Source organism: Pinus tabuliformis, chromosome J, assembly GCF_031772625.1.
Source record: "Pinus tabuliformis cultivar Carrire ecotype Pingquan chromosome J, CPIR1, whole genome shotgun sequence".
Taxonomy (NCBI): Eukaryota; Viridiplantae; Streptophyta; class Pinopsida; order Pinales; family Pinaceae; genus Pinus; species Pinus tabuliformis.
Genome location: NC_142295.1, coordinates 97,172,240 through 97,316,418, shown reverse-complemented (window position 1 = coordinate 97,316,418; position 144,179 = coordinate 97,172,240). Strand labels below are relative to the sequence as shown.

General features: G+C 39.7%; 1 pseudogene; it reads right to left on the bottom strand.

Annotated features, from left to right (window-relative positions):
• Positions 1-20,997: 20,997 nt before the first annotated feature.
• On the bottom strand, positions 20,998-22,110 carry LOC149225688 (vacuolar protein-sorting-associated protein 33 homolog pseudogene; annotated as a pseudogene).
• Positions 22,111-144,179: the final 122,069 nt, after the last annotated feature.

The window sequence follows — 144,179 nt, the reverse complement described above, 5'->3', positions numbered from 1 at the left end:
AATTCAATTTCCTTTCCTTCCAAGGAAAATTTCAAGAAAATTTCTTGAAAATTAAAATCTATCATCCCCATAAATTGTAACCATTAGACTCCCAATACAACAGCTTCACTGCCCATTGGACTATTCAATACATATACCCCCATGGTTATATTGATATTATTGCACTTCCCTGAGAAATTTATAGTTCCTCCATTTGCAACGATTAGTTGACACTCTGGTGCTCGATATCGAAAGCAATTCAAATCCTTAACTATCTTACAACGGATAAAATTATGAGTACTACCCGAATTCCCGCCAATGAATTATAAGATATGGTCACATTCATTTCTTCTTTTTCAAGCCCTGGGGTTGGTTCTTGGTGTATATCTTATTCTTTTGATGTTTCTTGTTCATTTTCTTCCTCCTCTTCACAATCTATGTTAAATAACCACTTCTCCTCAGACTTATGGCCTTTAGTGTATTTGCTATCATAACTGTGACAAATCCATTTTTCTCTTTTTTCCTCTAATTGTTATGGTGTCAACCTTGTCGGTTGTGGGAGGCTAGGAGCAACAATAGTCCATATCTATAGTTGTGAGTGGTAGATATACTTGTTGCCATAATTTTTCTTTCAACTTTTCTTGCCACCCTGAATGAATTCTCCAATGACTTAAGTTCCCAAAGGTGAACCTCGTATTGGATGTTATCCTTTAAGGTCCCTATAAAGACATCAACCAGATGCTACTCTGGAATATCATTACCTTGATATTCAATCTTTGGAAGTCGTCAATGTGCTCCCCAACTGAACCCTTTTGTTTGATATTTATCAATTGGCTAAAGAAGGTATTTCTCTTTGTATCCTCATAATGTGCTATCAATTCCTCCCAAAAAATTATCCAAGTGACAAGTGATTTACGAGAGAAAAGCCATTGATACCACACAAACTATTTGGGATATCAAGACTTCATGATTCACATTCCTTTTGTTTTCATCATGAGTTCCATGGAATACCTTGTCACCATTAGGAAGCTTTTCTTGTGACAACTTTGTCAAACCTTCCATGTCTACTTTTAAACCATCCAAGTCCCCTTTTATTTCTAATTTTATGTTTTCTTTTAAACTATCCATGTCTCCTTTTATTTTTTCTTCTAAACTATCCATCTTAACATTCATCGCTCCTAATTCATTTTTTGTTTCTCTTTGTGAGAGCAAAAATTCTTGCAGTTGTTCCCACAATTTCGATATATCATGTTGCATTTCTTCTTCTTCATGCGTCATAGTAGATATTTCTGAGGGCTTAATGGGTGTATAATATTTTTGTTTGGGAGGAATTTTGGAACCAATTAATGATATCTATGCTTCAATATTCCCTTTGAATCACTTCAAATTGATTTTTCAAACAAAAGTTATGCAAATTTAAAAATACACACCTTTTAGAGCTTGATTTTGAGCCCGTTGATAACGCTGATCTTGAAGTTTTTGTATCTCTATGATTTTAACTTTCCAAGGTCTAAAATTATGTCCTGAGGTACTTTATGTGTCTTCTTTCCAATCCCACAAGTTAGACTGAGATTCAATAATTCAATATAAAGTTATGACAAATCTCCCATGATGGCCTCATTATGCATTGTTTCAGTAGAGAGAACTTGTATGTGCACTTTCAGTCACTTTTTATGGAATTCAAATCTAATTCTTGAGTAGAAAGTTATGACAATTTTCCCCAAAACACCCGTTTGAGACTAAATTATGGATCATATTGAAACCCTAACTTCCTTAGACCATATATATGAAAATGTGGTGAAACAAGTTGTGAAATTATAAAAGTGTTTTCATCAAGATTTCAACTCCATGTGATAATAATTTTAATTTATGAATCTTCACAAAAAAGAAGTTATAGCAAAAATTCCATGATGACATGTTTGAAGCAGCAAAACCCTAGAATCAGAGCTCTAATACCAAATTTTATGTAACCATATCAAAATACGATACACAGAACAAATAGTTGAACACAGAGAATCCTCCAATAGTATTTATAGATAAATGAGTTCAATAAACACTATAGCAAGTAAACAATGATCATGTCAATTATTTCCCTATTAAGATTTACCAAGATAAAATTGCACAAAGTAGTTAAATAGGCACAAGAAACATAACAACAAATGCATATGTTGATATTATGATATTTTTATGAATTACTGTAATTGAAAAATCAACGTCATGCACTGGCATTTTCAATTAACAACAAATCAACCAAATGTCTCACTTCGAACACCTCAGATAATATATCTATTGAGAAGAACAAGAAAACTAAGTAGCGTTCAAGTGAATTATAAATCGATCATGTCGATTGCATAAGCCACTTGCTTGAATAAGAATATACACAGACAAAAATAAATAAATAAAACATGAACAAACAGTTATGTATTAAAAAATACATATCATTAAACCTCAAATTATTCACAAATGAAATCAATACAACATGTTTCCTTAGACCACAAACATAAGTTGCTTCCTCTAAGAGTTGACCCCATCAAAAAGAGAAACAAGGTCCTTTTATACAAAATTTTTCATAACCATTGAATAATTGTCTTTGTAACTATAAAAATAACATCGCATGATAAAATAAAAATAAAATTGTTTTCGAGAAACGTTTTTGTTTTTCAAATATTTTCTAACAAATTTGGACATTTTCCTCGGTGTGACATCTGGCATTTGGACTTGAGAATTGTGCATGTTCTTTTTCTTAGGCTTCGCGAAAACTGCCACAGCTTCAGCTTCATTGTCTAATTTGTCATTTTGTTTAATCATCAGTTGCAAAGGTGGAGCTACTTAAGTTGATCTAGGTGGCTCCAGAAAGGATCAAAAATCAAATTCTTTGGATTTCATCGAAACTAGGACCAGAGCATAGAGATCGTCTACCTAATTCCAATGACGCAAATTGTGCCTCAATTCGAGTTTATATGCGGAATTTATGCTCAGTCAAAGTTTCAATCAAACTGGGAAAAAGTCAAAGTCAAAGTAACCATTTTGCCACGTTGCAGGACATATCGATGACATGTGACAAAAAATTCAATAGGCCTAGTGGGACCCACATAGCTAATGTGGCAACACATTCAACAAACTAGGTGGACCCACAAGCAAGTGATGTGGTAGTACCACGAGTCGACACTTGGCAAGTAGGTGACAAAAGTGGCATATGATGTTGACTAATGAGAGAATGCCACATGGCCCAATCACATAGTGCCACATGGCACCTCAAATTAGTCCCAAGTGGTCTTGGCATGGTGCAACCTCCATTTTTGTCTTATTCTCATGGTTTGGGGATTCGTTACAATATGAACATACACTTACCATATATTATATGGTTTGAAAACTATGTTAAAACCAAAATTGAGCTTTAAAACCATATTAAAGCAAAATTGGGAGTCCGTGGCTTTTGAAGCCAAAATCTCCCCAACAACGTGTAACTTAATATGACTATGCCAACAATTGTGCCAACGACACACTGCCTTATTCACCCTCACACTTTGTTATAAAATGCCATACGAATGGTTCAAAGGGAACCATGGAGAATACATGAGAGATGAGGGTGCAAGCAGGCCAATGAAGTCATGAATCTCAAGAAGATTCTAGGAATATTGTCAGAGCATATGTTAGGGAATATTTCAAATAATAATGTCTGTGAAGAATATTCCTTGGGGGAACGATTTTTTACGGTCTCAAGATTATGTTGATTTTATACTCATTTGAACTAGTTTTTTGCCATAAGTCTAATGGTGCAGTCCATTTTTTAATCTGAGCAACATATTTTTCGTCGATGTTCAGAAGAGAATATTATGAGGAATCTAAAAGATTCCCAGGGATCCAAGATTTGAAAGTGACAGAAATGGGTCATGTTTATACTTAGACTTCACGTTTTTTTGCAAAGAACATGATGGTGCAAGTTGTTTCTTCATCCAAGTAGTTGATTTTCAAATCGTCCCCAGACTTAGAGGTATAAGGTGCATTATTTCCATGTGGTCATTTGATTTTTGCTGAGATGATGATTTGATTCTAAGATCCATGTATGCCACATTGTGAGAGTATCATTGCATGCCACTTTATGTGAGATTGTTCCTTGTCATGTTGAAGGAGAACATCTTGTGAGTGCGAGTTATTTGTAGGAGAATGTCACGTGGAGAGACATGTCAATCTAGAAAAAGGGGTTCATCCTTGTATTGATAGAGATTACATCGTGTACTCATTATCTTCTTGCAACAACTAATGAAGCGACCTCCCACTATTGACATTGAGCCCATAGACGTAGCCCACACTGGGAGAACTATGTTATCATATCATGTGTTTATGTGTGCTTCATGATTATTTGTTCCTTGTTTCATGTTGATGGTTTTTTTGAAGTTGTTTAGAATATGAATTGATCATGATCTCATAAGAAAATATAAATGTCAGTGAAAGGTCTAGCATGAGGGGGTTCTTTTTTTGAGAGAACTCACGAAAATTTCCTAGATCAAGTGGTATCAAAGTGGTTTGACCTTTTTGCCAGGGATTATGAATTGAGCGTGCAAGAAGGAAAATGGAGGATCACAAAGATCTCTACAAGGCATTCTACAGGATGGAAAGCATGGTATATATAATGTATGCAAATTATTGGGAGAAAATGGCAAAAAATAAAAAAGAAAAAGAGAGAGCAAAGGATAATGCTCCATCTCCATCTTCAGGTGAATATTCTTATTCTTCTCCTTATTCAAATGAGGAGATTAATCAAAGCCTTCAAGCAGAAAATGTTGAATTGAGGAGACTTCTACAAGAAGTAGAAGAGGAGAAGTAGAGATTGCAACTTCAACTACTAACCATGAAAGAGGCCTTCGAAAAGTTGAAGTGCAACAAAGGCTCAGTGAAGCCATCATCATTTGCTTCAGAATCAACAACTGAGGTAAATAGTGTTGATAGTTCTTAAGTTTCATTTTCACATGAATCTATTTTTGTTGGAAGCATTGAGGTACCCATTTCAGGAACTTGCATGAGACTCCTTTACCAAGATGGGGTATAAAGGAGGAGGACTAGGTATTAATGGCCAAGGAATGACTCAACCATTGGAGGTTATACAAAGACCTAGATTTCCAGGGTTGGGGTACACTGAACGAGAATGTTCTAAGATAGCAGAAGCAAGAGGTTCTTCAGACAAATAATCCAAGCCATTGCCGAAACCATCGAGGATAGAGGATGTTGTAATCACATCACAATCTTCCCGTGATTGTGAGCATTATAGAGGAAGAACTACAACAAGATCTTCTCGCTAGATTCGCACCAGAGACAACCAAGCAAGGTATAAAAGGTATCAGTTTTCTCGCTAGATTACAAGAAGATTAATGGAAAACCATGTACTTTTTGTGACATGTATAACCATTTTGTTGCCAAGTGTTGGAAATGAATGGTATCAAGGAAGAGGACAAGACATGAAAGCCCTTCTCCACATCAGGGTAGGAAGAAGGTCAGGTATATCTGAAGGAGAATAATTTTTTCAATCATTACAACAAGAGTAGACATCAAAGAGCCACATGTTGGGAGCTCCATCTAGAGAAGCGATTGAAGGATGACCAGAAAGAACCTGTGGAAGAACCAGTTGATGAAGTTGTTCAACAAGAGAAGCAACTACGGGGAGAAGACCCATTAACCTGGTTGGGTAAGAAATGGGGATTTATAATTAGTTGAGCATGGCCACATTTTGTAAATCTCGTTTTGTGAAATGTTTGTAAAAGCGATCAAGTGTTTTCCATCACTTATAAATGAAACATGATGATGTTTTTGGCCTTTTAGTTTATAGTTTGGGTATCGGTTTATGTTATGAGTTTGATGTAAAATTATCCTTGACTGTGTTATAAACTCTTGGCAAGTATGGGGTTTGTTTGGGTCACGTTTGGTCTTGTAAAAGAAAATGTATTTTGCAAGGTTGTACTACAATTTTGCATAGGATAAGAATGTCGGTTCATCATTTATGGTTTTGAAGGTGAAGGAGAAAGAAGTGTGGCATGTTAGGGAAGTTGTTGCATAGATGAGGCAATACATTATATTACATATTGTGTTTATGCTTTTGGAGGACCTAAATCTCTTCAGTGGGCAGGAATGTTTCAGGTGGCTACAGAAAGGCTCAAAAATAAAAGTCTTTTGATTTCTTTGAAACTAGGACTAGAGCATAGATCTTGTCTTCCTAATTCCAACAACACAAACAATGCCTCAATCTAAGTTCGTATGTGGAAGTTATGCTCAATCAAAGTTTTAGTCAAACTGGGAAAAAGTCAAAGTCAAAGGAAACATTTTTCCACGTGGAAGGCTGTATAGATGACATGTGGAAGAAAAGTCATCAGGTCTAGTGGGACCCATAGAGCTAATGTCACAGTCTAATCAGCAAACTAGGTGGACCCACAAGCAAGTGATCTAGCAGCGCCACAAGTTGACACATGGCAAGTAGGTGACAAAAGTGGCATATGATGTGCACTAATGAGAGACTACCACATGGCCCAATCACATGGTGCCACATGGCACCTCAAATTAGTCCCGAGTGGTCTTGGCATGGTGCAACCTACATTTTTGTCTTATTCTCATGGTTTGGGAATTTATTACAATATGGACATATGTTTACCATATATTATATGGTTTGAAAACTATATTAAAACCAAAATTGGGCTTTAAAACCATATTAAAGAAAAATTGGGAGTCCATAGGTTTTGAGGCCAAAAGCTCCCCAAAAACATGTAACTTAATATGACTATGCCAACCATTGTGCCAACCACACACTTTGTCTTATTCACCCTCACACTTTGGTATAAAATTCCATTCAAATGGTTCAAAGGAACCATGGAGAATACATGAGACATGAGGGTGAAAGCAAACCAATGAAGTCATGAATCTCAAGAAGATTCTAGGAATATTGTCAGAGTATATGTTAGGGAATTTCAAAAAAATATTCTCTATGAAGAATATTTGAAGAATCTTTAAGAGTCCTCGTGGGGCTATTTTTTGATAGTGTCAGGATTATGCTGACTTTATCCTCATTTGAACTGGTTTTTCACTAAGAGTCTAATGGCGCAGTTTATTTTCTGATCTGAGTAGTAGATTTTTCGTCCATGTCTAAAAGAGAATCTTGTGAGGAATCTAAAAGATTCTCGGGGAGCCCACATTTGATCGTGACAAAAAGGGGTGGTGTTTATACTTAGACTTCAGGGTTTTTCACAAGGAACACGATGGTGCAAGTCTTTTCTTCATCTGAGTAGCTGATTTTCAGGTCATCCCCAGACTTGGAGGTATAAGATGCATTGTTTCCATGTGTTCATTTGATTTTTGCTGAGATGATGATTTGATTCGAAGATACATGTATGCCACATTGTGAGAGGATCATTGTATGCCACTTTATGTGAAATTGTTTCTTGTCATGTTGAAAGAGAACATCTTGTGAGTGAGAGTTCTTTGTAGGAGAACATTTCATGGAGAGACATGCCACTCTAGATAAAGGGGTTCATCTCTGTATTGATAGAGATTACAACATTTGGTTGAACTTCCAGCTAGTCTTCTTTGTATTTCCTTTGTCTTTTGGTCGATGAAGTTATGACAGAAAATATGATCCATCCATAAGGAGAGTTTTGGTCCAACCATGAACCTGTTTCTATACAGTAAACATTATGCCTACAATCGGTTTTTGTATTTTGTTTTTCATGCTTATCCAACTAGTAGTGAAGGAGGAAGGGAAAAATTTAAACAAACAAACCAAAATCAGAGGTCTCTGTATGCTTTTCTGAAGGAACAACCTCTTCTCTCAATAAGTTGGGATCCCTCTTCCACCTCGAAATGAATAAATGCCAATGCATAATCATCTTTTAAAAATAAATAAATAAAGGAGAAAGAAGAGAAAGGCTTCCTGCGCAAGAAGCAAGAAACTCCATCGGGGTACTATCCATGCTCACTGGTAGCAGAGCAATGGTTGCCTTCGTGCGCAACTCTGTCGAGGTAGTATCCAGGCTTGCAGGCAGTGGAGCAACACTAGAGGTGAAAACTTATACTATGAAAATATTAAGTTTGTGAACTACACTACCTTTCCCAACTTGAAACAATGTGATATTGCCAAACCACATGTTGTGTTCAACCGATAAGATACATAGGGGACCATGTCTAGTCATGGGGAAAGTGGGAAAGGCCAAAGTGATCTGCACGATGAATCAATACTCCCTAAAGAACCAAGGCCTTATACGAAATAGTTAACCAAAATAGAGAAGCTGGATTTTACCAGTGTGTCGCCAAGTGTTGCACCGGTTGTAAGACCCTCCAAAATTTTGGCCTGCACTCAAATTTTGGAGCCTACTATGGATTCTATGATCGCTTGTTCCTTAGTCACTTATTGGTCAGCTGATGATTTCAAGCTCCCTTCTTGGATCTCAAGCATTGTCCACTCTTTTATCTTTATATAGCTAGTGTCGTCTTCGAGCATGGGAATTATCACTTATCATGCAACAGGGAGTTCTGGTTGGATTCAAGGGGAAATATTGTTGAAAATGAGTTGTTCTCATCATATAGACATGACATGTTTCGCACTCATTTCCAAAGTCTCACGCACTATTGTACAAGTATCATCATTATCCTCACAAAGTATATTGTCAGAGTTGCACTTGTCGTAGGTTGCCACAAAGATTGTTTACATTAAGGGAAATATGTTTCATATGTTTTGGATGATCTATGTTATATCACTAAGTGTCCAAGTGTGTGGTCACAGTCAAGTTCTATCACTATTCACATCAGTTCCACTAATCCCACACTTAGCCAAATTCTGGAGGATTCCTAGCAACCTAGCCTCATCCAACCTTCCTAAACTATGCACTTCACATCCGAAACCCTCAAGCTTTTTCCTTGCTTTTTGGAACTGTGAAATGCACAGAAATCCCATCCTCCATTAGCATTCAAAACTACGCAGATGCTTCCTCTAGTGTCCTTCCCTCAGCCAAAGCTCACTGCCTCTGGAAACTGTGCAGTTCTGTTCATCAAGTCTCTCAGCTGCCTAGTCCATCTTGCCTCCTAAAACTGTAGAGTTTTTCTTTCCAGGGACCCATCCGACAACAACTACTACTTGCTTGAACTGCGAAATTCTATCGCTTAGTGGGCACTGCAAAAAAATTTCCCTCAGTGAGGACTATGTAGAAATTTCCCTTAGTCTGGCCTGAGTTGCACACTGCGCAGTCTCAGCGATCAAGCTTGACCCTTGGCTACTTGAACTGTGCAATTGCACATTCATTGAGCCTTCTCCCTTGACCTGTCACTCAGTCCTGACCTAGTTCATGCATCCAAGGGCTCTATCTTAGGCTAGGGTTTTTCAGACTGATGTCGTCTTGTCATGAGTGAGTTGGAGATGCAGGTACTCTATTAAACTATGGCAAGATGATGAATAAGGAGGACATGCTAGATGACACTTAAGGGGATGTGGAGAAAATAAAATCATCAGATAAGAAGAGCAAGGAACCCTGAGGTATGATAGAAGATCAGAGATCACGATCGCATGAAGACTCCATCTGATTCACAACCCTTTGGAGGATAGGTATGGAAAAAAAAACACCTTTCATGAAGTTGATATGCACCTCTTACTATAATATGAAGAACATATTATCATTTTCATATCATTATGTCTTCAATGATAGGTATGGTCGCAAACACTGAAAGTCATTCCATGTGTTTTCACTAAGTGTTTCGCTCCCTTTCGCAAGATAGGCAAGATGTTGTATTTTTGCATGTTGGTTGTTGCACTTTATGCATAAGCTCATTCTGGTGGTTTCAAGGGCTCATATTTTTGTTTATGAGTTTTCCTAACCATATAAACACCGGTCACACTCATTCACAAATTCATAAGCGCTGTGGCACAAGTGTCGTCACGGTCGTCATAAAGTCTATCTTAGGTGTCGCACTTGTCATCACTGGTCACGAAGCGGGAACACATAAGTGAAAGTGTTGTTCACATGTTATGGGTGATCAATGTTGTTGAGTCATAAAGTATTCTAAGTGTTAGGACATAGTCGAATCTTTTTCATTTCACCTGTCAGTCTCACTTGTCCAGCACTTAGCCTTTTCCAAAGAAACTCCCCGACCCTTCAACTGAGCTTCACCCAACCTGCCTCAACTACGCATTGCGCAGTTCCAGTCAACAATTTGTGTTGGGATGGGGTCCCCAAGGGTAGAATTGAATTAAACTTAGTCATTTTTGTAAATAATTTTGTAAAAGATGTAAAGTCTCCGCAAAATGTGGACGTGGAGCGCGCAAATAGATAGAGTCAAAGGGGCCTTAGCCCCTTGTTTTTGGTCGATTTTGAAGACTCACCCATGAGCCGGGGGCCATGGTATTGTATTAGGAAAGCTATAAATAGTTGAGTCTTAGCGAGTCTTGGAGGTAAGTTTGGATAGAGAATTGGGTACATTAAAGAGTTTTGTTGTCTTGGGCAAGAGCTAAGGCAGGAAGGCTCTGCTTCTTGCGCTTAGGTAGAGAAGGGAAGGCTCCTGCAGCTGAGTGCACAGGAGGCTTGGGTAGAGTCTGCAGCTGAGTGCACGGACCCCTGCAGCTGTGTGCGTAGGGTAGGAGAGTCTGTAATCAGTGACTTGAAGATCAATAAAGCCAGTCTTTCGAAGAATTACTGAGTATTTCTGTTGTATCTGTTTATGTTATATGCTGCCGATTAATGATATGTTTATGAATTAATGATTGAATGCTACGTGAATTTACTGAATCTGTCTTAATAATGTATGAAATGAATGCTTAGCCACTTCTGCAAAGTTACAAGCCATTTCTCTTATGTTTTCTAACGAATTAAGTAGATCTACGCAAACTTCGATTTAGGGTTGCTTGTTGATGTGAAAAAGTAGGTAAATCGACTATTTAAGGTCTGCAAGGATCGATCGTGGACTTTCGTGAAGGTATGAAGGCCGCTTTAACTTAGTTACAATAACGAGCCCTAGAAATTTATCGATCTGTGTGGAGGCAACTCTAAGGCACTGGAAGACATCACACTAGTCTTTGGATGTAGAAACTTGGTTCTTGCATCCCCCAATACTGCTTCGGGTGAGACTGTCGCCTGCGTTACATGGGTTGTTGCCGAAAGGGCCAGTAGTGTAGGGTTTTGTTGGTTGGCGCAACTAATTTTGAACCTGGGTCAGGACCCCCTAAGCCAACAAATGGTTCTGTTGTTGGGAGCGGGATTTGTTTAAAAAGTTGTGATGTCGCATCATTGGAATCCGACTAAGAAAGAGATTGAAAAGTGGTTAGATTAGAAACTTCACGAGTTTGCGGCTCAAGAAAACAAGAATCCGTACATGTTGAAGGAGGAGTGGTTAAATAGATATCTGTATACAAAGGTACACAAAATATTCTTCTGCACTTTCCCAATTGAACTATACGAGTGGTTAGCTAAATTGACAAACAATCAAGGAAGGTGGAAGCTTTATAGTCCTATAGTGTGGAATCTAGAATTGGTGCAACAACTAGAAGCCTCTGAAAACAAGATCGCGCGGGCTATCAATCATTGGCTTGATTGAATTCTGGGAGGATTTGTTACAGAATTTGCAGTTGACACCTCAGTCAGCTATAACAAAGATTCTTCAAAGGACCGCGAGGTAAGTATTTAAGGTCATTGAACACTTGGATTAAAATGCTATTATGTGAGAAGTGGGTAATGCCATTACTTTAATGTTCGGAGCTATGCGAAGGGGAATATTCTTTAGAAATCGTAAAGAATCATGACCAGAGTATAACTCATTGATTGGATCTCCTTCAAGCAACGACAAAGGGGCGATGCAGATTACGCCACGAAGTGTTGTTCAACTAATAACTTAGGGTCTTCCTAGAACACATCATCCATCCACTCCGCCTCCACCCCCACCTCCACCTCCACCACATACACCTTCACTCACATCTCCACCTCCACCTCCACTGCCACCATTCAACATGGTGAACGCAATGAAGATGTCGATCTTCAAGGGCATAGGAAGTGAAGATGCAGAGGAGTTTTGGTTTGTTGCGAACGCTGTATGTACAACGCAACAAATCATCGATGATAATATAAAAAAGACGCAGTTGGTTACTGCCTTGCAAGATCGCGCACTAACCTGGTACATTAAGTATTGCGCTGACAATCCATCGCTAGCAGAAACTAAGACACTTTTGAACAAAGAGTTTAGTAAGCCTAAATCTGAGGCACAATCGGTAATTGAATTTAAAGAGATCATGATGAAGGTTGAGGAGACACCTTGGGACTTTTATCAGAGGTTGAAGTTCCAGATCAGATAGGCTAACATGAAAATCTCAGATAGCCAGCATCGCGACTGGTTTATCACGTCGCTTTTGCCCCATTTAAGAATTGCTCTGTCACAGAAGAAGATAGAAATGCACGAAAAAGCCTTGGAAATCGCGATGAGGATGCATCACCTATTCAAGATACAAACCTAGGGGTACAACAGATCCACTCGCAGTTAGAAAGCCTACACCTAGAGTTACAGAGTTTGAAGAAAGAAAAGGAGACTAAGCTAGAAGTGCGCAAAGAGGTTTAGTGCTTGAAGTGCAAGGGCCACGGGCATGATAAGGATCATTGTCCAGTATATGCGAACTATCTTATAGGGGGAGGGCCAACCCCCATGAAGCCAGAAGCTACAGTCGGGCCAAGCACGGGAATTGCGCTATGGTGCACAATTTGTCAAGTCACTGGGCAACATGCGATGGATAACTGCCACTTGCTTCAGAAGTTCATTCAGACACCTCAATAGTTGTTATGTAATTTCTGTAAATCTGTGGGCCACGATGAGTGCCACTATCGAAGCTATGAGCTGATGATAGAAATAACCCCTACTTACCGTATGCAAGTAGAAAATCAGCCTCCAGATCAAGGTGCGGGAGGAGCACGCGAAGGTTTTCAGGGTTGAGGACGAGGGCGAGGAGGAGGGCCTGGTAGAGGTCATTGTCAGATTATCTGCTACAACTTTGGATAGCCGGGGAACTTTGCGCGAGTTTTTCCGAATCCTACACACCCTTCATGCCAACACTGTAGACAATTCGACCATGCCATAGAATAATGTTTGGTGTTAATAGCTAAAATGAAAGAGAATAAAATGCATCCCTAGCAGCCGGTGTAGAATTTACAAATGATGAGGGCTAAGCCCTGCGAGGAGGATCAGAGCATTAATATTGTGCTATGAAGTAGTATGATGACTGGTGCAGATAAGGGAAAGCAGTCTAAAGACGATGAATGAGTCCTCAAAGCTCTGGAGAAAGAAGCCAATTTTGACCTTAATCACGCTAAGGAAACATTCATGGAAGCCAAGAAGAGGTTTGTTGAGGCCTTCACCTTAGGAAGCCTGGACAAGGCACAAGAAACCAGTGCGACACAAGAGGTCAATCCTTCTGTACTCACTACATTTTTGAAGACCTGTATAAAGTTACTGCGTGACAGGAAGGTTGTGGAAGGATTACAAGACCTAATAGAAAAGTGCGCTAAGAAGGAAAATATTCCTTCAGAGCAGTGCGCGGTTAGAAAAATCAGTAAGCATAAGGTGCAAATAGGACGAGAGATGCAGCTAACAGCACAGATAGGTGAGTATGAAATGGACTAGGTCATTTTGGATTTAGGGTCCGATGCGAATGTCCTACCAAAATAGACATGGGAAAGGATGGGGAGACCTGCACTGCAGTGGTCTTTGATTCAGCTTAGGATGATGAATCAGCCAAAAACCATCCCCATGGGACGCTTATATGGAGTAATGGTTGATATTGATGGTGCGAGTGCAGTGGTGGACTTTGAAGTTATAAAAATTGTCGATGACAGTAATCCATACCTCGCCCTCCTGGGAATCGACTGGGCTATTGATATGAATGGGGTCATTAATCTGTAGAAGAGGACAATATCGTTTGAAAGAAATTCTCTTAGGGTTATAGTGCCACTGGATCCTGCAGAAGGGGTGCGCTATACTGAACCAGTCCACGATTATGTGGAAATTGACGTTGAGCTGGATCAAATCTACAAGAAAACAACGAGAGATCGGGATTGGATCAATCCAATGGCAAATGGACGGATCGCATGGGACGAGGAGAGCTCCTACACTTTTGATTTAGATGAGGAATTAGAGCATTGGCAAAATGCTTACATGAATTTTCTATATTATGATGCAATATGATGACGAATTCACTGCGCTGTGTTTCGTCGGAGGTAAGAGAGTTACCTTACTATGATGGTTTCACTGACGTAGATATGTTTTTAGATGAATTTAAGCGTAAAGTCCCTGAGGACCACCGCTTTCAAGCCTTGAAGTAAGCGTTGCATGTGACACCCGCACGATGGTGGCGTATGCATAAGGTAGTTTTGATGGATGGCGAGATTACAGGAGAACGATGAAGCTACGATTTGGGCATGCTAATACTAGAATGATTGAGATGTACAATGGAAGGGATGATCCACGCAATCACCTGGAAAAGTGGACTTAGGCATGGGGGACAAAACTGCGGCCAGAATGGGTACATATATTTTTATCATACCTTGGATATGATCCCCATGAATTGGTACCTTGAAACAGAGCTCCGCCACGGCATTGTGTAATGGGATGTATCGAAGGAAGGTTTCTTATTGACTTTCAACTTCGAAGATGGATTTTCAAGAATTGATGAAGTGCTTCAAGAAATTAAAGTGGTTATCTTCAGGACACCGAAGTAACCGATGGAATGGGTCCAATTGGATTGGAGCACCTAGCTGCACCACACCTTGGAATGTTATAATGTGACCGTAGAAGAGGAGGAAGAAGACTTGAGGAATATCAATATTTTGGAGACAGAAGGGCATTGCGAAGTCCAAGGCCCACAAGTAGGGAACTGAGACATCTATGCACCTTTGAAAATGCAGCAAGTAAACATTGGCACTGAAGAAGAACCAAAGTTCGTGAAGATTGGAGACTATTGGGACGATGCTAGAATAGACAAAGTCACTGAATTACTTCACGATTACCAGGATCTCTTCCCCACTAAGTTTTCAGATTTAAAGGGCATACTTGGTGATTTGGGCGTTATGAAGATCACATTGAAGCCAGACGCAAAGCTTGTTAAACAAAGGCCTTATCGCCTTAACCCTAAGTATAAGGAAAAGGTTCGCCAAGAGATGGATAAAATGCTAGAGGCAGGCATTATAGAACCTGTTGAAGAGTCCGATTGGGTGAGCCTGATGGTGGTCCAAGAGAAGAAACAAAAGGGTGAAATAAGGATTTGCGTAGATTTGTGGAAGCTTAATGATGCCTGTGTTCATGATCCATTTTTGACGTCATTTACAGATGAAATGTTAGATAATGTCGGAGGGAAGGAGGTCTATTCCTTTACTGATGGGTTTTCCGGGTATCATCAAATTAAGATTTCCCTAGAGGATAGAAGCAAAACCACCTTCGCAATAGAGTGGGGTTGCTTTTAGTACACTGTTATGTTGTTTGGATTGAAGAACGCACCTGCAATATTTTCTCGTGTAGTCATAGCAACGTTCAAATAATTCATTCATAAGTTCTTGGAAGTGTACTTTGATGACTGGACGGTGTTTGGCTTGGTGAAGTGCCATGTGGAAAGTCTGTGCCTTATGTTGGATACATGTCGAAGATACTAGATAGCGCTGAATTTAAAAAAATGTATATTCTGTGTTCCTTTTGGGATCTTGCTGGGTCATGTTGTGTGCAAGCAAGGATTGATGGTGGACCCTACAAAGATTGTGGTGATTATGAAATTGGAGGCCCCTAGGAATGTCAAGCAGCTGCGTGCAATGCTGGGACACACAGGATACTATAGAAAATTCATCAATGCTTATTCTCAAATTATTGCGCCCATGGAGAAGCTGCTAAAGAAGGATGCGACATTTTGTTGGGATGAAGAATGTCAGCGCAACTTGGATGTGTTAAAGGAGAAATGGTAATTGTCCCAATCTTGGTATTTCCCAATTGGAAAAAGGAGTTTCATATACATGTGGATGCTCCTAGCATTGCACTGGGTGCAGTGCTAACACAGGCAGGTGAAGGAGAACTAGATCATCCCATAGCCTTCACAAGTAGGAAGTTATCCAAGGTTGAAAAAAATTATTCAACAATAGAGCGCGAAGTGTTGGCCATGGTCTACACGCTGCAAAAATTCAGGCATTATCTATTAGGGCGACATTTCAAGATGTATACAGATCATTCTGCCTTAAAATACCTGGTCAAAAAAACTGTGTTGGGGCGAAAGATTTGTAGATGGTTGTTATTATTTCAGGAATATGACTTTGAGGTCATTGTGAAGCTGGGGAGGTTGAATGCTGGCCCTGACCATCCGTCGCGAATTGAAACAGGCGAAGAACCTAGTAATTTGGAGGAAGGGTTTCCAGATGCATAGCTCTTTGTAGTTCGTGTAGTTGATAACCATTTTGCTGATATTATTCATTTCTTAACTACAGGGATGGTGCTTGAAGGATATACAAATCAACGTAAGAAATAATTAGTAGTGCGCGCATCTGATTTTTCAATCATTATGGGACATCTGTACAAAATTGGTGCAGATGAAATATTGCAGAGATATGTGCTAGACTTTGAGCGTGATAGTATTCTCGCTGAAGCTCATGGGGGAGCTGCGAGACTCCATTATGCAAGAAAATCAACCGTGTAGAAAATTTTGTGTGTAGGACTATGGTGGCCAACATTGCATAAGGATTCCAAAGCATACTGTAAGGCGTGCAATGCATGTCAAAGGACTGGAAGACCATCGCAAAGGGATGAGCTACCGCTATATCCTCAAGTATCTTTCCAGGCATTTGAGAAGTGGGTGATCGATTTTATTGGGGCAATTCAGCCCCCTTGAAAGAAAATGGGTGCGCACTACATTATCACTATGACGGAATATTTAACTAGACGGGTGGAAGCACAACCAGTAAAGGATTGTATAGGGGCTACGACAACAAAATTCTTGTTTGAACAGGTCTTAACAAGATTTAGATGCCCAAAAGTTTTGATGGGTGACAGGGGTATGCACTTTTTGAATGAAACGATTAGCATGTTGACAAATGAGTTCCAGGTCTAGCATCAAAAGATACACTATATCACTCGCAGGAAAATGGGACGGTCGAAGCCTTTAACAAAACTTTAGAGAACGTGCTGACAAAGATCTATAACGCACAACAGAATGATTGGGATGTGTGAATACCTATAGTGCTATGGCCTATAGGACAACCTGTAAGAAGTTGATAGGGAAAACACCATTTAGATTAGTCAATGGGGTTGAAGCAGTAATGCCTATGGAATACATTGTGCCTAGTCTCCGCATAGCAGCTTTGATGAATATGGCGGATCACGAGGTCTTAGAAGAATGGCTTTCACAACTCATGGAGTTAGAGGAGGATCGATTTTTGGTAGGATTTCACCAATAAGTACAGAAGGAACGTGAAAAATCATGGCATGATCATCATATCAAGCTTCACACATTCAAGGTAAATGATCTTGTGTTGTTATATGATAGTAATTTCACTAAATTTCCAGGTAAATTCCAGATACATTGGTTAGGACCATATATTGTCAAGGAAATTACAGATGGTGGCACTGTTCAGTGTGCGAAGCTGAATCGGGAGCCCTTCCTAGGATAAGTGAATGGGAGAAGGTTGTCGCTATATATGGGGGATCCTGCGCAATGACTATATGGCAGCAAGACAGTCTTAGTGCTCTAGGTAGTTGCAAGGGAGCGTGGGACTATAAACTACAATGCCCAGTTTGGAGGACAATGAAACAAACCGGCTGCGCGAAGATTGATGATGATGCACTAGATGAATCCACGCTCAAGAAACTGCGCCATGGGTGAGGGTACCGCGCAGCCTAGCAAGAAAATGACTGTTGGAGTTACTATTCATGATTTGATGGCCAGAAAACAGTTAAGAGGAGAGGGGAGGTGACAATTAAGGTGTAAATATTTGAAGATTTGCCGCGAAAGTGGAATGAATGTGGGGGGAATGGTCAGATTTGAATTTAAATCCCCCTATAAATTCTGCATACCGGTCCACCAGAGAACACTTTGCATTCTAAGAATTGCTAGAGCATTTTTCTATCTGATGCATATGATTAGAGAGTTATGGGAAGAATTTGTGATGCACCCGTCATTTGAGAACTATTCTACAACAACTCGAGAGCTATTCATTGAAAGAATGACTGGCACTAACCCCATTGAATCCTTCATTTCAGAAGAAGTTGTATTTGACACACCAGGTATTGAAGTATCTACTATGGAGACTACACTTGCTGTGCCCATGGTGCTGAGGTCACCTAGGCCGAAACAAACTGTGAAAAAGGAAAAGCAGCCTGTTATGAAGGAAAAGCAACCAGTCGCAAAAGAAAAAAAGAAGCTGGTGCCAGTACAGAGGCACAATTGAAGCAGAAAAAGGACAAGCAACCAGAAAAAGTAGTGGATTTAGAAGAAGATGAGTACCAAGGAGTCAAAGAAGTAGATGCTGAGGGCGTCGAGCCTATCTCTATGCTGCCTGAACACATCCCTTCGCGGAAGGGTAAAACCAAAGTGACCAAGGACCCTAATTTGGGAAAATTTGGGGTATCCACTACCCTGCTGCCAGAGCAGGTCACATTTGAAGGACATAATCTTGCGTGTATCTTGCTGTTGAAATTGGAGGGCTGGGACCTCGCCGATCAGGACAAATTTCCACATACGGTGACCCATAAGTATATGATGAAGATATACTATGATGACACATGAGTTACACAGTTAGAACCCATGAAGTGGGTCCGCAATGTTGAGTAGTCGGGGCTGCTGAATATGCTATTAGTACCGCACTATCACCACTCCCCTATCAATATGGTATGTGTGTGCCAACTCCTCGCGCTGGTGCATGATGGGATTCTGTGGCTAGGGAAACCTATTCCAATAACATATATGCTGATCCACAGGGTAACGAAGTTGCCCCACAAAGGAGCAGACCCTGCCAAGGAATTTGCAGGAAAAACAGGGGAAAAGGAGCTAGCTGATAAAATGAAAAAGGAGTATGGTCTCGTGAAGAAGTCGCAAGGATACTCAATTCTTTCAATACAAGACCAGGCAGTCTAGTTCACTGCCCAGATCCTCGCAGGAAAGATCATGCGAAAGTGCCGTGCGGACGAAGTTCCGGGGCCGGTTGTATCACTTGCTTCACAGTGTGTGAAGGGTATACAATATAATTGGTCGAGGTATCTGTTAGCGTTTGAGATTTCACCTCAGGCTGAGAAAGGTAAACCTCAAGGCAACATCAAACCATTCAGCCCCGTAGCTAGCCCTATGGGGCAGGAGAAGGCTCTCTTCGGTCTATCTCCGTAAAATCTTCAATAGATGAGATGACCAATACGGTGACACTAATATTAGGCTAGTAAACTGATTAAAAAGGTTGATTTGGGGTTTTTAATTAAATGACGGGGTTTTTCCGGGCTGCATGGGCAAAATCACAGCTTGAACAGAGAGCAGAATGAACAACACAGATTATCGACTGACGCAAGGTAGGCAAGAAATTTAGCATCAAATCTAGATTTAAATCGGATGGCAAGACTGGTGAGGAGCTAAGGAGGGCAAACAATAACTTTGAATCCTCCTTAAACAGAAGAAAACATTGAATTGAACAAACTTAAAAGCGGAGCATGGCAGGCATGAATTCTCACTTTAACACTTCATTTGTTCAATTAGATATGATCATGTAGTGAAATGGAACATAACAGATTACATATGAAACACAAGAAACACCTATGCTAAATTAACATACCACATGAATCTCAGAAGTCAGAGCTATATTTTCATTAAACTTTCTGCCAAAAACTGTACATTGAAAGCTCTGTTCTCCACCAGCTCTCAGCACTCAGAAAAAACTCTCTTTCCCCCTCTTTTCTTTTTTTTTAACAAATGAATTTTTAATACAATAAATAAACTATTTTAGAAAAAAGAACAGATCGACCCCCAAAAACAGGGGCGCTGTTTAAACTGACATTACAGAAATTATGAAAGGGCGTTTCAACTACTCTAAACAGGATACAACATTTCTCTAAATCTTATGATAATTGGCCAATTAAGAGATAAATCTGGAGCAAAAATCCCATGAAATCATGATTGAGGATCGAAATAGGCGAATTCGTTTCTTTTGAAATCTTTGGAGCGCTGATTAACTGAGGTTATAGATAAGAAAACGAATCTTATGCATCTGGTAACAGGTGTCTTCAGGTGACTGAAGTGAAGAGCAGGTGTCAAAGTCGTGCGCCATATTTTCTTTAGCTGACAACGGATTAAAACTAATGCCAGCAAGCTCTATTTGACACATAAAGACCTTATTTCATCTACACGTTGCGTCTTTCTTTACCCACCCCATTGTGCTACAGGCGGTGATAAAGATTTTGTTGGCGGGGTCGCTTGCGATTGTTTAATGCGCATCCTTTGACTTTGGACTTACGCTTTTGCAGAACCGCTCTCCAAATATCAAAGATGCTACTGGTCATATCTTTTCGACCAACAACCTGAGAACCAATATCTACCACATTTAGAAATTCTTTCTTTTTGTTAAGAAACTGAAGAGTGTTAAAACATGCTCGTATATCACATTCAGTAAATTCAGCCAGTGTAGTAAGCCCCGAAGCAAGACGAAGACGTTCTTCTTCTTTTACTCTCTGTAACATCACATCAAGAAACTCAAGCTTAGCATTCAACCTCTGTCTCCAAACCGAGTTCCTCTTTATTGTTTTGAGCTACTCATTCAAAAGGTAGCGACGTTGTTCGCCACTTATCTTCTCTTCGATTGCTTTCGCAATAGATTCCTGTATCTTGCTAATGTCCATCTCTTTCTTCACTAATTCCAATGTCAGTTTCAAACGTTTGTACACATCCAGTCCTTCAAGAACTCGCTGACAAAGTAGTTTGTTTGCTCCAGATATAGTAGCACCAAAATCAGCCAATCGGGGAAAGTTGAAGTCACCAACATGCTAAGTTTATGTCTGCACGTGATCCCTCTATAATGAACTCGTCTGTTGATGCTTCTTCAATTCCTGTTTCTTAACCAAACCAGCCTTTTCCAAGTTAATAAGTGTCGCCATGTGCTCAAAGCCATAGCTATGAAGTAGCTCTCTCCTCAAATAATCAAAGTGCTTTTTCGGCAAGCCACCATTGGTGATAGAAAAGAGAACAAGCAAACACAAGACACTCAGAAACAGCTCCTGCTTATGAATCATTTCTTCAATATACTCAAAACATATATCATAACTCTGACCCTCCACAAGTGCCTGTTCAATAGGAAGTCGGCCTAAAAAAAAAAAAGTTGGTTTTGTAGTAAAATTTCGACAGATATTGAGCCAGATTTGTGTGTCTTGTCATTTCTGGGAGAGAATTCAACTTCTTCACAAAATCCTTTAACTCTGATACTGTTGGATTAGTAGTTGTAACTTCTGTATAATCATGCTTCATGGTTGTTGCTTTTTGACGCAAAACCTGCCCAACAACTCTAAAATTGAGATCACGAATCTCTCTATATAATTTATCACTGGAATTCGTGCTGGGCACCCATGACTGATGCATCCAACTCTACTGCACCATTATTGATATGTAAGAACTCATCTAGAAGGCCTTCATAAGTCAACTGGGAACACATTGGAGTAACCATGTCCACATGTCGATCAAGTAAAATCAGTGTATCGATCTCTGGCATCCCTGTATTGGCTGAGACTAGCCGCCTTGCCTTTTGCTCTCACATTTGGTATAACACCAAAGGTAGACTGAAGTTTGTGAATAGCTTTTGAGACATGCCAAAGGGAACTTGTGTCGCCATCAACTTGACACTCTTTGTATGCCAACTCCAGTTTAAATGACAGGACATCTTCATCAAATGGTGACATAGTCACCACTTCATGAGCCTTTTCCACCTCTAAAACCTTCTCACAAACAATAGTGTGGCGTGGAACAAAGATCACACTATATTATCTTTGAAGATTTTGCTTAGTAACGTGCTGAATATGTGACGAAATCATCTTCATAAAATTAACTTGAGGCCGAACAAGGTACATTATACTTTTACAATCAGTCTGAATAGGATCAGCCGAAAGATGGCGCAAACACAACTTTGGCAACATCGCCCTTTTGCTCAAATAATTCATCCAAATTCATCTTTGGAACATTTGCTCGAACCACATCAAACACATAAGCTTGAATTTGTTCTTGAGGATTTTGCAGCTCATAAAATGCATCGTCAGCGATACTGGATGAAGCAAAATAATTGCACAAAGACATTGCCCTGAAATTAATCTGAAACCATATGACTAAGTTTGATAGTAAACTGGACCGATGAATATTTCACAAGTAAGCTCTGTACCAAGGGTGCCTCTATAGAGAACCTCTGTGCCATGATAGTTGAAACCATATGAAGATAAAACTTGACCAAATTCATCAACAGTAGAGTCTGATGTATGCTTTGTTTTCTTTGTGCTTTTGCAGAGGTAGGAGCTTGAAGTTGCTGCTAGTTGAAGAGCTGAAGAACAAATTACATAATCTAAAGCAACACATTTAATGATTTCTTCTTCAAAACAGGGTTTTGAAGAAGAATCAATCTCTGACATGAGACGGAGTCTAACATCGGCTCCACTTGGGATGGCAGCTGCCGCTCCGTGGAGGTGCCAAGAACCGCAGAACTTTGGGAGAGCAGACAGTGCCTCTACCCATTGGGCAGTGGAGTCATCATCAACACAACTCTTGACTTAATTTTCACACTGAAAGTGAACTCAAACAATCTTCAAGCAAACTAAAACCAGATGCTGCCCTTATGACTGCTTATTTATTTACAAAGCTACCCTACTTTGCTGTACAAACACTAGATCAGGTAATACTAAAATGCCAAATTAACCATTCAAGTAAACCTGAAAATGATGCCGCTCGAGAATGCTTCCACGAGGTTACAGATGCAGTTGCTGGCAGCCCTTCATGCACGTAATGACCCTGGTCACGGAAAAGACAGTCTGATCTGTCAATCAAATTGAAAAACATGTCCATATATGCCGCAATAGGATCACGGAAGCCAGACTCTGTTGGGTGCCCCAACTCTGCAACACATACTTCCAGCTGCACATTGTCAATGTAAACTTCTATAGGCAAGTCTGTGATTTCTTGTTGTGGAGGAGAAAGGATTTCCAAGAACTTTTTAGGGTCTTGGAAATCATATGACTGAATCTGCTCATCGAGATATTGAATCTCCTTTTCGATTCTATCAACAACTAACTCACAGACACCAGTTTTAAACCAAGGGAACTTTGGAGATTTCAACATATGAAGGAAGATACTGAAAAATTCTTCATTAATTTCAATATCCACTAACCATTCTCTAAACTCGTTTAGAGCTTCACACAGGGCAGGGTTTGCCACATACCCGTCCATTGCATGAACAGATCAGCAAGCGTTAGAATGTCTGGATCAAGTTGGCATCGCCAGGTGAATGGTTCAGCCTGCATAAGTGTCTGACTGTTGTCCACCATCAGCATCAGATCTGCACCTTGATTGCATGTACTGGGAAAAGACGATCAACAAATTAATGTTCTCCCCAGTATGGTCGCCAGTATGTGAGCGCTTGAGATTTCACTTCAGGCTGAGAAAGGTAAACCTCAAGGCAACATCAAACCATTCAGCCCTGTAGCTAGGCCTACGGGGCAGGAGAAGGCTCTCTCCGGTCTATCTCCGTAAAATCTTTAATAGATGAGATGACCAATACGGTGACACTGATATTAGGCTAGTAAACTGATTAAAAAGGTTGATTTGGGGTTTTTAATTAAATGACGGGGTTTTTCCGGGCTGCATGGGCAAAATCACAGCTTGAACAGAGAGCAGAAGGAACAACACAGATTATCGACTGAGGCAAGGTAGGCAAGAAATTTAGCATCAAATCTAGATTTAAATGGGATGGCAAGACTGGTGAGGAGCTAAGGAGGGCAAACAATAACTTTGAATCCTCCTTAAACAGAAGAAAACATTGAATTGAACAAACTTAAAAGCGGAGCATGGCAGGCATGAATTCTCACTTTAACACTTCATTTGTTCAATTAGATATGATCATGTAGTGAAATGGAACATAACAGATTACATATGAAACACAAGAAACACCTATGCTAAATTAACATACCACATGAATCTCAGAAGTCAGAGCTGTATTTTCATTAAACTTTCTGCCAAAAACTGTACATTGAAAGCTCTGTTCTCCACTAGCTCTCAGCACTCAGAAAAAACTCTCTTTCCCCCTCTTACTCTTCTTTTTTTTTAACAAATGAATTTTTAATACAATAAATAAACTATTTTAGAAAAAAGAACAGATCGACCCCCAAAAACAGGGGCGCTGTTTAAACTGAAATTACAGAAATTATGAAAGGGCGTTTCAACTACTCTAAACAGGATACAACATTTCTCTAAATCTTATGATAATTGGCCAATTAAGAGATAAATCTGGAGCAAAAATCCCATGAAATCATGATCGAGGATCGAAATAGGCGAATTCGTTTCTTTTGAAATCTTTGGAGCGCTGATTAACTGAGGTTATAGATAAGAAAACGAATCTTATGCATCTGGTAACAGGTGTCTTCGGGTGACTGAAGTGAAGAGCAGGTGTCAAAGTCATGCGCCATATTTTCTTTAGTTGACAACGGATTAAAACTAATGCCAGCAAGCTCTATTTGACACATAAGGACCTTATTTCATCTACACGTTGCGTCTTTCTTTACCCACCCCATTGGGCTACAGGCGGTCATGAAGATTTTGTTGGCGGGGTCGCTTGCGATTGTTTAATGCGCGTCCTTTGACTTTGGACTTACGCTTTTGCAGAACCGCTCTCCAAATATCAAAGATGCTGCTGGTCATATCTTTTCGACCAACAACCTGAGAACCAATATCTACCACATTTAGAAATTCTTTCTTTTTGTTAAGAAACTGAAGAGTGTTAAAACATGCTCGTATATCACATTCAGTAAATTCAGCCAGTGTAGTAAGCCCCGAAGCAAGACGAAGACGTTCTTCTTCTTTTAATCTCTGTAACATCACATCAAGAAACTCAAGCTTAGCATTCAACCTCTGTCTCCAAACCGAGTTCCTCTTTATTGTTTTGAGCTGCTCATTCAAAAGGTAGCGACGTTGTTCGCCAGTTATCTTCTCTTCGATTGCTTTCGCAATAGATTCCTGTATCTTGCTAATGTCCATCTCTTTCTTCACTAATTCCAATGTCAGTTTCAAACGTTTGTACACATCTAGTTCTTCAAGAACTCGCTGACAAAGTAGTTTGTTTGCTCCAGATATAGCAGCACCAAAATCAGCCAATCGGGGAAAGTTGAAGTCACCAACATGCTAAGTTTATGTCTGCACGTGATCCCTCTATAATGAACTCGTCTGTTGATGCTTCTTCAATTCCTGTTTCTTAACCAAACCAGCCTTTTCCAAGTTAATAAGTGTCGCCATGTGCTCAAAGCCATAGCTATGAAGCAGCTCTCTCCTCAAATAATCAAAGTGCTTTTTCGGCAAGCTACCATTGGTGATAGAAAAGAGAACAAGCAAACGCAAGACACTCAGAAACAGCTCCTGCTTATGAATCATTTCTTCAATATACTCAAAACATATATCATAACTCTGACCCTCCACAAGTGCCTGATCATGAAAAACTTGAAAAGACTGCTGCAATCCCATTTCTATTGGTTCCATTGTGATTACATGATTGCCTACATGCTGCTCATCTTGTTCTTGAGAGATTTTACGAGAATTCTGCCTTATAAACTGAAATGCTTCGAAACAAAAGGGTATAGAATCTTCCTGCATCATCAAATTAGGTATTTCGGCTGCCACACCTTCATCTATAATCTGCCCTTGAATTTCATTTGGTGGCTACAAATCTGATGCTACAGGCTGCTCAAGAATTTTGTTATCTGTCTCATCCTCAAAATTAAATGATTTACTATGCAATCTACCCTTCAAAAACTGAATTGATTCAAAACAGAATGGTATGGAGTCACCTTGAATCATTAAATCTTGTGTGTCCACTTCCAAGTCTTCAGCTGCAACTTGACAATCAATGGCTTTCGAAGGTTGCAAATCTGAATATGAGAAGTCTTGAACAAAATTTTCATTGCCCTCAAGATGGTCTAGATCAAGACTTGTTGAAAACTGATTTCTGATTGCATGGAAGTTGCCTTTCAGTAGTTCTCTCTTGTTATTCATAAGCGAGAACTTGTGGAGAATTCGAACAGCAGATGGGACACTTACTTGGTTACATTGGTGGTTTCATTTCACTTGATCAGGTGATGAATGAAACTGTTAGAGTAGGTTTTGATGAATAAGCTCCACTTTGAGCATCATTTTCAGTTGGTCGATTGTATTTAAGTATCGAGTCAGTTTTTAGTTGAGTCATGAGTCCTTTATGAGTCAATTTCTAGTCTTGTTGTTAAGTTAGTTTGTGTCAGTTTTCAGTCATGCATTTCAGCTTGAGTTTATGACTCCATTGCCCAATGATTGTAAGGCACTGGTCTGCTCTCCCAGAGGTCTAAGGTTCTTGGCACCTCCAAGGAGCTACCATCCCCATTGGAGCCAATGTTAGTGTCAATCTTTCCAGCCTTCTTACAGTGATCAAATATGCTCTTACAAAGTGGTCTCAGAGTGTCAAGGTCAAATTTTGTCATTTCAGTGAGTCTTCAAGCAAAATTTGGTCACTAGGCATTAGGCCTAGGGTTTGCCCAAATGTCAGTCCATGTCATCATTCAGCTGAGCATATCATCATTCAGAGGGTTGTCATTATCATGTCAGTGTCTAATGAGTCTTTTTACAACTTATTCATGCTTCAGTTGTGCCTATGCAAGGTCATTTCCCTCTCCTAGGGTTCTGAAGGCAATTTCTCTTGGGTGGCTAAATAATTAGCAAAACTCATATCCTGATGTTCATACACCTTCCCCTATCCTTAAAATACCTTATCAAACACTTCCCATCCCTTAGATCCGCCAAATTCCTCATTTTTGCGCAAACCCTAGTTTCTAGCTACAACTTGGCAATTTTCTAGGTTGGGTCTGTGTTTTGCCCTTTTGGACCCCTTCCCCTCACTCAATCTCTGAGATTCCACTTTCCCCTACTTCCTAACATCCCTCCCTATTCCCAAAAATTTCCCCAATAATTTAGAAGCCCCCTATCCCCTTCATTTCGCTCCATTTCGACAAAATTCCTTGTTTCACACATCGGGACAAGTCGCACTCAAATGATGTTCCAGAGAAATAAAAGATGAATTTTGGAAAATTGAGAGAGGGTTTTGTCCATAACATGCCAAAGAAGAAAAACCTCCTTCACTTTTTGCACAGGTGTCATGATTTGAGAGAAATGTCAAGAATTCCGTTGCCTCAGGAGAATCAAAGACACCTCTGAAGTGACCTTGGGAAAATCAAGTTTTCTCCTATATTGGTTGGCCAAATGATTTTCTTGATGGGTAAAATGATAACTAGACACAAAGAGATTTCCAATGAGCTATTATGAGCTCAATTTGGGGTTGAGGAAGGCATTCAAAAGTTGACTGCAACAACACTCTTCCTTCAGGCAGCTTCATTTGGAACTTTTTGACCAGTCTTGGGAGATTTAATTTTTGACAGGTCAAATCAACTCCAAATTGAAAAATTGTAGTTGGGTTGGAAAGTAGACTCAAAGACCTTTCCAACGAGCTATCTTGCACCTAATTTTGACACTGGAAAGGCATCCAAAAGCCTCCTGAAAGGTGCGCGACCCGTTGAGAGCTCTTCTGCAGTTCAGAAAAGCAACGTGCGCGACCCGTTGGGAGGGGCGCGACCCGTTGGGGATTTCTTCACAGAAATTTGCCAGTGAGCTGCCAAGGAACCACAAATTTCTCAAGCTTGCAAGCACCTTCACCACATCATGAGATTTTTCATAAGGAGGGTAGACCATCACAGCAGCATGATATCCCCGGGGCTAGCCATGTCAGCTCTCCTCCGATTGTCACTTATCAGAGAGGCCAAAGGACCTTAATTGCAGCAGTTCGGCAAGTATTTTCTCCACAGCAGGTGGAAGGGGTCTCGCCTTCATCGTCAGCACAGCGAGTGTTATCTCCACATCATGTGGAAGGGGTCTCGCTTTCTTCACCAGCACAGGTACTACAGAGGGGCAAAAAGCCCATGGTTCATGAGGATCCGGTGATTGATCTTGAGGCCAGTTCTCCTAGCCAAGAGGCAAAGGAGATCATTCAGCATCTCAGGGCCAAGAATGACGTTTTGCAGAGGAGACTGGAGGGTGCCCAATGGACCATCACCTACCTGGAGCAGCGGAACAAACAGTTAGAGGAGGAGAAAGTGCTTGATGAGCTATGGAGGATTCGTAGTGACCGAACCTTAAACCGTAGAAGACCCGGTGACCCATTGCCTGCTGACCGAGAGTCAATGCTCATCTAGGTGAATGCATACTTAGAGAGGCTGTTGGCTAAGGCCAACCAAGAGAAAAAGCTGCTGAGGAACATGAAGAATCACTATTGGGCAAGGATGCATGTCTACAAGGCTAAAATGAAAGTTTTTCAAAGGAGGTTGACCGAAGCACTAAAACGGAGAAGAAGGCCAAATCCCCTTCGTATCTTGGCTGAGACATCCCTCAAAGATCATGGCACTCACTAGCATCAGCTACAGCACAAATCCCAAAAATTTTTGAGAATTTTGGGTAATTTTGGTATTTTTTGGAAATTTACAGGTTTTGGCTTCTCAACGGGTCTCACCCCCGGTGAGACTCTTTGTCATCGTAGCTCCGTTTTGCGAAAACTCAATATTTCTAGATTTTGCATCCAAAGTTACACATGCCTATGGATGTACTTGAGTTTTTATGGGGATTTGGGCCTCCAGAAGGTCAAAATACAGGCAAAATTTGACTTTCTGCCCCTTTTTTGAGTTGCAGAAGCAGTCTTGGGAGAATTGACTTTTGACTGGGAAAATGACCTCCAAATTCAAAAATTCCAGTTGGGTTGGAAAGTAGACTCAGATACCTTTCCAATGAGCTATCCTGCACCCAATTCTGACATCGAGAAGGCCTCCAAACAGAGCTCCAAAGTGCGCGACCCGTTGAGGAAATGTGCGCGACCCGTTGAGGAAACTTTGCCAGATTTGACCAGTTCAGCCCAGAAAACGCAGTTTGGCTCCAGTTTGACTTTTTGAGGTGGATGGTGGTCCTCTTGGATGTAATTGTGACACTTTTTGGATATTTTTACTCTTGTTTAACTCTTCTAGAAGATTCTTGCATGTAAAGGGTAAAAATTGAATGTATGAACTGGTTTCCAAGTTTATAGAGGCAAGTTGTTTTGATTGCCTATTTTCTAGTGCTTAGTTTAGAAGTGGTTCAAACAGCTCCTAGGATAGTGAGCTCGACCCATGGAAGCAGGGAAAGAGGTTAGATCATCTATATTATGTACTTTCTTGCTCATTTTCATGGTTGGACTCTTGAGGGAGAAGCTATCATTGTATTATCACTTGTATCTCTGCAATTTTTGGCTAAGGAAGACCAGGGTTTTGCAGTCATCTTTGGGATTCTTGTGGACTCATGTGTTGATGGTGTGTTTATTCATGTTCTTGTAAGCTTTGTTATGTGATTCATTTCCTTTCTTTACTGCTGCACATTAAACAAATGAAGTGTTAAAGTATGAATTCATGCTAGCCATGCTCTGCTTTTAAATTTGTTTAATTTCAATGTTTTCTTCTGTCTAAAGAGAATTCAAAGTGATTGTTTGCTCTCTTTAGCTCCTCATCTTTCATTCCTCACCATTCATTTCAATTAAATGCATCAATACAGGCTCCTACCTCGCCCCAAAGACCCCCCTGCAGAAACTGTGTCAAATCCCCGCACCCAAAATTGCCCTCTCCTCAATTTGCCACCAAAAACCCAAAAAACCCCAAATCAACCTTTCTAATCAGTTTACTAGCCTAATATCAGTGTTACCTTATTGGTCATCTCATCCCATTGAAGATCTACCGAGATTGACCGGAGAGAGCCTTCTCCTGCCCCGTAGGGCTAGCTACGAGGCTGAACGGTTTGATGTAGCCTTGAGGTTTACCTTTCTCAGCCTGAGGTGAAATTTCAAGCGCTAACAGTATCTTTGCTAGGAGTTCCTCACGAACTGCCAAGAAGCCGAAGAAGAAAGCAAGTCATTTCATTATGCTTGGCTTCTACTGTCGATTGTATTAGTTGTAAGGAGGTTACCGGAGGATAGACAGTTTCCTCGGCATAGGGAAGAATTGCCTAAGGCCATGAAGTTTGCCTCGCTCTAGGCCACAAAGGATGCAACACACATTAAGGAAACGAAGATTTTTTGGGTCCTAATGGAGATGGACCTTTAGATAGTAATCAATTAGTGGCCAAGGTTGTCTCCAACCTTGTTTGGGAAATTAACAACCAATGTAGAGTTCAAGGCTGACTTTCAAAACATCTCAATCCGTGCATGGAAGGACCCAAAAGGAACGTGGCATGTACTGCCTTATTTAGTGTCCGAGATGGATGTGTAGGAAGTTGTAGGGTATTGGTCGTCAGAGTGGCACAAACCTAAAACGCTAGAGGTGGGAACCAGCAAAGGTGTAGAGAGCTTTGCTGCGTAGAATAGGAAGGAAGCCACTCAGAAAGTTGAACGCACATTGGCCATGCAAAATAAGAAGGAGGCTGCTAAGGAAGCTACATAGAAGCCACGAATAGAGGAAGAGCGCATTTCTAATGAGCAAGAAGAGAAAGAACGGAAGGATGCTGGGGAGAGTGAGAAGTCTACTACGCACCACACTAACGACCGAGAACTTTCAGAGTAGGGAGGAGGGGGCGGTGAGGAGAAGAGCACTCCGTTCATTCTGAAGAAAGACATACAAAAAAAGATGGGTGGACAATGAAAGAAGCATAAGTCTGACAAGCAGACACATCTGGATCCCATGGTGTTGACAGAAGGTGATCTCGATGACATTGGCGAGAAGATACGTGACACAACGACAGAGGTGCTACGGTAATTTGAGTAGCAATACATGTAGACGCTAGGAAGCATCCAGAAGGATCTGCACGAGCTTCAGATCCAGATGGATGTTGGGAAGGCAAGTGACGCGCAAGCAAGCCTAACGCAGGGCAATAGTGATGTAACAGAGATTGAAAGGACTCTGGATCTCAGAGTCTCCTTTGCTAGAGGGGTCAGTGTGTGTGGAATCAGACGAGGATCGCACTGTTCTTAATATAGTGAAGGATATGGGACTGAACCTTGCCACGTTTCCACTACAAACCCTTCATGTGTTGAATTAGGGGGTCTTAGATGAGTTTAAGATTAGAGAACAACGAGCGCTCACTGTCGTCAGTGAGTTTAAAGTAAAAATCGAGCAACTATTCGCGAAAAAGACTCAGGCACTGAAGGAATAGGAGGAGTTGCGGGCACAATGCCAAAACCTGGTCACAACAATTGAGTAGGCCTGCAAGTTCATACTTGAGCTGAATATACCCGACAATGGAGAGGCTTAAGATAAAGTGAGGAAATTGGCTGCTACAGTGTGCGCATCAAAGGAAAAGGTTGATAAGGTGACTTTCGATCTTCATATGCAAATCGCTGAGATGTAGTTGAAGTTGCGGCCAACCACACCGCTGGAGGTTCAATAACAAAGAGGAGAAACTATAAAAGAATCCTTGGCTCAACTAGATGTCACAGTTCAGGGTTGCGACCAACTCTTCACTCAGGTAATGGACCTATAAGATACATTGCAGGAGGATCCTACGCTGCAAGAGTTGAACAAAGAAATCAGGGAAGCGTAGCGTGGAAGTAGGCAAGACAAAATTGATGTAGATCAGGAGTTGAAGAAAAAACAGTCCTTGCCCAGAGCCTGGCTTGAGCCTTGGATAGAGGAAGCCTACCACCTTTTACAGAACATTCATGAGAAGATGAAGGCCATGCAACAAACACAAAGGACTATGCAACTAGGAGTAGAGGGGCCAACCACAGAGAAGCTAGTACAAGAAGTACAACAAGCAACGAAATAGAGTACCACAGAGCTCCAGGCCTTGACCAAGGCATTCAACGAACTCCGCCAAAAAGTGGAACAACTAGTTTAGTGACTCGAGGGCGAGTCACGATCTTTGTGTTGGGGGCCAGTCGGGATGGGGTCCCCAATGGTAGAATTGAATTAAACTTAGTTATTTTTGTAAAGAATTTTGTAAAAGATGTAATGTCTCCGCAAAATGTGGACACCGAGCGTGTAGATAGATAGAGTTAAAGGGGACTTATCCCCTTATTTTTGGTCAGTTTTGAAGACTCACCCATGAGCTGGGGGCCATGGTATTGTATTAGGTAAGCTATAAATATTTGAGTCTTAGTGAGTCTTGGAGGTAAGTTTGGATAAAGAATCGGGTACATTAAAGAGTTTTGTGGTCTTGGGCAAGGGCTAAGGTAGGAAGGCTCTGCTTCCTGCGCTTTGGTAGAGAAGGGAAGGCTCCTAAAGCTGAGTGTGCAGGAGGCCTGGGTAGAGTCTGTAGATGAGTGCACGGACCCCTGCAGCTGTGTGCGTAGGGTAGGAGAGTATGTAATCAATGACTTGTAGATAAATAAAGCCAGTCTTCCGAATAATTACTAAGTATTTCCGTTGTATCTGTTTATGTTATATGTTGCCAATTAATGATATGTTTATGAATTAATGATTGAATGCTACGCAAATTTACTAAATCTGTCTTAATAATGTATGAAATGAATGCTTAGCCACTTCTGCGAACTTACATGCCATTTCTCTTATATTTTCTAATGAATTAAGTAAATCTATGCGAACTCTGATCTAGGGTCACTTATTGATGCGCGAAAGTAGGTAAATCGATTGTTTAAGGTCTGCAAGGGCTAATCGTGGACCTTCGCGAATATATGAAGGTCGCTTTAACTTAGTTATAGTAACAAGCCCTAGAAGCCTATCGATCTGCGCAGAGGCAACTCTAAGGCGTTGGAAGATATCACACTAGTATTTGGATGTAGAAACTTGGTTCTTGTGTCCCCCAATACTGCTTTGGGTGAGACTACAGCCTGCGTTATGCGGGTTGTTGCCAAAAGTGCTAGTAGTGTAGGGTTTTGTTGGTTGGCACAACTAAATCTGAAGCTGGGTTAGGACCCCCTAAGCCAACAGGCTGTGACCTTGACCCTTGGATTTGCGGAATGCGTAGTTCTTGTCTCCCAGGACTGTTGCATTGCGCAATTCCTGAGCCCAAGACCCAACCTTCCCTTTCAAAATTGTGTAATCTTTTTAGTCAACCTTCCCTTCCAGAACTGTGCAAAAGCTACCTTTATTGGTCCTCCCCTCATCCTAACCCGCTGTCTCCTAGAACTGCGCAAAAATCGTCCATAGTGGCTCCTCCTTCAACCAGACTCACTCATCTCCAAAATTGCACTGAATACAACCTCCCATCCTAGCCTGAACTACGCATTGTGCAATTGCATACCTCAAGCCTCATCCCTGGCTGCTGGGACTGTGTAATGCGCATTCACTAAGCCTCCCTTCCCAACTTATAACTCAGTGCCGACTCAGTCCCTGGACCAGAATGTATCATCTTAGGCTAGGAGGTTTTCGGGCTGATGTCATCTCGTCATGAGTGAGTTGCAGATACAAAAACTTGGCGGGATGGTGAAGAGGGAGATGAAGGAGGAAGACATATAAAGGACATTCTTGTAGCTGAGCATGCAAGCTGGTTTATCAAGGCAAAAGGACACCAACTCTTGACCACAACCCAAGGCTTGAAATCATTGAAGACTCCTGTCACCAAGCCATGAGGAGGTGGAATACAAGAGTATTCTCAAGAAGACATCACTCACAGCAACAACAGTGGCCTGACACTACCACAACATCCAAGCAATTCACATCAGTAGTGCCATGTCATGTTTTTTCATGAGCTTTCATATGCCACATCATCATTGTGGACCATGTATATTATATTCAAATGTATTGTAAAGTGGAAGTCCAATGGACACACATGAATATAGAGAGTCATGTAAGTTGAAAATTCATAGGAAATTGAGCAGTCATGAGAGTAGTCAAAGAGTCACAAAGGGGAAGCATCGCCCCTTGGTTATATATACCCCCTCATTGTATGAGAAAAAGACTTTTCACCTTGGCTCTTCCCGCAAGGCATTAGAGAGATCAACTAGTTTTTCGAGGAGAAAGGAGTGGCTCTAATTTCCCACTATTGGGGCTAGCGATGTACATTTTAAACATGTGTCTTGGAAATTTTTCTTAATAACAGAAGCTTTTTAAGGCTAACACGTTCTTCATGCATGGATTATGAATGATTGTAAGACTATTCTGTGGACATTTGTATTTCATGTTTTCTTTCACATGTACTAAGATAGTTGAACTATTTCGGTTATTTTAGTGCTTATCTTATTGAGAATATGTTGTAATGGTTGTTATTGATGTCCCATTGTTTTGGGTGGAAGCACCCTAGGGTTTTTGGTTAGAACCCCAACAGAGTAGAAGCAAACTACAAGAAGAAATACTCAAACAACTTAGGCAAGATGCTTATATTATCAAACTATGTATGAGTGATCATACCTGGATTTCCTTCGTTCGAGTAGGTCCCGTAGGGTTTAGACCCTCTGCAACTCCTGATGTTCTTAAAACTTGAAAATCATTCAATTCGAACATACATAGCAGTATAGAAGTAAAGCATATTCATGAAATTGACTTTATATCATATAAACAAATGATTGATCATACATCAAAACGACATTCATATATGAATTAAAACATAATTTAATGCGTAGACATAGTTAATTTCGAAAACAAGACAACATTTCCTTTATTGCAGTAAGCTATAAATAACATGGAGAGAATTCACCTGAGTCTTTCTCTAGCTTCAAGCAGAACCATCCTCTGGCTTCGTCTTATCCCAGCCTTCAACAATCTTCTTCCATCACCAACACCATGATATCTCAAGCAAAATGAAGGATATCTATAATCAAGGAAACAAGGGTTTCTTGAAGCTTGGGGAAGTGCATGAGGCACAGGGATTCATCAGACTTAGTCAGGGATAATCTCAGTATAATAACTCTATCTTTTCTCCTCCTCCATAAGGCCTTCCCATAGAGATCTATTTATACCTCTTCCAATTAGTTTTTTAGTTGGGAAACAATTGGGCCACGAGCAATAGGAGGTAATCAACAGGTATAACCCATGAACTACGCCCAAAATTAAGGAAATTTAATTTTTTAAGTGTTTTAATACATATACGCGAGTTGGGTATTGACTGAATGTAGTGCAAAGTAGCGTACATGGAATAAAACACTGTTTTTTTTATATATTTGGACCAAGTCTGGAAAGAGGGGTTTCTCTAGGCCATAAACAAAGCATCATATATACCAAGAGTGGTAAATGGTGCTATAACAGATGCCCCCTAATATATGAGGTCAGAAGGGGTACATGATGGCCGAAATGTATTAAGTGTATGGAAAGAATCATGCTGAGACTGAGAAGGACTTCACCAGAATTCAGCCTGCCAAGCCATCAAAAGTGATGAGAAAGAAACTACTGTCTGATGTAGACACACCCATGCTCAGAGAAAGTAAAGCATGTCTGCATATCAAGTACAAGCGGATCCAATATGTATACTAGTATAAAGGAACTAAAAGTACATAATGGATCATTTGATCGTGATCGAAAAAGTACATGTTTGAATATTACATATAAGAAGACGATGAATGATGCTGAAGGATGAAGCCGATCACTGATGTTAAAAACTGATCCCAATAGTACCAAATGAACATGATGGAATAAAATGATACTACATCACAACTCAGATCCCAGCGTATAAGATGTCGCGGTGAAGAACTTCAACATATAAGGTGGATGGTGTCAACTAGCAGCAACAGGAGCAATTGACAAGTGAACCAAAACATGCTGATGTAACCCAAGGTCTTCACCGACCGTCGCGGTACATTTCTACACAATGGGAATGAATGATTTGAGGTCGACCACGTGAGAAATCGTTTGATTACCGGTCATTGATGTATACCGTTAACAAATGTGAGACTACTCATCGATAATGATAATGAGAGTCAAGGTACCCAGTACAATCTAACAAGTGCGAATGAATGAGCTGAAGTCGAACACTTGAAAAAATCTATCAATAAGGAGATAATGATAGTTTCCCATTGTCGATAGCGAAGGAATTTGCAACTGATGACTGCAAACCCCAAGGTACTGCCAAATGGACTCCAGATATTTTACCTAGAGCAAATGTGTTGTAGTTGATAGGAAAAGATCTGCTAGAAGGAAGGCATTAAGGCATCCTTCATCAATCTAGCACGAGTGTAACCCGTAGGGCAATAATGTGAAAGGAATTAGATGAAAAAAATGTAGTAACCCAAACGAAGCACGTTTCCGGCGTACACAAGCTGTAGCTAGTGCACGATAGAAACCCTCTGAACCAACCAATAATGAAAGCTGACACAGAGGCGAAGAATACACCAATAGGGTCAAATGGAAACCAAGGCACTGCACAAATCCCAATGTGTGATAATGAAAGCTGATGTCGATCACAAGGGAAATCACTCAGTCAAAGACCCATGATACTGATTGATGCTGAGCACAAGGTGCCCTATCAATAATGAAAATAAGGCTAGGGTGCAGCTCTAGATCTGCCCTTAGAGCAATTTGTCGTAGTCAATAAGGACAAGACCCGCTAGCAAGAAGTCAATGGAGACCTTTTCAAACCGGCATGAGCAAAGGACCAATATAACTGATGTGATGACAAACATGACACTAACAACTAGGGATGGCCGACTGAAAAATAGGTCAAGGGACACTGCAGAGAGGCCGACTCAGGTTTACTTCCCTTGAACAAAAGCACTACTGAATGATGACTATATGGCAGCATATGATAACTCTGTATAAGTTTGTCATGCAAGAGGCATAAGCAAACTCTCCATATGATTCGAAGAGGTAACCAATCAGAGGAGTACTGACTCAATAACAAGGTTAAGGCACTCCTAAGTCAAACTAAATCCCGCCCCAATGCAGGAGATACTTTCTTTTGAGTGCTTTGTTCAATGGTGACACAACTGACTCTAGCTGCCAACAAAATATGGAAATGTCGTCCCGTTCCCGCTCTTTTTGGAATATATATATATATTTTGTCTTTTTCTTTAAGCTTGAAAAATAATAAAAGAATGATATAGTACAGTGGAAAGAACGAGTTTTAGAGAAATAGATGATCTAGTTCCTGGGATGGGAACATTCCTATGCTCAATGCAGGGAGGCGAAATTGGTCAAGGACACTCAAAGGGATGTTCTTTCCACAGGTAAAAGGATGCATCAAGTTGTAGAAGCTAAGTGATTTCATGGTTGACTTTGCAGAAGACATGGTCAAATAAGTGGCTTAAACACGAGTCCAAGTGAAGCCGGCTCAAGGCCAAAAGGTGCAAATAGTCAAAATGCAATGCAGCAGTACAACTCAACATAAATGAGCCTCTAGGGTATAAGGCCAGAAAATAGCATGAAAGAAAGGAGAATGTGTCTTCAACGCATCAGTGATGGCGGGACTAAAGAGGACTCCCGAGCCTACTCAGTATAATAGCATGGACAACCAATGTCAGCGAGGATCTAACTAAGATGCCCATGTAAAGGATGGCTCTACCATCGCATCATGATTTAAAAAAAATTGGCGAGTTAAAATGGTTTGCTGACCAAGATACGATGGGGTCGACCCTACGGCTAGAGTATCGTTGAATGGAGGCTAGTATGTAAGATGCAGCGGAAAATGGTTTTCCCTAACCTAAATGCCAGCAAGAGAATGATACCTGCCACGATGGGTCAACGGTCATGGGACTGAAACAACATCTCGAAGGAGTCTCCAAAATTTCCTATAAAAACAACCCACTCTCGACAATCCAAGCCCACAGGTCAAAAAATCTAGGAGACAAAAATCAATTTTTGAAAAAATATTTTGCAATTTCAAAGTTACATAATGACTTTTAGGCTCACAGTTTTTTCATTTCTGTTTGGAATAAAGAGCTGTGGAGCAAAACTAAGCAAGCCTTCCTCTGAACAATTGGACCGTTTGAATCACCCCAAAGTCTCTAGGTAATCCTCAAATCCTACTTGTAATGCTTTATGATAGTTTTTAAATTTTCTTTCAAAGTTTTGACCGTGGGAAACTATGCCCAAAAATTCAACTCTGCATACACGCGGGTTGGATGTGAGTAACCCGTGTATACGACGGCCCTACATGCGATTGTGTGTAAAGGGAACCCGTGTGTACGCGAGTTAAAGTTTTAACATATAAATTAATGGTTGAAACTTCAATTTTTTGCAGGATGACTATCACTTGGAGGGAAAGAGAGCATACCGCCATAGATAATGAGGTAATGAATGATCAAAATGCATTGGATGCTCTGAGAGGCTGTGGCTTACTCAAATTCTTCAAAATGCCAAATATGAAAGCCAATACGCGCTTGCTAGAACTTTTGATCCACTACTAGAGCGCAGAGGACGACACTTTCATGATCGACTAGATGCCTCTATGGATTGAGGTCGAAGATATCTATTTCATTATTGGTCTCTCCCAAAGAGGGGAGGTCGTGCACTCGACAGGTAGGACGAGAGGTAGTCTTTAGGTGGAAGACTATGTCCATATATATTGTCCTGGACATCCAAAGAAGATTAGGTGTCAAATTCCAATCAAACATGTGGAAAGTTTGTCCTTGAGGATTTTTCTATTTACCATTGCACGGGTAAATGGGTCAGCTTCCCTGCTTCGGGCGTCATGAGTATCTATGAGCCTGACAGTGGAATGTCTTACCACAGTATTTGATTGGTGCACACCTCTTCTGACTAACATGAAGAGTCAATTGACCTCTATACAGAAGGGTCAAATGAATAATTTTGGATATGGAACCATCTTGTGTTCATTCTTCTTCGAGAAGGTACTTGGGCTACGTCCCAAAGAATCAGTGTCAATCAACAGCCCTAGAGATCCACAAATGGGTAGATGGGTGGACCTGATGAAGTGCCTTGAGGGTGGTGGCGTGCCCAAAACGACCTTTGATGATGAGTTTTTCACCTGGTGGGATCAATAGATCATCGCGGTCGATGACTACCCATATGCCGGCATGGATTTCCGAGGAGATCTAGACTTAGTGTTACCACCAAATGTGGCATGGGGAGACATATGTAACAATTTTTAAGTTTTTGTGTGTTTTTAATTTTTTTTTGAATTTTTTAATATGAAATGAACTTTAAAAAATATATATTTTTGATGAGACAAAATACTGACAAAATATAATGACCATGTTCCAGATGTGGGTCCAGTGAGACCTAATGGATTTCCAAGGCACAAGCGTCACGGAAGAGGGGCCGAAGAGACGACAGCCGAGACAAAGAGAGTCCTTTATGCTATTCAGAGAAACTTGGTGAGACTAACTCACTAGGTACCTATGATAGCTGTAGAGGATCTGCCTGAGGAGATGCAGCGCCGTGTGGTAGGGGTACCACGGGACTGGGTCTAGATACTTCGGCGTGTAGCCAACGCTGTGGTTAACTTTTTAACTGCTCATCCTGAGCCAGCTCGATAAATAGATCCATGTATGACTGGACATGATTATGGGATTAAGCCCAAATTTTGAGGGCATCTTGTCCCAATTTTGTATATTATTTTTGAACACTCCATCTATATACAGGCAATTTTATGATATATATACAGATTCGTTTTTTTTTATATTATTTAATTTGATGAATGATTAATGTGACAATATAATGCTTGATTAGCAATAGAGTCTGCTAATGAATTCTTAGATCGTGGAATGTGAACATATGTGATATAAATAAATGATCGTTGCAACACTCACTCTAAAAAATTGGTGATATAAATAAGGATCGCGAACCCGATAAGTGTTATTTAACTGCAACACCACCAGCTATGAATCTAGATAAACTACCAATGAATCAATCCCATAAGATATTGCTTTGGATAGTGAATTAATAACGACAGTATATTCGGCAATGTTGTTCGAAGCAGGGCCAATACATACTCCCCTTGACACCATCAACTAGTCAGATGGATAATAAATCAGCCAAGTCGCGAAAGAAAGATTCTGAGTGTGCCTACTTGCACCATCAGCGAATCCGAAATATATTGAATCGTCTATCAATACCTGCCAAAGCAGATAAAAAAATATCGATATCACAAAATGCCAGACAGATATGTACAAAGATACAATATATACAAACAAGCAATTGCTCAGCCGAAGCCTAAGCAAAATACTTCTTAAGGTAGAACTCATTTCTGGCCTCTGCCAGCTGGTTCCCTTCAAACTCAATTAATTCATAAGCCTCTTTTTTCAAAACATGCTTGACTATAAAGGGACCATACCACATAGATTTGAACTTGCCTGTCCCCAGGGCGTCTTTGTCATGGTTATAGACTAAGACAAGGCCGCCTTCATAAAAAACCCGAGGACAGACAACTTTATCATATTGAGTTTTAATATTCTTCTTATGGGCTTCGTTTATTATGGCTGAATCTCGACACTTCTCATCAAGATGTTCCAAATGAACTAGGCATTCTTCGAGACTAGATGTCTCTAGAAGAAGTTCTATAGCTAGCTTAAGGGATGGAATTTCACATTCGATAGGGAAGATAGATTCCAACCCGTAAACGAGTTGAAAAAGAGTAAAACTAGTGGCAGTCTTAACTGAGGTTCGGTATGCCCAAAGTGCCGGATACAACATGATGTACCAATTGGATCGAGTTTTATCAATTGTCCTTTGCATGATATTCTTAAGGGAATTATTCACGGCTTCAACCTACCCATTGGCCTAAGGATAATATGGAGATGAATGCTCCTGCCGGAAGCCCAACTTGAGAGCCAATTCGATCATTAGTTGATTTTGGAAGTGACTGCCATGGTTAGTGACAATCTCTCTTGGGATACCAAATCATGAAATAACCTGGTTGAAGAGAAGCAAGGCTGCTGTCTCACTATCGTTTTTGAAAGTAGGCATGGCCTCATCCCACTTCGTAAAGTAGTCTACGACCACAATGATGTACTTGTGATTCCCTGCCAAAGGTGGATTACAAGTAGTAAAATCAATGCCCCACTTCGTAAATGGACCGACAATGATAACAGGAAAAAGTGGAGCTAGATGCGTGCACATTTTCCGAGTATAAACTTGACAAGGATGGCAACGTTTGACCGCTTCAATACAGTCTTTGAAAATTGAAGGCCAAAAGTAGCCTGCTCGCAAAATTTTCTAGGCTGTTGCAAGACCTAATATATGACCGCCACAAGCTCCACTATGGCAATCATTAAGTACTGACTCGGCTTCTTCCAAAGTTAAGTAATGCCTAAGGATTGAGTCAACCCCTCTGCGATATAATGCATCACTAATAACATAGTTTTTGGAAAGTGACATAACTTTCGACGCTCATCTTTGGAGAAAGCAGGTGGAAACTTTGAAGTCTGGAGATATATAATGATATCTCCGTACTAGGGATCCTGTGAAGAAATGAGGAATAAATGTTTGTTGGGAAAATTTTCCTCATAAACAATAGCTTCCTCATAAGGCAGCTCCAAAATCAATTCCGCAAAAACTAATGACTTCTTAGATTTAGCTGACAAGAATTCGAGATCGAACTCTTGCAAAATAACAATCCATCGATTATACTTGCCCCCAATCACTCGCCTACTGAGGACAAACTGAAAAGGATTGACAGCCGCTAAGATGAACATTTTGCGAAGCAGAATGTAATGATGAAGCTGCTGAACAACATGGACCACTGCTAAGGCCAATTTTTCGATGGGAGAATATCGTAGCTCAAGTCCTACTAAGCCTCGACTCAAGTAGTAGATTACATGCTCACTGAGAGCATCATCCTCCTGAACCAGAACCATATTGATGGTTGATTTTGTCGCAACGAGATACAAAAGGAAATCTATGCCATAATCTGGTGGACTCAATAATGGAGCAGAGGTTAATGCTTTTTTCAAAGCATCAAAATATTGTTGCGCGAAATCATCCCATAAAAATGGAACTCCTTTATTAATCAAACACATAAATCCTTTGGTAATCTCAGCGTAATTTGCTATAAATCTCCTAAAGAAATTTGCTTTTCCTTGGAGACTTCGAAGTTGACGAATGGAAAACGGGGGAGGCAACTGAATTATTGCCTCAACCTTGAAAGGATTAACTCAAATCCCTTCAGTCGATACAATGAATCCTAACAGCCGACCGGATGTGACTTCAAAAACACACTTATTCAGATTCAACCAGATTTTATAAAAATGATATCTCTCAAAGACTAACCGAAGGTGCCTAGTGATCAATTCTCTTGTAAGAATGAGCAGTGAAGTCATCCAAGTATGCTTCGATAACATGTTTGATGTCGTGGAAAGCATAAGACACAGCCTGCTAAAAAATAGCTCCAACATTTTTAAGGCTAAAAGGCATCTTCTTGTATGCAAATGTGCCCCAAGGACAAATAAAGGTTGTCTTGTGCTGATCCTCTGAATGCATAGTAATTTGATTGTAACCAAAGAATCCGTCCATGAACGAAAAAATTTCATTACCCACACATTCATCAACAATTTGAGCAATAAAAGGTGTGGGGTAATTGTCTTTTGGACAAACTTTATTTAAATCCCTAAAGTCGATACATACTCGGATCATTCCTTGTTTCTTATCTACCGGGAGTGGGTTGGAAACCCACTCAGGTAGAGGAATGGGGTATATGAAACCTGCCTTAAGAAACTTTTAAAATTCAGCTTTAATAACTGTCGCTTTCCGAGGATTGATTGGTCAAAGTTTTTTACGAATAGGTTTGGCATTTTCATATGTCATGATCTCATGCTAGACTATAGATGGATCAATTCCAGGAATTTCCTCATAAGACCAAGCGAACACATCTCGAAATTATTTGAAGAGATCAATGTAGATTTGAATTTCTTCAGGGGAACAGTTAGCTCCGATGAAGACATTTTCGATTACGTTAGGATTCCTAGAGATGTTCACAAGTATAGTTCGTGAGATAACCGACATGTTACCTTCGACAGAAAATTGTGCTGAAGCTAAAGGGTTTGAAACTGTATAAACATCACTAGTAGACAAACTAAATTCAAGTTCATGCAATGGAAGGAGAAAATATGAATGATGATGTAAATCATCCCATAGTCGATCCACACCCATCATTGCTTCCAAAATTGCTTCTTCAGATGGTAAGACTGTATCCAAGCAATCCAAAGATATAGTAGAATTGAGGGTCCAAGCCATAGCCACATCGCCATCTAACTCCTCTATTGAAAAAAGAGTGGGATGATTGTCTACAGAGTTAACAATAGATTGATAAGAGAGTTATGCTACAGACATGGGAAATGCCATTTCACCTACCTTCCCTCCATCTAATTGGTGGTAGATGAGGGTAAGGGCCAAGGGTCAGAAAAATAACGAGTTCGAAAGAACTCTTTCCGAGAAGGTCCCCTAGAGGATGAAATCACATTAATTCTACCTATAGGAGTAGGGAGGTCGAATATACCCATTAACGAAGAGTACATCCCAACTCCTAAATTCTTAGTAAGTTGACGGGGATTGTCCACCAATGAAAGGGTAGAATCAGAAGTTTTGTGAGAGTCACCTAGAGAATAATCTAATTGATCAACTCTAACAATCCTCCCCTCATGAGGAAAATGGAGGACGTAGAATAATGATGAAACTATGGCATCCATCTCATAAATCCGATTCCTGCTTAAGAGGAGGTTATAATCCTGGTTCGCATCGACGATTTCTACCTCAATATTCACTACCTTTCCCCCAACACAGATAGGAAAGGCCGGGATAATCCCGTGCGGCCTATGAGAATGCACATTAAATGCCATCAAAAGCATCAGTGAAGGAACAACTGAAGGTGATCCAGTGGCCTTCCAACATGACATAGACATCACGCATGTGGAAAGCCATATGGTGAGGAAGTCTCTTTTTGACATTCAACATATCAAAAGTGAGCACTAAAGAATTATTTGGGTCTACTGCACTGACTGCCGAAAGCAAAGCACTTCTTTGAGCAGGGCAAGACTGGAGTACCTCCAATGCTAACATAGCACAAGGACTTTGAGCTAGATCTTCTACAATCGAGTAGTTCTGGGCTGCCCTAGCATTACGGTTAATAGTTGAGCACTTTGCAGAGCCTTTTGGTATCCAAATTATACCCTCAATAGAGGGTCGCTCAATATGAAGTGCTTCTATGGCTTCAGGAATAGATTTAGCCTTAGATGTTTCCGATTCACCATAATCACGTGCTCGCGTAGTGACGTCAATATGAGAGTTCATCATATAAACATTTGATGAATTTTTCCCTTCCTGGTTGCCCCCGACGGAGGTAGCAACATTAGAATTCATGGCAACAAGTAATTGCCGCCCTTGGGGAAAACGGTTAGTCAGAACAGCTTGGAGCTACAAGACCCTTGCTGTACTAATAAGCATTGAACATCTTGCATCTTAGGGCAGAGGTGAGTCAGATGATCTCCATTGCATAACTTGCATGGAAATTTTACCTTTTTCTTGAACTCTTTCCTACCCTCTTCGGCATCATTGTTGGGTTTGTTTGCAATGCCTTTTCCTTCCTGGTTCTTCTTCTTACATTGTCCCTTCCTCTTCCCATCGGATTGTTGATTTCCTTTGAGGTTAGTGGTCTGGACGACGCTGCCTGGGGAGAAGAAGCAGTTTGTAGAGACAACTGCTGTAATTGATTCAATAGGTTCACCGCGTTAACAGCAATCGATCTGACTATACCATCAGCATGGGAACCTGGTTTCGGTTTGGCTAAATCGACCTTAGATCTAGGAGGATCAGGTAGAATTTTCTGAAGAAACCTAGAATGAGAATATATCAGTTCTAATTGCTGGGCTCTGAAAATGGCCTGCTCTTTCATATAAACACCGGAGAGAGACACATCCTTTGAGATCTCAGGTTGTAATGATTTGAGAAACCATTCGAGAAGGAAATTTGGCGGGATTTCAACTTTGATAAGCCTTTTCCTCCTCCTCCATTCCTGGATGTGATTCAAAATGTGAGTTGCGGTATCTTGCTGAAAGTTAGCCAGAAGTTCAGTTCCAGCTTCATATCGGACAAGCGATTGAAAATAGTTCAAAAATACATTAGCCAAATCATAAAAAGAAGTATAGGTGCTCCCTGGAAACTCTATATACCATTTGGCTACATTTCCAGTTAGGGTGTGCTGAAATAACCTCAACTTGATTGAATCATCCATCAGGGAGTTGGATGAGCACCATAAGCAAAATGTGGTTACGTGGTCTCCCAGATCTTCACCACTCTTCCCTTTGAATTTTGGGATATCCGAGGTAAGTTTAGTTGGGACCTGAGGCCAAGCCGGATTGTACCGAATTGGATCATTTGTCAATTTAGTTAAGTTTGGCAAGTTTAGCATGGCCAGAAAAGGGAGTCATGGCGGACCTTGGGAATTCCATCCAGTGCAGGCGGGGTTCCCAAAGGATTGAAAAGAATGACCTGGATTTTGAAAAACACCAAGTTGCCCAAAGTAACTCATAGAGCCTATCGAACCAAAAGGTGCTCCTTTTGGTGTAGCAAAATTCGGAGTTTGACCAACTCCTACTGAAAATCCTCTGTAACCAATGAAGTTACCCCCTAACAAAGTGTTAAAAGGAGTTGATAGCCCTTGATAAGGATTCCATGCGTTAGCAAAGGGTGGAAAATTATGAAACGAATTAACTGAAGAATACGACACATTCCCTTGTTGGTCAAAATAAAACTGATTCCCAGCTCCTATCCCACTAACTGCAGGGTTTGTCCAACTCTGGAATGGGTTATTACCTTGACCTGTAAAGGAAAAAGGCATTGACCCTACCATTGGATTAGAGTGTGGTATATGACCACTTCCAAATGGGAAACCCTGAAAAGAAGCCAATCCACTCATCATGGATGTGGAGGCGGTCGATGGTATGTTCTAAGGAACTGAAGGAATCCCGTGAGACGACATTCCATAAGGGATAAATCCAAAACCGGATGTAGTAGCCCGAGAACTTCCACTTGTTGACGGAATGGAAGTAGACCCAAATATAGCCGTGCTAGGAGTAATAGAAGGGATTGAAACAGTTCCTCCTTGTACAAATATGGGAGTCTGCACACTCTCAACACTCGTCGTAGATGCCATGCTTCCAACAGTGGTCATCGAAGGAATAGATGGGTGTAAACCTGGGCTCGAAGGCCTATGAGTCGGGGTTTTGACGTATAATAGAATGTCTAGATGATCAGGAGGAAGAGGAGAATTCAGAGCTGCAACCGACTCTGAAAGCTCTTCAACTTCGATATTATCTTCCGACTGAAAAAGTACTCAAGAAAGAACTGGTGTGTTCCTCTCTAACTCTCTATTGGTGCCAGGTCTATCTTGTGAATTAATGATCCCAAGCAGAGGATCAATTTCCGATGCGCCTGTTACCACAGGTTGAAAACCACTGGCAAAATTGCTCCTACACCTTCTAGGAGAAGGCTTAGGACTCATAGGTGATAGCCCATGAAGTCTCCTAGACTGTCGAGATGGTCGATCAGCCACTTTGAATTATTTAAAAGATCTACTTAAAGACTCAAAAAATTATAAAGCTAGGCTGACTAGGAGAAAAGAACACTCACTAAAAAGTCCCTAAAGATATCAGCAATCAAACAACTCTCGAGTATTTCCACTCTGGGTGATTAGGACCAGACACCAAAATACAAGAAAGTTAATAACAAGGGTGTTTCGAAAATACACTGAGGTAATTACGCCCCAAGTCTACTAATGAAGGTATCAGAGGCAGTTACACTGACCTCCAGACAACAGCCTTTGCCGGTGCAAGCACCCAAGCTTCGCAAGGGTACCCTCCAGAAGTACTATTAAATGTGATACAACATCAGCCTCAGGTGCCACGAGATTCCCCTCCGCAGCCACCTGTGTGATCCCTAGAATAGGCAACTATGGTCACCAACTCGTATCAGAAGCTAGGCGGAATAGTTGTGAGGTGGGATTCGACAAGTAAGAGAGTGGGTATCTCTCGTCCTTATCTTCACTCTCCCTCGTACTTTACTCCCAGCTACAGAGTTTTTTCGGTCTCCCTAACGCTATTGGATTTCTCTCATTAATCAAACTTCTATGTTTTGTAATTTTGAGTGGCCTTGGAGAGTTAACTCTCCTCTCACCTAATCCAAGGCCCTAATAAACCTAAACTTATTGGTGTATTCTGATGACAACATAAAAGTTCTAGTTTATTTTAATTATTCGCTTGATTTTAATGGCTGTTTTTTAAGTCAAGGGTAAAGATGGGAGTGAAACCAATGATGTTTGTATGACTCAACAGAAATCAATGAAAAACTAACTACATGACTGCAGTCATTTTTTTTCGATGAAAAGAGATCTCTATACAGGTTCTATGAAACTTCTACAAAGCAAAGTACTTTTTCTCTTCTTTTCTTGAAACACACTTCACACACCCAAAAACTAAAAGTCTATGAATGTTTTAACAATGCAAACTACCCTAATTCAAGTTATAATGGAGATGCAAGATCCTAAATAACACTAAAAAAGCAAAAACAATTGTTTATAACTAACAATGAGCCAACTTAAGTACTGAAGAGAATACAAATTTTGAACACAAAAGTCTCTCCAAACAAGAAGGACAAATTGTAAAAGATTGCAATTCACTTTCAACAACAAAAAGAAACCATAAACCAAACTTGGCAAAAGAAAAACAAAAACAAAGTTTTTTGAGATCTTTTCTTTTTTAAAGAAGCAACCAAAAAACTTTTTGAAATCACCAAAAATGCTACTAAAATTCAAAAGATAAAAAAAGAGCACAAGGAGTCTTTGCATGTTACAAACTCGAAAATGAACAAAAACTTGAGCAAAAAGACTTTAACTTGTACAAAATGACCCAAATAGAAGCAAAGAGTTTGACAAACTAACCAAGAAGCCAGGAAAGAAATACTTCCAAATTCATCAAAAAGACTTTCAAAAAGAAAGTAAAGCTATGAGGCCACAAAACAAAGGAGAGCAAAGAAAGTAGATTTGAAATCCGAGCTTGACACTAAAATTGAAAACAATCTCATGTTCTAGAGGACCATAACAATAAAAAACTTTAGGACAAAGTCTTGTGTGCCGAAGCACAAATTACAAACTCGCTAAAGAAGAAAACCTAGGCCAAATACTTTTAATGAGGAAGATACTTCGAAACAGTAAGCTTGCAGAATAATTAAATTCTTTAGAAAGCAATTGACAACACAAAGACTGAAAAGACCAGACAACAAATCTATCTGGGCTAAAATATTTGAAAAAACAATGCAAAAATTTGCACATTCGACCGTGTGCAAACATAGGGGCATGCACACGCGCTCCTAACACAGGAAACTCGCATATACGCGAGTTCAATTTATAGAAACAAGCGTGTATACACGACTGTAAACAAATTAAAGAGTGTATACAAAGCTTTGCAAGAAAAAATAAAAAACAAAGTCTGATCCAAAAGATCAGACTTGAGGCCTAGGACTCTAGTAGACCAAATAAGACTGTAACCGCAAGAAAACCAAAGACTGAGCCCTGATTGAGAATGATCAACCCACACCAGGAATAACAATATTCTTACCCCCAATGGAGTCGCCAATTCTGTTTCGGGTGAAAGCACCCTAGGGATTCGGGTTAGAACCCCTACAGAGTAGAAGCAAACTATAACAGGAAATACTCAAATAACTCGGGCAAGATGCTTATATTATCAAACTACGTAAGAGTGACCATACCCGGATTTCCTTCGTTTGAGTAGGTCCTGCAGGGTTCAGAACCTCAGCAACTCCCAATGTTCTTCAAACCTGAAAATCATTCAATTCGAACATACATAGCAGTATAGAAGTAAAGCATATTCATGAAATTGAATTTATATCATATAAAAAAATGATTGATCATACTTCAAAACGACATTCATGTTGGAAATAATACTGAGAGGGGGGGGGGTGCTGAATCAGTATTAGCAAGTCAATAATATTTCATTTCCATACTCAGATTCATATACGCTACTTCAGTTAATGGAACTTGCGTGTATACGCAACTGTATTTAAGGCAACTAGCGTATATGCTGCAAACTTATGATTCAATTAATTTTTCATATGTTGATCTTTAATTAGCGCATCAGAACAATATAAATAGTAACCAAGTGCAGTAAAATAGAACATACAATTACACACACATGAACACAAGATATAAGGTGGAAACACAATGTGGGTGAAAACCACCTACAGCAATCGTCTCTATCTTCTTTTTAATAAGAAACTTCTTTTTACAATTTTTGTATTTGTGCAGTCTTATACCAGTACACAGGCTTCTACCTGCAAAAGGCTACAACCTTCTCTCGTTCTCCAGCTTCTCCTGGAAGGGAGCTACAACCCTCTAGCTCTTGTACTAGCTGATATGTTTACTAGTACGTATGTGTCGGCCTATAGAAGGCTACACCATTCTCTTTTCTTCTAGGGACCACGTTTCATAAATTTTCAGACTGGATCCATCAATAACATCATTCAAGCATCAAATACACCTACGTCAACCAATCTCCTTTGCACCAACCATAACTGAATCAATCAATCACTTTTCAGAATGTTATAACCAGAAACAATAACCAGAACCTAGAACACTGTAACAACAACCAGAAGTAGCTAAAGCATATTTTATGAGGTATACGCTACTTCAATGTGTCGAACCTGTGTGCATACGCACTTTTCTTAAGGCGAACCTGCGTACAAATTTGCAAATCAAATTTAAGATGTATACGTTGCTTTGATATGCAGAACCAGCGTGTATACATGCTTTTTCTAAGGTGAACCTGCATATAGATCTATAAATGATGATTTAATCTTTACAACAATTCCAGACTTCAGTTATACCTAGACCATCATATTTATAGTCTACAACATGTGCCAGTTATTCAGATAAAAGATCAAAACACACAAAGATACTTCACTTCAAGCCTTAAGATCTTGACCCATCTTGCGCTAAGGTTCCTCCTTGATTCAGATCCAGCTGTGCACCATAACCCAATAATCTGTATTCTAGATCTTTCTCTTCATTAGATATTCAATGCATGAGTGCCTTTTCCTAATGATCTTCTCCTCCTTTTATAGTCTTAGGCCTTACTCAATACCATGGACCAAAACCACTTAGAACCAATACCTTGGACCAAATACTTGGGGTCAACACTTCAGACAAGATACCTTGGACCAATACCATGGATCAAAATATCATGGACCAAATACCACAGACCAAAACTAATTTTTCCAACATGTACGCGCCTTTCCTTCCGTGAAAGTGTGTGTGTACGCCATACACGCCTTCTGGTCTGCTAACTCGCGTTTACACACGGCTTGGTCAATGAGGAACCTCCATATACCGCTCTTTCTTCATTCTGTGAGTCTGAATTGTGATCTGTCATCTGAGTGAATTGCCATCAAGGACAACACCTGTGTCATAGTGCCAAATCTGCGTCATAATGCCAACAATATCCCCCTTTGGACTTGATGGCAACCCCAAGTCACTCTCCCCCTTTGTCATCAAGGGCAAAGGGTTATGCTCCCCTTGAGTAGATGCTGAATTCTTTGATATGCTGAAATGTGCTGATTGAGCTCCATGCTCCCTCTGAATATAAGCAAGGTTTGCAAAAATATGTTCTAAAAGAAGAACATGACTCTATACATACATAAATGACCTTCCTATCGCCAATGACTCATACATACATCCATCTCCCAACCAAGTGGGATATACCAAATGTTTATACATGTCAAAACAAGAACATTACATCATCCATCCCATGCATAGTGGGGAAACAAAATAGGTCGTTTCATGACCTTGACATTAAAAGACATACATGACATAGAGACCAAATATCTGAAACAAGACCATGATAATTATTAGAAACTATCATCAGCAGCATCTGTCGATCACCATCCAGACCAGTGACCATGATCTCCTCCTGAACATGTTCCACCTGAAAAACAACTGTGAATTTGTACGAAGATCTTCTAATATAATGCCAACAATGCATTATTAGAAGTATATGCTCCCCTGTGCCAGATGATCACTGTCAGACCCATATCAGACTCCTTTCATCTTGAGTCTGACCCACTGTTTTTCCTTCAAACCAACATATACGCGACTGTATCCACAAAAACGGGTGTATGTACGCGGATACGCTTCATGGAACTCGCGTATAACCAATTTTCTCTGAAACAGATAAGTTTTAACTGCAAGATGATGCATCAAATACTCCCAGCTTCTGTCTGAGATATTCAGATGTCTCTCTGGGTAGTGGTTTGGTGAATATATCAGCAACCTGTTCTTTGGAGGGAACATACTCCAATTTGACCTTTTGTTCAAGCACTTGTTCACGTAGAAAATTATATTTGATGGGTATGTGCTTGGTCTTGGAATGCATCACTAGATTCTTTGAAATACTGATTGCACTTGTATTATCACATAGAATGAAGATGGGTGGAATACATGTGATCTGAATGTCTTGCAATATTTTCATCATCCAAAGGAGTTGTGTGCAACAAGATGCAGCAGTCACATATTCTGCTTCAGCTGTAGATAATGCAATTGAACTTTGCTTCTTGCTGAACCAAGATACTAATCTGGAACCCATATAGAATGCACCACCACTAGTGCTCTTTCTGTCATCAACGCTTCCTACCCAATCTGCATCTGTATATGCATGAAGTGTAAGATCTGCATCTCTAGGATACCATAAACCAAAATTCTGTGTTCCTTGAAGATATTTGAAAATCCTTTTGACTTCCTGAAGGTGTGATTCCTTTGGATTGGCTTGGAATCTTCCAACTATTCCCACTGCATGCATGATGTCTGTTCGGGTACCTATTAGATAAAGTAGACTGCCAATCATGGATCTGTAGGTTGGTTGATGTACTGTGGTTGATTCATCATTTGAGCTGAGACTGCATCCTGTTACCATAGGGGTACATACTGGTTTAGAATCTTCCATGCCATATTTTTTCAAGATCTGCTTAAGATACTTGGTTTGTGACAGACAAATACCATCTTTCTTTTATTGAACTTGTAGACCAAAAAAATATGTGAGCTCAACAAGCAGGGACATTTCAAATTCTTGCTGCATTACTAAAGCAAAGTTTTGACTCATGGCTTCTTCATTGCTACCAAAAATGATATCATCAACATACACAACAACTATTAGCAATTTATTATTGTCAATCTTTGTATATAGATTGCTATCAGCTGATCCTTTTGAAAAACCTTGTTGATCGAAATATTTGTCAAGACGGTAATACCAGGCCCTTGGAGCTTGTTTTAGACCATAGAGAGCCTTTCTGAGTCTGCATACAAGTTTTGGATCATTTCCAAGGATGAATCCATCTGGTTGCTCAATATATACTTCTTCTTCTAAGTCCCGATTAAGAAAGGCAGATTTTACATCCATTTGGTATACTTTGAATTTCTGAAAACTAGAAAGAGCAAGGAACATTCTTATGGCTTCAAGTCTAGCAACAGGGGCAATAGTTTCTTCAAAATCTATACCTTCTTGTTGAGCATATCCTTTACAAACAAGTTTGGCCTTATTTCTAATAACTTCACCATTTTCATTCAACTTCTTTTTGAATATCCATTTGTTTCTTATGATATTCTTATCATGAGGTCTAGGAACTAATTCCCAAGTATTATTCTTTTCAATCTGCTCAAGCTCTTCATTCATGGCCTTGACCCAACATTCATCTTTGCATGCTTCATTTACATTTTGAGGTTCAATGGAGGAAAGCAGTGCTAGATAGCTTGAAGCTTCTGTAATAGTTCTTCTTGTTTGCACACTTGCATCCTTCTGTCCCAAAATTTGAGTCTCTCAATGATTTTTCTGAACATACCTGGATGGAGTCTTTTCTTCTGCTGTTATCTATTCTTCTGGTGCTTCATTGGTTTTTTCTTCAGAATTAGTCTGATTTGATGTGGAAGGATAATTCTCATATTCTCCACAATCTTCGGTTTTTCCCTGCTTTGTATTTTTGCATGCTTCATGAACGACAACATCAATACTTTCAATAATTTTCCCAAGCCTTTTATTATAACACTTATATCCTTTACTTCGAGAAGAGTAACCAAGGAGAATGCCTTCATCTGCTTTGGGTTCAAACTTGCCAAGTTTTTCATCAATCCTTTTGATGTAACATTTGCTTTCAAAAACTTTGAAGTATTTTATGGTAGGAGTCTTACCATACCAAAGTTCATGTGGAGTTTGAGTGCCATTTACCTGAACATTTTCTTTGTTGAGAATAGTGACGACAGTGAATGCAACTTCACCCCAGAAGGTTGCAGGAGTTCCAGACTCATCTAGCATAGCACAAGCCATTTGTCGAATAGTTCTTTTCATCCTTTCTACCACTCCATTTTGCTAAGGAGTCCTTGTAGTAGAGAATTGCCTTTTTATTCCATGTTCTTCACAAAAGTCAAAGAATTCATCTGAGGTAAATTCCCCTCCTCAATCAGATCTGAGACATTTGATTTTTCGATTTGATTCATTTTCAACCAGGGCTTTGAAGGCTTTGAATTTTTCAAATGCTTCATCTTTATGCTTTAGAAGCCCTATCGAACACATTCCGGAAAAATCATCAATGAACAATATAAAATATTCCTCTCCACGAGGTGACTTTTTCCTTGATGGGCCACGTAAATCAGTATGAACAAGTTCAAGAGGCTTACTAGCTGATCCTTCCTTTTCAGGGAATTGCAGTTTAGTTTGCTTACCAAATTGACATGATTTGCATATTGTATTTTCTGGAATGCTGATATCAGGGAGATCACGAACAGCCTGGAATTTGCTTGCTTTTCTTATTTGAGAGAAGCTTAGATGCCCCAATCCTCTGTGCCATAGCCAATGTTCATCGTTTTTGCTTAGATAGCACTGTTGTTGGCCTCCCTTGAGTTTATATAAGTTGTTTGGAGTTCTTATACCTTTGATCACGGTTTCTCCTGTATCAAGCTCAAGAATAACACATCCATTTGATCGAAATACTACTTCATTTCCTTGATCACACATTTGATTGACAATCAACAGGTTATGCTTTAAACCATCAACATACATAACATTCCCAGCTTTAACTTTTTCTTTTAAAAGAACATAACCTTTACCTTTTATGACAGCAGGAGTGTCATTTCCAAATGAGACCTTCTTTTCCTTTTCTAAGGCATTATATGATTGAAGTTTTTTTTTATCACCTGTCATGTGTTTTGAGCATCCACTGTCGATGTACCACTGATTTTCTTGTCGTTCTGCATACAGGGCTATACCACATCTTTCTGTTTGTGGTTCTTTCTTTTTCCATATTTTGGGATTTAATGAAGTTTGCTCCTTCTAAGATGTTTGCTGAAATTTACTCTTGCATTCAGATTCTTCGTGACCAAAGTTGTTGCAGATAGGGCATTCTATTTCATTTTCAAGAAGAGAAAAGTTATTGTAGGTCCATTTCATGATCCCCGTCACATTCCTTTGATTTTGTGATTCTCTAGTCATGATAGTCTTGTAAGCAACACATTGAGCAGCTTTGTGTCCAAAGTTATGACATGAAAAACATTGGCCATTAAAGAAGTTCCTGCGATTATCGAATCTACTGACCTGGTAATTGTAGTTGCTATTGATATTCATTCTTGACGTAGAATGAGTATGATTTACTTGAGATTTGTAGCTTCTGTTCATCCTTGAAGTAAATTGAGCCTGATTTACTTGGTGATCTTCTTTATGCCTTCGCTGTCGATTGTCAAATTGTTCACTGCTCTTCGCTGCATCAAGATAGCTTTTACTAGAGGTTGACGACTTCTGTGCTTGGAATGATTCTTCAGTATATCCAAGACTTGTCTTTATCAAAGGAGAACGCTGCACTTTGATAATTTCATTTAAGGTTTCTGATCCTTTAGTAAATCTAAGATTGAGAGCTTTTGTTTTCTCAATATCCTTTCTTAGACCCACAATTTCACATTCTAGTTTTTCATTATGTTTTTCTCTTTCAACAAGTTGGAATGTCAGAGTATCTGTAATCATATTATTTTCTTCTAAACATATTTTGAGTTTAGAGATTTCTTCATAAAGGTCATCTTCATCTAAAGCATCTAAGAATCATCATCTTCAAAAGCCATTAGAAGTCTATAGTCATTACCATTTTCATCTTCATCACTATTTGATAAACCATCGCTATCTTCATGAGTATAGTAGCTCTTCTTACTTACACTTTGTTTTCTATTCCATTTTTCTGATTCCTTACCTTTATCAAGCTTATCTTTATGAGGACATTTGGTAGCATAATGACTGACTCTTCCACAAGCAAAACATTTGAAAGGTAGTTTACCTCTGAATCTCCTGGAACCTCGTTGAAGGTTCTTGACAAAGGTTGCTTCTTCCTCTCCTTCTGACATATGTCCTGATTCATTGAGTTCTTCTCTTCCTAAAGCTTTGAATGTGGCTTCTCTCATATCTGATGGACCTACTTTTCTCATTTCAAAAGTAGTTAAGATTCCGTGCAGCTATGTCATAGTAATAGTCTGAAGATCCTGCTTTTCTTCTATGGCAGATACTTTTGATTCAAACTTAGTAGACAAGGATCTTAAAACCTTTTCAACTAAAGTAACTTCTTTTATCTCTTCACCCAAGTTCTTCATGCAATTAACAATCTCATCTATACGTAAGAAGTAACTAGCAATACTTTCATCATTGTGCATTTTGAGAGTTTCATATTCAATTCTGAGAAATTGCAGTTTTGCACATTTTACCTGATTCTCCTTCATAGTTTAGAATGATCTTGTCCCATATTTCTTTGGTGGTTTTGAGCTACATAACTTTGAGAAATTCTGATTGTGACAAACTCCCCAATAATGTATTGACAACCTTGGCATTGGTTTCATATTGCTTTTTACCTATCGTATCTGTAGGAATTGCTGATGGAAATGTATATCCTCCTTCCACGATTTCCCAGAAATCTGTTCCAAGAGATTGAAGATAGGTTGTAGTTCTTACCTTCTAATAAATGAATTTGCTCCCATCAAAGATTGGTGGTCTAATGGATCCCTCTCTCTCGTAGTTACTCATGATAATAGATCTTCCTTCAAGTGATCAAGCTTCTTCTGAGGGACCTGCTCTGATACCAACTGTTGGAAATAATATTGAGAGGGGGGGTGAATCGGTATTAGCAAGTCAATAATATTTCATTTCCATACTCAGATTCATATACACTACTTCAGTTAATGGAACTTGCGTGTATACACAACTATATTTAAGGAAACTAGCGTACATTCTGCAAACTTATGATTCAGTTAATTTTTCATATGTTGATCTTTAATCAGCGCATCAGAACAATATAAAAAGTAACCAGGTGTAGTAAAATAGAACAGGAAATTACACACACATGAACACAAGATATAAGGTGGAAACCCAATGTGGGTGAAAACCACCTCTTGCAATCGTCTCTATCTTCTTTTTAATAAGAAACTTCTTTTTACAATTTTTGTATTGGTGCAGTCTTATACTAGTATGCAGGCTTCTACCTGCAGAAGGCTACAACCTTCTCTCATTCTCCAGCTTCTCCGGGAAGGGAGCTACAACCCCCTAGCTCTTGTACTAGCTGATATGTTTACTAGTATGTAGGTGCTGACCTACAAAAGGCTACAACATTCTTTTTTCTTCTAGGGATCACATTTCATAAATTTTCAGACTGGATCCATCAATAACATCATTCAAGCATCAAATACATCTGCATCAACCAATCTTTTTTGCACCAACCATAACTGAATCAATCAATCAATTTTCAGAATGCTGTAACTAGAATACAGTAACCAGAACCCAAAACACTGTAACAACAACCAGAAGTAGCTAAAGCATATTTTATGAGGTATATGCTGCTTCATTGTGTCGAACCTGCGTGCATATGCACTTTTCTTAAGGCAAACCTGCGTACAGATCTACAAATCAAATTTAAGATGTATATGCTGCTTTGATATGCAGAACTAGCGTGTATACGCGCCTTTTCTAAGGTGAACTTGCGTATAGATCTATAAATGATGATTTAATCTTTACAACAATTCCAGACTTCAGTTATACCTAGATCATCATATTTATAGTCTACAACATGCGCCAATTATTTAGATAAAAGATCAAAACACACAAAGATACTTCACTTCAAGCCTTAAGATCTTGACCCATCATGCGCTAAGGTTCCTCCTTGATTCAGATCCAGCTGTGCACCATAACCCAATAATCTATATTCTATATCTTGATCTTCATTAGATATTCAATGCATGAGTGCCTTTGCCTAATGATTTTCTCCTCCTTTTATAGTCTTAGGCCTTACTCAATACCATGGACCAAAACCACTTAGGACCAATACCTTAGACCAAATACCTGCGGTCAACACTTTGAACAAGATACCTTGGACCAATACCATGGATCAAAATACCATGGACCAAATACCATGGACCAAAACTAAGCTTTCCAACATGTACACGCATTTCCTTTCGTGAAAGTGTGTGTGTACACGATACGTGCCTTTTGGTCTACGAACCCGTATGTACACACGGCTTCGTCAATGAGGAACCTGCGTATACCTCTCTTTCTTCATTCTGTGAGTCTAAATTGTGATCTGTCATCCGAGTGAGTTGCCATCAAGGACAACACCTGTGTCATAGTGCCAAATCTACGTCATAATGCCAACAATTCATATATGAATTAAAACATAATTTGATGCATATACATAGTAAATTTCAGAAACAAGACAACATTTCTTTTATTGAAGTAAGCTATAAATAATATGGTGAGAATTCACCTGAGTTTTTCTCTGGCTGCAAGCGGAACCGTCCTCTGGATTCATCCTATCGCAACCTTAAACAATCTTCTTCCATCACCAACACCATGATATCTCAAACAAAAGGAAGGATATCTATAATCAAGGAAACAAGGGTTTCCTGAAGCTTGGGGAAGTGCATGAGGCACAGGGATTTATCATACTCAGTCAAGGATAATCTCAGTATAATAACTCTATTTCTTCTCCTCCTCCTTAAGGTATTCCCATAGAGGTCTATTTATACCTCTCCCAATTATTTTTTTAGTTGGGAAACAGTTGGGCCACAGGCAATGGGAGGTAATCAACAGGTAAAACCTTTGAAATCCGCCCAAAATTAAGGAAATTTATTTTTTTAAGTGTTTAATACATATACGCGGGTTGGGTATTGACTGACCCGCGTGTACATGCTTTTACCTCAGGGCAAAGTAGCGTACAGGGAATAAAACACTATTTTTTATATATTTGGACCAAGTTTCGAAGGAGGGGTTGCCCTAGGTCATAAACAAAGAATAATATATACCAAGAGTGGTAAATGGTGCTATAACACCCATCCTTGTGGACTATTCCATGGGATATTAGATAGATCTTTCCTCAACGTTGGTTGTAATGACCATTGCATCTGCTATGGACAATTCTGCTGAATGTTAGATGGAGCTTTCTAATTCATGTGTGTTTCTCCCTAGGTGGTATTATTACCTCTCCCTTAGAGGCTCACTTTTCTCCTCCCTTTGCAGTAGAAGAACCTTGACACAGTTGCAACTTCACACTCACCAGGAACATCTCCCTTGCTTTTCGAAAACACCATTACATCACTCTCTTGTGCTGACAGCTAGAGTTAAGGAAAATATTTAAGGGTTTGCCAACCAGACCTTTATACTGGGTGGGACTCCCACACCAAATGGTATGAGGTCTGATTGAGACTTCTATCGGGGAGATCCCCTTGGTTGACGGATTTCCAGAACCATCAAAACTGTTGTAGAATTAGGTACCTGCTCAAAACATTTGCATCCTCAACTTCCTTACCTTTGTCACTAGATATATGTAAATCAAATAACACACACCCTTTTCTGTGACTGCACTTTGCCTACTTAGCTGTCACCATCCTAAATTATGTGGCTTTCTTCTTTCCATGTAAGACTCTTGGTTTCTCATTGTCATCCAAGCACTCAATGAATTTGTTGTAACAATCCACCTTAGTCCTATGAAGGTACAACCTGTTAAGAAACCGAGCTGTCAATTTCTTTGATGAGATACTTTGGTGATTTCTTAGCTTGCTTGATGGACATTTGTTTGTATGGTTGTATTTGTAAAAATACCCAGTCACCTATATCAAAACTTCTTTCGTTGCGATGTTGATCTTCTTGTTGTTTCATTCGATTCTGTGCGAAAATGAGGTTACCCTTTTTCTTTTTGATATGTCCTTCTATCTTGAGAGTTTGAGAAGTAGTAATTCATGCCAACGCATTACAAGATATGGTCAGATTCATTTATTCTTAATCTGGGGTTGGTTCCTGGTGTATATCCTCTTCTTTTGATGTTTCTTGATTCTTTTCTTCCTCCTCTTCAAAATCAATGTAAAATAATTTCTTCTCAGTGCACTTATGACCTTTAGTGTATTTTCTATCACAATTGTAACAAAGGTCGTTTTCTCCTTTTTCTTCCAGTTGTTGTGGTGTCAACCTTATAGGTTGTGGAAGGCTAGGAGAAACAACACTTCCATATTTATAATTGTGAGTGGTAGGATTTTTTGTTGCCATAATTTTGCTTTCAATTTTTCTTTCCAGCCTGAATGCCTTCTCTAATGAATCAGGTTCCCAAAGACAAACCTAATGTTGAATGTTATCCTTTAAAGTCCCTATGAAGACATCAACCCTCTTCTTTTCTAGAATATCATTTATCCTTATATACAATTTTTGGAATTCCTCAATGTGCTCTGCCATTGAACCCTTTTGTTTGAGATTTATCAATTGGCTAAAGAAGGTGTTTCTCTTTGTATCCTCATAATGTGCTATCATTTCCTTTGTGAAAATTGACCAAGTGACAAGTGGTTTACGAGAACAAAGCCCTTTATACCATAAAAATTGATTCGGTTCTAAATATAAAGATGCAATACGTACCTTTTGTAACAATTGCACATCATGTAGATCAAAATATTTCTCCATATGTAGTATCCATGTTATGGGATCCTTGCCATAAAACTTCCTCATATTGATCTTTGGAATATGGTGGGTCTTCAATCCAATGTTAGATTCTATGAAATCATGATTAACATTTATTTTTTTCTCATCATGAGTTTCCTCTACTACCTTTTCGTCATTAGGAGGCCTTTCTTGTAGCATCTTTGTCCCACCTTCCTTCAAACCTTCCATGTATTTCTTCAAATCTTCCATGCCTTTATTCAAATCTACTTCCATAGCACATATAAAAGTATTTATCTTAGCTTTGATCACATTCTTCAAATCATCCATCCAATTTTTCTTACTAGGTGTTTCTATTTTCTTGATTCGAGTCATTATTTTTCTTGCTTTTAGGAGCTCGATATTTAAACAACTATAACTCTGTAATTTCAGATCTTCAAGTTCTGACATTTGGGCCCGTGGTAGCCATATGAGTCCTCTTTCTAACCCCACTAGTCTAATCAATATTGGATTTTTCAGTAAAGATTTATGCCAAATATCCCACGATGACCTGATTATAGACTCGTTCAATAGAGCGAACTTGTATGACCTGCCAGATGTCACTGTTTCGACCTTCGGACTAGAAAGGAATACATAGAAAAGTATAGTCCGTCCTCTTTCTGTAACGTATGAAAATTCAATCTGATACTCAGAGAGAACGTTATTACGATTTTCCCAAGGTCACCTGTTTGGGATGTAATTCGGAGTCTGAGAAAACCCTACATGTTTTGGACAATATCTCCAAAAATATAGCGAAACGAGATCTGAAATTTGGGCCCAAGTTTTACTAGGATTTCTGCCCAAATGGTTTTTTTTAGCTTCTGAAACTTCATATATAAAATGTTATAATGAAAATTCAACGATGACCTGTTTGAGATGGAATTTTGGAACTTGCAAAAACCATAACTTCCTCAGATAATATCTCTGAAACTATAGCGAGGAAAGATTTAAAATTCAGACCTGAGGTTCAGAATGATTTCGGTTCAAATGGGTTTTCTTTTTAGCTTCTAAAAATTCGTAGAGAAAAAGTTATAGCAAAAATTCCATGATGACCCATTTGGAGCAGCGAAACCCTAGAATCCAAAGCTCTGTTACCAAATATTATGAAACCAGCTCACAAAAATATAGAAAAGGTAGATCAATGACTTCAGAATAAGCCTTTTCGAGGGGGAACCTCCTTTACATTACATAAATGAACAATTCTTGGATGATACAAATGACAAGATCTCCTTTCTATATACAGGAGCCTAAGGGGTCATAATATAATTAGAGACAACATAACAATAATAGTGTAAGGGAACAACAATAACAATAGTAGGCTTCTATGGGGCACAATAATAACAATATGGGGACTATATGGGCACAAAAATATAATAAAGGGGTTTCACTAATAACAATAAGGGGTTACACTAGTGGTACAGGGACCTAACACAACCAATCCATGCCCAACAACATATTGTATGATCCCAATGGAAATACATTCAAATGTGTTGTGGTAGGCATGCCATTCAAATCAAATGCACAAGCTCTTGTCCAATGGTGAACTTGCTTCTTTGCATGTGTAGCCAACTGTACTAACCAAGATTATGCATGCACTTATTTATTCAAACCACACTGATCGACCAAGTCAGGACTAACATAACTATAATTAGATATAGGGTCAATCAAAATAGAAACAACTTGATCACAAAGATTACCATCCATCTCAATGATAGATGCCTGATGGTCTACCTATCTGTTATCCAGTGCTACATAGATCCTAGGAACACTCTGCCCAACATCTCCCATTGTTTGTCCCTCCTGAGCACTATAGATCTGTGATCTACCACCTTGATGTTGTGGAAAATCTCTCCTGTGATGATATTTTCCACAAGTCCAACATTCTATAGGCTTCCAGACTACATATTTGTCATGCTCTTTAGATCGATGGCCCTGTCCTCTATCAGATGCATTGAAATTCTTAGATGGCGCTGCATTCTCTTTATTATTTATACCTCGAGGTCTTGTTTGCTTCTTGTCCCATTTTCCTTTGTTTTTTGAATTACCTTTTCAGTCTAACTTAGTCTCAGATTTATGCTTTGATTGCTCATCACAATGCTTTAGCTTTCAGATGGCCTCCTCCAATGATCTAGGCTCATCAAACTCAATCTTGTCTTTGAATGAAATTGATAATCCACTGGTGAATCTCTAAATCTTGGTCTTCTCCTCCTTAAGGTAAGGCACATACCTCAGTAGCTCCAAGAACCTACTAGTGTACTCCTCATATGTCATTGATCCCAACTTTAGCTCATAGAATTATTTTTCCTTGTCATCGAAGTATCTCTTTGATAGGTACTTCTTATTGAATAGTCTCTCAAACTCATTCCAAGTCAAGTCTTCCTCATGAATACCTCTGAAATTCTTCACATATTTCCACAAAATATATACTTTACCTTTGAGACTAAATGTAGATATTCTGGCTTTCATGTTCTCTAAGTAAACATGCAACCTAAAGAACTTCCTCATACCAATAAACCATGCCTCTGCATCATGTGATTTCTTCATCTCTCCATCGAATGTAGGTGGATTTGATTTCTTAAATTCATCTAGCAAATATCCCTCCTGTAAAGATGGTAAAAATGTCAATCGTAATCCCTGTCAGAACCATAACTAGAATCGTACCTGTGCCCATCACCTCTTCTATCTAGAGTATCCAAGGACCTGTGATATCTGATCGTATCATCTCTATCTGACATGTACTCACCATGAGACCTACTACCATATGCCGCATTAGTTCTTTCCACTTTCCCATGGCTGATCCGAAGTGTTCCATGTCACTACAATTCTGACAAACTTTGAAGTATCACTGCATTTACCTCTACTTGTTTCTCCTATGCCTGTATGATTCTATCATTGTCTGCCTTACAACTCCTTATTTATGCTTTCAACATTCTTAATGTGTCTGCCAAATCAGAAGAGTGCCCAAAACTACACTACTCATCTGATCCATAGGGAGAGTCTTAGGAACTATAGTATACCATCTTGCTAGTCATCTTTGATATTCTTCCTGCAAGTTATATCATGTTACCTAAACCAAATCACAAAAACAAACGTACCTTAGCATAATTTGGAGAAGATATATCATCTGCAAGATAAAAAAAAACAACGTAATACATGTATAACATAATCATGATAGCATATAGAAATATACTACGTAAGCATATAACCATATAACCATCATTCTAGCTAGAATCTAGTCATCAATGCATGACCATATCAATTACACATACCATGACCTCATGCATGAAAAAAACCATCACATCACTGTACACTTGACCATATGTGAATACTAATGTGCATAAAAAATGCATAATCAACCGTACACTCATGCCGACACACTCCACAAAAACACCATCAACTTCCCATGGCGTCCTCACTGCAACCATAACCCATACCATACAAATGCAACAAGCACATGGTATTACAACACAAGAAAAACATATGCAACCAACATGAATGCATGACCAACACACAACCCATCTACTCCGAGGGGTGAACCATGTTCTGATACCACTCTGCAACAACCTCCTTCCACATCTACCCAAGTAAACAGCCAGCTGGGTAAACATGTAATGAGAAGTTACAATGATATGATTCAACCTCCTAAGTCACTTTAAGGAAGTGGAACTGATGGAAACACCATACAAACCTTCCACATCAGCAATAGGACTCTAGGGAACCATCCCAACCTCTTAGGTAATTATCCCCTGGGTCCCACTGAGTTTTCTGACTATTAAACCCCTGGACGCTCCCTTGATATGGACAAGCATGTGTCCAAGAAACTCTAGACTCTCCCACAACATGGGTATGCATGCATCCAAGGATTTTTCTGCCTAGTGTTGTGCCTGCGTCTACGGGATTTGAGCCACTTTTTTAGGCCTAGAGCCTAGGTCATTGCCCAGAACTCAATGACACTTTCAGATTTACAAGATAACAAAATAATAATGATACACATACAATTACTTGAACAAGGACTTGGTTGGACCCCTACTAGCCATGGCAGGAATTTTGTCAAACATGTCACACTTATGTAATCTACAGGTTTAAAGAGCAAATCTGAGCATAGGGGTCTCACACTCATCTGAGAATCACTGAGAAGCATTGATGCCTCAACACACTTTCATCCATTAGGCCATTGATACATTATTCATTCAATTACAAGTAAAAACATGATGAGATCCATAATAGCCATTATCATAATACATGTTTATAACCAGCATGATAACAATAGAAATAACAAGGAAACAACAACCATATAATCCACATATGAACCAATATAATACTAATGAAATAACAAGGAGAAATAACCTCATATTAATAATGCAAAGGCCAACCAGTTGTGGGACTTTCACAAAATACCAGACCATAGACGTGGTTAAGGAAAATATCTCTTCATCCAGTCACCCCCGTGCCATAGTCCAAGCATGAATGTGGGATCTCATAAAACACATCAATCAAAACCATCCAGGGCTTCCAGAGGCTAAACCACCTCAACCCATCAAATAGTGATTCCACCTCACTGTCGACATCACAAAACCATCACCATATTGGTCTCTACCCAAGCCTTCCCAGGCTCTAGAGTGTTGTTCCAACCAGGGCTTCCAAGACTAATAACTCAACCCACAACTTACTTAGGGCTTCCAAAGCGTTTTTCCAACTAGGGATTCGAGGACTAGTAACTCAACCCACCAAGGGCTTCCAAAGCATTTGTCCAACCATGACTTCTAGAAATAATAACTCAACCCAAGCTGTTATAGGGCTTCCAGAGCATTTGTCCAACCAGGGCTTCTAGGAACTAATAACTCCACCCAAGCTAAAGAAAACATGAGAACCAACTAGAAAAAAAAAAGAAATGAACTCACAACACCATGGCTATTCAAGAAATGGCAAGGCTAAGCAAATCCATTTTCAATCTAGGCAATCCTCCATGCCAATGGCAGATCATGACCAATAAAGCACAAGCATATGCCATGCATGCCAAAAATAGTGAGGAAAACATACATGAAACTCGGTATCTACAAGAAAAACTCGTTGTAGTTGCTCATCTTGGTGTCCTCTTGTGCTTTCTTGCTCTTCCTTTTCCTTCTTTATCCAAAACTCCAAGTATGCCACACTCTCCAAGGGTTCTCCAAGAAAGCTCTAAGTGTCCAAGAGTATGAGAGAAAGAGAATAGAGAGAGGGCTCGAAAATAAACTGCCAAAAGTCTGTGAACTGATCCTCAAAATCATTTTTATTAATGAGGCGTCTACTTTCTTCATTTCCATTATTTTCCTTCATTTTACTCCTCACATGCAACATGTTACCTTTGACCTCCCTTTTCTCCTAATTTCCATTTTTTCATAAATAAATGTGCCAAAATGCCACTTTGCCTCGCCAAAGTATTTTCCATTGCCTTTGGCAATTTCTTTAGCCATGAAACAATCACTAGTGATCCCCATCACTATGTTTTTTCCCAAAATTTAGCTTGGAATATGTGTTCGACCAAGCTTGGTTATTATTTTTCCTTTATTAACTTTTATTACATGAAATTTTCACCAGGGTTGTTACACTAAACCTACCATATTCCGCCATTTTCCCACTAAACTGGGAATCCTTCTCTCCTACGAGTTTATTAGCCAAATAGACCTTCATCTCTGATACCAATTTTTAGAAAATTATATATTACAAAACAATGGAACACATAAAATATTGCAAATATATATATAGAAACACATAAAACAAGAGAGACATAGAGATACATGGTTCACCCAATTTGGGCTACATCCACAGAGAAACAACTAGTCATTCCTTTTATATTATCCAGCAAAATGAAGAGATAAAACCTATTGAAGCCCAAAATTGTCTCTTTTTGACTACCTTCTTACCCTCCATCTTCCTTCCTTTTGATTCTAATAACTCTAATTGAGAATCAATCTACAAGGTTCATGGAAATAAGAGGTACTTAAACATCTTTTATTTCATAAGTTTCATTGTTCTTTATTATTTAACTTAATATTTGCATGAGCTACTGAATTGCACCAATTATGTAGTTAATGACTGATTCTGCAGCAAAGTTGAAGGTTCGAGAGGTTCTGAAAGTCTAGCCGAGGAACGAGACATATGGGTAGGGGGCTAATAGTTGGCACAACAATATTTTCCTATATTCGTGGTCTGGATCGATGGTAAGAACACCACATAGGCCCAATAAATGTAGAAGTCAACTAACAAAGAAGGAGTTGAAGGTGAACTGAGAGAGCGACAAGATTAATTGAAGCAGATCCCTAGTGAAGAGGAAGAAGAAGAACTGTAAATCCATAGTGAAGAGGAAGAAGAAGAAACATATTTTAACATTCCATTGATAGAATAACTAGAGGATCTAGAGGAGGAACTAGAAAACCCAATTTTGGAGCCTTACATTAGCTCTTAGGAATATACAATGGGTTATGTAATGCACCTGCAACATTCCAAAGGGCAGTTTTAGGCATTTTTTATAATCTAATTCATGATTGTGTGGAAGCTTACATGGATGATTTTACTGTCTATGGAAACTCTTTTGAAGAAGCTCTTAAAATTTTGAAAAAGTTATCATTAGGTGTAAAGAAGAAAATCTCTCATTAAGCCATGAAATTTTTTTTATGATGTTCACTGAGGGAATTGTTTTAGGCCACCATATTTCAGGAAATGGAATTAAAGTGGATGCATCTAAGTTAGAAGTCATTTCTAAATGATCAGTTCCAACTTGTCAAAGAGATGTTAGAAGTTTTTTTGGTTTTCTTGGCTATTATAGAAGATTTATAGAAAACTTTACAAAGATAGCCTATCCACTTTTCAGATTTCTTACAAAAGGTTGTGAATTCATTTGGAATTTTGACTGCCAGAAAGCTTTTGAAAAACATTGAAAGAAAATATTTCTGAAGCACTCATTTTAAGAGGACCAAACTGGAAACTACCTTTTCACATTTCCACTGATGCCTCGGATAAATATTTAGGAGCTGTATTAGGACAGAAAGGTTTATCTCCTTATGCCATTTACTATACAAGCAAAAATTTGACCCCTGCGGACTTAAATTACACTATAACAGAAAATAAGTTTTTAGTTGTTGCACATGCCCTGAATAAATTCAGACATTATATCACTACTTATGAAACCTTCATTCACACATATCACTCTGTAATTAGATATTTAATGAATAAATCAATTACTAATAGAAGAATTACAAGATGGTTATTATTATTACAATAATTCAATATTACTATTTTGGATAGACCTGGAAAGAAAAACATAGTTGCTGATTTTCTATCTAGAATCCAAAATGATAACAATGAATTCCTATAGAAGATACTTTTCCTAATGAATATATTTTTGTAGTATCTATTAAATATCTTTGGTTTGCAGATATTGCTAATTATTTGGCTACAGGGAATTTACCATCATACTTATCTCCTCAAGAGAAAATGAAGATTATTCAAACTACTACATCCTATTCATCGATAAATGAATAATTATACAAGACATGGCCCGACTTAATCATTTGAAGATGTGTTAGAGAGGATGAAGTACCAGCAATATTAAAAGTTTGTCATGATGAACCATGTGGAGGAAATTTCGCTGATAAAAGAACTACTTATAAAGTCCTTTTCTTAGGATATTATTGGCCTTCTCTTTTTAAGGATGCCAAAGAATATGTTAATAGATGTGACAGTTGCCAAAGAATAAGGAAACATGTTCCTTCGGATGAAATGCCTCTACAACCTTAGGTACTTATTGAACTTGTTGAGAAATGGGCTTTGCATTTTGTTGGTCCAATCAATCCACCGTCAAGACAAAAAAGGTACATTCTTGTTTGTACATATTATGTCACAAAATGGGTAGAAGCTAAAGCACTTCCTTTTGCTACTGAAAATGTTGTAGTTTCATTTCTTTTTGAGGATATTTTCACTCGTTTTGGTTTTCCAACGAAAATTGTGACAAATCAAGGTACTCAATTTACATCCAAGTTGGTATAGAAGATAATGGAGGAGTACAAAATTAAATGTTGGAAGCCTACTCAATATCATCCACAAGCCAATGGACAAGTTGAATCTACGAATAAAGTAATTGAAGCAATTCTTACCAAGACTGTGCATTTGCATAGAAAGGATTGGGCATAAAATCTTCTAGAAGCTTTATGGGCATATCATACCACATGGAGAAATACAACATGACACACTCCTTATGAACTTGTTTATGGAAAGCAAGTCTTGTTTCTTATTGAGTTCCAGATAAAGACTTTTAAAACGGTAGCTAAATTGGGTTTTGATTTATCAGAAGCCCAAAGACAAAGAATGGAGCAATTGAATGAACTTGACGAGATATGACAAAATGTTATTCATAGAACCAATATAGTCCAACAAAAAAGATCCAGATGGAATGATAAGTTTATCAAAGAAATAAAATTCTAGCCTAGTGATTGGGCATTGATTTCTGATTCAAAGTTTAAAGATTTTAAAGGAAAATTTCAAACTCATTGGCTTGGTTCTTATGAGATTGAAACTGTGTTTGCTAAGGGAGCGGTCAGAATCAAAACCATTGATGAAGAAAAAATAACTTTTCTTGTAAATGGTTATAGATTATGAATATATCATAAAATATTAACAAAGGAAGAGTTCATAAGAAATTTGCAAGATAACCTTGATTTGAAGTTGGTAAAGGAAGATTCATCTTCCTCTCCAAATTAGCCTTCTAATTTCTTTTTCAAAAAAAAAAAAATAACAACAACAAAATAAAAAATAAAAATAAAAAATGTTTGTTTTTTTTTGTATAAACATGAAAACCAACATTGTTGGCATGTTTATACAGAAATCTAAGTTGAAAACCAAGAATCCTTGGTATCATAGATTTTCTTCTTAATTCCCTATTCTTGTCCCATTTCTTTTTATTCCTCCTTTAAAAAATAAGAGAACTACAAAATTGTCAATACTCTGCAACTCTCGTGGAATTTCGTAGCTGACTTGACAGATTGCAACCAGGGCAAATGAAGATCATGGAAAAAAAAAATGGATGAAGATTATAGCTAAAGCAACCTGAGGACAACCCGCAAAAGGAAAAATCCAAAATCAGTAAGACAAAACAACAGGTATGTAAATATTAATTAAATAATAAAGAAGAAAAGCATTGAATTATGAAATTAAACAGATGTATGACCGTTGCTACCGCCATTTTGTGTAGTGATTACTTTGATATAACTTCGGTTTTAATGAAGATATATTGTCAAAAGGTATAACTATGATATGAACCTTTTTATCATTTAAATTCACTCCCTTCCTTCCTTATAAAATTCTATTTCCTTCGCATACCATCACAATTTCTTGCATCATTACACTCGGCCTTGTTCGATTGCCAAAAATGCCTCACCTATTACCCAAATTTCATCCTCCATAACCAAATTCCTTCCATAATCTTATCAAAGAGAATAATTAAGGGCTAATACTTCTTCATCATGGGAGTCATTGTATGCTCAGAGTCGAATGGGGCTAAATTCCTTGAAGGATACCCGCAGGTGAAACAATAGTTGCAACAAGTGCAGTGGTTAGAGTTTGTGGAAAAAAATGATGGGCATGAGAAAGAAGTGACAAAATAATTATCTAGGGCATATAATGGCATATAAGCAGATATTAGAGACATTAGATGGGTTTTGACAGAGTCATTTGTAGCAGAAGCTACCAGATTGCCGAGAATCAGGGAAAGCTGGTTCAAAAATCGAAAAATCAAGGAGAAAGAATGGGAAGTCTTCCTTAAAAACCCAAGTATGGATATATCTGTCTTTAAGAAGGGAATTCTAGTCACAACCTTAAAGAATAAATGGAGAAATTTGTTGTTGATTATTCAAAAATTCATAACTTGTGAAGGTAGGTTTGGAAACATGTTCTTTTACCATGCTCGCCTGATGATGAATTTTCTTGATGGTAATGAAATCAACCTACCTTACTTCCTTCTTAATAGTTTGAAAAAAATGGCTGGAAATATTTAGAGGAAGATACAATCCATAGATAATTCCATGTATCACCACGGGTTCGTGAAAATTTTAATTGAGGGCCATCTAAATAGAAAAGGGTATAACTGGAAATATTTTCTAATTAGAAATCATTTTAAAGACGCTGAGCAAGAAGGGCATATTGATAAAATAAGAAAGAATATAAAGACGTTTCCCTCAAACCCTAAGGAAAACTCACCGGCACAAGAAACATAGCAAGATCAGTATTCTGATGATGAAACCCCTCTTATAAATGTGTTGGAAACTCTTAAGCAGAAAAATGTTAGAAGAAAGATAGCCAACAATAAAAGCGAAAGTACATCAAAAGGAGAAACAAAACAAGAAGAAGTTAAAAAATGTTCCCATACTATTGAAAAACCACCATCAACTGTAAGAATAAGTGCAAGGCTTAATAAACCAATACATGCACAATCTCAACAATCTCCAGAATTTTTCAATTTAGAAGAAGAATAGGAACCGAGATTTCCATCACTAGTTGCAAGTCCAGCTAGGAGAACTCCATAAATTGATCCTGTCCAACAAGAAATATATGACTACATAGAGTCTCTGGAACAAAGAGCTACAAGAAAAATTGTTGAATCATCCTCAAACTGAGAAGAAATTATTCATTTTGATCCTCGAGAAGAACCCCGAATATTAAACACTCTCAAGCAAGAAATCTATGAATTGGAGGTACTAAATAGACATTTGAAGCAGACACATGAAACAATAAAGGCACAAAATGAAATATAGAGAACTCAAAATGACAACATCTTGTTACATATTGGTTTATGGTATGAGAAAAATAAGAAATTGAAAGCTAAAAATCAATTTCTTAAGAAAAAGGTCACAAGTTTTCAGAACAAAATCTTGATGAAGAAACCAAGGATGGTAGTAGTTAGTGTCAGGAAAGAAAGAAGGACTAACTTAGATGTTCTTACTCAGTTCTCTAAAGATGCTTAGTGACAAAGAAAGATTACAAATTTTGAAATTTTGTGTATGAGGACATGCAATGTCTTCCGTGTGGGGGAATGTTGAAACCAAAAATTGTCTATTTTTGACCACCTTCTTACACTCCATCCTCCTTTTTGAATCTAATAACTCTAATTGAGCATCAATCTACAAGGTTCATGGAAATAGTAGGTACTTAAACATATTTTATTTCATAAGTTTCATAATGATTGATTCTATAGAGAAGTCGAAGGTTCGATAGGTTCCAAAACTCCAGCCGAGGAACGAGATATATGGGCAGGTGGCTAATAGTTGTCACAACGACATTTACCTATATTTGTGGTTTGGATCGATGACAAGAACACCACATAGGCCCAGTGAATGCAGAAGTCAACCAGTGAAGAAGGAGTCGAAGGCCAACCAGGCAAGCGAGGAAACTAATTGAGGTATATGTTTAGCCTCATGATTTGCTTCTCTGAAAGAAAATCATGAGGAAATCATGAGATATCATCCTCTTATGTTATTTTTAGTCTCTGTCAAGTAGGATAGGCTCGTAAATATCTAAACAATTATTTGATGGAGATTATAAATCTACTTCTCAGCATGACAAACACAGTCTTGAATATTTTTTGAAAAACTTTGTTTTACAAGTTATAAAACTCTGTTTTATTTGATATCTTTGTTGTGCATTTCTTCAATGCGTATATAGTCCTTTGAAGAGTCGTGTTTTTGCCCACATGTTGCACAAGGCCCCCCTGGAGTTGTAAAGTTTTATTCTTTTCAACTAACATTTTTATTTTGCATTTTATATCATGTTTAATTCATTCATCTAACTATCCAGTTTGATTTTTATTGAATGCTTTTGACAATGATCATAAAGTTTATGACAAATCGTATTTTTATTTGACTATTTTGTTGTAGGATGAATGAGTGAAGTTGAGATCTCTTATGCACATGAACAATAGTATAACAAGTGTGGATTGATTTAGGATTTGTAGTATAGTTTGAGTTATATTTGAGTTAAGTTACATTTAAGTAAAGAAGTTTTGATTTATATTAAGTGTGATGTTTCAAATTAAAATCTTTTGAAGCAATTTGGGTTTGATTTTAGAATAATTTATTTCTGCAAGTGTGATCTTTCTTTTGAGCAAGTGTGATAAGCCTAGTTTCATATTTCTTTCAAGGAAGTGTGATCTTTCTTTCATGAAAAGGGTGATATTTCATTTAAGCAAGTGCAATGATTTTGATTTCATTTTTGTTAAAGAGTGATATATTTACTTTCATGTAAGAGTAATGAAAACATGTGCATATCGATATCTCAATTTAATCTAGGAATTTCTTAAATAATCAAAACTTCTAGTACATATAGTACACATACACTTCATTAGTATACTAGCCCTGGTCGAAAATTTATGTAGTAATTTAACATAAATTAAATTACCAAACACAACCTATGGCAAATCTGCTGTATTTTCCTCCTCACTCTCACACATGCTCCTCTCTCTCTCTCTCAGAGTAATCATATACAACCGCAATAAAATTCCATCATATAAACCGAGGTTTTCTTTCTAGGGAAAAAAACCATAAATTAACATAACTTCTACCATGAAATCATTTGCCTAATGAACGACCCAAATGGACTATGAAAATACAATATTTTACAAGGAAATTTTTCATCTAATTTTAGCTTTGGGGGCACTACCCCCTAACCCCTGCCAAGGGTGGCGGGTCTTTAAAATTATTCGTCATCACCCTAGACCCCCCTAGCGGCTATCATATGGGTTGCGTTGCCACCCCATTTAAGAACTGGAGTCCAACGCGGATGAGACCTCTAAATCAAGAAGATAATTAGGCTCCACACCCAACATGTTCCTTTACCTAATGGACCAATGCATAAATTCTCTCTTTTGGAGAATGAGGAAATAAAACATCATATTCATGAGCTAATCCAAAAGGGCCACATTTTACTAATCCTGTTACCTTGCAGGAATCCAATTGTGTTTGTGAAAAGAAGGATGGGAAATGAAGACTCTGTAGTGATTATAGAGCCTTAAACAAAATCAATGTCAATAATAGATACCTGATCCCTAAAATTAATTATCTTCATGATTATCTCAAGGGTGCCAAGTTCTTTATTAATATTGATTATAATTCAGGAATATACCACTAGGTTCCAATTGAGCAAACAATTTTATGGAAACATTCAAATCTAAAAAGGCCCTTTTGAGTGGTTGGTCATTCCCCTTGGCTTGACAAATGCTCCAACAATGTTTTTGAGGATGATGGATGATATCTTGTGGTCATTCACAAATAATGTTTTGGTTGTATATTTGGATTACATCCTCATGTTTAGCATAACTTGGGAAGAACATTTGCAGCAAATTCAACAATTCGTAAGCATCCTATGACAACACTAGTTGTAAGCCAATCTACAAAAATGCTCATTCCATGTGCAGTGAGTTTACTATTTGTGGTACATTGTGGATGGACATGGGATTCATGTGAATCCATCCAAGATCCAAGTCATTTGAGATTGGCCAGCCCCAACAAACAAACTTCTAACAAAGGTTCATGTTGGGGTTCTCTCATATTGCTTGGCCCTTAATTCAAGTGAAAAAGGGTGGAGATAAGGAAAATTTTTCCTGGTATAAATCATAACAAAAAGCATTAAAGTATTTGAAACACCACTTCTATTCTACACCAGTCCTCACCCTGCCAGGCTTGTAATAGGAATTTGAGATTGAGACAGATGCCTCTAACTATGTTATTGATATAGTCCTCGCTTAACAGGGATAGTCAATGGCCTATCATAGTGAAACACTCTCTAATATTGTTCAAACATACCCCACTTATGACAAATATATGTACTCCATCCTTCATGCATACAGATAGTGGAATCATTATATTTTGGGGACAATGACAATCATCCACATATATCATAAGCCTCTACAATTCATGTAGACATAAGGAAAGCTAGATAATGACCACCATTAGAAATGATCTACATACCTACAAAAATTCTACTTAAGCATCAAGTACAAGAAGGGAAGCACCAACCATGTTGTATATTTCCTCAGTAAACCCCCAATTGTGGCACTAACCACAATTATTAACTCTTTTGGGCATGAGACCTCTACATGGCCACATTTATACAATAGTGACTCTCACTTCCCTTCTACATAATAGATGTTTATAGAAGGTAGACAAGTTCCAAAATTGCACCTCCAAGACGCACTCGTGTGATCCGAATTTTAAACAGGAACAAAACAAATTACAGATATAACCATAAATACAAATATGCAGCAAAATAACATTTCATTAATATAAAATACTGAAATATGCTTACAAACATAATGGAAATAAGACTAGCTTGGGCGATAGTAGCTTATCTCTGAGAAGAGATGTGACAGCTACATGCCTCTGAACTATGTTAAAATGAGGCTTGAAGGCCTATTTGTTATTGAGAAACAATGGAAAACCCCAAAACAACCAAAAACCTAACCCTAGGAGATGAAACACCAAAATATGGGCCCCGTTGGGGTAAATTGGTACATCAACTTCCCGGGGTTGTAACTTTGGCATACTATCTCTGTTTGACACATACGATACCTCGTTAGAAAGATCTATTTGAGGAATACCACTGTTGATGGAGCATATCAAGCTAAAAACTCATGTTTAATAATTGTGATTTTCCCAAAAAATGCCATTTAGGGCCTCAAAACGGCTCCAGAAGTTTAGGACCCGAAAAAATGCCAAAAATAGTAAACTGTGCTACAATTAAAGAAACTAAAAAACTAAAAGAAAAAATTGTTGGGGTCCAAGTGGAATAGGTGGGTGGCCACGAATATCCACTTGGATCATTCCTCTCCCTTTAGGAAGCTACGGTCCCCATTGCATTGAGTTCCTCCATGAGATGAGGAAACTTCTACTAAACTTGGACCCTATTGAGCTATTGGGATGGGGTCCCCTGGGTCAGTTTTGGGGTTAAAAACCCAAGTTTTGATTTAAATTTTGGTAAAAATATGTAAAGTCTCCGCAAATTGTGGATGTGGAGCGCGTAGATAGTTAGAAGTCAAAAGGGGTTTAGCCTCTTGTTTATGTAAAGTCAAGTCGGTTTTGAGATCTACCCATGGTCCGCGGACCATGGGATTGTATGAAGAAAAGCTATAAATATGCATGTCTTAGAGAGTATAAGGCAGAAATAATAGTCTACTGATAATGGGTCAATAGAAGATAGCATAGATAAATGATTCGTAGAGGAAGGAAAGCCTCTGTAGTTGAGTGCACAAAGGTTTAGAGTAGAGTCCGCAGTTAAGTGCGCGGACCCCTACAGCTGAGTGTGCAGGGCAGTTTGAGTCTGTAACCTCATTTTGAATATCAATAAAGAAAATTGTTGGAGAAATTCATGTGTTCATCTGTTTACTTCTGTTATTTATGTTTACAATATATGCTGTGATGGGATAAATGTCTTTATGAAATATTGATGTATTGATGTGCGATTATGTTGGATAAGTCTTGCTAACTATATGCAATGCATGTGAGGTATTTACGCGAAGATTATAATACTTGATGTTGTGTTTATTAAATATTTAAGTAGATCTTTGCAAACTCAGAAGTAGGGTTGTTTTATGGTGCACGTAAGTGGATGTTGTATTTGTTAAGGGTCCACAAAAACTTATCATAGACCTTTGCGAAGGTTTAAGGACTGTTTAAGAGAAGTTGCAATACCAAGCCTTGGGGGCTTATAGGCCTATGCGAAGGAAGATCTAGGGCAATAAAAGACATCATAATGATCTTTGGATGTGGAAACTTGGTTCCAGCATTCCCCCATACTGCTTTGGGTGAGACTTCAGCTTGCGCGACATGGGTTGATGCCGAAAGGGCTAGTAGTGTAGAGTTTTGTTTGGCACAATTAAATCTGAACCTGGGTTAGGGCCCACTAAACCAACAAATGGTTCCGTTGCCGGGACCAAGATTTGCATAAAGAGTTGTGTGATGTCACATCGCTGGAATCCGAACAAGAAGGAAATTGAGAAGTGGTTGGTTAGGAAGATTCACAAATTCTCGGCGTAAGAAAAATAGGAATCCGCGCCTGTCAAAGGAGCAGCGGTTGGACAGATATTTGTACACAGAAATACACAAAATTTTCTTCTACACCTTCCCAATTGAACTATACAAGTGGATAGCGAAGTTGGCAGATGACCAAGGAAGGTGGAGGCTTGACAGTCCAATAGTGTGGACTCCAGAGCTAGTGCAAAGGTTGGAAGCATCTGAAGACAAGATTGCATGCACTGTTGACCACTGGCTTGATCGAATTATAGGAGGATTTGTTACAGAGTTCACGGTTCATACCTCAGTCAGCTACAACAAAGCAGAGTGACACTTCTTCAAGGGAGTGCGAGGTAAGTATCTGAGATCTTTGAATACCTGGATTAAGATGCTCTTGTGTGAGAAACGGATTATGACATTGCCTTGATGTTTGAATCTATGCGAAGTGGACAGATCTTCAGAAATAGAGAGAAATCAAGCCTTGAATATAGCTCGTTGATTGGACCTCTTGTGAGTGATGATGAAGGAACAACACAAGCCTCACTACAGAGTGAGGTCCAGCTGATAAGACAAGGTTTTCCGCGGATACATCATCCATCCACCCCACCTCCACAACATACACCTTCGCCCACACCACCGTCGTTCAACATGTTGAACTCAAAAAAGCTGTCGATTTTCAAGGGTATAGGGAGAAAAGATACAAATCAATTCTAGTTTGTTGCGAATGCTATGTGGACCGCATAGCAGATCACTAATGACAACATAAAGAAGGCACACTTAGTTACTGATCTGCAGGATCACGCACTAACGTGGTATAGATCATCCTTTAGCAATGCTAGCAGATCCTAAGGATGCTTTAAACAAGGAGTTTAGTAAGCCTAAGTCTGATTCGCAGTCAGTCGTTGGATTTAAGGAAATCATGGAGGGCTGTTGAGACGCCTTGGGAGTTAGATCAAAGGTTGAAATGTGTGATCCGTGAAGCTAATATGCAACTCACAGATGGTCAACATCACAAATGGTTTATAGCCTTGCTTCTGCTCCACCTAAGGATTTCTTTTTCATAGCAGAAGATAAGAACTCAGGAAGAAGCCCTGGAAATCGTGATGAGATTGCACGAGACACCTATTCAGGACGCGACTTTGGGAGTCCAATAGATTCACTCGTAGCTGCAGAACCTCTGCTTGGAATTGCATAATTTGAAAAAAGGGGAGGCTAGGCTAGAGGTGTGTGAGGAAGTATGGTGCATCAAGTGTTAGAGCCAGGGGCATGATAATGATCACTGCCTTGTCTTCGCCAATTATCTTACAGGGGGGGACCGATTCCCCCTGAGGAAAGAAGCTCCAACAGGACCAAGTATGGGGCTCGCGCTATGGTGCACTATTTGTCAGGTGGATGGAAAACATGTGACAGATAATTTTCATTTGTTGCAAAAGTTCGTTCAAATGCCACAACAATTATTTTGCGATTTCTACAAATTGGTGGGCCATGATGAGTGCCATTGTCGTAGCTAAAAATTATGATGGAAAGAATTCCTACCTATCGAATGTAAGAAGAAACCCGGCCTCAGGATCAGGGCGTTGGGGGAGAGCGTGGAGGATATCAGGGGCGAAGATGAGGCTGAGGAGGAGGAGTACTAGTAGAGGTTGCGGTAAGGTTATTTTCTATAACTGTGGGACACTGGGGCACTACGCGCAGGAGTGTCAGAATCAGACATGCCCATCCTATTAATACTGTAGCTAGTTTTACCACACTATCGAAGAATTCCTTGTGCTGATAGCTAAGATGCAAGAGAAGAAGGCCCAACCTGAACACCCTATGTAGAACTTACAAATGATGAGAGCTGAGCCCCGCAAGGAAGATCAGAATGTAAATATTGTGCTAAGAAGCGGAGTAACAATAGAGGATGATAAGGGAAAATAGCCCGGGGTTCGTAAGGCCCCAGAAAAGGAAGAGGGTTTTGATCTGGCACATACGAAGGAAACATTTATGGAAGCCAAGAAAAGCTTCGCTGAGGCATCTACTTCAGGAAGTTAGAACAAAGCACCAAAAACTAGCATGCCTACAGAGGTTGATCCCTTTGTACTTACCACGTTCCTGAAAACTTGCATGAAACTTCTGCACGATAGCAAGGCTGTCAAGGGTCTGCAGGAGTTGATAAACAAGTGTGATGGTAAAGAAAACAATCTTGATGGACACCGCATAGTATGAAAAATTGGCAAACATAAGGCAAGAACAAGGCATGAGATGAGGTTCACTGCGCAGATAGGGGATTATGAGATGGACCAGGTTATTCTGGATCTAGGGTCTGACACAAATGTTTTCCTTAAACAAACACAGGAGAGAATGGGGAGACCTGTGTTGCAGTCTCTGATCTAGATGAGAATGGAAAACCAACAGATGATCATTCCTATGTGACGACTGTAGGTTTTAACCCCATACATAAATTACCTGCATACGAATTCTAAAACATAGAAAATAAACAATGTGAGAGCATAACACATAAAACACATATACACAGAGATTTTCCCACTGGATCCCAAAATCCGGACTACCAGCTTGATTTTTCATTATGTTCCTTTCAATGTTACAATACATATTTATACATGTCGAAGCATCCAATACCATGGATCGAAAACCATCGCATCCAAAACCATGGACCAAAAAACCATAGGTAGATTCGCCCAACCTAATATAGGTTAGTCGTGGAAAGAATATAACACAACCCAACATTCTCCCACTTGTTGTTTTCTTTCCATGGGGGGCCATAGGAGAGCTTAGTCATTTTTTCAGCCCTGAAATGCCCATTGTTTCTCTACACCTGGAGAACTTCTTAGAGCTCACAGATTTTGTCAATGCATCTGCAGTATTCTTCAAAGTGTCCACCTTTACCAGCAACACCTTTTTGTCTTCTATCATATCCCTCACAAAGTGATACTGAACATCAATGTGCTTTGTCTTTGAATGATATGTAGGGTTTTTTGCCAAGAAAATTGCATTTTGGCTGTCATAGTCTATCCTTATAGCTGCCTGTACTAATCCCATATTTGAACACAATCTCTGAAACCAAACTGCTTCCTTGCTTGCATGAGTGGCTGCTATGTATTCTGCCTGTGTAGTTGATAGTACCACTACAAATTGTTTCTTACTCATCCAACTGACTGCACCTCCAAATAGGTTAAACACATACCCACTTGTAGATTTTCTCTGATCTGATCTCCAGCCCAGTCTACATCAACAAAGCCACAAATATCCAACACTCTATCCAATTCTGGTCTTCCTTGGTAGCACAAACCATAATCATTAGTGCCACGCAAATACCTGAAAACCCGCTTCACTGCTGTCCAGTTCTCCTTCCTTGGTTTTGACATAAACCTGCTCAATACTCCCACTGCATGTGCAATTTTTGGTTTAGTACAGACCATCACATACATCAGGCTACTGACTACACTTGCATATGGAACACAGGACATGTCCTCTTTCACTTCTTGTGTCTTGGGACACTGGTCAGCAGATAACTTTACACCTACAAGAATAGGAACCTTCATCAGTTTACTATCCTGCATATGAAACCTCTGCAATATTGTCTCGACATACTTCCTTTGGTTTAACCGCAGCTTCCTCTTTACTCTATCTCTTTTAATTTCCTTGCCAAAAATACAGTTTGCAGCACCAAGATCTTTCATGTTGAATTTGGAGGACAATTGGGTCTTCAAATCCTAGATAATTTCTTTGTCATTTCCAACCTGTTAGTGCCTAGATTTACCTTAGGCTGAAAAGGTAGGATCCAGGGCCAACATCAAACCACGCTCAGCCTGGTAGCTAGCACTACCAGGTCAGGAGAGGGCTCTCTCGGGTCAATCTCAGAAAATAATGATTGACGATGGCTTGATATGACCGAAATATCTACTAATCTTAGGCTAGGTATAGGTTCAAGAGATTTTGATTGAATAAAATTATGATTTTGTTGGCTCAGATGGAAAGGTCGATTTTGGGTGCGGGGATTGAGGCTCAGTCCTGTAGAGATCTCAATGGGGCAAGGTAGGCAATTGTTTTTGGCACTTAAATTTGAATGAGATGGACGGAATAGACAGGTGAGGTGTTGAGGAGGGCAAGAGCAACCATGGATCCTCCCCAAACAGCTGAAAACATCAAATAACTAAAGCAAACTTCAAGTAGAGCACTACACTTTCAATGGATTCTACTTACACTCTTGTTTGTTTAATTCAGAAGAAACAAGATAGAGAATGGAATACATGACATATAAGCAAATTCACAATTACAAAGAGAAGCAATGTACCAAGACAAATTGCCACATGAATTCCAAAGAGTGCTGCAAATCCTGGTCTCAATTCCTTAGCCAAAATGCTGAAAATGAATGTACAATGAAGCTCAAGGCTTTCTAAAGAGTCCAACCATGCTAATGACTGAAAAATTACAAGATATAGGAAACCAACAACTCATCCTAGCCTCCAGGGGTCGAGCTCATAAGTTTAGGAGCTATTCCAACAAATTCTAAATTGAGAACTAAAAAGTAGGCAGTGGAACAACTTGCCTGTAAAAACTAGGGAACTGATTCATTCAGTTGCAAACTGACTTCTTATGGATGAATCTACCTCCATGAGTCAAAATTTGACATAATTACATCAAGATACATCAATTTAAATTAAATTACATCATAAATTTGCCATTAGGAAAGTGAAAAAGTCAAACTGGCCAAAGCTGGGTGAAAAACAGAGTAATACTTGGTCAAACTGGCAAAATTTCCTCTATGCGCCGTGCATGATTCTTCATGCGTAGCGCCTGTTTGGACCCACTTTTGGAGGCCTTCCTAGTGTCAAAATTAGCTTCAAGTGTTCTTGTTGGAAAGGTCTACCTATCTACTTTCCAACCCAAGTGGAATTTTTCAATTTGGCCTCCATTTGCCCCTCCAAAAGTTAGTTCTCCCAACACTGCTTCATGTGTGTCAAAATAGGGGTAGTAAGGTCATTTTTTGGGTGTTTTTGACCTTTTTGGGGGCTCAAAATCTGTCAAAATTTCTTGGCCATTGGTAGGCAAGAATATTTTTTCATGCCAAATCCAAAAATGTTGAGTTTTTGTCATTTGGAGGCTCCCATCAAAAGCAAGCGCCAGGTGGCGCGGTGCATAGGGTAGAAAATTCTGTGTTTTAGTCCAAAAATTTCAAAAATACAAAAAGTGTCCCAAAATTTTTGAAATTTGGGCTGAGTCTTCTCCATCAAGTGCTGTGATGGGCCAAAGAAACCTCAACCAATATCTGAAGTCTATCATGCTCCTTTCGCCTCCTCAATGCCCTTTTCAACTTTGCTTTCAGGCTCCTGATTCTAGCTTGGCACACCAAGTTCCTTGAAAAATAATGATATGCCATGTTTCTTAGCATATTCTTCTCATTGATGGCCTTTTCTAGCTTCCTCTCCAAGTGGATATTGGCTCTTTCAAGCCATGACTCCCGATCGGCATTAACCTCCTGCTCAAGTGAAGTAAACTCCACCCTCCTCCCTTGGGCAGCTTGGCGATTCTCCCGAATCTTTTGCAACTTTATGAGGTCTCCTGGGTGCATGCACCTCTGTAAGAGAGTCATTGTGTGTCCCTTCATCATGGTAATATGAAGGATCAGACTCCATCTCTGCTAGCAAGTGAGTTTTCTTGATGAAAAATAGGAAAATTATGGTGTTTCTTGATTTTCTGCCACCAAGGGAAAAGTGATATGAGGGACTGTAGAGGGAGGGGAAAATGAGGGATTTTAGGACTGTTAGGATAGGGTTCATTTAGGGAAACAAGGGATTAGGGAGTATTATGGGAGTTTTAGGGATAACGGCTAGGGTTTGGGAATTTGTATTTAGGAATTGGGAAATGGGAATTGGGATAGGGATATATGATTTTTAGGAATATGGGAGTTTATGGAATAGGGAAGTAAAAATGAGTGAGGGAGTGAAAAGATAAGGAAATGACAGAATGAAATTGGCAGCAAAACAATAATGCAAACCCTAGTCAGCAGTTTGTTGGGAATAGCAAGAAGGTAGGGTTTGATTTTCTTTACACAATCCACCATAAATTGTATGGAAAACTCCTTTACTAGCAGTGATGAGAGCATTTACTTACTTGCACACTAGAAGAGTTGAGTGATTTTGGAAATTTGAGGGAGTTTTTGAGAGAATCAAGCTTGGTAACTTTATGAGCCGTGCCTCAAACCCAATGCGCTGCGCCTTCTCTATGCGTCGTGCCAGTGTAAATTTGCACTGGAAATTGCAGCCCAATGCGCCGCGCCAATTGCCCAATGCATAACACTTTTTGAAGGAGACTTTTGGAGACCTTCCCAGTGTCCAAATTGGGCGCGGGATAGCTCAATGGAAAGATATTTGAGTCTACTTTCCAACTAAACTATAATTTTTCAATTTGGAGTTCATTTGACCTGTCAAAAATCAAATCTTCCATGACTAGTCAAAATGTGCCAAATGAGGCTGCCTAAAGGCAGAGTGCTGTTGCGGTCAACTTTTGAAGGTCTTCCTCAAATCCAAATTGAGCTCATGATAGCTCATTGGAAAGCTATTTGTGTATATTTATCATTTGAATCATCAAGAAAGTCATTTGGCCAACCAAGCTAGGAGAAAACTTGATTTTCCCAAGGTCACTTCAGAGGTGCATCAATTCTCCCGAGGCAATTGTATTTTTGGCATTTCTATAAAACCATGAGACATGTCTAAAAAGTGAAGAAATTTTTTCTTCCTTGGCCTATTGTGGACAAAAACCTCTCTCAGTTTTCCAAAATTTATCTTTTCTTTCTCAGAAACATCATTTGAGTAAAACTTACCCCGATGTGTGGAACAGGGGATTTGTTGAAATGAAGCGAAATGAAGGGGATAAGGGGCTTCTAAATTCTTGAGAAAATTTTGGGAAGTAGGGAGAGATGTTAGGAAGCAGGGGAAAGTGTAATTTTAGAGATTGAGTGATGGGAAGAGGTCCAAAAGGGCAAAACATAGGCCTACACTAGAAAATTGTCAAGTTGTAGCAAGAAACTAGGGTTTGTGCAAAAATGAGGAATTTGGGGGATCTCAGTGATGAGAAGTGTTTAATAAGGTATATTAAGGATAGGGGAAGGTGTATGAACACCAGGATACAAGTTTTGCTGATGATTTTACCATCCAAGAGAAATTATCTTCAAAACCCTAGGAGAGGGAAATGAACCTTACCTAGGCGCAACTGAAGCATGAACAAGGTATAAAATGACCCAGCGGAACTTGACATGATGGTGACAACCCTGTGAATGATGGTACAGTCAGCTAAATAGTGACATGGAATGACATTTGGACAAATTTGAAAGGAGTAAAAGAAAACCCTATGCCTAATACCTAGTGACTAAATTTTGCTTGAAGACCCACTGAAATGACAAAATTTGACCTTGACACCTTAAAATTACTTTGTAAGAGCATGTTTGATCATTGGAGGAAGGTTGCAAAGTCTGACACTAACATTGGCTCCAATGGGGATGGTAGCTCCTTGGAGGTGCCAAAAAATACAGACCTTTGGAAAGCAGACAGTGCCTTCATCCATTGGGCAATGGAGTAAAAAACTCAAGCTGAAATGCATGACTGAAAACTGATGACTTGATGACACAAACTGACTCTCACTCAACTGAAAACTGACTTGACACAACCGAAAAACTGGAAATGATGCTCAAAGTAGAGCTTATTCATCAAAACCTACTCTAATAGTTTCATTCATCACCTAATCAAGTGAAATGAAACATCCAATGCAACCATGTAAGTATTCCGGTTGTTGTTTGAATTCTCCGCAAGTGCTCGCTTATGAACAACAAGAGAGAAATACTAAAAGGCAACTCCCATGAAAACTTGTGAATAGATCCGTTGAATACTATGGATTATCTATCTGCCTCCAAAAAAACTGCATGAGGATCTTGAAATTCATGCACACTGAGACTTAGCTCATCCAATGAATTACTTCTCTTCTCCTCATACCATGAATGCAAACTTTCATCTGAGCTTTGTGATGAGACTCCTGCTGAAAATGATAAAGAAACTAGCTGCCGGATCAAGTTTGTATCAACACACGTTTCAAGCTCACATGTAATCAATGGAGAATAACTTTGATTGCATACATCATCCAACACATCAGCTATTGGATCGTGAAAAACTCGAAAATACCGTTGCAACCCTTTTTCTATTGGTTTCGATGAGATTGCATGACTTTTTACAGGCTGTTCATTTGAAGATATACTATGAAGTTTTCCCTTCAGAAACTGAAATGATTCAAAACAAAATGGTACAGAATCATCTTGTATCATTTGATCATATGTGCCAGCTTCCATGTCTTCATTTGAAACTTGACAATCAATGGCATTCGGGGGCTGCAAATCTGGATATGAGAAGTCTTAAAAAAGGTTTTCATTGCTCTCAAGGTGGTCCAGATCAAGACTTGTCGACAATTGATTTCTGAGTGCATGAATGTTGTCTCTGAGGAACTGAAACGAAGCAAAACAAAAAATCAAATATCCTTCACTTACTTCAAAATTTGTTTCCTCGTCACTGTCATAGCTAAGGTGCATCGGTTGATTACTGTACTCGAGCTGCTAAAAATGAACTTCTTCCTCCCACAAACTAGCTGCTGATTTGTCTGCAAGATTAGCTTCTGTTTGGAGAACATAATCATCATCATACTGATCAAACTGAGGCAAATCATCAGTATAAAACACATCATCAAGCATACATGTCATATCAACAGATCTCTCTTCTCCAAAATGATCTATAAAACAATCATTATCAAATCTATGACAAGTGGGATAAGAAACAAAATGTTTTGGATCAGCAACTTGCTCATTTTCAATCAGCGAGGCATGATCTTGAAAATCATAATGATTCCTTGTGGTGATATTTTGCATCATCTCTTCTACCGCACTTACCACAATGTCAAGCTTTACCTCTAGAGATGTCGATTCCTTCGGATCTATATTTTTCATCTCTTCTTCCTTCAACTTTGCCCTTCGGATCAGCAAATGAGCCTCTACATCCACTGCACTTTTCTGCATTTCTTCAAGTGTTGCAAGATTCCTTTCTCTTAGTTGAAACTCCATTTCCGGATCAAAGGCACTCGGGTAGTGAAAGAGAGCGGATCCAAGAGGAGGTCTTATATTAACTGACATTGAATAATAAACTTGGTTAAATTTGGCAAAAAATTGTTGTACTATCTCCCCTAGCAGTATTTTCAGCTAGTTATACTCTTCTATAATCAAGAAAGGGTTTTGTCTTATCACCCACCTATCGAGGAAAACTTTGACGGACTGGTGGAAATCTGAGATGCTCGCATCAGGCAGGGTTTTGAACCAACTCTTGACTTTGCCTTGCAACGAAAGAGCAAAAAGCCTAATACTAACATCTTCTTCATCAACTTCAAAAAAGTCAAGAAAGGACTCAAAATTCAATACATGTCTCTCAACAGTGATGTTTTCGCGTTCACCATCAAATCTTGGTAGATATAGATCATGATTTTTAGGGAAAGCATGGGATATAAGAGGTAAAATCAGAGGCTTGTATCGATCTGGAATTTTACAAGGTGTAGGAGTAAATATAGAAGGTATAGAATCAGTCTTGGTCTCTTAGGGCTCATCAGTTTTAAGATAGTCATCACAAGATTTAGAAAAAGGGTCTTGATCAAGCTTAAAGGCATGCAAATATTTGGTATTCACAATCTTCAAAGGGAAGGAGTCAAATGCAGGCTGAGGATCTTTTCTCAAATATAATATACTTTGCAAAGCCGTTTTGACATTCTCGGGAAAAGAGAAGAAATAATTTATGACAAAGAACAAAATGTCTCGGATGAAATTCCAACTTGAATACTTGATCTTTCCATATTGTCCTTTCATGTTTCTGCTGGTCAGGTTCATCCTCCAGTGGAGTCCTTGGATCTAATCTCGAAACTGATTTAGAATCGCCAGGAAAATGGTTTCATCCTTTCCGGTGTCTGATCGTTGTCCACCATCAACAATCAGATCTAAACTTGATACATGTACTGGGGTGATCGTTTAGATCAGATGTTCAGTTTATAAACTATACCGGAGATTGACTGAAGCAGCTTTTATCTACTTTCTCTAATGCAACGCAAGTGCGTTTCGAAGGCTACCTTGAATAACTTCAGGCTCTGTCTGTAGTTTATAAAGTAAGAACACTAACAAACAAATAAATTTTTCTTCCCCAGTATGGTCGCCACTATGTTAGTGCCTAGATTTACCTTAGGCTGAATAGGTAGGATCCAGGGCCAACATCAAACCATGCTCAGCCCAGGAGAGGGCTCTCTCCGGGTCAATCTCAGCAAATAATGATCGATGAGGGCTTGAGATGACTGAAATATCTACTCATCTTAGGCTAGGTATAGGTGCAAGAGAGTTTGATTGAATAAAATGATGATTTTGTTGGCTCAGATGGAAGGTCGATTTTGGGTGCGGGGATTGAGGCTCAGTCCTGCAAAGATCTCAATGGGGCAAGGTATGAAATTGTTTTTGGCACTTAAATTTGAATGAGATGAACGGAATAGATAGGTGAGGTGTTGAGGAGGGCAAGAGCAACCATGGATCCTCCCAAAATAGCTGAAAACATCAAATAAATAAAGCAAACTTCAAGTAGAGCACTGCACTTTCAATGGATTCTACTTACACTCTTGTTTGTTTAGTTCAGAAGAAACAAGATACAAAATGGCATACATGACATATAAGAAAATTCACAATTACAAAGAGAAGCACTATACCAAGACAAATTGCCACATGAATCCCAAAGAGTGTTGCAAATCCTGGTCTCAATTCCTTAGCCAAAATGATGAAAATGAATGTACAATGAAGCTCAAGGCTTTCTAAAGAGTCCAACCATGCTAATTGTTACACAGTAATTTGTCACTGTCTTCCTGTCAGTCTTCCTACTATGTCATGAGACTAAATCAATCATTCTCATGCTCTCTAATGTTGCTAAATGACCCATTTTGCCAAAGTTTTGCTATCATCGCGACTGTTGTAAAAATAAACGCGCTGATGAGCGCTCCAAAACAGACCGAATGAGCTGTCAGCGCGGAAGAACATGTGATTACTGCGCTGGTCGAATTTCATGAGACAGCGCGTCTGTTGCTCATATTTGATCGCGTTGACATGAATTTCTTCGTTATTCAGCAGCGATGTCAGCGCTCCAGTGCAGTTATTCACCCGCGATGATCCAGTCTGGGCGAGTTTGTTTTATTCACCCGCGATGATCCAGTCTGGGCGAGTTTGTTCTAACAGCCGGCCTTCCAGATGACTCCAGACCTAGTTGTTGGCCTTGTAAATGTCGCCCTCCCTTCTCTGGCATGTTTGTTTCGTCATTTGAGCCACCTTCCTTGGAGATAAGCTCATCCTCCCACCATTCATGGAGACTCCTTCTCCTATTTAAACCTCCACCATTGCCATGAGCTGCTAGTTTGGAATTCATAGTGTTTGGAGTGTTGCTGATAGTGTGTGAGCTTGATAGGTAGTTGGTGTGACAAGTGTAGGATTGCTAGAGAGCTTAAGGAAGGTTGTGAAGTGTTTTGATCTTGTGTAAACTTGTGTGAGAGAGAGTTTTGTCTTGGGAGATCTACCTTCAAGGGTGAATGCTTGAGGGACTTGCTGGCTGACCCTCTTGAGAAGGATTTGACGTCAGAACTATGGTTGTATTCTTCTTTGATTATTAATAATAGACGACTATCATTATGGTTCCACTCTTATTGTCTTTATGATGGTGTTTGAGTTATATCCTTTCTGACTGATATATAGTTGCATCTATTGGATTTTATGCTTGTGTTTGTATCATTCTTTGCATGTGCAGGTGTCCGTGCATGAGGATCATGAGGATTGTGACCAGCCGGGGCAAAGGAATGGGAGCATCAACTCTTCTACAAGTACTAGCATTGGAATCCAGGTAGGCCTTCATCATTGGTCTTTCATTTGCAATTAGGAACCTGCGTGTTAGCGTTGTTTGATTGTTGCTAGACCCTATTTGGACTAGTAGGGATCGCCTCTGTCCGCAGAGGGGATTTACCTCCACAACAATTTGGCGACTCCGCTGGGGAGTTTACCTTGTTGTTTGATTTGTAAACTTTAGACGGAGCCTGAAGCACGGCCAGATAGCCTTCGAAACGCTATTGCTCTGCATTAGCGAAGTAGATCAACGCCACTTCAGTCAATCTCCGGTTTGGTTTACGAACTGAACAGCTTGGAGCTGGCTTTTGTCCTTTTTGTTCATTTTTCCTTGAGTTTGATTTTTTCTCTCTTTTCAAAGATTGGGGATTAGTTCTCTGTTTTTGGGTTTCCTAGTTCGATTTGGGAAGTACCTTGATTGTTTAAAGAGTGATTGCCTTGGTTTGGGAGTCTTTGGCTTGATTGTGGCCGTTTTTTAGCTTCATCGCGGTTTATAATTAAACAGTCGCGCTGTCATCGCGCAGCCCTTTTTGTGACCTCTTGATCATCGCGTTAATACACCAAACAGTCGCGACAGTTCTGATAATCTGACCATCGTGGGTAAGGCGTGTACTTCCGCGCTGACATCGCATTGTTGCTACGCGGAGTTTCTTATCAGCGCATTGTTGCTGTGTACCACCTGCGCTGATTCCTGTAGAATTGAATTTCTTCAATTCTGCCTCCTGAGCCTGTTGGTCTTGCTATCCCCTACTATTTTCACTTGGTTTATGACTTGATTTTCATTGTCTGAAGATTGAAACACTTTCTTGTGAGTCTTGTTGAGAAAATCTTGCTTTTTGTGTCTTGTGACCTAGTTTTATCATTCCAATTTCGTTGGATCAGCTTTGCTTGGTTACTCGTTTACAAAGGTTCGTTTACTGCTTGCTTTTGGTTTTGTGAAACCTTCCTCTTTGCTTGCTTTTGCTTGGTTGTTTAAGTGATTGTTGTTGAACCAGTCTTGATATTGTTTCGATTTCTTCTCACTACCCAGACACGGATCACAGTTGTTTGGGGTCAACCGGTTCTTTTCACATTTGTTTGTTACTATTTCTCAAAAGTTTGTTTAATGCACTTTGCCATCAACAAAAAGGAAAATCTCTTTTGCTTTGTATTAGTTAATGAAAACTAGAAGCTTTTCGTTTTGATTAATGATTAGTGATCTCAAAGAAAAGTTTGTGAATTTCCATTAGCTGCATTAGGGAAGCTATTTGTTGTTTTGTGATCATTTCGTTTGTGTGAAAGCTCTCTAACTCTCTTGTAATTAGCATTCATCAAATGGAATGACATATTTTGGCATATAGTTTGCATTTAGGAAATTTTGAGAGATTTCATACGGTAAGGTCTGAAAACCGAAACCTAATACAAGATCAACCTTAAAATGAACTGAATGAACCTAAAAACACATTGGAACATAACGCACATTGTTTAGAGGTCTAGGCTAGAGACGTGCTCCAGCGTCATTAAACCTAGTCACTTTTGTTTCACTTAAGGTTGGGTGATTCCTCCTTCCGTGACACAATAGTGGTCTAGCACGGATTTGAGCTCCCACGTACCGTCGAGTATATGGGGAGACCCCACTAGGTTATCATCCTTTATCCATAGGAAGCCGTGTCTACCGCCTTACAAGCCGTAACGCACCAAACACAACATTCGGGAAGATTGACTGCCGTACGGAAAGTCCTTGGTTTTCATATGACTGCCAAGGTGTATATGCAGTTTTATGGATTGTCTGGTAAACCTTTTGCCTAGCTCTCCAGAGTAGTCACTTTTGATCCTTTTCAGACTCCCTAAAAGAAAAGGCTCATCTGAGCACTTGTCACTTCAGGCTCATTAAACATTCGAAGGTGACTAGAGTCATCTTTTTGTCCTTTTCTCGACTCTTAAAAAATGAAAAGGTCAAGTTATGTCCTTGCGTCTTAAAATTTATTCGGCCACGATTCACATTTACCCGGTTAGATCTTGTTTGCGTTAGCTTGAGTAGGCTTCTTTTTCGATGGCAACCTATCCGGGGTTCACCAACCCAGGGATCCCCTCTGATAGAAACCCTGGTCATTTCGCTCCTTTTGGGAATGTTGGTGCTCCTTACATGGCAAGGTTGTCCCTCCCAGGGTTAACTGTTGGGTTGCCTGTTTGGTTGTTGCCAACCTCTTTGGTCCCTGCCGTCTCAACTTCTGGTCAATTAGTCCCTCCACTTGAACAACATCATGTTGATTCTAAGGTGGACCTTTCCCCTTCTTCGCCTGCTTCTATGTCCTCATCTTCTACTTCGCCTGGTGAAAGTCTCGATTCGAGTAACTAGGTGGCTAAGAAGAAGAAGAATAAGATGAAGAAGAAGAAGTCTCCTAAGGGAGAGACTAAAAGTGCCGCTACTCCTCCGAGTCCACCTCAAGTCGGGCCACCTTATGCTCCTCCACGGAAGGTCAAGTTTCCTTGTAGATTGTGCAAAGATGACCACCTTCTTCGTGATTGTCCTGGCATTCCCAGGGTCTTAGAAGTATGGTCTCACGATCCGGCCCACCCCTCATCATCCTCTGAAGCTCACGGCGATGTTACCTTATCAGCTAGAAATGGTAAGGGAAAAGGGAATATTCAAATCCCCTGTAGACTTTGTGAAGGCAATCATCCCCTTCACCTTTGTCCACTCATGGATAAAGCCTCCGTTGTCTTGGAAAATCTCGCAGTTCCCTCACCCCAACTTCCCGTTGGATATCAACGTCTCTCTGCAGCTGCAGATCGCCCCCCTGCTAACAAAGAGATCGACCAAGATCCCTCTCTTGTCCAGTCTCCTCTTCCTGAACCTGGCTCTGCCAAACCTGTTCCAGACCAACCATTGGTCGGAAAGAGTGTCGACTCGAGTTCACCACCCAATCACTCTGTTTCGGAAGAGCATAATTCCCATGTTCTTCTTGTCTCCTCAGATTCTCCTGAGTCTGTAAATGATTCTCCTATCCCAGCTGCTCCCGAGAGTCTTGCTTCGGTCCCTTTAGAGCAGGGGGGCAATCATACGATTCCCCCACCAAGTAGTTCAGTCGTTTCCTTCGACTGGAGTCGTTTGACTACCTCCTGCCTTCCATCCCATGTGCCTTTCTAGGTCACGGTACATGCCTATAATAGGGCAATACCTGGCACTATTTTGGATGAGTGTGCATCTGTCAGTCTTATGCCTGCCACTACTTGGCAAGCTTTGGGTTCCCCACAGCTTATGCCAGTCGCGCCGAATCTGACGGCTTTTGACGGAGGAACTAGCCAACCATTAAGGATCCTTCCAAAGTTCCCTTTTACTTTGGGAGGCAAAACCATCTATATAGACATATCGGTTACCCAAGGTGCTTTAGATTTCAGTCTTCTCCTTGGCCGTGACTATGTTTATGCCATGGGGACCCTGGTCTCTTCACGTTTTCGTGTGGTTTTCTTTCCACACGATGGAAGGATAGTGGCTATAGATCAATTATCGTTCATTCGTCCCCGGGTGCCTCCTGCGCATTTGACATCCCTCCTGGTTTTCATCCACCAGTTGCATCTGCCCCAGCACAAATCAACTACGTGACCACCTATCCCGTGCCTGTATCCAGTGATGCCGCCGTTGTGCATAGTGTCTTGGGGGCATTGGGTCCTAACTTCCAAGATGTTGCCCTTCCACCGGGAGTGGCACTCTTGGAAGCCCCGACTTCTTGTTCATTATGGCGAAGTTTGGGCGGAGCATAGTTCATTTTCCTGTGTCAAGCTCCTTAAAAAATGAAATTAGGTCTGGCGGAGCATAGTTCATTTTCCTGTGTCAAGCTCCTTAAAAAATGAAATTAGGTCTAGCGGAGCATAGTTCGTTTTCCTACGTCAAGCTCCTTAAAAAATGAAACTAGGTCTGGTGGAGCATAGTTCGTTTTCCTATGTCAAGCTCCTTAAAAAATGAAACTAGGTTTGGCCGAGCATAGTTCCTGATCTTATGTCAAGCTCATTAAAAAATGAAATAAGGGTTATGAGGATAGTTCTTTTCCTAGGTCAACCTCATTAAAAAATGAAACATCTCCTCCTTTCCAAATCGAGTCTTTGATTAAGATCTCGTAAAATACAAGTCGAGTCTTTCATAGATCTCGAGAGTGAACCTTCATTCCATCCACTTTGTTGAATGCAATGAAGCTTGGGGGGCATGTACCTCATTCTGCGTTATTATGCTGGGGGCATGCGAACTTATAACAAGCATAGTTTTTCGTTTCGAGCTTGTGTAAACATGAAACCGAATCCAAGCAGAGTTGTCCATGGTTCAAGCTTGTGTAAAAATGAACCCATACCCATTTTACATCTCGTGATTGCCGTTATTTCGCTAAATTCTGTTAGATGAGCCTTGGTTGTTTCATTCCATTGCTACCATCTCTTTTGCTGATCATATGCTTTCACTTGGTTGTTTATCCTTTCCTGAGGAACCGCAACGATGAGTGGTTTTATTAGCCAGCCTCTTGACCATTATATGTTTTGAGCAATTTTACCATTTCCAGAATTAGTTGCTACCCTTTGTACCACTCGTTCCTCCAGGACGAGTCTCCTTTTAAGCTCTTTTCTGACTCGTAAAAAATGAAAAGATTGTCGAGTATTTTTCCCTTTTTGACTCGTTAAAGAAAATAAAAATGGAGGTCTTCTTTCAGCTCTTTTCCAACCGTTTAAAGACGAAAAGATTGCCGAGTTATTCCTCTTGACTCGCTAAACGTAAATAAGGGGTGGTCGTCTTTAAACTCTTTTCCGACCGTGTAAAAACGAAAAAATTGTCGGGTCCCTGTTGTTTCAGGCTCGTTAATGGTTATGAAACGACGTGATTTCGGTTGCTTTCCTACTTTTTCAGGTCGAAGTCACTAAACATGAAAAGTACTCCTTGATCGTAATGGTCGGGCGGTTCTTTCGAGCATTGTTTTATACTTTTTCGGGCTCGAGAGACACAACTTTACGAAAAAGGACCCCCCTAGAGTTCACTTTTCTGCTGTCTTTTCAAACTCTCTAAACATGAAAAGACACCGAGTTCTTCCTTTGTCAGACTCGTTAACACTTAATGACATCGGATTCTATCGAAATGACGCATTTCAAGCATATGCTATCCCCGTCAAGCTTGTCATCAAAAAATAATCGGGGTACTCGCCAGAAATGGTGGGGAAAATGGAACCATAATCATTGTCGTGTCAGTAGTATGTCGCTCTTGAACATGGCACTTGTCTGCATTCATGTCTGGGTGGGAACCTCTCATCTTGTTTTTACACTGGCCTCCGTGGGTTTGGGTTATCCTGTTTGACCTCTCATCTGCTCATTGCCTTGTCGCCATGACCCCTGATCATTTAATGTCAAATACTGCCAAGTCCACTGTTGTGCCGCCGATATGTTCAAGAGAAGTTGACCTCTGCAAGAATACTCAACCTCCCTCTGATACCTCACGCAAAATATCTTATCCTTCTCTGTCTCGTGTCGATGATGTGGGAAACATTATGGCCCACCTTCGATCAAGGTCACTTCCTGTCGACTTCAGCTCATTATCCAGGAAGTTGACCTAGAGACTCCCTTCAGGTGCCTTGGAGCCTGCATGCCTCAATGGCAGGTTCTTCGTGTTCGACGCGAGGTTTTCATCATTGGCCTCCGATCGAATGATTCTGCGAGTGCTCGATGCCAGCTCATTGATTCACACACCATAGATTGTACCTATAGTACCTTGAGGACCATTGTCATTATTGGTGGTACCTCTCACGTCTGTTAACAGTTTTCATCATTGACTGGTAATCAGACGATGTTCTTGCATGTTCGACTTCAACTCCTATATTCACATGCTTGAACTTGTACTTTGTTCGGGTCGAGATGGAGCGCAAGACCCTGGATTTTGTCTATTGAGATCCAGGTTGCGATTTTGTGGATTATTATGATCATTACATGACTCATTGATGGATGGCTGCGACCATACCTTTACTATCATCACGGTCTCCTTAGCTGGGTGGCTGCGTCCATACCACAAACCTCTTTCGTATGTCTTTTGGATGGCTGCGCCCATGCCTAGACTACATGTAATTGATTATCAGAGATATCAGTTGTACTTGCGTACAAGTCCTTCCCGGTGGTGTTCCAGTTCAGTCGGTTTCATAAAGCATTTCACCCCTCCCACTCTCTCGGGCTTCATGCTTTAGGGGGCATCTGTTACACAGTAATTTGTCACTGTCTTCCTGTCAGTCTTCCTACTGTGTCATGAGACTAAATCAATCATGCTCATGCTCTCTAATGTTGCCAAATGACCCACTTTGCCAAAGTTTTGCTATCATCGCGACTGTTGTAAAAATAAATGCCCAATGGATAACACTTTTTGCAGGAGACTTTTGGAGGCTTTCCCGATGTCTAGGTTGGGTGTGGTATAGCTCATTGGAAAGTTCTTTGAGTATTCTTTCCAACCCAACTGGAATTTTTCAATTTGGAGTTCATTTTCCCTATCAAAAATCAAATCTCCCAAGACTGGTCAAAATGGGCCAAATGAGGCTACCTAAAGGTTGAGTGCTGTTGCAGTCAATTTTTGAAGGTCTTCCTCAAGTCCAAATTGAGATCATGATAGCTCATTGGAAATATATTTGTGTCTAGTTATCATTTGACTCATCAAACAAGTCATTTGGCCAACCAAGCTAGGAGAAAACTTTATTTTTCCAAGGTCACTTCTTAGGTGCATCAATTCTCCCGAGGCAACTGTATTTTTGACATTTCTCTAAAACCATGAGACCTGTGTAAAAAGTGAAGGATATTTTTCTTCCTTGTCCTATTTTGGACAAAAACCTCTCTCAGTTTTCCAAAATTCATTTTTTCTTGCTCAGAAACATCATTTGAGTAAAACCTACCCCGATGTGTGGAATAGGGGATTTGTTGAAATGAAGCGAAATGAAGGGGATAAGGGGCTTCTAAATTATTGAGAAAATTTTGGAAAGTAGGGAGAGATGTTAGGAAGTAGGGGAAAGTGGAATTTTAGAGATTGAATGAGGGGAAGAGGTCCAAAAGGGCAAAACATAGGCCTAGCCTAGAAAATTGTCAAGTTGTAGCAAGAAACTAGAGTTTGTGCGAAAATGAGGAATTTGGGGGATCTCAGTGATGAGAAGTGTTTAATAAGGTATATTAAGGATAGGGGAAGGTGTATGAACATCAGGATACAAGTTTTACTGATGATCTTACCATCCAAGAGAAATTATCTTCAAAACCCTAGGAGAGGGAAATGAACCTTACCTAGGCGCAACTGAAGCATGAACAAGGTATAAAATGACCCAACAAAACTTGACATGATGATGACAACCCTCTGAATGATGGTACAGTCAGCTGAATGGTGACATGGAATGAAATTTGGACAACTTTAAAAGGAGTAAAAGAAAACCCTAGGCCTAATACCTAATGACTAAATTTTGCTTGAAGACTCACTAAAATGAAAAAAATTGACCTTGACACCTTAAAATTACTTTGTAAGAGCATGTTTGATCACTGGAGGAAGGCTGCAAAGACTGAAACTAATCAAACCAGTAACATATCATCCACATACAAGACCAGATAAATAACACGGTCACCAATTAATTTAAAATACACATAGTGATCTTCTTTGCTTCTGGTGAAGCTAAGTCCCCATATAAATGTATCAAATTTTTGATACCACATCCTTGGTGACTGTTTTAACCCATACAAAGACTTCTTTAACTTTCATACCAATTCTTTCTTACCCTTCACCACAAAGCCTTCAAGTTGCTTCATGTAGATCTCCTCTTCCAGATCCCCGTGAAGAAATGTTGTGTCCACATCCATCTGTTCTACCTCAAAATCAAAAGTAGCAGCAACAGATAAAAGTAATCTAATAGAAGTTACCTTGGCAACAGGAGAAAAGATATCACCAAAATCAATTCCCGACACTTGGGAATAACCTTTTGCTACCAACCGAGATTTGTATTTCTCCACCTTTCCTTCTGCATTTGTCTTCTTCTTGAACACCCATTTGCTGCCAAGGGGTTTCCTTCTAGCCGGCAACTCCACCAGATCCTAAGCCTCATTTTTATGCAAAGATACCATTTCATCAGCCATGGGCTATTTCCAGATTTTTCCATCCTTTTAATCTACTGCTTCCTTCACAGTTCTGGGATCATCATCAGTAATAGATAAAGCAAGATTTGAACAGAAAGCAGATGGACTATACCTTTTTGGTTGCCTTCTTTCTTGAACTGATTTTCTCACACCCGGAGTTTGTGGCTCTTCATATTCTAATTCCTCTTCTGCTGTAGAGTCTGATTCTTCCTCCTTTAGCTGAAACTCTATCTTCTCAGGTTCCTTTGGTTGGAATTCTTGTTTAATAACATCTTTCACCTCTTTGAACACCACATCTCGGCTGTACACAACCTTTCTTGTTACTGGGTTCCAAAGCTTATAACCCTTTAAACCATCCTTATACCCAATAAAGATGCACTTTTCAGATTTATTATCCAACTTGGTTCGTTTCTCATTTGGAACATGTACATATGCATCACATCCAGATACCTTCAGATGTGAAAGAGAGGGTTTCTTACCAGTCCATATCTCTTGTGGAGTTTTATCCTCCAACGCTGATAAAAGTGATTTGTTGACCATGTAACATGCTGTCTCCACCGCCTCTGCCTAGAATTCCTGTCCTAACCCGACACCACTGAGCATGCTTCTTGCCATTTCCATCAACGTCTTGTTCATTCTTTCTGCAACTCCATTTTTCTGAGGTGTATATGGAGTAGTCTTCTGCTGTGCTATACCACACTTTTTACATAATTCTTCAAATTCCTTACTGTAAAACTCTCCACCGTTATCTGTCCTCAGTACTTTTATCTTCTTCTCTGTCTGGTTTTCTACCAGAGCCTTAAATTCTTTAAACCTGTCAAAGACTTCAGATTTATTCTTAAGGAAATATATCCATGTATTCCTTCAGAAGTCATCTATAAATGATACATAGTACACAGACTTACCCAGTGATGGAACCTTCATAGGTCCAAACACATCACTGTGCACAAGATCTAATATCTGTTTCGCCCTCTTACCATTTGAGGGGAAACTCACCCGATTCTGCTTCCCATATACGCAATTTTCACAGAAATCAAAATCCAGAGAGCTATTACTCATACCTTCTACCATACCTTTACCATGAAGTATTCGAAGGCCCTTCTCTCCAATATGTCCAAGCCTTTGATGCCACAACATGGTTTTCTCGCTAGAGACCACTAGATTTTCTGCTCCACTTTCAGGAACCACAGAACTGTTGCACCCATCAACAATAGTACTACCTTGCAGCTTGTACAGAGTTCCAGTCTAAACTCCCTACATCAATACCAGTGCTCCTCAAACCATCTTGCAGGTATCCTTCTCGAACACTGTTTTTACACCTGCATCATCCAAATTGCTTACAGAAATCAGATTTTTGGCTAATGCAGGAATATGCAGAACACCCGGAAGTGTTCTAACCCTTCCACCTCGCAACTTCAACTTTACTTTTCTGCAACCAATGATTCTAGCCTTCCCATAATCCCTAAGAAGACATCACCACCATTGTATTTATCATACTCGCAGAACCACTCTCTATGGGGAGTGAAGTGAAAGGATGCACCTGAGTTAATCAACCATGCCTCATGATCTACATGTGTACTTGAAGAAGCTAAGTACACATCCCCACCTTCATCTGAGGTGGTTTTCACCTCTACAGAAGGAGCATCATTAGATCCCTTTCCTTTATCAGGAGCTTTAGATTTACAGTTCCTTTTGTAATGCCCTCCTTTCCGCATTTCCAGCACACCACCTTTACAGGTTTTCTTGGAGATTTAGATCTCCCTCTAGATTTAGGTCTCCCACTCGATGACTTATTTTTGTTTTCTGTTCTAGGACCGTCCTCATATAGACAAGGTATCACCATTCTGGCTCTCCATATTTTTTCATCTCATCTTCTCCATCAGCAAGGATGAGACTATTTCATCAAACTGCAAGGCAATTGCATTGCTACCTATTGCAATAACCAGACTATCCCATGAATTTGGTAGAGAAAACAACAAACTAATGCACTTATCTTCATCTAAAATTTTAATATCAATAGATGCTAACTGACTTACCACAGTATTAAATGCATTCAGATGCTCTGTCACCGAGTCTCCATCTTTCATCCTCAGGTTATACAGCTTTTTCCGCAGGAACAATTTATTCACCAGAGACTTAGATTGGTACAAAGTCCCTAACTTGTCCCACAAAGCCTTCATTGTAGCTTCCCCCGATACATTCAACAATACTGAATCTGAGACACACACTCGTATTGTGCTCTTTGCCTTCTGATCCAGCTTCTTCCATTCTTCATCGGACACTCCTGTTGGTTTAGTGCCAAGATCTACTGCGATCCACTGATCTTTATCCACCAATAGATCCTCCATCTTGAGTTTCCACAACTCAAAACTCTGACCATTAAATTTCTCGATCTCTATCTTTCCACTGCTCGCCATCTTCTTTCACCACCAGAATTGATCTCGTAGATCTCCCACTGAACAGGGTCTACCACAGGCTCAAGCGAAACCCCTTAGTGACAAAGGCATCCCATTGAAGCCAAAATAGCTCTGATACAACAACCCAACACAACCCAATGTCGGTTAGTCGTGGAAAGAATATAACACAACCCAACAACAACTACATGGGGTAACAATAAAAATAGAAGGTGTGAGTGTGGTGGCTGATTTTGATGTAATAGAAATTGTGGATGACAACAATCCATACCTCACACTCCTTGGAATTGACTGAGTCATTGATATAATGGAGTCATCAACTTGAAGAAAAGAACAATGTCGTTCGAAAGGAAATCACTTCGGGTTGTAGTACCATTGGATCCTGTAGAAGGACACACTATACAAAACCGGTCCGTGACTATGAAGAAAGTGATGATGTCTTGGATCAGATTTACAAAATAACTGCATGAGATCAAGACTTGATTAATCCAATAGCCAATGGACGGATTGCATGGGACCAGGAAAGTTCCTATGCCTTGGATTCAGATGGAGAACTGGAGCATTGGCAGAGTAGGCTGCATGAAGTATCTACGTTGCGCTACGATATGATGACTAAATTGTTGCACTATGTGTCATCGGAGGTAAGAAATTTACCCTATTATGATGGTTTAACTGACATAGATAAGATTTTGTATTCATTTGAACAATAAGTCCCTAAGGATCATTGCTTCCAAGCACTGGATTTGGCGCTGCGCACTATGCCCGCATGATGGTGGGGTACGCACAAAGATAGTTTTGATGACTAGCGCGATTACAGAAGGATGATGACGCTACGATTTGGGTGACCTAAACTTCGACTGACTAAGAAGTATGATGGGAGAAATGATTCGTGCGATCATTTAGCGAAGTGGAATAAAGTTTATGGAACGGAGCCGCAACGAAAGTGGGTGCATTTATTTTGTCATACTTTGGATATAATCCCTATGAATTGGTATCTGGAAATGGAGCTCCGCCATGGCACCGCAGAGTGGGATATATTAAGGGAAGGATTCTTAATGACCTTCAGTTTTGAAGATGGGTTCGAAAGCATCGATGAAGCTCTATAGGAGGTTAAGGCAGCGATCTTCAGAATACCGCAGGATCCTTTGGATTTGGCTAAGCTAGATTGGAGCACTTAGCTGCGCCATGCACTGTAATGCTATAAGTTGACTGCTGAGGGGGAGGATGAAGATCCAAGAAGTATCAATATTCCAGAGGTAGAAGGCCATTGTGAAGTTGAAGGTCAACAAATAGAAAACCCAGACATCACCGTGCCATTGAAAACCAAGCAAGTGAACATTGGCACTGAAGCAGAGCCAAAATTTGCGAAGATTGGGGACTACTGGGATAATGCCACAATGAATAAAGTTGTTGAGTTACTTTGCGAGTACTAGAATCTTTTTCCTACCAAGTTTTCAGACTTGAAAGGCATCATAGGTGATTTGGGTGTGATGAAAATTACTTTGAAACCAGACGCGAAGCCTATTAAGTAGAGATTGTATCGCCTTAATCCTAAGTACAAGGAAAAGGTCCGCTTAGAGTTGGATAAGATGCTTGAGGCATGCATTATCGAACCTGTTGAAGAATCTGATTGGGTAAGCTCGATGGTGGTTCAAGAAAAGAAACAGAAGGAAGAAATAAGGATTTTTGTAGATCTCAGGAAACTTAATGATATCTGCGTCCATGATCCTTTTCTGACATCGTTTATTGATAATGTATTGGATAACTTTGGAGGGTAGGAGGCCTAATTATTCACTGATGAATTTTCAAGGTACCATAAAATCAAGATAGCGCCAGAGGATAGGAGCAAAACCACCTTCACGACTGAATGGGTTGTTTTCAATATTTTGTCATGTCATTTGGACTCAAGAATGCACCAGAAATTTTCTGTCACGTAGTTCTAGCAGCATTTAAAGATTTCACCCATAAGTTTTTGGAAGTGTATTTTGATGACTGGATGGTGTTCAGCTTGGTGAAGCACCATGTAGAAAGTTTGCGCCTGATGATAGATACATGCCACAAATAATAGATCGCACTAAACCTGAAGAAGTGTATGTTCTGTGTCCCCTTTGGGATATTGCTGGTTCATGTGGTGTGAAAGCAAAGACTGATGGTGGACCCTACCAAGATCATGGTGATAGTTAATTTGGAGGCCCCAAGAAGTGTTAAGGAGCTACGCTCAATGCTTAGGCATACAGGATACTACAAAAATTTCATCAAGGCTTATGCTTAGATTACCGCACCCATGGAGACACTGCTGAAGAAGGATGCTACATTATGTTGGGATGAAGAATGTCGATGTAGTTTGGATGTATTAAAGGAGAAGATGGTCACCATGCCGATTTTGGTCTTCCTGGATTGGAAAAATGAATTCCATGTACATGTCGATGCCTCGTGCATTGCATTGGGTGTAATGCTAACATAGGTTGGTGAAGGAGAGATGGACCAGCCTATCAAAGGTTGAGAAGAACTACTCAACGACAGAGCATGAAGGATTGGCTATGGTGTATGCGCTTCAAAAGTTTAGGCACTACTTGTTTGGCAGACATTTCAAAATGTACACAAATCATTTTGCTTTGAAATCCCTGGTCAATAAGCCTATGTTGGGGGGGAAGATCTACCGATGGTTGTTGCTATTCTAGGAGTATGACTTTGAGGTGATTATGAAGCTAGGTAGGTTGAATGCAGGACCTCACCATCTATCACGAATTGAGACAGGAGAAGAGCCCACTAATCTGGAGGAAGGATTGCCCGATACGCAGCTCTTCGTGGTGCATGTAGTAGATAACCACTTTGCATATGTTATCCACTTTTTGACTACAGGGATGACACCATAAGGATACACCAGTCAACAAAAAAAGGAGTTAGTAGTGCGCTCAACGAATTTCTTGGTTATTGAAAGACATTTATATAAGATGGGCACAGATGAGATATTGCGACAATATGTGCCAGATTTTGAACGGAATAGCATCTTGGATGAAGCTCATGGGGGGGCTGCAGGAGGTCATTATGCAGGAACAACGACAACACAAAAGATTTTGCGCACAAGACTGTGGTGGCCTACATTGCATAAAGATTCAAAAGCATATTGTAGGGCATGCGATGCATGTCAATGAATGGGTAGACCATCGCAGAAGGACGAGTTTCCACTGAACCCTCAAGTATCGTTGTAGCCATTTGAAAAATGGGAAATTGATTTCATTCGACCAATTCAACCACCAAGAAAGAAGACAGGTGTGCACTATATCATCACCGCGATGGAGTATCTAACGAGATAGGCAGAGGCTTGGTGAAGGATTGTACAGGGGATACAGTAGCAAAGTTCCTGTTCGAGTATGTGTTGACCAGATTTCGCTGCCCAAAAATATTGATGATTGACTGCGGTACGCACTTCCTCAATGAAACGATCAGCATGCTGACCGAAGATTTGTAACTCGCAACATAATGATTGGGATGTGCATGTACCTGCTGTGATATGGGTGTATAGGACTACTTGCAAAACGTTGACAGGTCATACACTTTTTAGATTGGTCTATAGCGTAGAAGTTGTGATGCCTGTGAAATATATCGTGCCTAGTCTACGAATAACAACTTTCACAAGTATGGAAGATGAGGAAGCCTTGGAAGGATGGCTCGTGCAACTGATGGAGTTTGAAGAAGACAAATTCTTAGCTAGATTCCATGAGCAAGTACAAAAGGAACATGAAAAAGCATGGCACGATAGACACATCAAGCTGTGCATGTTCAAGGTAAATGACTTAGTATTGTTGTATGATAGTAATTTCACCAAGCTTCCAGGGAAATTTCAGATGCACTGGCTTAGGCCATATGTTATCAAAGAGATTAAAAATGGAGGTGTAGTTCAACTCGCAAAGCTTAATGGAGAAACTTTTCTAGGAAGGGTGAAAGGTAGCCAATTGAAGCCATATACAGGGGATCCAGATCAATAAAACTATGGTGGTAGGAAAATCTTAGTGCTCTAGGCAGTGTCAAGGGAGAGCGGGACTATAAAATACACTGCCTGGGTTGGAGGACTACGCGGTAGGTGGGCTGTGTGGAATATGCTGAAGTTATAGAAGTTGCACGCAGGGAGCTGTGCTACAAAGGGAGGTGCCGCACAACACATTAGGAAGGTGGTCGTGAAGTCATTGTTCATGATTTGACTGTAAGGAGACAGTTAAGAGGAGTGGGCTGGTGGCATTTAAGGCTAAAATATTTGAAGATCTGTCACCAAAACAACATTAATGATCGACTTTTGGGGGTAACAGTCGGATTTGAATTTAAAAACCCCTATAAATTACGTGTGCTAGTCCAACATAGAACATTTTGCACACTTATAATTTTTGAGCTGAGTTTTCTATTGCTTATGAGCCACTCATTCTTTGAGGATTTGGTCGCGAGCCCTATGTTTGCCAATCTACCAGAGTTGAACTAGATGTTTATCCTTGAAACCATGTTAAGACCGAGCCCTGCTGAGACTATGAGCATTGGGGGAGAGGTCGCATCAGAAGGAGTTGCTCCAGAGGTTGTTAATGTGGAAGCTCTAGCACCTATGCCTATGGTGCTAAGGTCATTGAGTCTGAAGCCTACACCTATTAGGGAAACCCAGAAGCCAAAGAAGGATAAGCAGAAGAAGCCAGTGTTGGTGCGTGAGTCACCCATAAAACATTCTGCTACTCAAAAGAAGAAGAAGGACAAGCATCCCGAGAGGGTTGTTTATTTGGAGGTTGAGGAGGGACAGGGCATTGAAGACATAGATGCTGAGGGAGTAGAGCCCATCACCAAGTTACTCGAGTACATCCTTCCACGAAAAGGGAAAACAAAGGTAACCAAGGACCCAGATTCTAACAAGTTTGTCATCTCTACACCCCTATTGCCAGAGCAAGTTCACTTTGACCGCTATAAGGAGGCCGTGCTTAAGACCAGGTTGGCACTTTGGTTATATGAAGCATACCAAGTAACAACCAACATTCAGGAGAATCTTATGGGCTTGTAGTAAACATAACAAAAGATCAAGATACCTGTGGAAGGACCAGCTATCGAGCAACTCGTTGAAGAAGTCAAGCAGGCAGCTACGCAAAGTGCTGCTGAGGTAGCAGTTGTGCAAGTGGAGCTAGGGGATCTTCGCAGCAAGATCATCGTGCCAACCGAGTGACTCGAGGGCGAGTCACAAGATTTGCGTTGGGGGCCTATTAGGATGGGGTCCCCTGGATCAGTTTTTGGGTTAAAACCCCAAGTTTTGATGTAAATTTTGGTGAAAAGATGTAAAGTCTTCGCAAATTATGGATGTGGAGCACATAGATAGTTAGAAGTAAAAAAGGGTTGAGCCTCTTGTTTATGTAAATTGAATTTGATTTTGAGATCTACCCATGGTCTGCGAAGCATGGGATTTTATGAAGAAAGGCTATAAATATGCATGTCTTAGAGAGTCTTAAGGCAGAAATAATAGTCTACTGATAATGGGTCAATAGAAGATAGCACGGAGAAATCAGCCGTAGAGGAAGGAAAGGCTTTGCAGCTGAGTGCGCAGAGGCCTAGAGTAGAGTCCACAACTGAGTGTGCGGACCCCTGCAGCTTAGTGCATAGGGAAGTTTGAGTCTGTAACTTCATTTTGAATATCAATAAAGAAGATTGTTGGAGAAATTCATGTGTTCATCTGTTACTTCTAATATTTATGTTTACGATATATGTTGTCATGGAATAAATGTCTTTATGAAATATTATGTATTGATGCATGATTATGTTGGATAAGTCTTGCTAACTGTATGCAATGCATGTGAAGTATTTACATGAAGATTATAATACTTGTTGTTGTGTTTATTAAATACTTAAGTAGATCTGTGCGAACTCAGATCTAGGGTTGTTTTATGGTGCACGTAAGTGGATGTTGTATCTGTTAAGGGTCCACAAAACCCTATCATAGACCTTCGCGAAGGTCTAAGGTCCATTTAAGAGAAGTTGCAGTACCAAGCCTTGGGGGCTTATAAGATTGCATGAAGGCAGATCTAGGGTGATAAAAGACATCACATTGATCTATGGATGCAGAAACTTGGTTCCAACATCCCCCCATACTGCTTCAGGTGAGACTTCAGTCTACGCTATGTGCGCTGATACCAAAAGTGCGAGTAGTGTAGGGTTTTATTTGGCACAATCTAAGCCAACATGATCCACTTACCTTGGTGAAGGAGTTGGCCTGCTTTGACAACTAGATATACTTGGATCCTTTGTTGTTGGGTGTTCTTGATCTTTGTGTCCATGATTCGATCAATTGTGGCTTGTTCCATGCAGTCTAGGTTTAACTCTGTTGGTGTGAGTTGTTCTGCAATGTTGGATTTGTCCAACAATGGTGGAAAGTAGGGCCGAAGGCAGCCCACATTAACTATTGGGTGCAGACCAAGGAATGATGGAATACTGATCTCGAAGGCATTGCCCCCTACTACCTTGGTGATGGTGTATGGCCCATATCGGAGCGGGTGAAGCTTATAGTGGGGCCCAGCATGGCACTCCTTCTGCAAATGTAGCTAAACTTTGTCGCCCACCTGGAACTTGTGTAGCACTGGATGTTGATCATGTCACTTCTTGTACTTAGCATTGGCTTTGTCCAATATGTCATGGACCTGTTGGCGGATGTGCTAAATGTGCTCAATGAAGTTGTTTACCTTGTCGACTTCAGATTGAACATGAGCCGAATCTTCTTGAGTAGCTACAAATAGTATGGCCACATCAATGGGACATAGCGACCGGAATCCCAAGCCCACTTGAAAAGGGATGTGGTCAGTTGAGCTATGGAGAGGCTGGTTATAGCTATGTTGGATATAGGGGTGGTTCTCATCCCATCTGTGTGAATGCTTTGAGTTGTAGATGCGCACAATGTGTATGATCATCCTGTTTACAACTTCTATCTGACCATCAGTTTAAGGATGGAAAGTTATGGACTTAGTGAGTTTGGTGTCCAACATTGACCAGAGATTGGACCAAAATGTATTGAGGAACCTGTTGTCTTGATATGATATAATAGTGGCTTCTGTTGTGATATTCTGCTTGTAGGCCGCCATAATGGCCATCTTCGAGAATCTGTTGACGACCACAAAAACACAGTGATTTCCATGCTTAGTAGAAGGAAGGCCCGGCCTGTAATCCATGGAGATGGATTACCAAGGTCGACTAGGGGTAGGTAGCAGAGTATAGAGGCCTTTCTTCTTGATGGTTGGTTTAGAAATGGCGCAGGTAGTGCAGGATCTAATTTACTTCCCGACATCCTGTTGAAGATTCGGCCAATAGAAATACTTATGCAGTACTACCACTGTTTTCTTGACTTCGAAATGCCCAGTGACCTAACTGTAGGGTGCTTCCCAAATAATCTTGGCATGATCGCTTGAAGGAACACAAAGGTGTCCCTTGTGGCATAATAGTACATCATGGAGGTGAAAATCTATAACTTGCTGACCCTCCAAGAGCGTCTGGTATGTGTGGCCGAATTCTAGGTCACTTTTAAAGAGAAGTGGCTAATCAGAAGTCTCGTGCCCATAAGAGTTGAGCACGGTGGTTAATGTCATGATCAATGGTTGGCTGAGGTAGTCTGTGACATTATTGGTATTGCCCTTCTTGTACTTGATATTCAAATGGAACTGTTGCAGGTATGTGGACCACTTCTGATGGCGATGATTATGCAACTTCCCTTGCGTATGTATGAACTGCAGGGATCATGGTCTATGTGGATGATTGTTTCCTTCCCCAAAATGTAATGCTTCCATTGTCGGCAGGCCTGCACAATGAAATACATTTCTTTGTCATAAGTGGCATACTTCCAGACTATGTCTAAAAGTGTCTCACTGTGATATGCCATTGGATTCCCTTGTTTAGTAAGGACTGCCCCAATAGCATAGTCAAAGACATCTATCTTGATCCCAAATGGTTGTTGCAAGTCTAGTAATGTGACCACTAGTGCAAAAAAGAGGCGATGTTTCAACTCCATGAACACCTTATGTTGAGATTCAGAGTAAAAGAATTTTTATTTTGCTCCTCCATTAGTGACATGACTCAAGGGCCAAGTGATATGAGAGAACCCCAACACGAACCTGCAGTAGAAATTGGCAAGACCCAGAAAGTTGCGGAGCTCTGTCAGAGTGGTTGTGGCTAGCCAATCCTGAATGACTTGGATCTTGACTAGGTCCACATGCATCCCTTGTTCATCAAAAATGTATCCCAGAGAACTTGGCTCATGCCAAAAGTGCATTTGTCCAAATGGGTACACAACTTGTGTTGCCATAGTGTTTGGAGAACCTGTTGGATGTGGTGGAGGTTCTCTTCCCAACTCTGGCTGAAGATTAGGATGTCATCTGGTGGAGGTTCTCTTCCCAACTCTGGTTGAAGATCAGGATGTCATCTAAGTATACCACTAGAAATGAGTTGGTGAATGGTTGTAAGATGTCATCCATCAGCCTCATTAAGGTTGCAAGAGAATTCGTCAACCTGAAAGGCATAACTAACCATTCGAAAAGGCCCTCCTTGGCTTTGAAGACAGTTCTCCACACATCAAAGCGTTCGATTAGTACCTGATGATATCCATACTTCAAGTTGATCTTGCTGAAATATTTAGCCCCCTTGAGTTGGTCTAGAAGGTCATCAGTCCATGGGATCAGGTACCTATTCCAGTTAGTGACCTTGTTCAATGCCTAATAGTCAATACGGAGACTCCAAGTCCCATCCTTCTTCTTTACCAACATGATTGGGCTCCCTCAAGGGGATTAACTCAATAGGATGTGACCTCTCTGTACCAATTCTTGAATCAGCCTCTTGATTTCTTCCTTTTCCAGAGTAGAGCATCGATAGATTGGTCCATTGGGAAACAACGCACCTGGGGTCAGATCATTGGAGTGGTTGACCTAACAGTGTAGAGGCACCCCTGTGGGGGAGGTGAAGATGTCCTCGTACTCCACCATGACCTTGTTTATCTGTTGTTTTCATATAGAGAGGCTCTATTTGGTGGTCGTGGCCATCGTCTTATTCTTTCCCTAAGGGTGTATCATCAGGAAAACAAATTTCCCATTTTTGGAAATGAGATTACTGCATTGTTTTTCAGTAACCAAAGAGATGGCGGTAGGTGGTGCTACCTTCGGTATCCTGTACAACTTATTTCCCAGGGTAACAATAATAGTACGAGGCCTTGACTCATACACAACATGTCACTTCCACAAGTATGGTTGGCCTCATAATACATCACAAACATCAAGAGGGGAAACCTCACATAATACCTCATCCGTGAAGGGCTTGGTGTTTTATGGAAGGTGACACTACTGGCTAATGCGAAGATCCCTTCCTTAGTGAAGCCACCTGATGTTGTACGGTTGTGGGTGTGTTATGGTCGGTAAGCCCAACTACTTCACGACCTCTGCTGAAATGAGGTTATTTTGGCTCTTGTTGTTGACAATGAACTGTAGTGGGGAACCCTTTACCCACATCTGGGAGTGGAAGAGGTGCTCCTCCTCCTCTGGATCTTTGGGTTCCTCCTTCTAGATCTTCATGGTGGAAACTGTGATGTTGGGCTCTGCATCGATAATGTGCTTTCCTTTGTCATTCCCCTTGTTAGGTCTGACTCAGTGTCGGAACATGCATCTGATTCAGAATCCTTTAGCTTGGCCACCAATGACTGCTTGGCCTGACACTCGTGTTATGAGTGGAGCTCTTATGGAACTCACACCACTTTCCCATGTCCTTCTTCAGCTTTGCGGTGTTTTTCCTTGCTTGCGGCTTTGGAAGGTGTCCTAGGCCACCCAACCTTGGCTTTTTCCTTTGTTCTGTGGTTTGGGGGCACCTTTCCCTTTCTTCAGATTCGCATATCCAATGTCTCACTTTTTTCTGTTTAAGATTCTGCTTGATCTTGACGGTGTATCGGTACGCCGTGCTAAGCAAGGAGATGTCGAGAAACTCCATCTCATCCTAGATTTACCTGTGTAGGTAGTCACGGTACTTGAGTACCAAATATTTCTTAGAATATTTGATACCCAACTTCGTGAGAAGGGTATGAAAAACATTGGTAAACTCCAACACGTCTTGGTCCCTTCCCTACTGCAACGTGGTCCACTTTATGTATTTATCCTCATAGCTCCTGACAGGGTAATACTACTCCTTGATGGCATCCCGGAATGAATTCCAAGTGGGTGTGGCTAAAAATAGTGAGGGTGTACTTTCATCCTTCTATTCATATTAGGTTTCCCACCAGTCCTTGATGTGGGGGGCGACTTTGAGAAGAGAAAAAGTAATCTTTTCCCGACTCGAAAAATCATGAACAAAAAAATAACCGTCTAGAAGATTTAACCATTTATATACAACGCCTACATCTATTTGGCCCTCAAATATGGGAATGTCAAAGTTTACTTGTACCTTAAAAGGAGTGGCACCTCTAGAGTGGTTTCTGGATGTGGATGCGTCGCCGTTGGGAGACCATTGAAGGATCTGGGAAAATTTATCCATCATTTCATTTCTTTGTTTCTTGAGAGTCTCCTCGAGCAATATTTTGATAGGATCTCCTACTCCCTCATCTTTATTGTCTTTCCCCATGGGAGGCCGTCGGGATTTGCAAGGCTGGTCTTGCAAATGTTCAACCAGTTCAAGCCCTAACTCCTTATATCTCGACCTCGTTGGGGACATGCAAAGAAAAAAGGAGAAAAAGCATACCACTTTGATACCACTAATACAAATTTAAACATGAATGCAACAAATTACAAATATAACCATAAATACAAAGATGCAACAAAAATAACACTTCATTTCATTAATATCAATTACTAGAATATGCTTACAAACATAATGGAAATAAGACTAGCTCAGGTGATGGTAGCTTATCTCTGAGAAGAGATGTGGCAGCTACATGCCTTTGAAATATGTTACAATGAGGCGTGAAGGACTATTTATTATTGAGAAACAATGGAAAACCCAAAAACATCCAAAAACTTAACCCTAGGAGATGAAAATCTAAACTATGGGCCCCATTGGGGTAAATTGGTACATCAACTTTCCGGGGTCGTAACTTTGGCATACTATCTCTGTTTGATGCATACGATACCTCATTAGAAATATCTATCCGAGGAATACAACTACTAATATTGAATACCAATTAAAAAATGGGTATTTTCTAATTGTGATTTTCCCCAAAAAACATCGTTTAGGGCCTCAAAATGGCTTCGGAAGTTCAGGACCTGAACAACTGCCAAAAATAGTAAATTGTGCTACAATTAAGGGAACTGAAAAACCAAAAGAAACAATGGTGGGGGTCTAAGTGGAATAAGAGGTTGGCCACCAAAATCCACCTGTATCATTGTGTGTGACTTCGACCACCTTTGCATTCCTTCAAGGGAGAGTTCCAAGCTAATTTGGAAGACAAATTTTAGTCAAGTGGTAGGGAAGTTTGGTGTGGAGAAAATGGTGGAAATACTTCTATTTCTATTAGCCAAAGCTTCAACAAGATATCTAGTGGTATCTCAAACCATGCACCGCCTATGCCACTGTTAAACCAAACATCAAAAATCAATGGTTGCACACTCCTATACCTAACCCAAACGAGTTGTGGTAGTAAGTATTTATGGATTACATGTTAGGTTTACCCTCCACCAAGCATGGTGATGATTGTACGTTTGTGGTTGTTGATTGATTCTCTAAGATGTCTATCCTATCACTATGCATGAAGAGAATCACAACTGAAGCCAATATTAAACTCTTCTTTCAGAGTGTTTAGTTTTAGTTTGGGACACCTCAGGACCATTGTTTTAGATAGAAATAGCAGGTTCCTCAGTACCTTTTGGCCTAGTCTATGGTCTGTATTGCATACCAAGTTGTTTAAATCAATAGAATTTCATCCCTAAATAGATGGACAAATAGTGGTTGTCAACATGATGATTATGCATGTACAACTCCAAGTATCTGTGTACATGGGATGTAATCATTCCATAAGTTCAATGTAGCTATAACAAATCCTTCCATTACTCTATTAGCAACAACACTTTTAAGGTTTTCTTGATATTACAACTATTATCCTCAATTAATGTAGTGATTCCTATTGCATCTTCATTGGAAGATTATTCCCATGCTCAAGCTGAGGTAGATAGAGTTTCCAAGTTTTTGGGATGGATCGAACACACCCAACAATAGGTTTTTGATATCTATAGAAAGTCAATGCCAAGTACAAGCAACAACATGACCAACATTGGGTTCCACACAAGTTTCAGGTTCGTGATAAGGTGTGGTTGCATTTACAAAACAATCAGCTCATGGGCATCCATAAGAAGCTTAGAACACTTCACTATGGGCCTTACATAAGCACAAAGGTTGTGAGTAAAAATTATTTTGAATTGATTATCGCTACTTTCCTTGGATTACACTTGGTGTTTAATGTGGAGTTTCTTTGACCATATTTTCCACATTTGTTGAACACCTCAAAGGTTGTCAAGCAATTGGACCCCATAGAACTCAATCCTGACTGCATTGAATAAGATTAAGAATATCTAATAACAGAACATACAAGTCTATTGAGTTGTCAAATTAGGGAAACATCTTCACCAAGGCAAGTGGCTCACTATGAGCTAAATTAAACAAAATCTACCCATATGATGAGGAAACTTGAAGCAATAGATATCACTGCTTCCTAGGGGGTAGGATTGATCTAAGTGCATGTCGATGGATCACCATGGTCAATAATTATTTTCTATTGTTGGTGGTTTAAAATCCCATGGTTTGGGTAAACCATGGTATCCACCCATGGTATTTTAAAGGTGGAAGAAAACAAAACAAAAATCTAATCATACAATACCATTCCTTAGTTTTTACTATAGTTATTTATGGGATTCACCCATGGTTTTTTGTAACCCATCGTATTTGAAATATAATGAAAGTGTATTAATTTAGGTGAAAAAGAATCATAAATAATATAAATACAACTGTTGGGGAAATTATATGAATAATATATCGCCACAATATTAAATTATCAACCAGGGATTCGTAATTAGTAGAGTTGGTACACTATATGTGTTGATAACAGATAAGTTCCTATGTTTGATGAGTATAGTGTTGATCAGTGGTTGTCATTGATGTCAACCCAAGCAGCACCAGGGGCTATCCCGATCCTGCAAGGAAATTTGACTTGACAACTTACTCTATTTTGAGACAAGGATATTCTAGATGGATTCTACTCGTCGAGATGTTTCCATTGATATATGGCACGCCAGGTAATTCTTCACAGTTTGAGAGATATTCATGTTTGAAGTTAGTAACCCCAGTTAGTGGGCTAAAACCCTATGGGGTTGTGGCATGACACTAATAATTGCTTGTGGTCATTGAATAGTCAATAATTAATAAATCTTTTTTGCCCCTAAAATCCCTCCAACTTTCACTTGTTGAGGACCCTCTCAACTCAAGACATTCATATAAATAATGACCCTCATATCCTCCTCTAGTAGGGATTTTGTGGCTTCAAATAGGTCATCGTGGAATTTTTGCTATAACTTTTTTTCTGCAAAGATTCAGATGTAGAACTTAAAACCCATTTGAGCCGAAATATTGATGAACCTCGTGACCAAGTTTCAAATTTTGGTTCGATATATTGTCGGAGCTATGATCTAAGGAAGTTAAGGTTTTTGTAGGCTCTCGAATTCCATCTCCAACAAATGACGTTGGGAAAATCATCATAACTTCCTCTATGCGCATTGGATTCAAATTTCGTAAATAGTCACAACAATAGGATGGAATGTAGTTTGTTGAGTAGATTTTTCAAGGCCTAAGGTAGCAACCATGACACGTGGCATTTCGTACAAGTTTTCTTTATGGAACTAGTCTATAATCAGGTCATCGTGGGAGATTGGGCATAACTCTTTCTTGAAGAATCCAATCTTGATTAGACCTATGGGATTGTAAAGAGGACTTAGAGGGCTACCAAAAGATGAAATTGAAGACTCTGGAGATAAGTAATTACATAGATACAACAGATTCAATATAGAGCTCCTAGAAGGCAAGAAAAAGCATGCATTCAAGGATCACTATAGTAAGGACCACACATCAACAGTCAAGGGTAAGTCTCATACAACAAGGTATGTATAATTAGTGTTTACTTTGAAATATGAGTATCATCTCTGACATATGTTTTTGTAGGAGAACATAAGCACATACAAGGTCTTAGTTATATCTCTATGTCTCTATATGTCACAATTAGTTTTGATACCACATATTGGATATCCTATTCTTGATACTACACATTTGATGCTACATAAAGTCTACTAAATCTATATGACGTGTTGGCTTGTTGGGGCCTCACCCAGGTTCAGAAGTGATTTAGCCAAACAAATCTTGAAATTACCGGTCCTTTCGACAACAGTCCGCAGTGCGCGGACTGAGGTCTCACCCGAGGTAGTATGAGAGGGTGCTGGAACCTGGTTTCTACACCCTAGGGATGTCTTGATGAAGGCTGGGAAGTTCGCGAACCAATCCTATGTTCTTGTGCTGCTTTGTGTAGCCACCTGTCCTTCACAACTTATGCAACTGCTAGCGTGAAGAGGGGCTGTCTAGATCCCTATTCCTTACTGTGCTTTTATTATAGATCTTAACTTAATTATGTGGGCCAAATATATAAATTAATCATTCAACATTCATAACAAGTGTGCATAATCATAAACAATAAAGAGATGCATAACGATATCAGAAGCATAGACACAGAATATTCCACAAGTAACTTATCTTTTATTAATCCTCTGTTTAGATACAATTCGAACTTCGCCCTGTGCACTTAGTTGTACGGGTCCGTGCACATAGCTTCAGACTCTACCAGGCCTCTGTGCACTGAGCTGCAAAGCCCCTTCCTACTACTACAACCCAAGACTCGAACTTACAGACTCAGAGAGAATTCCTTTTCCCAAAACCATATTACTTCTCCAAGTTAGACTAAGACTACCTTTTACACTTGAAGCCTCGCTCTATTTATACAATCCTATGGTCCACGGACCATGGGTAGGCCGACACATTCTAGATTAAATTACATTATTTTAGGGCGGACAACCCTAGAATCTCGCGCTTTGCACCCACATTTTGCGGGGTCTTTACATTAAATTGACCAAAACCTCGGGCTTCAAGCCCCAAAACCATGCTATGGGGGGATCCACTACCCAACAGGCCCCCAACACAATCATCGTGACTCATCCCGAGTCACTCTACTGGTGCGGTGATCCTTGCGTGAATTCCATCCAACTTTTCCTATGTGGTGTAAAGGTCCGCAACTTCCCATGCCACCATTGTCTGGATCTGCTCCCTTTCTACTTCAGAATCATATGCATCTGACTTGATTCTCTACTTCGATGCCAGCTTCTAGTACCTGTGTTTATAGTCCTACACCTCTATCCAGCTTGTCGGGTCGCGAAGACTGTGCTTTGGTCGGTTAGCCAGATAGCCGGCCCACCCATGTAGGGCTTCAGGCGACTGCCATTTACTCTTCCTGGGAAGGGATCTCCATTAAGTTTGACTAGCTAGACCACGCCTCCGTCTGTGACCTCCTTTACCACATACGGTCCCAACCAATGCATTCTGAATTTTCCAGGAAATTTTTCGAACTTGCTGTCATACAACAACACTAAATCGTTTACCTTGAATGTGCACAACTTGATATGGCGATCGTGCCAAGCTTTCTCGCACTGTTTCTGTACCTGCTGATGGAATCCCGCCAGAAACCGTTCTTCCTCAAGTTCTTCCAATTATGCGAGCCTCTCTTCCAAGGCTTCGCGGTCTGACATGCCTGTCATCGCTGTTATCCGCAAACTGGGTAAGATGGATTCCATTAGCATGACTACTTCCATGCCATAGACTAACCTGAAAGGTGTCTGACTCGTCAATATCTTGCACGTGGTTCTGTATGCCCATAATACAGCAAGTATGTGCAAGTCCCGGTCGTTTCGTTGCACGTTACATACCTTGGTCAGCACAGTCTCCAAAATCTTGTTGAATTCTTCTACTGTCCCATTAGCTTGCGGATGGTACTTTGTAGTTTGTTGATGATACATCTAGAACTCCTTGGTGAGTGCGTTGATAATTTCATTTAGGAAGTGCGTTCCGTGGTCACTCATTAAAATTTTCTGGCATCCAAACTGTGTCAACACATTGTTGAACAAAAATTTCGCAGCTATGGTGGCCATGCAGTCCTTAACTGGCTATGCTTCCGCCCATCGAGTTAGGTACTTTGTCGCGGTGATGACGTAGTGCGCACCCGTCTTCCCCTGAGGTTTCATTGGCCCCACAAAGTCTATTTCCCATTTTTTTAATGGCTACAATGTCATCTGTGGATTGAGTGGCATTTCATCCCTTCGTGATGGTTTCCTAGTCCGTTGACATATGTTGCAGGCCTGACAGTATGCTTTTGAATCTTGATGTAGGGTTGGCCACCATATCCCAGTGCGAAGAATCTTCTGTGCCATCGCCCGTCCTGCATAATGTCCTCCTACAGGCCCCCCATGTGCTTCCGCGAAGATATTTCCTCGTTCAAATTCAAGTACATATCTTCACAATATCTCATCATTCCCCATTTTGTAGAGGTGCCCCGCGTTGACAGAAAAGTTTGCCACTCGTACCACCAATTCCTTCTTCTGCTGGACTGAATATCCCTGCGATGCAGTCCCTGTGGTTAAGACGTGGATTATATCTTCAAAGTGGCCATTCGAGACACACACTACAAAGTGTTGTGCATCAAGTAGTCCTTCCTCCAAATTTTTTGGCTCCTTGGTGGTCTCAATTCGTGAGAGGTGATATGGTCCTACATTTAGGCATCTCGGCTTTATGATGACCTCGAAGTCATATTCTTGAAACAATAACAGCCATCTGCATATGCGCCCCCCCAACATAGGCTTGTTCACTAGGTATTTCAATGCATAGTGATCAGTATACATCTTGAAGTGCCCACCAAGTAAATAGTGGTGGTATTTCTAGAGTGCGTATACCATTGCCAATCCTTTGCGCTCAGTAGTAGAATAGTTATTTTCAACCTTGGACAGCTGCCGACTTGTGAGTGTGATCAGGTGATCCACACCATCCGTGCCTTCCTGCATAAGTACAATTCCCAACACAATACACAACGCATCAACATGTACATGAAATTCGATGTCCCATTTTGGGAAAACCAAGATGGGAGCGGATTCCATTTTTTCCTTGAGAACATCCAAACTTTTCTTACAATCATCATTCCAACAATATGTAGCGTCCTTTTTCAATAATTGTTCCATTGGCGTTGTTATTTGTGCATAGCTCTGAATAAACTGTCTATAATAACCAGTGTGCCCCAAAGTGGTGCATAGTTGTTTGACACTTTGCGACGCTTCCAGATTGAGAATAATGGCAATCTTCACAGGGTCCACCGTTAGGCTTTATTTGCAGACCGCATGGCCGAACAGATTTCCAAAGGGGATGAGGAAGGTGCACTTTTTAAGATTTAGTGCAATCTGGTGTTGTCGACAAGTATCCAGCATCAACCGTAAGCTCGCTATATGGTGTTTAACTAACCCAAATACAGACCAATCATCCACATAGACCTCCAAGAACTTGTGGATGTATTCCTTGAATGCGGCCACCACTCCGCGTGAAAATATCACTAGCGCATTCTTGAGTCCAAAGGGCATAACAGTGTATTGAAAACAGCCCCATTCAGTTGCGAAGGTTGTCCTACTCCTATCTTCCGGTGCGATCTTGATCTGATGGTACCCTGAGAAGCCATCCGTAAATGAGTAAGCTTCTTGTCCGCCAAAATTCTCCAATACTTCATTTGTAAATGGTGTCGGGAATGGATCGTGAACACATGCATCATTAAGCTTCCTGAGGTCCACGCAGATTCTAATTTCGCCCTTCTGTTTTTTCTCCTGTACTACCATAAGACTCACCCAGTCAGATTCTTCCACTGGTTCAATAATTTTAGCTGCAAGCATTTTGTCTAATTCTTCGCAAACCTTTTCTTTATACTTCGGATTCAAATAGTAAGGTCGCTGCTTAACTGGCTTCGCATTCAGTTTCAGAGTGATCTTCATCATCCCTAAGTCGCCAATGATCCCCTTTAAGTCTGTGATTTTGGTCGGGAACAAATCTTGATATTCGCAGAGTAACTCGGCGACCTTATCTACTGTAGCATCATCCCAATAGTCCCCAAGCATTGCGTACTTCAGCTCCACGTTTGTACCAATGTTTACCTGCTTTGTTTTTAGCGGCGCAGTGATGTCGAGATCCTCAATTGATGGTCCTCAAACTTCACGACACCCTTCAGTTTTTGGAATATTAATATTTTGGGGGTCGTCATCATCCTCCTCTACTTTTACATTATAACATTCTAGGGCGTTGCTAAACTGGGTTGCCCAAGCTGGTTGAACTACTTCCTGTGGTTCCTGTGGTACTTTGAATATGGTGGCTTTTACAGCTTGCAGCGCATCATCAACCGTAGTCGACCATCAGTCTTCAAATGTGAATGTTAACAAAAATCCCTTGCACAAGACATCCCATTCGCCCGTACCGTGTCGGAGTTCTGTCTCGGTATACTAATTCATGGGTATGACATCTAGGGTATGGTAGAATAAGTGTACCCATTCAGGCTGAGGTTCTTCTCCATAGGCCTTGGTCCATTTTGCGAGGTGCGTGCGTGGGTCATCGTGTCCATCGTATTTATCTGCTATCCGTAGTTCTGGTTTCCCAAATCGTAGCCACATCATCCTTCTGTAGCCGCGCTAGTTTTCAAAATTTCCTTGATGTGTTCCCCACCAACATGCAGGTGTCGCACGCAGCGCCCACTTCAATGCATCGAACCGCTATTTTTTTGGTACTGCGCTCTCAAACTTGCTCAAGAATTCATCCACTACTGTCAATCCATCATATGTTGGTAGATATCGGGCCTGGGTTGTTACACAACGCAATGATCTAGTCATCATGTTGCAATTTAGCATTGTCACTTCGTTCAACCCGTTGTGCCAACGTTTTTCTTCTTCGTCTGGATCCGAGGTGCAGGAACCTGCACGCTCCCATGAGATCCTTCCATCTGCAGTCAGATTCACCCAATCCTAATCTCACACAGTTATCTTGTAGATACAATCCAGCTCATCGTCGCTTCCATCATCACGCACGGGTTCAGTGTAGCGCACTCCTTCGGCTGGGTCTAGCAGAATTACTACGCGTAGGGACTTTTTCTCGAATATCATCTTCTGCTTCTTCAGATTGATGAATCCATTCATATCGGTGGCCCAGTGTATTCCTAGCAATGCGGGATAAGGATTGTTGTCATCAACAATCTCTATCACTTCAAAGTCCATCTGCGTGCTCATGCCTTCAATATCAACTATTACCCCTTGCAACCTCCCCATGGGCAAAATATTCTGTTGGTTCACCATTTGTAATTGAATAGGGGACCACTGTAACGCGGGCCTGCCCATGCGTTCCCATGTCTGTTTTGGTAACACATTCGCATACGAACCCAGGTCTAGGATTACCTGATCCATTTCATATTCACCAATCTGCATTGTCAATCTCATTTCCCTCCTGGTGAACAATGTATGCTTTCCTAGTTTCCAGACTACGTGCGGTTCACTCGACCCTGCGCACCTAGTGATTAGCTCTTTTAGTCCTTTAACTGCCCTATTGTCGTGTAGCAGCTTCATGCATGTCTCTAAAAAGGTAGTAAGCATAAAAGGATCCATTCTTGGCTCTGGTTGATCTTGACTACCTGAAGTAGAGGCCTCCGCGAAGCTCTTCTTAGCTTCCATAAATGTCTCCTTTGCATGTTCCAAGTCAAACTCAGGTTCCTTTGTAGGAGCCTTGCGAACCCATGTATCTTCCTCAGGCTGCTTCCCCTTATCTTCCACTGTAGTTGCATCACTTTTGAGCACCATATTTACATTTGGGTCTTCTTTGCGCGGTTCAGACCTCATCATTTGAATATTTTGAGTCGGAGTAGGCTGAAGTAGTCCTTTCTCATGCATCTATGTGATCAACGTAGGAAAATCTACTGCTTCATGATCGAACTGAGCATAGTATGAACAAGATATTCTTTTTGGGTTGGTACAATCGCGGGCATAGTACCCTGGTCCTCTGCAATTGTAACAAATTAACTGTCTGCGGTCCCTTCTTGTTCCCATTCCTCGTCCTCGACCTCGGCCCTGAAATCCAGCATGCACCATCCTTGCGGCTGGGTTGAGGCCTCACGTTTATGTATACATTCTATATGCTGGGGACTACTCCATCCTTAACTCATAGCTACGACCAGTATGCTAGTCGTGGCCCACCGATCTACAAAAATTACAAAACAGTTGCTACGGAGTTTGTGTATACTTCTGCAACAGATGACATTTATCCATCATGTGCTTTCCTCCTATCTGACAAATTGCACACCATAGCGCAGGTGCCGCACTTGGCCCTGCCCGTGCCTTTGGTCTCAATAGCATTGGCTCCCCTCCTGCCAAATAGTTCGCGAATACTGGACAATAGCCTTTGTCATGGCCTTGGCCTTTGCATTTTATGCACCACACTTCTTCGCGCGCCTCTGGCCGTGGCATCCTTTCCTGCTTCAAACTCTGCATCTCCAAGCATAGATTCTGTAGTTGCGCATGGATTTGTTGGACTCCCAATCCTGGATCCTGTATCGGTATTTCATGCAACCTCATCTCCATTTCCAATGCTTCAGCCTTGGTTGAAAGCTTCCGCTGTGACAACGCCGTCCTCAGGTGTGGTGTCAAAGACGCCACAAACCATGTGCAGTGTTGCACATCCGTTAGCATCATATTAGCCTCGCGGATCGTACTCTTCAGCCTTTGATACAGATCCCAGGGGGTCTTTCCTGGAAGCGATTGACTGTGTCTCTGATTTCGGCCAGCTAAATTCTCTGTTCAACGCATTCTGGATCTCTGCTATTCCTGCATTTGGGTGATCATTAGAGTTCTTGATATACCATGTCAGCGTGTGATCCCACAGTGCACTCACCAATGTAGCCTTCTTAATGTTGTTGTCTATGATCCCTTGTGCTTCCCACGCTACTCTTACCACAAACCAGAACTGGTCCGGATCCTCATTCCCTACTCCTCTGAATATGGGTAGCTTGATCGTGCTCGCCATGCTGAACTGTGGGGGTGATGGAGGTGGGGTGGGTGAAGATGGAGGTGAAACAGGTGAAGCAGGTGGTGGCGTAATTGGAGGTGGTAACTGTGGAATGCGCTGCCTTATCAAATTGACCGCACTTCTCAGAGAGACCTGAGCGAGCTCTTCCTCTCTTTCTCGCGAAGGTGAGATTAAAGGATTGTTTCCTAATCCCTCGGCACCTCTGTAGATCTTTCCAATCCGCTTCGTTCCAAACACTAATGTATTCACATCACACATTTTTCACATAATAGCATCTTAATCTAGGTATTCAGGGATTTAATGTACCTACCTTGCGGTCCCTTGAGAAAACGTTGTTCTGCTTCACTGTAGCTCATGGTCGTGTCTACAGTGAACTCAGTGATAAATCCCCCTATTATCTGGTCACACCAATGGTCCACAGATCGCGTGATCTTATCTTCCGATGCCTCTAGTCTGCGCACTAACTCCGCGGTCCACACTATCGGTTGATTAAGCTTGTACCTTCCCTAGCTGTCAGCTAACCTCACGATCCACTCATACAGTTCAGAAGGAAAGGATGCGAAGAAGATCTCGTGGATTTTCGTATACACGTAGTGATCCAGCCACCTTTTCTCAGATATCTGCAGAGTTCTGTTTTCCTGTGTCACGAACTCGTGAACCTTGTTGTCCAACCACTCTTCAGTTTCCTTCTTTGTTGGGTTCCAGTGGTACGACATCAGACATCCCTTAGGAAAATCCCAATCCCGGCAATGGAACTATTTGTTGACTTGTTCGGGCCTGACCCAGGTTAAGAAGTGACTTAGCCAAACAAATCTCGAAACTACCGGCCCTTTCGACAATAGTCCGCGGTGCGCGGACTGAGGTCTCACTCGAGGTAGTATGGGAGGGTGCTAGAAGCAGGTTTCTGCACCCTAAGGATGTCTTGATGAAGGCTGGGAAGTTCATGAACCAATCCTGCACGCTTGCGCTGCTTCATGCAGCTGTCTGTCCTTCGCAACTTATGCAACTGTTAGCGCGAAGAGGGGTTGTCTAGATCCCTATTCCTTACTGTGCTTTTATTATAGATCTTAACTTAATTATGTGGGCCCAATATTCTCATTAATCATTCAACATTCATAACAAGTGCGCGTAATCATAAATAGTAAAGAGATGCATAACGATGTCAGAAGCATAGCCACAGAATATTCCACAAGTAACTTATCTTTTATTAATCCTCTGTTCAGATACAATTCCAAATCCACCCTGTGCACTTAGCTGCAGGGGTCCGCGCACACAACTGTGGACTCTGCCAGGCCTCTGCGCACTTAGCTACAAAGCCTCTTCCTACTACTACAACCCAAGACTCGAACTTACAGACTCAGAGCGAATTCCTTATCCCAAAACCATATTACTTCTCCAAGCTAGACTAATATTGCCTTTTACACTTAGGGCCTCGCTCTATTTACACAATCCCATAGTTCACGGACCATGGGTAGGCCGACACATTCTAGATTAAATTACATTATTTTAGGGCAGACAACCCTAGACTCTCCCGCTCCGTGCCCACATTTTGTGGGGTCTTTACATTACATTGACCAAAACCTCGGGCTTCAAGCCCCAAACCCATGCTATGGGTGGATCTGCTGCCCAACATGATGTTGTAAGTTCATGTTACTGGTCTTGTCATAATTGATAGAATGGTCTCTGTTGTTGTACTTAGAACTTCGCCCATCACAGGTCTAGGGTCTGTCATTAGTTTCTATTGTATATATCTTTAGGTCAGTTTTGGATATAGTCTTGCATAGAACCCAGGCCTATATCAAGAGTGGGAGTATTTTCCTACTACTGCAACAAGTCAACAACAAAAGTGACAAGCACACTTTAGGTACACATTGTAATTTTAATTTGTATTTATTCATTATCATGCACTTACATGTGTTTTGCAGGCAGAGGTAAGTTGAAAGGTATTTTGTTTTGTTTTGCGATTGGTTTCACCAGGAAAATTTTGCATGTAGGTAGAAGAAGATTCAAGTACAAATTTAAGCAAGAATTCAAGAGCAGAAGTATCAAATCAAAGGAAGCATTGCAACAGGACATCCTTTGAAGACATGACAACCATCCGTATATTGTGAAGAAGTGTCAAGGCCAAGAGTCATCATTGTAAAGTTGTAAAAGAGTCATTTGTAAAAGTGTCATCATTGGAAGAGTCATTATTGTAAAAGAGTCAATATGCCTAGAGTCAAAAAGGCATTATTAAGAGGTATAGGAGTTACTATTGGGATGATGTCATGGTTGAGTTGTAGGTCATAGAGATATTGGGTAATTGGTCAAGTACAATAAAACCATTGTAATATCATTGTAATGTGGATCATTTTCCCTGGTATGAGAGTCCACACTTTTGTATTTACTTTTGTCTTTATAGGGTGGCAGGGAGGTGCTAGGCAGGTGCATGAAGTTGCCTACAGGTTGGATCCTATGAACACTTCAAGGTTGTAGGTTGGTCTAGGGTGTTGGGGCATCCATTCAGTTGATTACTAAAGAAACCAGGGTGTTGGGGTGTCCTTCTAGTGGGAGCTGGAGAAGAATGCTTTTCTAGAATTCTAAGAAGTTGTTGCTTTCATTTCAGTTGGGGCTGAAGATTAAAGAATTTATTAGAAAAATGTTTGGTGGTTTTTGACCCAAAGGGGGTTTTCCACCTAAAATTCTTGTGTCTATTGTGTTCTTTTATTTACTATTATTATTGCTTAAACATTAATAATAATTGAAGATTAACTAATTCTCTAAAAAAAATTAAAAGTGCTAATTGCTAAGGAATATTGATTCACCCTCCCTCTCAGTATTTCCAACAATCGGTATCAGAGCTTGGTTCCTTCAATAACAGTCTAACAAATGGAAGGAGATCATGGAGTATACTAAGTATAGAGTTCCTTTGTTTAATGGAAATAACTATGCACTTTGGAGTGGAAGAATGCAGGTTCATTTGCTGGTGCAAGGATACGAAGTATGGGAAATCGTTGACAAAGGCTTCACATCAACCCAAGATAAACAAGGTAAGAAAAATATGGTATATGGTGCAAAGGCTAAAGATCTTATTATCAGTGGGATTATCGAATCTTTTTATCTTAAGGTATTGAGTTGCAAAACTGCTAAAGAGGTATGAGGCAAGCTTGAAAATATATATGCAGGTGACTGAAAGGTGAAAGAAGCAAAGCTTCAAATTTTCAGGGAAAAATTTGAGCAACTCAAAATGAGGGAAGATGAAGATATTTTTGCATACTTTCAACATGTTGATGAAACAACAAATACATTGGAAGGTTTGGGAGAACCTGTTGAAATGAAAACTGTTGTTCGAAAGATCCTCAGAACCTTACCAACAAGATTTAACCCTAAGGTATCTGTCTTGGAAGATAGATTGAATATGAATAATCTCAACATAGATGAATTGCATGGAATTCTTATGGAATATGAAATGAGGATTGAAGAAGACGATGGAACATCTCACTTAGAAACAACATTTTTCACATCCAAGAAGAATAGTAAGGACAAGTAGACTTTGAAAGCAAAAACTTGCAATTGTAAGGATGAGGAAAAGGAAGAAGATGAAGAAGAATTCTTAGATAAAGAGTTTTCCTATTTCACATGGAAAATTAGAACAAGTACGGGAAAATTCAAAGGTAAACTTCCCTTTAATATGGTTTGATTGTGTTGAGGTTGGGAATTTTGTAGCCAAATGTCCTCACAAAAATGAGGTTGTTATGAAAGAAAAGAAAAGTCCCAGGAAGTTCAACAAGCAAGGCAAGAAGAAATGGTTTAAGAAAAGTTTCTTCTCCAAAGAAGATAGCTCCTCATCCGAAGAAGACAGTGATAACGAAGAATAATTCAACAGAAGAGTATTGTTTATGGCCAAGCACAATAGGAAAGAGACACCTGATGAAGAAAGAGAAGAAGAAGAAGAAATGATTGAGGTTGAATTTCAAAATGAGGTGATCAGGGTTATCAAAGAGCTCAAGGCTGAGAAGAAGCACGTCAAAACTCTTGAAGACAAATTAAAGACAAAAAGGGAACAAGTCCTAAATCTTAAAATCAAGGTTGAAGAATACAAACGAATTGAAGAATCGCTTAGGAAAGAGTTAAAGGAAAGGAACAAGGAAAGAGAAGCATTGGAAGCTGAAATCGTTTATTTAAGAAATGAAGTGAAAAATGGAAAAACTCTTCAAAACTATGCCAACAGCTCAAAGACTTTAGATGAACTCATCAGTAACCAGCGATCATGCAATGACACTATTGGTCTTGGTTACAAAGAAAAATTCGAAAAGGAGTCAACTCCTTCTATGACAACTAAAGAAGATGGGTATGCAAAATCTATCAAGCAGGTAGATCTCCTAGCTAGATTGAGAGATCAAGACTCATAGGAAGAACCTTGGAAGACAATTCCTCAAAGAATATTTCCTACCAGGTATCAACCTATCTTTTATGGTCATTTTTATTCATGTGGACGGTTTGGACATAGAGCTATAGAATGTTGCATGTATGTTTGGAATGAGTATAATTCCAGGAGATATTTCAGAAATGGATATTCAAGAACTCAACAGAATATCAACATATATGATCATTTGAGAGATGATGTCGAATGTTACAAATGTAACAGTTTTGAACATATGGCTAGGGATTGTGATGTTCCAGACAGGTACACCTATTATCATCAAAACCCTAGAAGCAAATTTGCAGGATCACAAGATAGACACCAAACAGAATCTTCGATGAATAACATCGAATGTTACACAGGTCATAACTATGGACACATAACTCGTAGCTGTAGGTACAAGATGGAATCAACCATGAATGAAAAGCTTGATGATGAGAATAAGAAGGTTTGGAAAAGAAAACAAGTACAAGATGATCAAGAAAAGAAAGAAAGCAATAAGGTCCCAACAGTTATGATTTCATGATTCATAATGGATTGTGAGGAATCAGTAGTTACTTCGGTTAATGACTCATGTCAAGGAAGTCTATTAAATGACACACTATTCTGAATAATTAAGCTTATCGACTCCTAGAAATCTGAAGATGAGGAGTCTATGCAACAATATATGACACAAGTCTATGATTGACAGACATGTAGTTTGAACAAGATGGCAGTTTCATTATATGCTTAGGGGGAGAAGAATAGTTGAAGTATTACATATTCAAGAAAGGAAGTGCTAACAAACAATCTCTATGTGAAAGTGGATTGAGATAACCTAACGATTATCGAGGTATATGTGGATGATATAATATTTGGAAGCAACGATGATAGATTAAGTAAAGACTTTGCCACAAAAATGCAAAGTGATTTTGAAATGTCTATGCTTGGTGAGCTGACATACTTTTTGGGGCTTCAGATTTTTTAGCAGGATAAAGGAATATTCATATATCAAACCAAGTACATCAAGGAAATGCTCAAAAAATTCTAGATGGAAGATTGCAAGCCAGTCCTTAACCCCATAATAACAGGTTGCAAGTTAAGCCTAGAATATTCGTCAAAGGATGTGGACCAAAGGTTGTATAGATCCATGATTGGTAGTCTCCAATATGTGAAAGACTCCCTGCTTAATGTGATGCAGGAAGTTCGACAAGTAGCAATATTCCAAGCAGCACTAAAAGAATCTCATATTATTGTCGCCAAAAGAATTCTTCGATATCTTAAGGGCACAAAGTAATATGGTCTATGGTATCCCAAAGGAAATGATAGGTTATCCAATATTATACAATGCAGATTGGATAGGAAGTGTTGATGATCGTAAGAGTACCAGTGGAGCAACATTCTATCTAGGTAGTTTTCATGCTTCATGGTTAAGTAAAAAGCAGTCTTCAATCTCGTTATCCATAGCAGAAGCAAAATATATTGCAACAGCAGCTTGTTGTACACAATTTCTCTTGATGAAGCAATTTGCAAGATCTTCAAGTCAAGTTTGATGAGCCTATTCCCATCTTTTGCAATAACACTAGTGCCATCAGTATCTCCAAGAATCCTGTGATGCATTCCAAAACGAAGCACATTTCGATTAAATATCAATTCGTTAGAGAGCAAGTCGCCGAAAATAATATCAAGCTTGAATATGTTGGAACAAAGGAACAAGTTGCTTACATCTTTACCAAACCATTACCTCATGAAGCATTTGAGTATCTTTGAAAAAATCTTGGGATTCTCCCAAGTCTTCATTAGACTCTTTCTCTTATCTACTCGAGTAGAAAGGGGGAGTGGAGGTGTGTACATGTCCACAGGGTGATTGTTTTTTAGGGGGAGTTACCCTTTTCCATTGATGAGAAAGGGGGAGAGAAGGCAGTAGGAAGAGGTGTCATGATTGCAAGGGGAGTACTTGTGTTGCCATCGATGCCAAAGGGGGAGATTGTTGATCAGTGGTTGTCATTAATGTCAACCCAAGAAGCACTAGGGGCTACCCCGATCTTGCAAGGGAATTTTTACTTGACAAATTACTCTATTTTGAATCAAGAATTTTTTATATGGATTCTACTCATCGAGATGTTTTCGTTGAGATATGTAATGCCAAGTAATTCTTCATGGTTTGAGAGATATTCATGTTTGAAGTTAGTAACCCCAGTTAGTGGGCTAAAACCCTATGGGGTTGTGGCATGGCACTCGTAATTGGTTGTGGTCATTGAATAGTCAATAATTAATAAATATTTTTTTCCCCTAAAAGCCCTCCAACGTTCACTTGTTGAGGACCCTCTCAACTCAATACATTCATATAAATAATGACCCTCATATCCTCCTCTTGTAGGGATTTTGTGGCTTCAAATAGGTCATCATGGAATTTTCACTATAAATGTTTTTCTGCGAAGCTTCATAAGCTAAAATTAAAACTCATTTGAGCCAAAATCTTGATGAACCTTGTGACCAAATTTAAGATCTTGGTTCACTATATTTTCGGAGATATGAGCTGAGGAAGTTAGGGTATTTGCAAGCTCTCGAATTCCATCTCAAACAAGTGATGTTGGGAAAATCGTCATAACTTCCTCTATGAGAATTGGAATCAAATTTTGTAAATAGTTACAGAAAGAGGATGGACTTTAGTTTTTTGAGTAGCTTTTTAAAGGTCGAAGGTCGTAACAATGACATGTGGAACTTCGTACAAGTTCTCTCTATGAACCAGTCTATAATTAGGTCATTGTGGGAGATTGGGCATAACTCCTTCTTGAAGAATCCAATCTTGATCAGACCTATGGGGTTGGAAAGAGGACTCAGAGGGCTACCATAAGATGAAATTTTAGACCTTAGAGATCCGTAATTACATATATACAACAGATTCAATATCGAGATCCTATAAGGCAAGAAAAAGCATGCATTCAGGGATCGCTACAATAAGGACCACACATCAACAATCAAGGGTAAGTATCCTATAGCAAGGTATGTATGATTAGTGTTTACATTTGAAATATAAGTGTCATCTTTGACATAAGTTTTTGTAGGAAACGTAAGTACATACAAGGTCTCGGTTATATCTCTATGTCTCTATATGTCACAATTAGTTTTGATACCACATATTGGATGTCCTATTCTTGATACTACACATTTGATGCTACATATTCTTGATGCTACACCAAGTCTGCTAAATATCTATGATGTTGTAAGTTCATGTTTCTTGTCTTGTCATAATTGATAGAATGGTCTTTGTTGTTGTACTTAGAACTTGGCACATCACAAGTCTAGGGTCTGCCATCAGTTTCTATTGTATATATCTTTAGGTTAGTTTTGGATATAGTCTTGCATAGAGTCCAGGCCTATATCAAGAGTGGGAGTCTTTTTCTACTGTTTCAACAAGTCAACAATAAAAGTGACAAGCACACTTTAGGTACGCAATGTAATTTTAATTTGTATTTATTCATTATTATGCACTTACATGTGTTTTGCAGGCAGAGGTAAGTTGAAAGGTATTTTGTTTTGTTTTGGGATTCGTTTCATCGGGAAAATTTTGCATGCAGGTAGAAGAAGATTCAAGTACAAACTCAAGAAATAATTCAAGAATAGAAGTATCAAACCAAAGGAAGCATTCAACAGAACATCCTTTGTAGACATGACAACCATCCGTATATTGTGAAGAATTGTCAAGGCCAAGAGTCATCATTGTAAAGTTGTAAAAGAGTCATTTGTAAAAGCGTCATCATTGGAAGAGTCATTATTGTAAAAGAGTCAATATGCCTACATTCAAAAAGGCATTATTGGGAGGTATAGGAGTTACTGTTGGGATGATGTCATGGTTGAGTTGCAGGTCATAGAATGATTGGGTAATTGGTCAAGTACAATAAAACCATTGTAATATCATTGTAACGTGGATCATTGTCCCTGGTATGAAGTCCACACTTTTGTATTTATTTTTGTCTTTATAGGGTGGCAGGGAGGTGCTAGGCAGGTGCATGAAGTCGCCTACAGGATGGACACTTTGAACACTTTAGGGTGGTAGGTTGGTCTAGGGTGTTGCGACATCCATTCAGTTGATTATTGAAGAAAGCAGGGCATTAGGGCGTCTTTCTAGTGGGAGCTAGAGAAGAATGCTTTTCTAGAATTCTACGAAGTTGTTTATTTCATTTCAGTTGGGGCTGAAGATTAAAGAATTTATTAGAAAAGAGTTCAATGGTTTTTGACCCGGAGGGGGTTTTCCTCCTAAAATTCTTGTGTCTACTGTGTTCTTTCATTTATTGTTATTACTACATAAACATTAATTAAAATTGAAGATTAACTAATTCTCTAAAAAAAATTAAAAGTGCTAATTGCTAAAAAATACTGATTCATCCCTCTCTTAGTATTTCCAACATATAGCTTATATGAAAAGCATTCAAAACCAATAATAACTTCCTCACACAATTTGGAACAAAAACTCGGAAATAAAATCTTAACGAGACTATGAGCTAAATGTTTTTGCTCAGGTAACAAGTTTATCCATTTACAAGCTCATGAAATAGAAAGATGGATCTAACTCTATTTTCCTATAGCAACTAATTTTAATAACTACATTAGAATCAATTCGTTGAATTCAAACAACAATCAAAACAACCAAGACTAATCTGGAAAGAAACTTTGCATTCTAGTACAGGAAATGTATGATAAAAGTCTTCAATAATAGCGCATGTAGGTGAATGGCGAGATCTTCGATCTTAGCTTCCCTCTTCTTCAAAATAGAATTCAACAATTAAATGTGCAGCTTAAGAAATAAAGTTTGCATTCATAAAATTGATGGACTATTACTTAGAAAAATAGATTATTTGCATATGATCAATACTAGAATTTTATTTACACTCTAAAAGTTACTAAATCACTCTCATACATACACCAAATCAATATTCACAATACTATGATGAAAACTTGCCTTGATGGCTTTGGTGGGACCTTGCTGAGCTACCAAGGAAATTTGGAAGAATCTACAGAACTAAAGGATCTACTAACACATCGAATTCATCAATTGTTGCTCAAATTTATTGATTTCAAAAGGAAAGGCTACAAAATCAAGTCTCCAACATAACAATAGAGTTAAAACTCTATCTCCAACTAGCTATGTCTCACTTTCTAGCTAACTATCTCTCTTTCTCTTACTAGCTATCTCTCTCTTTGTGGCTAACTTGCTATCATTTACAAGCCTTCTCTTATAGAGAAATAACATTACATTCAAGGATTAATAGAATAGTAACAAATCACTACAAAATATTACAATTTAGCTCATTTTACATATTCGGCTTCTTTCTCATGACACACAATGCATGAGTGATGAACCATATCTCGATTTGTTGTAACCAGGTGATGTGTTTGACCAACAATTTCCTCAGCCTCATCGAAGATAGTTTTATCAACCACAAAACCTGAAAAGTAGGGTCTAGTACCGAACTAACATAGTCAATGCACGTTCCGGATGAGCGCAGGTGCCAGATTGTTGTTGTTGGTGCCAGATCACTATGATTGGTACCATATGAGCACAGGTGATGGACTGCTTTTGTTGGTGTCGGATGAGCACAGATACACAGGTGAATGTGGGTAAGCAAGAACACATGCAACTGTTGTCGGGTAGCTGATAGGAAAACATGCGGATACCGGATGAGAACACGAGTATCGATTGATAACACTGGTACCGAATGAGTAGGAACATGGTCTAAACATCTATGTGAGCCAATCTAATTGATTAGAGAGTGTAAAGAATCAATAATTCTATTTCTACTACAAGAAAAAATAAAAATCACCTTTGAAATATAAATTACCTCATAGATACATAAGGAGGCAAAAAGGTATATTCTAGAAGAAGGTAGACAAATAGTGAGTAGATTTCGAGGTAAAGTTGCTAAAAATGGAGGACAATATGGGGTATGAAAGACATCAAAAATGAGACTCAACATTCCCCCATGCCTAATTCATTGCATGTCCTCATGCAGAAAGTATTGAACCATCCCTCAAAACATCAAAAATGGAGTCTTCTTGCCTGAACATTAGCTCTTTGGATCCAATAGATTTAGACCTGAACCTTCTTCCTTAAGCTCCCTTTTAATGACTTTGGTATAGTGTACAAGACGAAGAACCTTCTTCAGCTTAGTGGAGGCCTCATTGCACTCCTCTTGTAACCTCTGACTGTTCTCTTTTAATTGTTCATTTTATTTCTTGAGGTATTCATCCAACAACTTATATTCTTTCACATCTTCCCTTAGTTTCTCAATTTTCTTCTGAATTTTTTCAATTTTGATGATCATATGTTGTCTAGTTAAAGGACTAGCAGGTCCAATTATTTCTTGCTTGGCAAGTTTTCTCTTATCTTCAACCTCTCTTCTCAATTCTTTCAAAGTCACTATAACTAGTTCCTCAGTTTCATTAAGCGGTTCATCTTGTACATATTCCTTTTTAGATGAGGCAGAGACATTTATTGGATTTTTTGGAAGAGAAGTAGTATGAGTGGTCACTACCTGTCTTTCCATGCTCCTAGTAGTTTGACGTTGAGGTGTTGATTACTCACTATATTTTATAGCATGAGTGAGGATGTTATTCTAAAACAATCTTCACTTCTTTCCTTTTGTTGGCAACATGGTCTCTGTGATTTCTTCTTTCGATGCTTGGTTCTCCTTTTTTCTCAGAATTTTGTGTCATGTCATGCTTTTCACTGGTTCTAGGCTTCTTTTCCTTTTTAAAAATGAGTGTAGGAGTCTCTTCCTGAGGTAACTCAACAACTACCTCATAAGTAGTGTTTGTGACCTCTCCTTTATCACTGTCAGCTGGATTTTTCTTCTTCTTCTTCTCACTAGTTGAGATTTTACTTGGAGTGGGTGAATCCAAAGGGGATCTCTTACCCTTTGATGGTCGCTTTACTATTGGTGTAGGATTTTCCTCCTCCTCTACTGTTTTATCCTTGTACAACTTATTAATAGACCTTGATGGATTAGGTCTATCAATGCCTTATTTGGACTTTGAATTCCTTTGTTTCTTCTTAGTATTGTCTAGGTCCTTACTATTATCCTTGGGCATTCTTTCCTCTATGTGCTTGGAACCTTCTCCTTGAGAAAAATGTTGCGAGATAAATGTCTTCCAATTGCTACCCTGCTTCTTTATCTCATGAGTAACTAACAATTTTATCAGCCCATGATGGTAGATATTGGTTTCAACCTTTTTAGAGGTCGATTTAACTCCTCTTTCCATCTTGTTTAGACTCATCTAGAGGAAGTATGGGAAATTTATCTGAGGTCCTCCTTCAAAATGTAACAGAAGTCTTAGGTGGTAAAGAAAGGTGACTGCGCACCTGCCTTCACAAGTCAAGAACCTTTTCAAGTTTTTGAGCATCAGTCTATATTCCTCTTTGACCCAATTCCTAGGGATGCCTTTAGCCCAATTAGAGTCTAAGTGTTCATCGGTAAAGAACTTTTAACAGAGCTCCTTATTAATTCTCACACCCTTGAAATATTTTTCCCTTGCGGCCGGTAATCACGTGGCCTCTGCTATGGTAGCCTATGTGATTTTCATCTGTAGACCTCCTAATTAAACATTCTCACAGTCATAGCTTTAAGTGAAGGTGTGAGAAACACCCTCATGATATCCCTTAAACTTCTCTAGGAATGGAATCCATCCAACTTGCTTGAATTTCTCTTTGCATGATTGACATTCCTATGTTTCTTGATAAAATTGGAACACTGGTTTGTGCTGATCTACCCCCATGTCGGCTTTAAGAAGAAGTCTTAGACAATTTCTAAGGATAAAATTCAGAGAGGGTTGAGTACCGGAAGTAGCAGGGTACCGGAAATAAGAGAGTACCAGAAGTAGTGGAGTACTGGAGGCTAGATTATGGAAATAATGCGACGGAGCTCACACTAGATGGATGAGTGGTATGAAGGGTGAATGGTATGCAAGAGACAAATAATTCTCATTTGGATGGGGAAGCCATCCAAGAGAGAATTTATAAATTAAGAGGTGATCGTAACAATCAAGTGGTTGCCATAATTACAAGATGAGCATATACAAGATGATGGAAATTAGTCATATGAAGAGTTTATTTAGATGTTCATCTCAGTTAATGATGAAAAATTCATTCAAGTGCAGGTTGGATACAATGGAGAGATCTTGGTTGATTGGACCAATAAATCAGTATGAGACGATCAATGTCAAGGTTGAATTGAGGCTTCTGTGATCCATATCAGGTTTACGAGAAATTCTTCGGCGTAAATCACAAGATAAATCATTTGTCGACGCGTTTCGAACCAACAAGTGTGGTTCATCGTCAGGACAAGTTGAAGAAACAGATCCAGCTTAGCATGTTCAATAGTCTGAGCAGAGACTCCAACGGCTATCTTGACTAACGGCTAATTTTGACTTTAGGACCAGAGCCAAGATTTAATGGAAATTAGTTAAATTATAAAATAATTTAAAAATTGTTAAAGGTTTTCATTGATCATTCATCACAATCATTCAATGTATGCTTATGCGATAGTGGTAAAATTATTGTTTAAACAACCCACAGAGGTAGAATCGCTATCATGAGACATTCAACATATAACACATTTGCTCGAATTATGATTGGCATTCGCCCAATCACACTCATGATTACCCCATTCAATCATATCATCAAAAGGATTTTTTTCTTCTTAGAAAATAGGGGTTTAGGATTAGGATAGGAGCTTGACAACTAATAGGAATAAAATTTTATGAGGGTAATTATATTCATTACATGATCAATATGTTTCTTAATAGAAGAAAATAAAACATTGACCTCATACCTCTATTACTAGATTAAAAAAAGAAATAGTTTTTTAGTAGCGGATGATTTTTTTTTTTATAGTATCGGATGAATATAGGAAACTACTTTCAAGTGCCGGATGAACATAGGAGGCTGCCTTCCAGTACCGGATGAACACAGGGAGTTTTTGTTCAGTGCCAAATGAAATTTTAATAAGATACCCAGATGCATAGTCTTCAAATTGGAATCCTATAGGCTTCTCTTTGTAGCTTAACATGTTATTATGGTCAAGCTAGAGTAGGTGATAGTGATTATTGATGTTTGATATGAATTTGTTATGCTAGAAAAACTACAAACAACACATTGGTACAGGAGCTTTGAAATTGCAATGGAAGTGTTAGACAATGAGGCAAAGTAAGGCTGCGGGTCCTAAATGTTCTGGAAGAGTGTTGGTTTAAGGGGGCTTGACCTAGGTTTAGAGTGTACTGCACACCAAAAAAACCCTTAACCACTAGCCCCTTCAGAAACGACCTGCAAGCAGATCACACTCTCACCCAAAGCGGTTATGGGAGGTTGTAGAACCAGGTTTTTGCAGCCAGAGGGATATTTGTGCTGAGGCATTCGTACATTCACTTATATTTTGTACCTATATACAACATCACAAAAATGAATAACTTCACGCTGATGATTAACTTCACATATTGGTGCTTAATGAACAAACATAATAGATAACAATATAACATGTATTCTTTCACAAAATTCAGTAAAAAGCATGAATGACAATATATATAACAACAAATAATGAACACAGAAAGATAGTCAATACTTCACCAAAACTTCTTCTTTATTAATAAAGATCTTCAATGCATACACTTTTTTGACCTGCGCACCTAGCTACAGGTGGTTTGTGCACTCAGCTGCAAGCTCTTCAAGGCCTCCATACACTCAGCTGCAGAGCCTTCCTCAAAAATATAGACTTGAGACAAAAATTATGATCAATATATGAGTTCTATCTATTCTTAACTATCAAAAAAGTATTACACTTCCTTATATAGGTTTCCTTACTACAAGACTATGGTCCAAATACCATGGATTTGACAAAACAATGGACTAATACCTGATACCCATTACAAAATAAGGGACTTTAACCCACCCCAAATCCCATAAACATTGCACGATGAATAAAACTTTACCAGCTCTGCTCTTCAAAATGTGGAGTCTTTGACCAAAACTTGGAGCAAGTTGGGCTATGCCCAATAGGACCCCAACACTCACCTATGACTCATCCCGAGTCACTCAGCTATAGTTCCCTTGATTTTTGTTTCAATTCCATTGTAGACTACATTATACTGTTGGATTGTCTCTGCAATTTGTTTCTCCCATTGGCACACCTCTTCCGGCAATGCCTCTGTGTTTGGGCCAACAACCTTCTGCAGTATTTTTGTCTCCCTTTTCTTCAATTTCAGCCTTTCGTCGATTGACTGAGAAATTTGCAGGGAGTCATCTTGCCATGATTGAGTTCCCTCTTGCAAAATTTTCTCCTTCCTTTGAAGATCTTCTATATTCCTTTGAAGATTCTTTCGATTGGTAATATTCGCGAGCCTCTGCAAGACTGGTAGGGTATTCATAGCGGCCAATATTTTTTCGTACTGCTTTTGCTTCACCTGTACTTCCTCCTCAATCTTCTGGATGTTTGGATCCTCCTGTAGTGAGGTCAAAATTTGCATCATGTCATCTATTAATTTCCCATAGTCTACCACTATGTCAGAGATGCCTTTTAATGCTTCTTTTAAGAATTTTTGCCTCTGCTCCCGTACTTACAGTGACATGACCGACTGCAGCCTTATTTTCAGCTCTGATATCTGCACTTCATACTAGAGTTTCATCTTTTCTAGTGTATTATTTGATTCCTTGATCGCGAGGGCGAGCTTCACAACCTTCTCTACTAGTGGTTCCTCCTCACGAATCGTCATGTCTGGGTTTGTGCTACAAGCATCTTCGATGGCTTTTTCCAATTGTTGTCATCGCTTCCATGCATCCTCTCTTTTCGTAGCCATATGCTCTAGCTACTTCTCTAATGCAACTTTCTCCTTTTCCACCTGCATAGTCAACAACGTGGTTCGTTGTTCCCGCTCCTGCAGCTCGGTTGTTAGAATTTGATGGAATTCATACAACACCTGAATGGACAATGCAAAAATATTCATGTTCACGGTCTACCAAGATTTGGCTCATTCTTTGTCCTCCAGCGTGTCGAACTGTAGTGTCCTAGCTGGAACTTGTAAAATTCTAACGCTGAATTGTGTCTCTATTCTTTGTTCTACCTGTAGTGGCTGAGTTATTTGTTCTGGTTGTTTTGCTATTTACGGAAACACATTCAGCTCCATGATGCCTTGCTATACTTCAGCCAAGATCGCTCTATAGCGACCATCAATTATGTCCCAGGTCTATGCTATGATCTCCTAGACCTTCTCTCTGATCTCATCAATGTCCCCGTCAATGAGGACAAGAGGTACTCTGCCCTTGGACTTATCTACTTTTTCCTCTTGCCCACCGCAGTTGTTGGTACTCTCCTTTTGACAATTAAAGGTGACTCCTCTGATACACATGCATCACTGAGGGGTTCCTCATGCTCTTTCTCTATTTCCTCTATTCTATTTATGCATCCTTTCCACTTGTACCTGCATCCTGCGGGGTACCCTTCTCTATTCCAATCGCTCCACTGGGAGGAGTCATCCATTATTTGGGCCCGCATTGTACTACTGTGAGCAAATCATATAAGATTACTAGGTATGGAAATGGGTGCCATGTCCTAGCCGGGTCCATCATTGCCTTCACATAGACTCTGTGGAATTTTGCTTTGAATTCCACATTGTGACAATACTTCTTATATATACTAGGTGACAACCTTGGATGTTGATTCACAACCATGTGTAGATCCATTGACATCACCATAAAGAAAATCCTATTCTTTTTTGCACGTGTCGGCTCCTTAGTAAAACAAAGGTAGGCATACCTCGTTGCTTCACAAATATCCACCTCGATAGATAGAAACTATGAGTCTTCTGGTTCTTTCCACGTAACTAGCATGATGAGGATCATCAACCAAGCATAGTGGAACAAATTCCCATCTTCCTGTGCTTCCCTGCAATCTATCAAAAATTCCTTGCACAAATAGGCAACCCAGTTAAACTCGACCCATGCGCTGCACTGTGCAACGAAAGATACTACAGCTGTAAGCACCTCATTGGCCCTACACTTCCTCATTATCTTACTTGCCAAGATGTGCATGGTGAAACACACTCCTTGGTCATCGATGGAATTGATATCATATCCACGTGATTTATTCAGAACTTGTCCTTCATCATTTATGTCATCTCCTTGTCCTTATTTTTGCCCACAAATTCTTCTATGGGATCTTTTCCTTGATGAGGCAATGTTGCTATTCTTCTGACCAACATCTCATCGATTGGGATCCTTATCCCTAGCCATAGGCATCTATCATGTACTAGTGTGAGGAGTTGTCACATACAAGTTATACTGGATGTGCTTCTACCAAAGTGTGGCACATTCAGCATGTTCAATAGGCCCTCTCTCTGCAATCTTGTAGCCCACTAGTGTGACTCTAGCCTCACGACTCCACTTTCTTGTTACTAAAACTACTTCAGATATCTACTTGGTTCAAATTGTGGGCATTTTCTTCGATAGTTAAATTCTCAATCTTCCATCTTCCATTGTGGGATCTTCCCCAAAACTCCGCCATCAAATGACACTTCCTCCAGCAGCAATGGAGTGTGCATGCCAAAATTTCCGTCATTTGGATTCTTAACCCAATTGGCACTCGATTTTCGTGGTGGAATGTAAGGTGGGAGAACAATGGGAATCTCTTCATCCCCTATCACCATCCGGTGAAATTCAGCCTCCTCTTCACTATCATCATTCTATTGAGGCACCTTCCACTTCATCGGCTTCTTTCCTTTCTGCAAAGGCTTCTTTTGATTATCTTCTTTGTTATTCGTGCACACTTCCTTTTGTGTTTTCTTCCTTGGGGATGTTCTTAGTTCTCCCCCAGAGACCTCATCTGGTCTCTTCTCCTGTTTCTTCTGTGGTTGTGCATCTGTGGGTACCTTCTTTCTCGACGACCTTATGCGCCTTGGGTACATGGGTACATTTACTGCTGCAGTTTTATCGGTTTTTTCTTCCATTATACTTGCTAATCCTCTCTCTAAAAATATTCTAGCATGCTCTTCAAAGATCTTCTCATACATACAATAGTTCTTTCTCACTTAAATGAAATTTCTGAATTCTCCAGGAAACAAAGTGTAAAATTTGGTGCAAGATATGATTTTTATAACAAATTTGAATTCCTAGCCCCATGATTGGCTAATATTTACTCATTTAATGCAAGTATGGGGCTAGATACAATCAACTGTGCTTCATAAATGCCTTTCTCCCATGCCCGTTAATGGAAATTTTATTTAACGTTAGTTTTTTCCTTCTAATGGTCATATTTCCGTCCAACTTTGTTGAACCTTCCCTCGTGGCGTAGTCACCTTTTTTTTTGTCACAGTTCCTTTGAACTTCGTCATACTCCTCGGTATCACGCAATGATTTCCCATCAGCGAGGTACCTTCCTGCCAAGTAGTTTTTAGTCCCGTGCCCACTTTCAACTACAGGTGGCACTAAGACTTTCTTCCCTTTATTTTTTAGTGCAAATATCCAGGGACAAAGTCATCCTTATATATCTTCAATTTGCTACCATTCACTTGTCCTCGAATCAACTAAACTACACCACCATCAGAGATGTGCTTGATGATATATGGTCTTAACTAGTGTGTTTTAAATTTTCCTTGGAACTACATGAATTTGATGTCATATAATAATACAAGATCTCCTTCCTGGAATGTCTTCTTCTTGATATGCCTATCACGCCAGGATTTCTCCCTTGCTTTCTGCACTTGCTGATGGAACCCCACTATGAACTTGTCTTCTTCTAGAGCTAGTATCTGCGACATCCTTTCCTTCATAATGTTAGGGTCTACCATATTTATGACAATTGAAATTCTCAAAATTGGCATAATATATTCCATAGGCATAACTGTCTCTTATCCATATACTAACCTAAATGGTGTCTGCCTCATCAATTTCTTGCATGTTATTATGTATGCCCATAACGCCTTTGGAATCCTTAAATCTCAATCATCTCTATTCACATTGCATACCTTGGTCAATGCATTCTCCATAATTTTATTGAAAGCTTCCAATGTTCCATTTTCCTGGGGACGATAAGGAGTGTTTTTCTGGTGGTAAACCTAAAATTCCTCAGTTATTGCTTCAATGGTCTTATTCAAGAAATGTGTGCCTTGGTCACTCATCAAGATATTTGGATAGCCAAACCTAGATAGTATATATTCAAAGATGAAGTTCGCAACAATTTTTGCGCTACAATCCTTCATTGGTTGTGCCTTGGCCCATCTTGTCAAATAATCAGTTGCAGTGATTATATACCTTGCACCAGTCTTCTTTCCTAGCGGAATGATAGGTACAACAAAGTTAATAGCCCATTTGTCAAATTCCTACAAAGTTACCTATGGTACTAGCGAAATCTCATCTCTTCTAGATGGCCTTCCTATTCTTTGACATATATCACATGCTTGACAAACTTCTTTTGCATCCTTATGTATTGTGGGCCACCATAGCCCAGCTCTCAATATTTTCTGTGCGGTGGATTTTCCTACATAGTGCCCACCTGCGAATCCTACTTTAGATTTTATTAGAATACTCTGTCATTTGTGTTCAGGGAAGTATCTGCATAATACTTTATCTGGTCCCATTTTGTACAAGTGTCCAACAATCAACGAGAAATCAGTTGCTCGAACCACCAACTCCTTCTTTTGCTTCATAGTGTACTCTGTAGGTGCCATTCCTATGACCAAAAACTGAATAATATCTACGAAGTGATCATCTGTGACTTTGATTGTAAATATATGTGCATCGGGCAGGTTATCTTTGATATTTGTGGGTTCTTCTCTTGTCTCTATTCTTGATAGATGATTGGGCTCGACATTCAATTTCCCTGGCTTCACTATCACCTCGAATTCATGCTCGAATAATAGCAACCATCGACAGATCTTTCCTCCTAAAATATCCTTATTCACCAAATAGTTCAGTGCAAAGTGATCAATGAACATTTTGAAATGCACTTCCAACAAGTAGTGCCTGAACTTTTGTAATGCATATACCATAGCTAATCCCTTTCTTTTTGTCATGCTATAGTTATTTTCTGCCTTGGAAAAATTTCTGCTTGCAGATGATATGGGATGATCTGTTCTCCTACTCCTGGCTGCCCTAACACTACACCCAATGCTATGTAGTATGCATCTACATGTACATGGAATTCCTTCTTCTAGTTCGGGAAAACTAGAATAAGCGTGGCTGCCATTTTCTCGTTTTGTATATCCAAGCTCTTCTGGAACTCTTCGCTCCATTGAAAAGTCACGCCTTTCTTTAGAAATTTCTCCATTGTCACAGTTATCTGCGCGTACCCCTTTATAAAATTTTTGTAATAACTAGTGTGTCCCAGTGTCATGCGCAATTGTCTCACTATTTTCAGTGCTGGCAGGTTCACAATAACTGTGATCTTTGTGGGATCCACCATTAATCCTTGTTTATAGGCTACATGTCCCAAAAATATACCAAATGGTGCACATAATATACACTTATTCAAGTTCAATGATAGCTGGTACTACCTACAGGTATCCAACATCAACCTTAAGCTTGCTACATGCTTCTTTAATAGCCCAAAGGTTGTCCAATCGTCAAAGTAAACTTCCAAAAATTTGTGTATATATTATTTAAAAGCCACAACTACAACTATGGAAAAGATAGTAGGTGCATTATTTAATCCGAAAGGCATCACTGTGTACTGCTAAGAGCCCAACTCTGTAGCAAAAGTCATTTTATATCCATCTTCTGGTGCAATTTTGATCTAATGGTATCCTGAAAGCCATCTGTGAAAGTATAGGCCTCCTATCCTCCTCCATTGTCCAATACTTCATCTGTAAATGGTGTATGGAAGGGATCATGCAAGCATGCATCTTTCAATAACTCAACACAAATTTTGATTTCTGCTTTTGCCTTCTTTTCTTGAACCACCATGGGACATACCCATTCAGACTCTTCGACTAGTTTGATTATCCCAGTTGCTAACATTTTGTCTAATTCTTCTTTCACCTTCTCCTTGTATTTTGGATTCAGTCTATAAGGTCTCTACTTGATAGGCTTCGCATTAGGTTTCAGAGAAATCCTCATAACTCCCAAATCCCCTACTATGCCCTTCATATACGAAAAATTAGTGGGGAACAACTCTTGATATTCATGCAAGAGATTTGTTATCTTTCTAATTGTGTCTTCATCCCAGTAATCTCCTATTGTTGCGTACTTCGGTTCAACCTTTGACCCTATATTCACCTTATTCGTCTTCAATGGATTCGTTATATTAGGCATCTCTATCTCAGGTCCATTTACTTCACAGTGACCTTCTGATTCTTTAATGTCAATATTGTGAGGATCTTCATCCTCTTGCATAGTGAGCTCATAGCATTCCAATACATTACATATCTGTGCAGCCCAATTAGGTTGCTAGATAACTGGAACTTCATTCTCAAAAATCTTCTTCCTAGATATATTCAGAGTTGCATCTATATGTGGACAATCATCTTCAAATATAAATTTCATTATAAATCCATCAACCATTTCTTCCCAGCTAGCAGTACCATGTCGAAGCTCTTGTTTTACATGCCAATTCTAAGGAATTGTCTCTAGGGTATGGATGAAGCCATGCACCCATTCTTCTCATAGAATTTCTTCCCAACCTGCCATGCAAAGTTGTATGTGGTCTCTAGGATTAGTCTGGCCATCATACTTATCTACGATCTCTGTTTCTACTTGACCAAACCTTACCCACATGAATCTTCTACATTGTTTCCAGTCTCCTATATTCTTCTTATGAGTACCCCACCATCTAGCAGGAGTAGCCCTCAATGCTTGATCTAGAGCTAACAATCTCTGACATTCGGGTACTTGTATTTCATAATCTGTAAAGAAATTATTTATATTACCCAAACCATCATACAAAGGTAAATCACATACCTCAACTATCACACAACACATTGCTTTAGTGATCCTTGTACATTGCCTTGTAGACACTTCATTCAACATGTTCTACCAGTTTTCCAATTCCTCTTCTGAATCTAAAGTGTGAGAACTATCTTTCTCCTAAGTAAGTTTTCGATGCGTAGTAGGATTGATCCATTATTCTTCTTTTGTTGTTATTTGATCAATTTTGTCAATGTCATCTGCGCTGTACTCTTCTTTGACAAGTTCAGTATACCTTGCTCCCTTCGATGGATCTAATGGAAAAATAACTCTCATATTGTTACTCTCAAATATCATTTGCCTTTTCTTTAAGTTAATTATAGTCATGTTAGAAAATTCTCAATCCAATCTAAGCAATGTCGGGTAGGGATTACTATCATCCACAATCTCAATCGCTTCAAAGTCAGTGGCAGTGCGCACTCCATCAATGTCTACTGTGATACCTGAAAATATTCCTAGAGGAACAATCTTCTGTTTATTTTCCATTTTCAGCTGAATAGTTGACCATTGCAACTTCAACTTACCCATCAATTCCCAAGTCTACTTCGGCAAGACATTGGCGTCAGATCCTAGATCCAAGATAACCTGATCCATGTTGTATTCTCCAATCTGCGTTGTAAGCCTCATTTCATTTCTATTCCACTTCTTGTGTCTATGTAGATTATTCAATACAGGCATCTCACTTTGTGGTACTTCTTTAGAAGCACAAGAGTTTATCAATTCCCGCAATCCCTCCACAACCTTTTGGTTTCTCAACAACTTCATGCAAGTCTACAAAAAAGACTTCAAAATATATGGATCCACATATTGTGTTGCAACTGGTACTATGTCTCAATTATTCCTCTTATTTGGTTGCGTCGTAGAGGTCGAGGCCCCATCATCCATGAAACTCTCCCCTGCATCCATGAACACCTGCTTTTATTTCTGAATGTCAAATGCAGGGGCCTTTTTAGTAGTTTTCCTTATCCATGTAGCTTCAACTTCCTTTTTCCCATCAACTTTATCATCTCCAATCGCAGCTCCACTTCTTGTTACAATATTGATGCGTAGTTCATCCTCCCTTGGCTCAACAGTCATCATTTGAATATTTTCTATAGGATGCTGGTTCTTTTTCTCCCGCATCTTCGCGATAAGGATAGGGCATTCTTTTATCACATGATAAAAAGAATTACATTAATTGCAGGTTGTCGTAGGGTTCTGATAGTCTCTTGCGAAGTGTCTTGCCTATCCATAGTTATAACAGATAATATAGCCACATCCTCGACCAGGTCCTCGTCCTCGTTCATGTCCTTGAAATCCTCCTCGACTAGCGTGCTAGCTTGGCTCCTGTGTGCATGTATTTTAGCTTGCAGTCTATAAAGCATCAACAATTTGCTTCATCATCAAGTCATAACTTCAACAATTTTTTTCTTCATGACTTACTGACCTACAAAAGTTACAAAACAACTTCTTCAGAGTCTTCACATACTTCTATAATAGGTATCAATCTTCAAAGTGATGTTGGCCTCTCCTTCTACAAATATCACACCACAAACCTGGGTTTACTAGATTAGGTGCTCCATTTGCCAAATAATCTCTGAACACAGGGCATTGATCCTTATAATGACCCTCTAATTTGCATTTTGTACACCATACTTCTGATCAAGTTTCTTTACCTTTCTTGAGATCCTGCAATTCCAAGGTTAAATTGGCTAGCTAATTCTGAATCTATTGTACTCTTACATGAGTATCTCTAATCGGCAAAGCTTCCAGCTTCATCGCAATCTCCAATGCTTCAGCTTGAGTCACAATCTTCTGCAGTGTCAAAGGTAACCTAATATGTGGCAGTAACGCAGCTATGAACTATTCCTTATGTTGTTCTGGGGGTATGTTAAAGCTTACTTGACCCATCAACACCTTGAATTGCTGATCCAACTCCCACACAGATTCAATCGTTGTCTGTTTGATTTCTTTTAGCTTCGTGATGCACTTTGATTTTTATTTTGGCTTCTTGAATTCTGATACCAGTGCTTTCTTAATTTCATCAAACGAAGCAATTAGATTAGTCGTAGAGTATTTCATATACCATGGTTTTTCTCTTTCTAGTGACGATGTGACAAGTTGTGCCTTCTTTACATCATCACTAGCGATATATCTTGTTGTCCTTACTGCATCAGCTACAAAGTAGAACTAGTCAGAATCCTCTGATCTATGTCCTTTAAAGATAGGCAACTTAAGGTCATCTGCATTTTCCTTCTTGGGGGGCTAGGCAGAGTGGGAGGGGGAGGGTGTGTAGGGGAATTATGGAGAGGGATGTGGGTAAGGGGAGCAAATGGATGGGGAATCCCAAAGACGCCCTGATTCTTCTCAACTCCTAACTTCGACGCGCCTTCAAGATGGGAGGGGGAATTTCACGGGGTTGTAAGGTTACTTGTTTCTTCTTCACTCTCAAATCCTCCTAATAAGGGGCTATATTTAGCCTCAATAAAATTCTTCAAATATGTTCTATATCATTTTGCACTTCGTGTAGGCCCTGGTTGAGACTTATTTCCTCTTCGTCCAAACATTAATTTGATTGCATTCACAGAATCCCATTTTCACACAATAACATCTTAATCCATATATTAAAAGAGTTTAATAGAATACCTCACGGTCCTTTGAAAAATATTCATTCAGCTTCGATATAAGATACGATCGCATCTATCACGAACTCAGTGATAAATCCTCCCAAAATGCTATCGATCCAGAAATCAACAACCCTTGAGATACTGTTATTGACATTATTGAGTTGCCATATCAATTCAGGATTCCACTCCTTAGGTTCGTCGTTCTTGAAACAAGTCTTATGCTCAGTCAACTTAGATACCCATTCATACAATTCAATGTGGATTGAACCAAATAATAATTTGTATTTCTCTTCAAAGATATACTTTTGCAACCAGTCTTCAACTGATAATCAAGGTTTTTTGTTCTCTTTTTCTGTAAATTCTCTTTCTTTATGTTCAACCCACTCCTGGATTTCTTTCTTCAATAGATGCCAAAACATATCCCTTAAGCAAATCCTGGTTCCGATAATAGAACCATTTGTTGGTTTAAGGGGGCTTGACCTAGGTTCAAAGTGTACTGCACCAAAAAAACCCTCAACCACTATTCCCTTCGACAATGATCTGCAAGCAGATCAC